The sequence below is a fragment of the Gigantopelta aegis genome, chromosome 6 (genome assembly GCF_016097555.1).
Source record: "Gigantopelta aegis isolate Gae_Host chromosome 6, Gae_host_genome, whole genome shotgun sequence".
Taxonomy (NCBI): domain Eukaryota; kingdom Metazoa; phylum Mollusca; class Gastropoda; order Neomphalida; family Peltospiridae; genus Gigantopelta; species Gigantopelta aegis.
In genome coordinates, this window is record NC_054704.1 from 80702743 (window position 1) to 80846921 (window position 144179).

Consider the following 144179-nt stretch of genomic DNA (forward strand, 5'->3'; position numbering starts at 1 on the left):
AGAGAGAGAGAGAGAGAGAGAGAGAGAGAGAGAGAGAGAGAGAGAGAGAGAGAGAGAGAGAGATCTAGTTACACAGACTACGTCCGAAAGGTTGCAAGCAGCAAAATATCTTTTATATGCACTTTTCCATAGACATTACAGAGTACACACCACGATCTTTGATGTATCAGTTGTGAGGCTCTAGATGGATGGGGGAAAACACGAATTCACGGATATCGATCGATCCTATGATCCACTATACGGCAGGCGAGCGAATTACCACTTTAGTTCATACCAACTGTAGAACTGGTTTTTTTGCTGTTGGTTGGTTGGATATTTTTATTATTCTTAGCACAAGTATTCACGAACAATAATCATAGGGGTAATGATATGGTTATATAACATAACATATAACATAATTCAATTCAATTCAATTCAATTTATTGCTCAATACCAAACAATCTGGTGTCAGCAAACAGAGATAAACAATATATATATATATATATATATATATATATATATATATATATATATATATATATATATATATATATATATATATAGTATATATATATATACATACATACAGTGAAACCCCTCTAAACCGGACACACCCTTGGGATCATCCGGTTTAAGAGGGATCCAGTTTAGAGAGGTTAAGTTCTGTCCTGATTTTTAAAAAGGGACTGGGTAAAACGTCCGGTTTTGAAGGAATTCCGGTTTACAGAGGGTCCGGTTTTGAGAGGTTTTACTGTATATATGACATCAATAACGCCTTTAAGGGACTATCCGGATTTTTCAGCCATTGTAAGAAGTTGTTGATTAACAGAGCCTTTTTGGTAACTACAATTACATATTAAATATATTTTCTTGTTCAGAATACCAGTGTCTGTATATTCAATGTGTTTGCGGTCGTATGTGAATGATTGTAGCAATCATTGTTCTGGGTTTTTTCTTCTTCTTTTTTTTTTTTCTTTTTTTTTTTTCGTTTTTTTTGTAATATATATTTTTTTCGTACATACGAATTTATTGGGCTACCACAAACATTGGGACGACAAAAAACACCATACTTGAATACAAGTACTGATATTCTAAACAAATGTCTTTAATATGTAATTTTAGTCATCAAACATGTTTTTATTATCGGCTGCTTTTTTCTCTCTTGCATTCTTGGTTTTAATAATAAATATATATATATATATTGTGGGTGGTGAAATAGTTTACATTCATGTGGAAGAGATACATTGGTCTGCAGTCGCTTTGCATCAATTCGGAACGTTATAAAATATAGTATCATTGCTCTGAACAAGCGCGTATTCCTCGTGGAACGAGCTTTCAGGGAGTGCTACCGTCACCGTCACCGTCACATACTAAAGTTTGTGTTGTTTAACGACACCACTAGAGCACATTGATCCACCCATCATCGGCCATTGGATATCAAATATTTGGTAAATTTTACATATAGTCTAAGAGAGGAAACCGCTGCATTTTTCCATCAGTAGAAAGGGATCTTTTATATGCACCATCCGTCACATGGCCTCAGATTACAGTTATTTTCCCATTTGGTTGTCGAAAATCCGGAAATTTGACCGCGCAAGTAGTCTGCTGTTTGACTGTGATTATTTCATGGCAGACAGCTATGAAGTGGCAACTGTTTGACTGAAGTGACAGGGGATAGCATGTAATTTGTAAACATGTGTAACTTGTTGACATTGAAGATTTGTTTGTGGTAATTCCGGCCCATGCAAAAGTAGTGCTTTTTGTGTAAAATGGGTGTACTCCGGCCTGGTTTAGAGGGTGTGTCTGTTTAAACCAATATGCTGGGAGAAAGAGCTGGACAACAGGGGTTGTCCTTTTCGGGGTATGTGTCCCCCATGCAGGCAAAGGTACATACAAAACTTCACGGGCCTGCTGATATTAATAAAAAATGTTATAGACACTAAGGCTATATAGAAACATATAGCGAAATTAATTGTGGTCTGAGGCCACATGCTACGGGTATGACTACAAGTAAGGGGAATAACTGTATTTTTTTAAATAATAATTTTTAAAGACAGTAGTACTTGTAGAGTTGCTACCCTTTAAAATGCGTCTTATCTTCTCTGGTCTTGATTTACATAAACCGGCCTCGGTGGTGTCGTGGTTAAGCCATCGGACATAAGGATGGTAGGTACTGGGTTCGCAGCCCGGTAAAGGCTCCCAGAGCGAGTTTTAACGACTCAATGGGTAGGTGTAATACCACTACACCCTCTTCTCTCACTAACCACTAACAGCTAACCGCTGTCCTGGACAGACAGCCTAGATAGCTGAGGACAGCGTGCTTGAACCATAATTGGATATAAGCACACAAAAATTATATTGAAATGAAATAAATGAAATGATTTACATACTGTTGATAATTAATAATATACGTAACAAAATTAATTAAGGGGTAGTTTATATTTTGAGAATTTTTCTTCAAATATGGTCAAACAAACGGCTGATTCTTTCGCTGTAACCGGTACGAATCAAAGTGTAACGAATTTAAGCCGAATGCGTATGTTGTTAGTTGTCATACATGTACAAAAATTTCAGTGTGTGAGATGTTTGCATGTATTGTGACAAAGTTTACTGAAACAATTATTAAACGTCATTTGTGATCAAAACAAGCGAAGAATTATCAAAAGTTTACCCTAGTTTCAACCTGTGAAAATTAACAATAAGTTTAGTTAATCTTACAGTCTGTGACTTTAAAATGGTGAAATACTCTCTAAAAATAGACTAACACTCGACTCCATAACTGTTACTTCTCAGACGCACGTGCGTTTCTAAAAATATGAGAAATGCATTTTTTGATATTAAAACACCAGGACGACCAAAAACACTTCGAATGTACGGAAATTGATAATCTAAACCATAAAATCTAAGTAAAGTATAATTTTAGTTAACAAATACGGCTACAATAGTCAAAAATATGCCTTAGTGTTTAAAAACTAGGGTATGTCCCTTTGAGCGATTTTGTTTAGTCTATTACTAAATAAAGTAATGATTAACATTTAATACATATATCGTGTAAGAATCCTTAGGGTAAATGCATATATGCATGTTTTTGGTCATTTTCGTTTTAAAAAACAATAACATATTATTTTCAAAATGGCATTTGTTGTAAAAACAAACAAAAAAGCGAGTCCGCTCGTGTGTACATGTGTGCGTGCTTATATGCGAGTATGTGAGTGCGTGGTTTTGCCTTAAGATCTGTTCTTTGTTCATAAGCGTACGAGACAGGGAGGCAAGGGGGGAGGGGCCAACTGTCCCTTAGTGTTGAAGCAAACCTCAAATTCGGGAAACAGACGGGCAAAATGTGCTAACCTGAGACCTTTTTACCATATATTTCCATCATTCTACCCTCAAAATTAGCTACAGCTCATCGATCTAACATAAAGTCAAAGTATATTTTGTATAACGATACCACTAGAGCACATTGACTAATTTATCATGTCAAACATTTGGTAATTCTGTCATAGGCAGAACAGCACATACCACAGCCTTTGATATACCAGTCGTAGGGCATTGGGTAGGACTTGGAGAAATATTCAATCAGAGAATACGGGTTCACCAAGGGGGTTTGATCCTATGACAAAGGCACCTCAGGCAAGCACTCTACCGACTGATCTACACACACACACACACACACACACAAATAGAAGAAGAAAAAGAAAGATGTAATTTGTTGTGGTGAGGACGAGAAAAGGGAGGAGTGGTGTTTGTGCATGTTTTTAAACAGCCTAACTGTTCAAGTTAACAGCTGATTAATCATATACGTGTATTCCTGAATGTAATGCGTCTGTTTAACCCTTCAAACAATCTATAACGCAAGCTTCCCAGTTTACTATTCAAAGCATAAGGAAAAAATAGATAACCTACGTCATTAAAGGTGCATTATGATGTGGTGACTTGCAGGAACGACCTTTAACACACTGTGACCGTGTGGCAAAAACAAAATTCAAAATTTGTTTTAGTTATAATACAACTTATGAGGGAGTTGGAAAGATTAAAACATGCTACTTTTTTTTTTTACATTAATGAGTAATCTTAAACAAGTTATAATTCGAAAGTTCGTTGCTGCAAGTCGTACTTCGTGAACGTGCCTTAACCAATTATTACTTTCCAGTATGTACCGGTATTTAATGTTCTATTTTAAATAGTACTCCCGGTTCAATACGTTAATGGTGATATTCCACAAGCACACAAAGGTGTTTTTCTACCTATGCATGCCTAACGTCAACGGCTTTGTGGTTCCCTCGCCTTGCTCCGTATATGAATCGTCTGCATGTTGTAAAGCACGGCGTCTTTGCAGACTGAATGCACCAATATGTGGGTGATTAAATCTTCGCCTTTCTAGATCCTTTCTGAGTTTGAATTTTGTCTGGAAATACCTTTTGTCGACTGGTATGGAGCGCTGTTTATGTGGCATTGGCATTATCATTTAGTTCGACTGTTACGCCGTCCGTAACCACCAACATGGTCATGCCTAACATAGGTATGTTGTTATTTATTATATATTATTTATATATGTACAGTAACATCATATATTTTTCTCATTTCAGCCTTAAATTGTATATGTCTTACTTTGTATAGTGAATACCTTGACGAATAAGTCAAAGTGTCAGCTAGGGTAACAGATAATTTCTTACATTTGTTGTGTCATTTTGTGTTGCGTATACTAGGCTACTTACAACATCCAGAAACTGGTATTCTGAGGATTCTCTTCCCAGTAATGTGTCATCACAAAGGCCTATGTTTTAAAATGATCATAAAAATAAACCAAAGTTTGAGTTACTAACGTCAAAACTTTACGAGTAATTCTGACACGCAATAGTAGTAAAGGATCATGTAAATGCATGTGTGTTAACAATATAATATATATATATATATATATATATATATATATATATATATATATATATATATATATATATCTGTGTGTGTGTGTGTGTGTGTGTGTGTGTGTGTGTGTGTGTGTGTGTGTGTGTGTGTGTGTTTTCAAGAATAAAACAGTTATGATGAAAGAGAAACTTGGTATGACCTGACACTGTATAACCCAGTGTATTAAACCAGTTTGATATGGGTCTCGCGTGTACTACATACATTGTCCACAATCTTTTGTTGTATATCAAATCTTTTTCATTACATACTTGCCATATTATTTGCATGTCCTTAACACTCTTCAAATTTACTCAGATTTGACTTCATTCCAATCTTCATTTCACTGTACATAATGATTTTGTTTCTGACCTTCATGATTTTCAACTCGTTGTAGACAAATGCTTATTAGTTTTCCCAAAACACCAAGCTAAAGGAAGGAAGGAAGGAAATGTTTTATTTAACGACGCACTCAACACATTTTATTTACGGTTATTTGGCGTCGGACATATGGTTAAGGACCACACATATATTGAGGGAGGAAACCCGCTATCGCCACTTCATGGGCTACTCTTTTCGATTAGCAGCAAGGGATCTTTCATATGCACCATTCCATAGCACATACCACGGCTTTTGATGTACCAGTCGTGATGCACTGGCTGCAGCGAGACCAAGTCAAAGGTGTCCTCTTTTGCAGCAATGCTTATTAAAGCATCACATGTGGATCACAGGAACATCCCCTAGTGACCCTGGTTTTTGTTTTTTCGCGTGCTATCATTTACCCAACGATTAATAAAGGTTTACCAAAGCCTTTGTTATGTGTATTCCTATCTGTTGTAAACTAAAGTGCATATCAGCCATCTCTTACTGCTGTTTTGTTTACACACTTGTCTGCAGGCCTGACTACGTACTACACACTGCTATTGTCTGAATGTGATTATTATGAAATTACAAGTTGTTCTTAATGTTGGAAAGTATGTTCGAAACAAATTAAATGTAAATGTTAATGGCTAGTAAGGCCTAATGTAAAAAAAAAACAAAAAAAAAAAAAAAAAAACAATAACAACAACACACACACACCACCACCACCACCACACCACACCATGCCACGCCACGCCACCACTCAACAACAAAACCAAAACAAACAAACAAAACAAAACAAACAACGAAACAAAACAATTTCTTCTTCTATACAGTCATGTCTCCTCTTTACTTTTACCACACTGCCAGCCTTTATCTTGACAGCCATTGATCCTCTGTGTTTTGTTTATATCTTCCAGATCCATAACCCTCTTCAGCCAGCATATCAAGAAACCCGTTATTTCTAAGATAAGCTAGTATATATCCATTACAAATACAAGGAACACGAACTGGGCAAAGTACGTTTCAGAACACGGTATGTCATTCAATAAGACAAAACACGCGGTAGCAATGGGGTCGCTGAGATTGGATAGTATGGGGCCAGATTCTGTTTTCGTTGAAGGTAATTCTGAAAATGAATCGAGAACTTTCCACACGAATCACTGCAGTATTCACCCTAATAAAGTAATGGATCTTTATTGTAAGACATGCAACCAGCCAGCATGCAGTGACTGCGTCGTTGGTCGCCACAGGGACTGCAATAGAAATCTGTGTTCATTACAGGATGCTTTGGAAGAAAGGCGTCGAAAGGTCACCAAACACAAAGAGACTATGCTAAAGGCATTGAAGAAGATTTCAGAAACACGAAATGAAATGCTTTCAAATGCAGGAATGCAGCAAGATGTATATTCTACAATAAAACAAGAGGTGCTGAAATGTGAAGCAGACGCCATACAGGCGATCAAACATGGAACCAGAAAAATACTGGACAGTTTAGAACGTGTTTGCAGCCATGACCAGAAGTCGATGGAGTCCATATTGTTTTACGTGGCAACAATTGTAGATGGCTCGATGAACATGTTAAATGCGACAGATAGTCTCTTGCAGCTTTCTGAAAAGACGCACACACCTCACTTTGCCAGAGATAAAATATCCACGGCAAAGCAACCATATGATTGTGAAGAACGGTCATCAAGGTCAAAAGTGCAACACCGACAGGAATGTCCTGTGGGAGATGTTAACATGTCACCAACTTTCTACGATAATTTAACTAACCATGGTGTATCTGCGAGTACTCCACTGGAATACAATTCCCTCGTCGAGGAACATCATGCCAGTGTTCGTTTCCAGATAGCAGGTGATGACTTAGGGTTTGCCAAGGACGGCGAGATGAATGGCGTGCATCTTCCAAAACATCAACAAGGACATAATACTGAACATGTGTTCATAAAACACGATCAGAATGAGATGGAGATTAAGAAACCGATTCCAACTAAATTCAATTTACTGCCGTCTTTGGTACTACCGGGACAACAAGAAAAACGAGAACGTCGATGTGTCAAAAGTGACAGCTCTATAAAAGTATATCCTATTAAGGACCCTGATCATCAACACGAGAGGCCATCAGCGTTTTCAGCGGTTAAACCTGTGATTATGAATGGAGAGATCAGCAAAACTGTGGACAGACACCGATTACAGGGAACCAAAAGTGAAAGCCGACCGTATGTTACAGCTACGTTGAATAAGACTTCTTCTGGATCTGAATCTGATGCAAGCTTTCGAAAAGGTTCTACAAATACCGATTTTCGTCACAGTCCATCTGAGGTCGTGTGCAAGCTACAAACTCAGAACGCCAATAGAGAAATACAGATGAAACCTTCCCCAGAATCTGCTCATGTCACTGGACAGAACACATTCCGTCTAACACCACAGCTGTTTTCTGATAGAGTAGAAATCAAAACAGAGTCTGATACAATAGCAATTAAAACAGAGATTTACGCCAAACCGATTTTAATCAAGACTTTACAGTTGCCTCTGGAAAATAAGTCTTTCCACTCGGTTCAGGAATCTAAAGTGATGAATATCGGTCAGCGCCTGAGCAGTACAGATTCTACAAAACTTGTCGGAATGCTTGAAAGACCCCCAGCAGACGTAACCTTACAACCACACCAGCTGGACATAGCAGTGGTCCGACCAGATGAGTCTATTGTTGTCGCAGACGGGTGGAACTCGTGCCTGATAGCTTTCGCTAAAGATGGCGACCATTACTACCCGAGTGTGATGGATCTGTCGTTTGATCCCTGCTGCGTGGCCGAGGTGGGAAACAACACAGTGGCTGTCACTGGTGGCACAGACATCATTTTCATAAAGGTGAAGCCCGATCTGCTGGTTGAAAAGACTCTCTACTTCCAGAAGTATTACCAAGGCATCGCACACATCACCGCTGGTAAGATCGCCGTCAGCTACACACCAAACGGGATCATGCAGAGATATGTACACATTGATATTATCTCCCTTAAAGGCGATCTCCTGCAGACGATGGAAACTGAAATCGACCCAGACGTGTACAACACGAGACTATGTTGCAATCACAAGCAGGACTTACTCCTAGCCTGCTGTTCTTTTGGCGGCTCTGTTGCTTTTCTTCAGAAAACCGACAATTACACGTGCAAATTTGAAATCGATCTGACTAAACCTTGGAGCGTTGCATTTGACCAGAATGCACACATCTACATCGTGGATGGAGATATGGATCACCGACGGTTGGTGAGGACTCGGGAAGATGGTTCACAACCCGAAGTGATTCTGTCGGCAGAAAATGGCTGCACTATTCCAGCCAGTGTCGTGTTTGGTCAGGACGGTTTCATGTACATCACCCAGTGTGACGGGAATATTAAGATTTTCCAGATCGCCGACTGATGATATTATTTTGAAGGTTTAAGGAACGCTCAAAACAAAATAAATTAACTGAAACTGTTGTTGAGATAGTACAGGCTGCATTGCAAATCAGTATAAGATATATAATCCGTCCTAAAGAAAAATTATAGTTCTAAATTATAAATACATATAGCCTATTGTTGACATTCATAAAAAATATATAGACATTTTATCCTTGATGTTTTATAGTTATTAATATTCACGAAGTCATTTCCTGGCTAATAATATGTTTTTATTTATTAAAGATTTATTCTTCTTATTTTAGATGCTTTGTAAATGTTCTTTTGTCTTTCATTAAAAACAAATAACTGATGCTACAAATATGTAATTGGTAATACAGGCGACGTTATAGTTGAACAGTTTGACACCTCTCTCCCTCTCTCTCTCTCTCTCTCTCTCTCTCTCTCTCTCTCTCTCTCTCTCTCTCTCTCTCTCTCTCTCTCTCTCTCTCTCTCTCTCTCTCTCTCTCTCTCTCTCTCTCTCTCTGTCCCTGTCTCTGTCTCTCTCTCTGTGTCTCTCTTTCAAACCATCTCTCTGTCTGTATCTCTCTCTCTCTCTCTCTCTCTCTCTCTCTCTCTCTCTCTCTCTCTCTCTCTCTCTCTCTCTCTCTCTCTCTCTCTCTCTTTCTCTCTCTCTTTCAAACCATAAATAATTGAAATGTAAAAATGCAATCTTCAACTTTTGTTTTTATACGGTAGTTGGAATGTTAATTTTAGTTAACTGGCCCGAGGAAACCAAATATAACTCGATCTGTAGTCCTCTTAAAACGTAGTTTTGCAATAACACGTTATTTCTACAAAACATGTTGCAATTACAACTTTTCAAAATAAATGTGTATTTATTGTTAATGTGTCATCAAGCAGCATTTCTTTTGTTTTTAATTCTAGTGCGATGCTGCCTCCAAATATGGAGGTGCGGGACTCTGACAAATATCAACATTAAAGCACAGAGGTAAATGAAATATTGGCTAATGGATATTAAATAGTTGATGTCTTCAGACAAAACCCGCGAAAAATTTTCCATTTACGGAGTTTTGACAACCAAAACTACTAAAAAAAAAAAAAAAAGTTCTAATCAAAATTATACCCAGGTGATTTTTCATTCTTATATATTATTTATGAAAATCTCTGGAATAAAAAGCATAAAAATGTGTCAGTATTATTATGACCTGTTGTGGTATTCAAATAACCGATACAAAAAATGACAATAAATGACCTGTTATAGACAGAAATATGAGATGTATTTACAATTTTACTGCAAAACATATGTAATTTGAAACGGTCTATAACACCCAGGTTGATATTGATTACACCTGACAGGTGAAATCACAAGTACTAAGTGTAAGAATGCATAGCAGTCCAGCATATTAAATCAAATAACTAAAATAATTATATAAATTTGCTAACAATAAAATGACTTCTGTATCCATATAATCAATGTGCTAATAAATAATTTGTTCAAATCTTAATCTGACAAAGCAGTATATTGAACTTCATTGTATTGGAAAGGACAGGTGTATTATTTCTGCTATCAATATCAACCTGGGTGTTATAGTCTGTTTCAAATTACATATGTTTTGCAGTAAAATTGTAAATACATCTCATATTTCTATCTATAACAGGTAATTTATAGTTATTTTTTGTACCGGTTGTTTGAATACCGTAACAGGTCATGATAATACTGACATAGTTTTATGGTTTTTATTTCAGGGATTTTCATAAATAATATATAAGACTGGAAAATCACCAGGGTATAATTTTGATTAGTACTCCTTTTTTTTAGGTTTTGCAATAGCGTGGTCATGGTTTTATATGGGGGGGGGGGGGGGGGGTCCATCCACATTGGGGGAAGGGCAGTCATGTTATGGGGCGACAGGCCAATATAAAAGGAGGTGGTTAAAAACAGATGTGACTGGCGAGTGGCTATTCCCCAATCTGATTAAAATTAGCTCTACTGGGTCTAGCCAGTAGATCTAATAGCATTGCATGGACTGCCATGTTCAGGTGACATTTCATTTATAAATAACAATTTAAATATCGACCAATTACACTTCGTCTTTTATAGCGTTATTCGGGAGCATACAAATTCTAAATATATCGGGCGAGACTATGCAATTAGCGAACCAGGGGGAAAGTGCAGTAATAAACTTTGGATTGTATACTAGTATAAACAGATTTTATGGCTATACCATCACGGGGTTTTTTTTTTCGTCTTGAAACAAATTTTATATAAAATTTTATTTTGCAATTAGTTTCCGGCATACGTCGTAATTCACCCGAATCATTTCGTATACCCTCGGCATAATCCCGAATGTTTTCAAATCACTGGCATGATTTTGCAAGTAAGGTTTTGATTGGTCGAATGAAAGGTCAACTGGACATGAGCTCCAACGGACTGCTGTTAGATCCACATGTAATAGTGGAGCTAATTTTAATTAGATTGGCTATTCCGCCTTTCCCTCCCTTCTACGTCAGTGTTTGAAATTGTGCTTCAATGTGTATAAAATAAAAATACTGAAGTCTTCAAAGTTATCGCATAAATGACTCATGTGTCACAGGTTAGAGAGAAAAAAGATGGTAATTAGTTATCAACACAGAAAACGAGGAAGGAGATGAGCTAGCAAAGAAAGGTCCAACATGGTTGTAGATGAGCCACAACTCTCCTGCAAGGAGAAGGTTACCGTAAAACGCGAAAAATATGCTAAAACAATGGCTCCAACAACACCCGGACCATAACAACAGAGACAGCTACTTCCAACTTTGAAGAGATGGTGAAGCTGACTAAACTACCACCAAGTGCATTTTACTACATAACACCAAATTCCAAGTGGGAGAACCTGGAACAGGTCATTGTGGCACACACCCTCCCCCAAAATAGTGGACTCCTTCCTGTAACATTGTCCCACCTACCACGATCAGAGAAAAAGCTTTCTGGCATTCAGATGGAAATCCTGAAAAAGAAACTATTTAGACACAACAAGAATCTGCGGTGTACAGTATCATGTGTCCAAGCTATTGGACTTTCCGGTTTGAACGCTCGACAAAGAAGGAAGAATGAATTAGTGAAGCACACACACACACACACACACACACACACACACACACACACATTCATACGCACACACATACACACACACACACACATACACACACACATAAAGAAGCAAAATCGGCTATTGGGTGTCAAAGGTACGCCATGATCAACATCAATTTAAGATTCCAAAATTATTAATAAAAACAGTGTAGACAGCTATACAAGACACTATGAAGCAAATTAATATTAAATATGAAAAGGATAAAAATAAACACTATGGTCAGATCATGAAAGCAGTGTTAAATAAATCAATATTGCACCGAATTATCAACATCAAACGAAAAATATATTTGAAAATATTATCACAGATGCTAATAGAACAAATGTTTAAAATGTTCAAGAAATACTGAATGTGCTGCATTCACCACTCGCAAGGGGGCGGGACGTAGTCCAGTGGTAAAGCGCGTGCTCGATACGCGGTCGGTGTGGGATCGATCCCTGTCGGTGGGCCCATTGGGCTATTTCTCGTTCCAGCCAGTGCACCACGACTGGTATATAAGGCCGTGGTATGTACTACCCTGTCTGTGGGATGGTGCATATAAAAGATCCCTTGCTGCTAATCGAAAAGAGTAACCCATGAAGTGGCGACAGCGGGTTTCCTCTCTCAATATCTGTGTGGTCCTTAACCATATGTCTGACGCCATATAACCATAAAATGTGTTGAAAGCGTCGTTAAATAAAACATTTCTTTCATTCTTTCGCCACTCGCAGGGAAACCCATACGAATGTTGCCACCCCTGCACCACGACGAGGAATACCATGGAACAAGGAAGAAATACTTTATTTAATACGTTAATCATGTTTATATTTCATAGGACCTGGTTAAGGACCACACAGATATTGGGAGAGAAAACCCGTTGCACTACATGGGTTGCTCTATTCGATTACCAGCAAGGTTTCTTTTAGTATGCACCATCCCACATACCGGATAGTATGACGATAAAGAACGAAAAAATAAAAGGCGATTAACAACCAGACGAACTGGAAACAAAAATATATGGAAAGTTAAATTTTGTTTAGTAATAATGATAATGACATTTTTGGCGAATGACCTAAACACTAAAGTATGCGGTTACGGTTTCTATTTGTTGTTGTTTCTTTTCAAACTGTCTAAATAATATATTTATTAAATTTTTAAAATAGGTTTGATGCCAAGTCAATTCGTTTATCTGGAGTGCAAGTTATAAATAATTTACGTTTCGTATTGATGTTGAAAGCTTAAAGGCGTGACAAAAAGTTATTTCAAGCGACTGCATTTAAATGAATGTACACGTTTCGAGTAATTTTGAAGCACCAATTATATTATTTAAGACAGACCCAATAGACCGGCCTCGGTAGTGTAATGATTAAGCCATCGGCTGGAAACCCCTGCGCGTGCTGTAACCTCACCGTGGTGCAGGGGTGTAACATTTTCTTTGAGAATGGCCAATACAGCACAAATCCCCTTGTTTTCTTCGAGATACAATTGAAATTTTGAGTAAAAGTCAGTATCTATCTGTGATATTTGTATTTTTGCACAGTTCTTTACACTGTTTATATTTAAATCTTGAATTTTTATATTGATGTTGACCATCATTTTATTTGTTTGCATTACCATAGTTTGACACCCAATAGCCGATATATTTTTCGTGCTGGGGTGTCGTTAAACATTCATTCATTCCATCGGCTGGAAAGTACTAGGTTGGTACCCTGGCACCGACTCACACTCAAAGCGAGTTTAACTACTTAAGCTATATCCTAACCGACCGCCAGCGATGCGAGCGATTATTTTAGAAATCATTCTTCTGCTTCTTTTCGTTCCTTCTTGTAAAGATATCACATGGAGATGTTTGCTGCCAGGATGAATCTCACAGTGACACGGAGGGATTCCTGGTCTCCATATATGTTCCTTCTTGTAATGATATCACAGGGAGATGTTTGCTGCCAGGATGAATCTCACAGTGACACGGAGGGATTCCTGGACTCCATATATGTTCCTTCTTGTAATGATATCACAGGGAGATGTTTGCTGCCAGGATGAATCTCACAGTGACACGGAGGGATTCCTGGTCTCCATATATGTTCCTTCTTGTAATGATATCACAGGGAGATGTTTGCTGCCAGGATGAATCTCACAGTGACACGGAGGGATTCCTGGTCTCCATATATGTTCCTTCTTGTAATGATATCACATGGAGATGTTTGCTGCCAGGATGAATCTCACAGTGACACGGAGGGATTCGTGGACTCCATATATGTTCCTTCTTGTAATGATATCACATGGAGATGTTTGCTGCCAGTATGAATCTCACAGTGACACGGAGGGATTCCTGGACTCCATATATGTTCCTTCTTGTAATGATATCACATGGAGTTTCTTCTGTGTTTTTCGGTGTTGGCCAGTGAGCATCTCTGAGTTGGTTAGAAATCATTGATTTTAATAGTCGTATCCTAATCGCACGCTCTACGGTGCGACAGATAAATGTGTCGCGTCGCACGCGTCCAGTTGGGATACGGCGATTGAACAATAATTTCTAAAATAATCGCTCGCATCGCTCGCGGCCGGTTAGGATACAGCTTCAATGGGTAGGTGTACTCTCTCACAGACAGCCCAGATAGCTGAGGTGTGTGCCCAGACCAGCGTGCTTGATTGAATATAAGCACGAACATAAGTTGAAATGAAATAAAAATGACTGTCAGTGGTGGATCAAGTGTGAAATCGAGTAGGGGTCACAACGAGGCTGTGAAGCTTGCGATGGAGAAAGGGGTGGTGGGTTGTAGGTGGTAATTTTGCATTTTTTAAATATTGTCTAATCTGGCAGAGACGGATGCAGAATTGTTCAAGGTAGTGGTTACAACACTTACAAGGTACATCTGCAGTATTCAAAAGTAAACTAATAGGCCTATATAGTATCTATATAGTAATCATTCACAAAAAATATTACGCTGAACAGTGCAAATTAAAAACCAATAAATGCATTATTTTCATCTGCTAAACATTGGATTTTCGGGACACTTCGAAATACGGAGGGCGGTGTGTCCCTGCAACACACGCTTGCAGTTCTTCGGGAGAAGTTCTTATGCTTAAATTGATGTAGTCCGAGTACGAGAGCAAGACGGACATGTGGACAGTTGTGACGCTCTCGTTACGTAATGTAATGAGAGCGTCACAACTGGGCCCGTACTTATAAAACTTAAAGTCTAGACTTTAATAAAGTCCAGACTTTAACGTCATGGCAACGCCATTCAAATAGCATTACGTTAAAGTCTGAACTTTATTAAAGTCTAGACTTTAAGTTTTATAAGCACGGGCCCTGTCCACATGTCCGTCTTTCTCTCTTACGGTGAGAGTACTCGGGCTAAAAATGATGCAACAAACTAAACTGAACTGAACTGAATTAACCTAGCGAACATTTCTTTTAAAAAATATGTATTAATATGTATTGGCGTAGCTGGGGGAGGGGGTATGAGCAATGCGCTCCAATCACCCCTCTTCCCACCCCCACCCCCCCATCTCATATATGTACCCGTCGCCCTATAACACGACTCATTGACAGTGTGGGTTCCTCCTCCCAATAAAGGCCCCTCCCCCATACCATGACGCAGCATTCCATCTCCTACTTCATCGTAATATCGGTCCTAATAAAGAAACAATTAAACAAACTTACCTCTTATATATTGGAACTGAACAGCACAACAGTTAGATGCCATCATTAGGTAGTATTAGATCAATGCACAAATCTATGTTATATTTATACACATTTAAAATAAATATGATTATAAGTGTCAAACAGCGATCTTTTCGCATATTTCTCAAGTTAAATTATATTCAGACGAATGTGCGTAGTATCGCTTTGACATAAATAAGCATATTAAAAGGTCAAAGCATTGTTGACGTCATGTCAAAGGAATTTTGACGTTTTTATGGCAACATCTTCGGCCATTTTCGTAACTTAACGAAAAATGTCGAAATACCATTGAAATGCGCACCTCCAGCATCCTTCCTTTGGATCCGCGCCTGAATCTTTTAGTCATATTTATTTGCGGTAAAATTCACTTTTTTAAAAATGTATGTAAGCAGCCTCAAAATTGCAATCGATGAAAAATTATTAAATTCGAGCCCTGCTGTGTAGGCCTGTCCGTAGTTGGTAGGCCTATGTATTTATTTTCTCTTTCAGACAATCTATCTCAGCAAGGCCGTCGTATATATAGCCACTTCGCATATAAACACGGTCTATTTCACAGTTTTCTTTAAAAATGGGGGCGGGACGTAACCCAGTGGTAAATGCGCGGTCGGTCTAGGATCGATTCCCGTCGGTGGGCCCACTGGCCTATTTCTCGTTCCAGCAAGTGCACCACGACTGGTATATCAAAGGCCGTGGTATGTGCTATCCTGTCTGTGGGATTGTGCATATAAAAGGTTCCTTGTTACTAAAGGTAAAATGTAGCGGGTTTCCTCTATATGTCAAAATTACCAAATGTTTGACATTTAATAGCCGATGATTAATAACTCAATGTGCTCTAATGGTGTCGTTAAACAAAACAAACTAACTCTTTAAAAAGGTAACTATTCTATCCCAAGTCAGCTGTAATTACCTATGGGGTTATGGTATATTTTACATAATAATGAATTTGACAAGGTTAAAAATGAAGGGATTTGATCCCGATGTTTAGATAGGGCCTACGACCAACGATAAACTTACCTATACATGTACATGCAAAGGGGTTGTCGCCGTTTAAAATGCTTCGGTTACTAAAATAAATTAATGTATAAGCATATTATCATTCAGTACATGTTTTTATTAATTTTTAATAATTTATTTTAATTGTTTTTGTTTCGATTTACCCTACGTCGCGGGAGACAGTCAACATTCTCGTTACACGAGCTTGGTAAATCGTTTTTACTGCGATTATTCGGGTTGTGCCTATCACGTGACTCAAAAAATAATACGTCTCACCTCTAAGCTACATATAGCCGTTATTTCCCCCTGAATTATAGACCGTCAACATAATTCAATGAATTTTTTTTACAAAATATCAATAATAAGTGGGATGTGGTGGTTATAATATACTGTATATATAATTAAAGTACTTTACAGACAAATCAAATGTATATATTTTCAGATGACACTTTGTTGGATCATTAATTAGGTTAACCATCTGTGACTGAATGCCTTTAATGCCTAGGTGTGGGATGCAGTTTAATGGTAGTGCTCGCATGAGAAGAAGTTTGTTTTGTTTAACTACACCACTTGAGCACTTTGATTTATTAATCATCAGCTACTGAATGTGAAACATAATTCAGACATAGTCTTAAAGAGGAAACCGGCTACATTTTTCTATTAGTAGCAACACAGGATAGCACATACCACAGCCTTTGATATACCAGTTGTGGTGCACTGGCTGGGACAAGAAATAGTCCAATGGACCCACTGACTGGGATCGATCCTAGATCGACCGCGCATCAAGCGAGTGCTTTACCATTGGGCTACATCCCGCCCCCGTGCTCACGTGAGATACGGTGCATTGTGGGATCGAACCGGCCTCAGTGGTGTCATGGTTAAGTTATTGGACATAAAACTGGTAGGTACAGGGTTCACAGCCTGGTACCGACTCCCACCCAGAGCGAGTTTTAATGACTCAGTGGGTAGGTGTAATTCCACTACACCCTCTTCTCTCTCACTAACCACTGTCCTAGACAGACAAGCCCAGATAGCTACGGTATGTGCCCAGGACATCGTGCTTAAACCTTAAAAGGACATACCCTAGTTTTTAAACACTAAGGCATATTTTTTACTACAAGAGTCGTTTATGATTATTGAAATCAAACATTACTTATATTTTATTGTTTAGATTATCCATTTCCGTATGGCGAAGTGTTTCTGGTTATCCTAGTGTTTCTAATGCCACATAACGCATTTTTCATATTTTTAAAAACGCACGTGCGTCTGAGAAGTAATGCTTTTTGAATCGCGTTTTAGTCTATTTTAAGCGCATTTCAACGTCACAGACTATTGTATCCAAACCATTTGTAAATTAACCAAACTTAGTGTCCATTGTTATGGGTTGAAACTAGGGTCTAGGTAAAAAATATGCCTTAGTGTTTAAAAACTAGGGTATGTCCCTTTAAATGGATATAAGCACAAAAATAAGTTGAAATGAAATGTGAGATCGATACTTCAGGGTTTTGTCTCGTCCAAACCAGTGCCCCACAACTGGTACATCTCAGGCCATGGTATGTTGTGGAACAAAATCATTGTTTCGTACTAGTATTGTAATGGTGGTAGCGAATGTTTCCCATCTTGAACAAGGGTCAAAATAACTATGTGAGACAACAAATAGCCAGAGTTTAAAATATACTGAGATGTTGTCAAATATTTCTTGACATCTTTTGACCACTGTGATAGATACATATTAGGTTTGTTTGTTTGTCTGTTTGAGAGAGAGAGAGAGAGAGAGAGAGAGAGAGAGAGAGAGAGAGAGAGAGAGAGAGAGAGAGAGAGAGAGAGAGAGAGAGAGAGAGAGAGAGAGAATTTACTCGTGTTTATGTTTTGAAATTGTGAGATCTCAGGTGCAACTTATGGAAGGGAGACAATTCAGTTATAATTCAGTTATTAACTTACTGCTCATGTAGTATTCACAGTACCACTTAAAAACCTCAAGGTTTTAATTTTGCTCAGAGGCAGTTAACTTTTTTAAAGAGAATTTGCATTGTAAATCAATGCAAACTTTGTATTTTAAAAACATATTATTTAAGGGGTTTTTTAATTATTTTTTTGTTAAAACTGATTTATGAACTTAAAATATAAAACAATTTGTAATATGTAAAAAGATGAACACCTACAACTGGACCTCAGTTCTTGACGGTCTTGTGTTCAAGTCAGAAGACTGGTAGGTACACTGGGTGTAGCCCAATGGCATGTTTCATAAGGCAGAGCACCCACGAACAATTTGACTGATACCATCATCTACTGTCATATCACATTCATCTAATGTTAGGCATGAAAACCAGTCTAGCGAACAACTGCAATTACTTACCCTCCTAAACATGCCTCGGTATTGGCAGGTGTAAATGTTGACTATCAAAATGTTCCTTCCAATCTGCACTACTTAGAGCATACTGATTTATTAATCACTGGCTAATGGATCTCAAACATTTGGTAATTTTGGCATTTAGCCTACAATAGAAAACCTGCTACATTTTTCTACTGGTAGCAAGGTATCTTTTATATGCACCATCCCACACAGGATAGCACATACCATGGCCTTTGATACCAGTCATGGTGCACTGGCTTGAACAAGAAATAGCCCAATGGGCCCACGAACAGATCGATAATAGACAGACTGCACATTAAGTTAGCGTTTTACCACCAAGTTATTTCCCCTCCCCATCCCCACTAGTGCCACACAAATGGTATATTTAAAGGGTTGTGGCATTTACTTTTTTGTCCGTGGGAAAGTGCATATAAAAGATCCTTTACAGATGTTGCATTATTGGTAAGAATAATCTATATGGAAGCAGCAGGTTTCCAGTCTCTCTTTCTCTTGACCAAATAACCCTAGTTTTAAAATATGCCGAGGTGGCATTAAACAAATATTCCTTTCCTCTTCGTTTAGAAATACAGCCTTCACCGTGATGGTTGTTTTTATGTTCAGATTCCATGACTGGTACTATCAAAGATTGTGGTATGTGCTATCCCATCTATGGGCATGTGTAAATGAAAGAACCCTTGCAATTTACTGGTAGTAGTAGTTAATTCAGAGGAAGCGGAGTTCCTCATTAGCAATAATTTATTGACTTCTGTCTTGTAGCTTAGTTACATATCCAGTGTGCTTCAACATTAATTAAATACAAGACCAAAATTAAATAGTTTATGATTTTTTATTTTTTTTAAATCTCAGGAAGTCTTAAAGCCGCACACCCTAGTTCCATCCAGTGAAAATAAATTATAATTTGGTTAATCTACAAACCTGTAACACACTTAGATCATGTTTTTATCAAATGGAGTGAAAAAGCAGGTTTTATATCGATAAATACCATGGGAATCCCCATGTCCTAATTGCTTGAAATAATTTTGAAAGTTAGTATTCTGATGTCACCGGTAGATGTCGCTCGAAGCACAACAATGCCTACGTCACGACAAATTTCACAGACTTCGGGTGCGTTTCTTTCACCTCTTCTGGACATGTTCTAACTGTTCTGTCCTGGTTGTATCCCCTCTCCAGATATCGTAGGACTTAGCAAAATTATTGGTTTTAAGGGTTTGTAACGTTTTGTATTGAGACACTTACTTGTTTGAACTTTATTGTTACTAAAAATGTTCACGAACTGTGAAGAAAAATCTCACAAATGAACACATGAACAACAACAAATCGGATGTTGATTGCGCGAACTGTGCACGAGAAAACAAACCGAACCAAAATGATAATGGTCACGTGATATACCAACGTCTGTGACATTGAAATGTAAATATCCCCTCTAAAAATAGATTAGACCTTGTCTGCTCAACGTTTTTTTCTCAGACATGCGTGCGATTTTATGAAAGACGAAAAATGCATTTTGTGGTATTACAAAAACCAGGATTACCAAAAAACACTTCAGGTGAATGGAAATGTATATTCTAAATAATAAACGGTAAGTAAAGTGCAATTTTATTTGTGAAAAAATGGGTTTAATAGCAAAAAACAACGCCGTAATGGTTAACAACAAGCCGTAACTAGGGTGTGTCCCTTTAAAGGTTACATTTTGACTATAATAAATGAGGGCAGGATTTAGAAAAAAATGTAGCAGGTTTCCTCTGATGACTACGAGTCAGAATAACCAAATGTTTGACATCCAATAGCCGATGATTATTTAATCGATGTGCTCCAGTGGTATCGTTAAACAAAACAAACTTTATTCTAAATGATAATAAATGAACTAAGATTCAATCAGTTTTCAATATCAATTCACTTGAATTATCTAAAAAAAAAATCAAAAAAAGATCCAATAAATAAAACACAAATTTTAATACATCATAACAATATTTTGGCTTAAATTGCTGAATGTGTATATAGCGCCGTGTTAAACAGTTGAAAAATACAGAGAAGAAATGCTGTCACTTCAGTTCAACATATCACGCCTGAAGATGTGATTTTTGTTCTTCTTACAACTGAGGTATCTTATGTCCTGACAAATGTAAGCACAATACAATAATTAATCTTCAGAACTGGTCCATTAAGAGTCTTCATACATCTCATGTATTCAGTGCTGGTTTCCATCTTGCATGAATGTCGCATAATGATTTCCGATGCTTCTGGACAAAGAGTGAATATGCAGCAAATGAATGACAGAATGAAATATCACAGATAACAGGAAAGTAATACTATAAGTCTGACCTCATTGAGGTGAAGTTGATATAGCAGCAACTTAACAATGCCTAACCAGGTTTTTTCTTGGGGTTTTTTGCACATTTAAAAAATTTTCCAGTCAAACAGAATCATAAGATTTCAATGTGGTGTTCAGTATTGTCTTATTGTATTGAGTGATTCTACAGAACATCAAGTCTATTCCTTCTTCAGTAGTCATTCTATTCCTTCTTCAGTACAGTCATTGTATTCCTTCTTCAGTACAGTCATTCTATTCCTTCTTCAGTAGTCATTCTATTCCTTCTTCAGTACAGTCATTGTATTCCTTTTTCAGTAGTCATTGTATTCCTTCTTCAGTACAGTCATTGTATTCCTTCTTCAGTAGTCATTCTATTCCTTCTTCAGTACAGTCATTGTATTCCTTCTTCAGTACAGTCATTGTATTCCTTTTTCAGTAGTCATTGTATTCCTTCTTCAGTACAGTCATTCTATTCCTTCTTCAGCACAGTCATTGTATTCCTTTCATGGTACACTCTTGCATGTCTGCATTGAGATTCTGTACAACAGCCACAAGAATCTTGACATCTGCTCCATCTGTGGAACCATGCTTATAAATAAACCTTCAAGACTTTAAGTAATGTCTACAGACCTTTCTTATGGGTGAGATTTTATTAAAGCATCAAGTCTAAGACATAAAAGTTTCACAAGCACTGGGCCAGCTAATAGAGATGTCCCACTGAAATGAGATTTGGCACAACAGCAATTAGAGTTCAGCTGTTCCATCCCTCTGTGGAGGAACTGTGCCAATAATATCAACAAAATACCAACAGAGGCAGCTCCACTGTTTTTGTTGGCGAGTTCCTGCACCTTGTTAAAACCATACCAAGAGACATTCCATTCCTGTGGTTTTGCTATTGTTATGAATTCTTGATGCTCAAGCCACTATTTTACTGCATTCTTAAGTGTCATACTCCCTAACATAAGCTGCCAAGCATGGAATGGAAATATCAGTAGTTTTTTCAATAATACTTCAGTAATGTCAACAAACAAAAATATCTTAATCACTGGATTTTTTTTTCATTTTCATTAGACACAAAAATTAATCTATACTGTAACAAAATGACTGATCTCTGGTTGTATCGATAAGATCTTTTCAGGGTTTTTTTTTCTTTTCTTTTCTTTCCATGAACATATTATCATGTGCAATAACAAGACTGGTGACATCTTATACAAGGCTGATATTGCATGTTCATTGCTGCCAGGTTCACACTAACGTGACACAATGGAAATTCTTATTTTAAAAAAACATATGCATCATGAATCACGATCTGCCTTTGACTTTTTCTTAATTTTCTTAGTTCGTTCCCATCTAATCGTCTCCGATTCAAGAGAAGATAACTCTATTAGTCTTTGCTGGAAGGAAGCCGGAGCTCCCGTCAAAGGATCACTGTACCTTGGTTCAACTGAAATTTAAAAAGCAAAATAAAAATTTTACATTTAAAAAAGAGAATAACAAATGAAGTGTTTTATTACTGGATAAAAAAAAAAAAAACTGTAAGAGCAAAGAATATAAGATTTTCGGTCTGAAAATGCAGAGCCCTAAATTAAGTGTATTTTGTCTTGCTAAAACGGGAGAATATACAACAATAATGTTCATCACTCTACCAAGTAATCAGCATTAAACTGACCTGTCATATTATATTTATGCATAATGTTCATCAGGGTACTAAGTAATCAGCATTAAACAAAACTGTCGTATTATATTTATTCATAATGTTCATCAGTGTACCAAGTAATCAGCATTAAACTGAACTGTTGTATTATATTTATTCATATTTATTTGTATTTTTATCACACATTTTTTATTTCCCGTTCAGATATAACAGACACTAAACAGATCACCAATCACTGTTGATGATAACTGATTTACCTGTGTAATCATATACGTAATTAGTGTGTTAAAAAGACACCAGTAATGGCAGTTTTGTCTTTGTTTCTGTGCTAATCACCAGTTTCTTGTTTGAAATTTGTTCAACAAACCAATAATGACTTTTTAAAATACATTCCACAACAAGAAGGGGCATAACTCTGTAGGACATCTGTCTTGGAGGGACAGTCGCCGTCATTAAATGCATTGAAAACACTTTAATAATTTATTTCAGTGGTGTGAGTTTATCCCTTCACCACATTCTTACAACTATTTCAGACCCAATGGATTGAAGTGTTTGCAAATACATGGGCATTAACTGAAGCAATTTTCAGTCCTTCATATTTGAGGTGCATGATTCTGCTTGCATGCCCAAGCACACTTTAATTTTATTTCAGCAGTGTTTTGTATTGTTCACTTAAAAATATGGTAATAGTGATGTGGGTTTTTTTAAAAAGAAACTGCTTTAAATCCAGCTGAATCCCAGTGTTTGAATATCATTTTTCTTAGAGCACATCGATTTATTAATCATCAGCTATTGGATGTCAAACATTTGGTAATTTTGACATATGGTCTTAGAGAGAAAACCCACCACATTTTTTCCATTAGTAGCAAGGGGACTTTTATATGCACCATCCCACAGACAGGAAAGCACATACCACAGCCTTTGATATACTAGTTCTGGTGCACTGGCTGTAACGAGAAATAGCCCAAAAGGTCTACCGATGGGGATCGATCCCAGACCAACCAAGCACCAAGTGAGACCTTTACCACAGGGCTATATCCCGCCCCTTTTTGTTAATATGTGCGAGCTTCACTTAAATGTTTTTTCTATGGCATGCAGATCATTCACCTGGAGCCTATGAAGTGATTATAGGTTGAAGGCCTTGGTTGGTATCAAAAAGATACTTCTTTACACCGATCACTTTACACTGCCCATTGGGCTATTTTTCGTCCCAGCTGTGGTATGTGCTATCCTGTCTGTGGGATGGTGCATATAACAGATCCCTTGCTACTAATAGAAAAACAGGTAGTAGGTTTCCTCTCTAAGACTATATGTCAAAATTACCAAATAATTGACATCCAGTAGCCGATGATTAATAAATCAATGTGCTCTAGTGGTGCCGTTAAACAAAACAAACTTTCTGTACACTCAGCTTGATGATATGGGAGAATATTAAGATTGGACTATACCAAATATCCATAATCCCATAGACAATAATGTTAACGTATGTGGCTAAAAATACTATATGCAATATATCAATCAAATTATGACAACTTTTCAACTGTTTTTCACTACAACCCCTCCCCCATAAGTATTAAATAAGAAAGTGGAACCTTTCATGGCTCATTTCCGATATAATCGAATGTTTTTACAATATCCATAGTTTTGTATAAAATTGTAGTCCTTAGTTTTACAGGTCCCTACGTAAGTGCATACATTTATTACAAATCTTTTTACAACAAATACTGTCACATATATTATCAATGGCAGGACTAATAGTATTAAATGTGCATTATTAAAAGTTAGGTGCTCATCAAATTTTGGTATCTATAGTGCTAGTTATATTAAAGTAACAGAAGTGTCCACTTGAGATGGGATTGTACCTTCTTTCTTTGACGTAGATTGGTTTTGGCTGCCCAGCAGTGGGCGTGCGGTTAGACCATTGGGACCTTTGCGGATGGGTTGGGCTGCCAGTGTGTTGTATGATGGTGGTAGTGCCAGTGACTTGGTGCTAGCTGTGGTGGTGGTGGAACTACGTTGCTGGACGTTAGGACTCCATATAGTTCCCATCGCTATAAGGTCTTCTGGCTCCCTTCCAACACCTGCAACGTAAAAATGGAACTTTATTCAGCAACAAATCTAAACAAGCAGCAACCAGCTCAAATCTAAACAAGCATCTCACACACACACACCACACATACTCTCTCCATCTCTCAATCAGTCTCTATCTAACTCTCGCTCACTTTTTCTCTCCATCTCTCAATCAGTATCTGTCTATCACTCACTCTATATCTCTCTCTCAGTCTATCTCTCACTCACTTTTTCTCCCCATTAATCTCTCACTCACTCACTTTTTCTCTCCATCTCTCAATCAATATCTCTCTATCTCTCACTCTATATATCTCTCACTCACTCTATCTTATCTCTCACTCACTTTTTCTCTTTATCTCTCAATCAATCTCTCTATCTCTCACCTTCTCTATCTCATACTCTATCTCTCACTCACATGTTCTCTCTTTCTCTCACTCACTCTATCTCTCTAAACTCTATCTGTCTCTCCCACTTTATTGCAATGAGACAAGAAATGAATAATTAAGACGTTAATTTAAAAGACACTTTATTGTTGGTCTAAGCCAACTGTACAAATATATTTTTACTGTCTACTGACAGACCAATAACATGTCCAAACATACATTTTCTTTTGATGAAAATTATCTTTTCTTTATTTATTTGTAACCTCTGTTAAATTTTATAGTTTTTGCAAAATAAAACAAAAGTAACATTACTCGACCTTAAAATTTTAATTAATACATACTTTGAAAAGACACATTATTTTTTGGATTGAGCAACTGGTCAGTCCTGATGAAATTTCCCCTCAAGCCATTAGGTCTGCCTTGGTTCTGCTTGTTTGTGGAGAATGTGTTTTTAATTGGCCGTAACTCATCTTTGTCATTATCAAAATTCACTGAAATGATAACAGAAAGAAAAACATGTTAAATTTTACCTGAAATATAAAATAAAATAATATGAAATAAAATACATTGTCTTAATGAATAAGTTATTCACAGGAATGTGAGAGGGGCTGGAACAAAAAAGCTTACTGCTCACATTGTTTCTTCTCAAGTCAAACAAAGACTTTCAAATAACATATCCTGGATAGGAAAAAATTGGCCAATCGCAGCAAAGCTGACGAAATCCAGCCACGGGAATGTACTACGTGTGAATACTAGTTGCGATCGCACGAATACTACTTTCGATCTAACTCTTGCATGTGGCGCGGCAGTCTCCATCAGCCAAAAGGCACGTCGGGCATTTCCGCATTTCCGCGTAGCTCTCACATCCCTGTAAATTCAGAATGCAATGATATTTGTCTTGAATGTATTATAAAGAAAATAAAAGATAGTTAAGCTAGATAGACATTGAAGCTTGTATTTACTTCTGTGTTACTTTTATAGCAAAGGGGCGAGCCGTAGCCCAGTGGTAAAGCGCTCTCTTGATGCATGGTCGGTTTGGGATTGATCCCCATCAGTGGGTCCATTGGACTATTTTTCACTCCAACCAGTGCATCACAACTGGTACATCAAAGGCTGTGGCATTTGCTATTCTGTCTATGGGATGGTGTATACAAAAGATTCCTTGCTGCTAATCGAAAAGAGTAGCCCATGAAGTGGGGATAGCGGGTTTCTTCTCTCAATATCTGTATGGTCCTTAACCATATGTCTGACGCTATATAACTGTAAATAAAATGTGTCGAGTGTCGTTAAATAAAACATTTCCTTCCTTCCTTTTATAGTATTTCATACTCAAACACATTAAAAAAAACACCCACAAATACAAACAAAACAAAAAACTACACTCATAGTTTTAATATTTGAATTAACAAAAAAAGAAATAAAAAAAGAGGACATACTGAAATCTTACATGTAAACAATAAAACAAACATTAGAAAAAATGCTGAGTTGTGTGTGTGTGTCTGTATGTGTGTCTGTGTGTGTGCATGCATGCATGCGTGCGTGTGTGCGTGTGTGCGTAACTCTTTCATTTAAGCAATAATATCTATCCCAACCAGTTATACGAAACAGTAAAATCAATCTCCACTGAGGGAATTCGAACCAGAGAACCTCAGTGTGAGAGTCCAGCACTAGCTATGAGCACTTTATACCAATGCCCACCCCCTTCCCACACAACCCCCTCACGTGATGCTTTGTCCCGGAGCTGTGGTCCACGGACAACTGAACTGCTATGAGTCCTGACTGTGTTATAATTGTATACACAGTGTCTAAGTTGGCTCCAAATGTAACAGTAAAATCAACCTCCACTGAGTGGATTCAACCAGACCCCCTGTTTGAGAGTCTACTACCAGTAGAAGCACTTTACACCAACAATACTTCATATATACAAATCTTTTACTTTTCTAGCAAAACCAAAATAAACAAGAATGTTAAATGAACAGTGATACTGACACTAAATCTTATTTGAAAAAAGTTGTATGAGGTTATGTTTCACTCAGCTGGGTTTAGCTCTCAGTACAGATATATGTATAACGGGAAACTTCAGAATGTAGCATACCTTTTTCTAAAGAAATGGATCGTCTAGAGTTGTTCTTGCCAGAGTGTTGTCGGTTCGATGCGTCAAATTCTCGAAATTTATTTTTCTCTTTTTCCCTGTCAAAGCAGACTAGATCAGTGGTGGTGAGGTCCCCGGCCTGTTTGTTCACGTCGGAATATGCTAGGTCAGCTGCTGTGTAGGGAACGGTCGGTGTGCTGGAAGAACTACAAAGAGAGACGAAAAACAGACTTAGTTAACAATGACAAATCATATCCTCAAAACTAAACTGAAGGGGAAAAGTGACAGTTGGTGTGCTTGAAGAACTACAAAGACAGCCCTCTACATTGCGACCAATTTGCTTACATATGCGACCTCTTGTTTTTTTCATTTGGCGACTAAAACGTATCGTATTATCTATATAAAAAATAGAAGTAGGCCCCATCTGGCTCCTAGATTGAAACGTTAACAGAGGGCTGAAAGAGAGCAAGACAGAGAGAGAAAAAAAAAGACTTAGTTAACAATGCCAAATCATGTTCTAAAAACTGAAGGAAAAAAAGCTACTGGTTGACATGTACTGAAAAACAAAACAATAAATGAAACATTTAGTGTAATAAACATTTGTATTCCAATCTGAAAACTTCTAAGTTGCATTTTCAAAAAAAGTAAAATATAAATATATGTGTACATACATGTATATGTATAGATGAATGAATATCCATTTCTTAAATACTTTTATTTTATTTCTTATTATTTTTGGTCTTCTTTTTTCTTTCTCTGTTATGGATACAGCCAAGCTGCCTATATGATGTCAGAATTGTGCAAGTTATAATGGAAGATGACATCACAATACTGTAGATTAGACATGACCATGCACTACATCTTTAGTATTTATTTCTGCTAATCAAACACAGCAGTTTGGGATTGGCCAACGAACTAATGTATATATTAAGGCTTCTCTATCTAGACATTGCATCTTTGGCCAGCCCACACCTACTGACCGATCCGTCAGTAGTCAGCGTTAACACAGACTCAAAGACTTTGTTGGTAGGTATATGATGAGGATAAAATTAACTCTTTTTTTCCTATCATCATTAAATAAATCAGTTAATAGATGTTCGCCTGAGGTACTCGATTTGAAGAATCGAACTCTCTCAACAAGTGCTCCACGACTGGTACTGGTATATCAAAGGCTGTGGTGTAAGCTATCCTCTTTGGGAAAAGTGTATGTGTCAGAATTAATTAACAAATGTATGACGTCCAAATGCTGATGATTAATACATCAGTGTGTTCTAGTGGTGTCATTAAACAAAACAAACTGTATATTCTAACAGATCCATCTAACATCCTACACCTTATATACTGCTCTATATTAAATACCACCAAATTATATTCCTTTTCTTAGGGTATTCCTTTTCCAAGTCCTGGTGTGGACAATAAAAAGATATAAAAAACATCACATATTGAGTAATGGCTGACTGGAATTAAAGTTGAAAAGACAGTTTACAAAAAAACCTTGTATGTATTAAGATTGAGATTATATAATAAAGAAATTACTACCATCGTGTGTTTCGGAATCGTCAACATCATAAATTAGGAATGAAAATAATGTATTATGCTCGCCAGTGGCTCCCATAATACAATTTTACACTCTGGTAATAACCTCATTATTATCCACATAGTTCAAGATATACAAGGAAATATAACCAGTATGACACACGTGTGCCATAATGATTTCACACGCACAACAAATGATGTAATTTTGGGAAGTGACATCATAATTTAATGCAGCTTCCCCAGTCTTAGCTCTGTGTAATCACTTACCAAAATGACGTCATTTTGTTGTATCTTTCTAGCTATGTTTGAAACATTTTGATATGATCCTTGCTATTCTTAAAAAATAATATTATGGATAATGTGGATAATAAATAAATTATTACACTCGCGTGTGAATCGTACTGAGTTTACGAAACTTGTGTCGGGCAATACAAGAATACTGACACTTGGTACATAAAATCAGTACAACGCGCAAGCTTGTGTAATAATCTCTCTCTCTCTCTCTATATATATCAGGTCATATGATGTACATCCATGGTGCAACTATACTACTCAAAAGAATTTAAGGGTCAGACAATATTTTCGACATTATTTTCTGAATGTCAATTATATTAGCTAGACCATAATGTCACGCATGGTACTGTTCCATTTTGACGAAAGTGGGTCTAAGCAACCCATAAATGAATTAAAATCCACTGTCATTGACACTGTCGACTAGTTCTAATGGCGAAAACATGCTTACATTTGCACGTAAATTAGGGCGAAAGCGAAAGGTCTGCTAAGTGCCCATAACTTGCTTTTTCACATAGCGCTTCATTTGCACGCTTTGCACGTGTATTCCATGTTCCCAATGCTGAATTTCCGTATAATTGGAGCTTGCGTTCGTGTACTGTGCACACTCCAAATTCGACAATGGTACGACTTCAACTGACTATCGGAGATCGAGGAAGGGCTATTACTTGGCTTCAGGATGGCAATACGCAAAGAAATGTTGCTCTGAGACTTGGTGTCAGTCAGAGTGTTGTTGGCCGACTGTGGCAACGGTACCAAGCAACGAATTCTGTTTGGGAAGACCCCGAAGCACTACAAATAGAGAGGACCGCTACATCACCAATATGGCTCTACTTCAACGCACAACCACTGCACGCCGATTACGTGACAATCTGCGGACTGCGACTGGAACTCGAGTGTCTGATCAAACCATACGCAATCGTCTGAGAGCCAATAATCTACGCTGCCATCACCAGGCTGTTCGACCACCACTCCTACCACGTCACAGAACGGCCAGACGTCACTGGTGCATGCTTCATCTGCGGTGGCAATGTGTTCAGTGGGGTCGAGTGATGTTCACTGATGAGTCCAGGTTTAGTCTCCAGTTCAACGACGGTCGGGTTCGTGTCTACAGACGTTCTGGGGAGCGCTTCGCTGACGTTAACATTAGACAACGTCACCGGTTCGGTGGTGGCAGCGTCATGGTGTAGGGCGGCATCTCTATCCACCACAGGACCCCCCTCTATATGGTGGATGGCAATCTGAATGGAATCCGCTATTTGAATGAGATTATCCGGCCGTTGGTTCTCCTAGGCCTTCAGCAGATTGGCGGCGGGGCAGTTCTGCAGGATGACAATGCCAGACCCCACCGCGCCAGGGTGGTAACGGACTTTCTCAGACAACAAGGTATCGCCAGGATGGATTGGCCAGCATATTCGCCTGACTTGGCCCCAATAGAGTACGCCTGGGACAAATTAGGCAGGAGAGTTTGGGATAACCATACCCCTCCGGCCAACCTTCATGATCTGGGTCAACTTCTTATGGCAGAGTGGCAGGCCATTCCCCAAGAGTTCTTCAGACGTCTGATCAACAGCATGAGGCAACGATGTGTCGAGTGTATTCGCGCCAGGGGTGGATTCACACACTATTAAACAAATGTTCTAATGTGTAAAATCCATGTTTGACAACCTTCAACTTTGACAGCATGTCATGTGACTTTCTTGTATACAGTGACGTTTATTTGTGGTTTTTTGTAAATATGGAACAATAAAAAAAAAAATTGGTGTAGTTTACATCATCAATCTAATACACTCTGAAACTTATTTGGTTATAAATTTTTGACCCTTAAATTCTTTTGAGTAGTATATAAACCAAGTTTCAGTTTACCTTGAAATGGTGAGACAAAAATTATGCATTGTGCCAATCTTTGTTTATTAATATTATGTTGAATATTTGAATTTAACTACTCAGCTAACCATGAAAATTTGTTTTCAAATCTCAATTTTTTTATGGTGGAATGTCCGAATAAAACAGAATTAATTTGGAAACGAGTCAAATCAAGTTTAGAAACATGCTTTAAATCTCACCCAGCTGATCACACATATATTTGATAGGAAAATCTTAATTTGTTGAGAAAATGTATCCACAAAACAGGTTTAATTTTCCACACCATGTAGCGAGGAAACAAGTCAACTCATGCACAGAAATCCGAACAGAACAATACATACTAATAGATGTGTATGTCCAGTCAGCTAAAGGTGAGAATTTGTAAGAAAACTAGTATCACAATGAATGGGCACTTGACACATTATTATAAATCACAACTTCCATAAACCTAGCAATTATAAAGATACCTGGTCTTCAATAAAAATGGTTCGAGAAACGGTATAACCTACTGGACAAACTAACCCACAAAATACATCAATGACAGCGGCAGATTTTATAGCCATTCAAGATATACTAGTAACCCAATAGCAAACAATCAAAACCGGTATCCAGGCACATATATTTATGATTCACTGCTCACAACAAGTGAGTATCCATTATCAGATATCAATTAAAACACAATATAATGGCTTTCCATTTCTGTACAACCAGTCGGCACGATGCCTGAAAAAAAACCTGTAAATCTAATATTAAGTCAAATCCACATGTGTAAATCGCTGGCACAAGCTACTGTATACTACGTAATCAGTTTTGTACATGATGTATAATTATGTATGTTCTATGGCTTACTGATCTGAAATAAAAAAAATTATTATTAAGTTCAGGTGTATGAGCAGTGTTCTGGATCCATGCCTGCAGTCAAACTTGCATGTCAGATTGCGTGCCAGCTTCAATCCAATTTCACGCCCAATTAACCCTAACTACAACATGAAAATTAGCCGGACATGAAATGGATCAATATAATAATGACTGTATGATGTTGTATTTTTTCACTCTCTCTCACTCTATTCTCTAACACCGATCAGGCAGGGTGCATGGTCACGTAAACAACATGGCAGTCTAAAACGTAAACCAGACACATTAGTAACATTACTCACTCACTAGACCTGTCTCCTATGTATTTCTGCAAGGGGTTCCTCACCACCCATGGAAGCTCCGGGTAGACAAAAACCCTCTTCTTCGACTTGGTCTGCATGACAGAGCATGGCAGTTCAGCAATGATCACCGTATGTGCCAGCTTGGAGTTGGTATCATTTTATCCAGCACAACAGCCAGCCTAACAAGCCACTGTGCCCATGGTTGGATGAATGAAACTGCCACAATTCACTGTGTGTACAGGTGCAATGGTTAGCTATCCCACCTCTGGTTATTAGAACCAGTGAAAGCAAGAGGAGAAGGGGCACTTTCCCTGTTGTCACTTTTGTTTACCTTGACTGCCACACAGTGGAAACAAGGTCAGCAAGGGAAGTAACTCCTAGTGATTATTATCAGTGGTGCACTGAAGTTGAAGAAGCAATAGAGTAGCAGGGTTGGGTCTAGACGGACACATGTCTTATTTATGTTGGTACAAGGCACAATAAATTAAGCATGTGATATATACATGTTTGTTTGATGAAGGCAAGTGCTATATTAACATATGTCATGCAATGTGGTCTCATTACAAATTAAATTAATGTTTTTCTCCCTATATTAAATAAATGTTCTCCCTACAAAAAATAAACAAGAGTACTAGTGAGGTACATGATACGCCCGTCAGGAGTTTGTTGGAAAACCTTAGATATTAATGAATATGTTACATGTATGATTCAATTCTAATTATGTGAATATAGACAAATTATTTTATTTATTTGTATCACACAGACCTAGTAATTGTATGTGACACACCACCATCGCACATTGTTCCTACATATGAGGTTTGATGGTCCTGTATGCATCTGTATACAAGATATGATCCGGACAAGAATTTACTGTTATGTGCAATTAACAGATGGATGGATGGACTGACAGACAGACAGACAATGCCATACCATAATACGACCCATCTCAGATGGGTGTATAGAAATCACCACACCCCTCGACCCCAGCAACATCCAAATCTTTCAAACTACTAGTATTCAATTTAACATTTAGCTAGCCATCTACATAGCAGATATATTTTATACCATATAATATACACTTTACCTTGGTCCAGCAAATATAACATTGCTTTTGTCAATTCCAGTTTGGCTTGATGTTAAAACAAAAAGGAACCCCAAAAAGGGGGTTGGGGGGAGAAAGAAGAAAACTAGCTGTGTTGAAAACAGTTAAAATTGTCTATGTGTATGTGCCATTTGTAAAAACATTGGTCATTATACAAATAAAACAGCAATACACACCCATAATTTATAGTTATAGTTTATCCTACTAAACTCCATATTTGATTATTCTTTTGTTTTACTACTTAGAAATCCATTTTGTATGTGTATACTGTGAAAAAATTAATAATAATAATATTTTCAACTCAATGAGCAGACAATGTTCTTAACTAAGTGCAAATATTGCTGTTTTATTTATATCTTGACCAATGTTTTCACAATGTGCACATAAAAACAGAAATTTGTTGTTATTTCCAAAGCAGTTTTTTCTTGTCTTATTACATTAAGCTAAATTGGAATTATTGACAAAAAATAAACAAACACTTAAAATGTTTGCTATGAGAAGTGCACAAATAAATTTCTATAATAGATGACATTAAAAAAAAGTCAATATTTTATATGAATGAATCAATCGATGAAAGAATGAAATAAATGAGTTATTTATAATTAACACCCCAGGACAAAAATATATTGGCTTCTGTATGTCAAACAAAGGTAAATGTATATATAAAATGTACTATACATGCATTATGTCAGTTTGTACTGTAGGGTAAATACAGAACACATAAGTACAACTTCTTACAGCTAATACACCCAGATTACAGAGAAACAAAGCCCTGTTTCTTTTGACACTAATTCCCCTAACCTTCCAAGCACCGACTCTGAATATTGTTTCATTTATCCTGTCTGGACATTATGAAACTAGCATTGTTGAAAGTTAAAGTTTGTTTTGTTTAACAACACCACTAGAGCACATTGATATATTTATTAATCATCAGCTATTGGATGTCAAACATTTGGTAATTTTGACATATAGTCTTAGAGAGGAAACACGCTGCATTTTCCATTAGTAGCATTTAAGGGATATTTTATATGCACCATCCCACAGAAATGATGGCACATACCACAGCCGTTGATATACGGTACCAGTCGTGGTGCACTGGCTGGAACGAAGCATTGTTGAAGTTACATTACCAGCTTTAGAGGTGTATAATGGTTAAATCATGGTAGGTACTGGGTTCACATTCTGGTACTGTCTGCCCTACCCAGTGCAAGTTGCAATGGGTAGGTGTCAAACTACTATCCACTAACTTCCACTAACCCAGTGTCCTGGATAAACAGCCCAGATAGCTGAGGTGTGTGACCTGGACAGACCTGGACAGCCTGCTTGAACCATAATTGAATTTAATCAAGTTACATTTGCATGTTTTGGCAATCTGAGTTTTAAACATTTTATCTTACTAGCCACTCCACGCTGGGTGTCTCCATCAGCAGACTGACATAATCAGTGCCATTTTGTGATCTTTTGTCATGAAAAGTCATTCCAAATGCATCAAGTTGCTGGCAGTTTTGTGTGGTGTTACAATCAGTTTAATTAAAATTTAAAAAAAATTGAATATGGGAGTGGAGGAGGAAAGGAGATTTGTTCTGGTAAATTTAATGCAAACTAACTCAATGGTGGAGTAAGATCCCACTTCAAACAGACAGACTGGTTTGACATATCTGTTGGTATTAGTGTGTAGACTACTGTGGGTTTAGAGACGTCTAATCTGTAATTAAGATCACTGAATATCGTTTCTGTCAACTTACGTACTACATAGCATGTCATACACTCATAAACATGAAACTGAAGAGTTTTTCTGGAGGAAATGCAAGTTAATAATATATAGTAGTCATTTAGAGAAGTATTAACTAGAGCATGACAGACTTATAGATATTCTGACATTATACCACCACACACAACTCTGGAGACATAGAGAATAACTAGCTAATGATGTAGGATATTGGCTTTATCCTATGAAGGTAAGTCGAGCAGAATTTCTCATTCCGCCTGAACAGGACAAAGCCGATATCCTACATCATCAACTAGTTATTATCTTTATCCTGCAGACCATAAAAATTGAGGGGAAAAGCTATCATTTCTGTTATTTTAGCTACATTGTATGACAGGTCTAATGAGCGATTTTGTAATGTAATGTCAAAAGTCATAATCTGCTAGTGTACATTTATGACTGTGACTTAATTGGTCATCATAATCAGTCGATAGAAATAGTGGCTGCAAGATAAATTATGAAAAACATGCATCAGACAAGATATTCCGTTGCTGTTTATTTTGTAATATATGAACTACAAGCCACATTACATGTAAGGTGCAGTAAATCACATCTTAAAGGGACATACCCTAGTTTTAAACACATATATTAGACTATTAGAACCGTTTATGATAACTGAAATCATACTTTACTTAGATTTTATTGTTTAGCTTATCCATTTCCATACATTCAGTGTTTTTGGTCATCCTGGTGGTTTTAATATCACAAAATGCATTTCTCATATTTTTAAAAATGCATGTGCATCTGAGAAGAAACAGTTATGGAGTCGAGTTTTAGTCCGTTTTTAGAGGGTATTTCACCATTTCAAAGTCACAGACTCATGTTTCACTCAATTGTAACTTTATCCAAATGTGTTACAGGTTTGTAGATTAACTAAACTTAGTGTTAATTTTCACTGGTTGAAACTAGGGCATGTCCCTTTAAGATATACAATTAAAAACATATTAAACAAAGTCTCATAAAGACTACTAGAATGCACACACACATTGCCAACATTTTTTTCAATATTGTTGGCATGTGCAGTAACCTATAACAAAAAAAAAAATCTATGTACAGTATGTGCAATTCAATAAATATGCCAATAAAAGTACCACATTGGCCAGGTGGTGATATATATAGAGGTGAAATCTGAGGCTTGCCGAGGATTTTTATACTTTTATCAACGAGTGCTGATAAATTATGATATCACAAGATATGAGGAGGATATTCTTTTTATCATCCATTATTATTCTTTTCATTGTGACAATTGTAAACAACGTCAGTAATATGGGTTGAATGTCATTATATTTGGCAGCAGTAGACTCGTTAATTAGCAGAATGACAGTGGCGTGACGTCACTGATGATAAGTTTAGCACTGAAACATACGCAGTAACGTAACAAAAGAAGAGATAATCTCCTAGGAGACTATCGCAAATTCTAGTGCCAGCGATATCTCCTACAAAAGCCTTCAATGGATGATAAGATACCATAAAGACATAACCTGTGGGAAGAAACAGTGTCAATAAACACAAGAAACAATAGAATGAACCAATTTATAACATAATATAATTACTTGTAACTAAATAACATTAAGAGTTTCAGGACTCACAGTGGAACATAAATATGGGTTAGCCACTTTTCACATATTTAGGGTAGTTCCTTGAAATTTTATTGTGGTTAATTCAAAGAATATGTTGTTAGCCAAAGACTACATGTTGTAGTCACTTTGTATAAAAATTAGCAATTAGCTAATTTGGCAATGGACAGGGTGAGCCCCAAGTTTTAATCTACAACAGCTGCAGGCTTAACATTTTTTAGTCATTTCATTTATAATGTAACATTAGTTTGTGGATATATAAAAAAAACTGAAAAATGGTTCTGGATTCAAAATCACACTACAATATGTTTCACCAGTCTTTATTATTATTATTATTATTATTATTATTGGGATTCTTATTTTGTTATTTTGGACATGCGGTACCAAGCAGTGCGGGGGGCTCCCCCAAGAAAGTAAATGGGTTAGGTTTAGGGTTAGGATTAAAAAAAGAAAGAAAGAAATGTTTTATTTAACGACGCACTTAACACATTTTATTTATGGTTATATAGTGTCAGACATATGGTTAACGACCACACAGATATTGAGAGAGGAAACCCGCTGTTACCACTTCACAGGCTACTCTTTTCGATTACCAACAAGGGATCTTTTATATGCACCATCCCACAGACAGAGTAGTACATACCACAGCCTTTGATATACCAGTTGTGGTGCACTGGCTGGAACGAGAAATAGCCCAATGGGCCTACCGACTGGGATCGATCCCACACCGACCATGCATCGAGCGAGAGCTGTACCACTGGGCTATGTCCCACCCCCAGGGTTAGGATTAAGAAAATCATACAGTAATGATAAAGAGTCATTAATTTTTTCAAAAGGTTAACTTAAAAAAAAAATTAATCTGCCAAAACATTTGGGTATAGCCCCATACCCGTTTTACCCTCTGGCAGAAACCCTGTAGATATGGTTGACATACCCAGTACCATAATCCCAAGATACACTGGTAAATACTTTTTGGAATTACTCCTTTCATATGTTGCTTCAATATTGGACATGACACTAAAAATCCAAATTCAATAAACAACTGTACCTTCTGACGTGTCCATTATTAGCTGATTGGGGCCGATTCCTGAAAGCGAGGTATTTGTTTTCCCCCAACAACGAGTAAGAACATCTCTTGCCGTATATTTTCCGGAGTGGAGAATTTCTCATACTTCTGCTACAGGTTTTACATCGGGTTAAAGAAGAAGTGATGACTATGTTAGATGGCACCATGGTGAAACAGTAACATATATCACAGACAAAAAATTGCTTAGCCAAGCTACTAATATCAAGTCAAATGATGGTGTGATTAATTAACAAGATTTAATATTAATCTGTAAATTGGTCAGTGCAGAGACTCCAATCAACATGTTTGATTAGTAACCACAGACACTTGAGCTACAGATCAATGAATAGCAATGTCAAGGAAGATGTTATGTTTCCAAATGTTTTCCAAACCGTCTACATCGTCATACAATTTAATGTTCACAAGCTTGTCTGGGCACCAACAGTAAACTGCATTGCTCGCCAGTAAAGAAAGGTTATTTGGTTATGATCTGCACCATATCACAACAAGATAAATTGACCTTACAGAAAAATGTTTTCATGCAACTCTTGCATTATAAAGCAATTTTCTTTCACCTTTTGCCTAATCAAATGTTAACTGAAGGAATTAGGATTTGGAATTGTCCATGGATTCTAAAGCTTAAACATTTTTTTGGGGACAACAATATTCAAAACGTTACTTACAAAAGCTGCTAATACCTTGGTATACGAGATCAACAATGGCTGTATTATCCTGTACGGCTAAACTTTTACTTGCCCCAGTGTTTGTCCAGGGTCTAATAAAACACGACTTTCAATCCCCCAATATTGATTTATTTCTAAGGCACACCTTTTTTCACCAGCAGTCTAGTGAACTACACAACTGTTTAGTGACAAAAGGTACGATATGCGTATCACCAAACATTCACAAAGTTGTCAGGTAGATATGCAAATTACAAACAGCCCTATTTAAAAATAATCAATTAATGCTCAAACGTGTATAAAATATTCTGTCACTGTATATTTTTGTATTCGACAGATGTAAAGTAAATGAAATAAAATTTTATATAGTTGCTTCGTTTTTTCTTTTTTTGTTTCTTTAAAGTAGAATAAAACATAAAAGAATTCAACAATCAATAGTAGAGTAAAATAGTACTAAGGTCAAAGACAGTCATTTTTCGCACCCTTGTTTTGGCTCCATACACAATAAATATATCTCACCATAATTTCACCTGAAATCCATATTTCGTAAAAGGTACAATTTTTTAATCACAAGATTTTCTTCAAACACATTTAGGTGCATTAGTAATGTTAGAAAAAAGCCCAAATTCAATAGCCATTTTGCTTTGGAATTTATCCAGCATTCTGAAAACAGAAACATCATGTACTTGGTTTATGGTTATCGTAAGGAGATGCAAAGTGACGTCGTTGGAATATTGAAGTCATTCAATTCAAAATAAGCTATATTATTATAATACTTTGCCACATTAAAATAAAAACTGGTTTACTAACCTTGATCACTGTCAAAATTCTATAACATGTAGACGTTGTTTACAGGTTAGTATTTTTTTTTTTTTTTTTTAATTCTGCACAAAATATTACGTTTAAGTTTTAAAAGATGAAAGAAATAAAAAGTACCTTTTGTCAAATATATCATATAAAAAAACTTACCATTGGATATGCTATGTTTATTGTGTACAAAGCCAAAACAAGGGTCCGAAAAGTGACTGTTGTCGACCTTAGTAAGTACATTGATACCAAGATACCTGGGTAATTGCATATAAAAAATCGTAAACTCAAATGAGGCCATACATGACATTAAGATTAATTATGATTAATTAAGTTAAGATAAGACTAGAACTTACTTTCTCAAAATAATTATAAAATAAACCTAAGTTTATTAAGATTTTTTTCTGGAGGGGTTGGGTGGGAGTGGTGGTGATAAAACAAAAAATGGAATAATAGCAGTACTTATATGAAGACAAAGTTGGGTTTTTGGTTTTTGAATCGTTTATAGTTTGAGTGAATAATGTTCAGTAAGCTTTTCCACCTCCCAGCACAGTGGATCCATTAGGCTATTTTCTGTTCCAACCAATGCTCCATAATTTCAAAGGCTGTAATATGTGCCATCCTGTCCATGGGGGAAATGTATATAAAAGAGCCCTTGCTACCAATCAAGAGTAGCCTCTGTGCCAGAATCCCAATAGCCATCACAAATGCTTGGAACCTTTCATATACATTTTCCAGCAGACGTGAGAATACATATCATGGGACTTGATGTACCATATATCTTCACCTGTAAGTCGATCTCACCTATAAGCAGAGTTCCTAATTTCAAGCCCTGAAAACATAATTTTTATTGATCTGTTTATAAGTCGACCCATGAAAAATAACTTATAAATATTGAAGTATTTCATACTTTCAGCAAATAAGAACCATAAATGATATTTGAACAAAATAAAATTATTTTAGAAACATTGGCTTTGTACATCGCAATGTTCCTTTCCAATGTGACAACATAGCATCAAAAGGAAATATGCCCTTAGTAGATGGTGAAGGGTGGTTTCACTGTTACATTAGAGCACTGTACAGCATGGTTTTGTGCACAGACAACAACTTCATTTATTAAGAGATCACTACAATATTCAGGAAAGAAGGCAATGGTTTATTTAATGATGAACTCAACACATTTTATTTACAGTTATATGGCATTGGAACGATATCCAGTGTATAACTGAAAGTACAATCACATGTATTGATGCCATTTTAACAATGTAAGGAGAATAACTCTGTTCTGACCCTCTTATAAGTCGACCTCCCAAATTATATCTAAAAATATTTTTGGGTGAAAAACGTTTTATATAGGTGAAGATATACGGTACCAGTCATGAGGCACTGGTTGGGATGGGGATGTTTAAAAGAATTATCATGGATGAAACAACCCACCGAAGGCAATTTTAACCATGCCTATATGGCAATTTTTAAAAAATAACATTTTCAGCAAATAAATATGATTAAAAAGTTATTTTGCTGTATGTAGACATATTTCAAATGTGCAAATGTTAAATATTGGCAAATAATGTACACCAGGTGTATGCAATTTATATCTCAATGACGGCAATTGCTGTCAGTGCCGGTGCTATCGTTAAGTTCTATACCTATTGTAACTTCTAATATTGCTTAATTTATTGCCAGCAGAAATTACCATATGACTAAGTTTAATTTAATTATAATAGTATGGACTAGATAACATAAAAATTATGAATTTTTTTCCAAATTCATGTTCATATACTTCATATTATCAACTGTATACTTTACACACACAACACAATAGCTCCAAGAATTCAATACAAACACTGTTATATTCGCCATTTTTTTGCCAAACATTTCTAAGAGATTAAGCAGTTTAATGTCACATGTTTGAGTACAGCATTCCATAAAAACAATCCCAAGTACACATACAGTCAAACCTGTATATAACGGCCACCCAAGGGACCTGACAAAAGTGGCCGTTATAGAGAGGTGGCCCTTATATACAAGTTCAAAATTAGAACCCATATATTAAAGAATATCACAACTGTCATAAGAAAAAGATGTCGCATTTTTAAACCATTCCCACACTAGCTTGTTTATGTCATCCTTGCCTGTTGCTTTCTTCTGCCTTTTTCTTTCGGCTGAAACATTATTGTCAAAATCGGCCAGAACATCAGCTTTGCTTTTTAAAATAGACTTAATCTGAAAACGTCCTACATCAAAATAATCGGCGATCTTTCGGCAATTCTTTCACCAATTCATGTTTATTTACCAATCATGACTGGCTAGAAACAATGAAACACCTAACATAATACCTCATTTGTTTAGTTTCTCGAGACTCAATAGAGTGACCATACATACAGATTACATTATGTACAGCCAATGGGAAGTCGTCTACTATTCAGTGAGGATGCTAAGAACCAATCGAATTACCCCACCAGTAACTGCGTGTCACGGAAGTTACTGAGTGTCCGTTTGTTTTTCAGTTACGATCAGAGAATTACAATGGAACTTTACTTTGACAGAAAATAAACCCAAAGCTTTTACATGACATGGCCATATAAACACATTTAATTTATAATTTTTAAGATGATTGAAAAAGTAAAGACAATCAGGGTCAAAACATAAACCAAAAAACGTCTTTACGACGATCATCTTGTGACCGTTATAACAAGTTCAACCTGTGATTTTGGGTGAAAAATAGTGACCGCTGGCCGTTATGGACAGGTAACCGTTATGTACAGGTCAAATAAAGAAGGAAATGCATTGGGGGGATTTATAGTGGCCGTTATAGGCAGGTGACCATTATGTACAGGTGACCGTTAGACCAGGTTCGACTGTACATGAAATCCAAAAATCAAACAAAATGTCAGAAGAGAGATTGCATTCATGTCGATAAACCAGAGCACAAGAAAAATATGTGTACCTTTCCATACATATATAGTCTCAACCTACAGAATTACATATGCAAACCTTATAAAGGAACTGAACTTCAACATCTTATTTCCACTCGTCCCTTTCTACAAGGACCATAAACTAAACACAGACGAAAACCTCTTCCAAATCTTGTTTAGATTAGCATGTTAAATCTTTACCTTACAGCCCATCAAAGACTATTCCGTTTTGAACTGAGAGTCACAATATTAACACAGGTAACTATATTGTTCTTCAAGTACAGGAGTTGTACTTGAAGCCGTTTTTTTTACAAGGACAACCAATCAATTAAGATGTCAAGGAAGTTTATCAGATAAATGAAAAGACCAATCGTGTTTAGGTCTAAGGGTGTAATGATATACTCAAGTATTATTCGGTACACTGAACAGTGACCTGTATTGTAATTGCATTCGTATTCGTCACTAGCTGAAAACAAATAGATGTATACATAAATGCATGTGTAATGCTTACTGTACAATTTATATATCTGATTCATGCCATTAACCAGATCGCAACACTGATTTGATTGTTTTTGGTGTTGTCTTTTTTGTGTGTATTAGATCAAGCTCATAGATTTGTGTAGTACCAGCCAGACTGTACGTAATTTAGTAATTTACGAGGTCGAGTAGTCTCGGTCAACCAGCCTTATGTTCCAAACCCAAGAATCAGGGATGATCATATTTTATTGGTGTATGCAATGACACTTAATATGCAAATGTTTAAATGGCTGGCTTATGGCTGATCATAGCAAAATACATGCTACAATTTGTATGATTCTTAAAAAGAGCTCTGACAAATACAAACACAGTTTTAAATTGCTAACAGACGGTGGCGTCGTGGTTAGGCCATCGGTCTACAGGCTGGTAGGTACTGGGTTCGGATCCCAGTCGAGGCATGGTATTTTTAATCCAGATACCGACTCCAAACCCTGAGTGAGTGCTCCGCAAGGCTCAATGGGTAGGTGTAAACCACTTGCACCCCCCCTCACCTCTGACACAAATCGTACGCACACATAGACACATTAGTTTTCCTTAAAAGCTTTTCACTTGTATGTATTCATGGACATGAAAATATATTCGTATTCGTCAGCTCATATTTGTATTTTGGTCAAAGTTCTTTCATAACATTCCACCATCATTCTCAACTGAGTAACGTTGTTCTGCAGCACATACATTCACTTTTAGAATATGATTGAAGATTTGAAATGATTTGTATTATTAAACATTCATGCCCATATTTGGGGGAAGGAGACCAATATTGGGGTGGCCAACCCATACTATTTATGTATGTATGGTTTTATCAAATTTAATACAGTAAAAACAACACAAAAAGGTTTTTATTGGGGGGGGGAGGGGGGCATTGACCATATGCCAGCTCTAATGATGTCTGGCGAGCAATCACATGAAGTTTCAAATTAAATTAATTAGAAATTTAATTGCAAGGTCATCAATTTGCAGCTCTCCTAAAACTTTACAGGCAAATATGAAATGGACTGGCAGTGTTTAAAATAAGCACTTGTCCATTTGTCCTGGCAATTGAAAATGTGCTTGGACAAATATTTTTTACCTCAATGGTTGTCCTACGGACAAGTAAACATTTTTAATGCAGTTTAATTTTTAGCAGTAAAAATCATCGTCCTTGTATATGAATGAAACAAAAAATATATTTGGAGAAGTGAAAATAGTGGTGGATAAGTAGGTTTCTAGATGTACTTGTCCTGTGGACTAGTGAACATTTTTTTCTTCTTTCTATCACCGAACAGGAGTGATCGCTTGGCTTTCTTGATAAAGACTGTACAGAATTTTAGCTCAATATTTTGAGGCATTGCTAAAAACAAAAACCAGAAAACTGTAATATATAACATGTGTGACAGATGGATAGATAGACAGATGGAGATAAAACCTATAGACCTCCCCCATCCAACCGGTCGGAGATGAAACAGCAAGACATACTCACACGAAGCCTGGCCTGTTTATCTTGAGAGGAGCCCATATTTTGTGTTGTTCTCTTTTCTCAAGCAGCAGCTCTGCTTCCTTCAGCTCTGCCTCCCTCAGGATGCAGTACTTTGAATTGGGGAGTCGGCACGAACACGACACCGGACAGTCCTCCGAGCGTCGGCCGCAAATTCGCGAAAGTGTCTCTAAAATAGCGAGTTGCCTCTCCCTGACACCAAAACTTGGAAGCATGGCTAAACTAGATGATACCATAACGTCATTATGGTAATGGACTTCTCTCCCGACAAGCTTTCTCCAATCTCAATATGCAGATGAAGCTATTTGTCCATAATCCCCTTTCACTGATGAGGACATTAAGTACTGACGTAACCAAACACCCAACTGCGAGCTTTTAACACAGGCCAGTGAGGAGTTGGCACATTATTCCGTCTTGCTAATGCAGTTATAGTGTTATTCAGTTACAACTTTCAATTCTTCACACAAAAAAAACAACCTAGTCCAATTACAATTTTTATTTCAGTAACAGTTAAACGAAGGCCGAATAACTGTACACAAACGATATATACATGTATATATATATATCACTATAGTAAATTGTCTCTGTTTACAGCAATATCCAAAATGAAATCCTCAGTGCCCTTCAAATAATGCAGTATTCCATAGCTTAATCCATTAATATTTACTTCTCTACTGACAACTAAGAAAAGTTGTTTCTGACCAGACAAAACGTTTTTAGTGTCCATGAAAAGTTCCTTTAACGGGTGGCAATAATTCAATGTGCTGTGTCCTGTGTGATCAACATAAAGAAGATTTTACCATGTCAATGGCATACTTAAAACATGGTCGGGCATGTACATGTATATAGCGAGCTAGCAGGCACACTTTCGTATACATTTTCTTCCACATTACTTCTCCTCAGTAAGCACATGATAGACAACTGTTCAATGCTTATGACAATAGGGCTTTGTGACTGGTGCACAGTCCGAGAGAAAACTCAATAATTTTGTAATAAATCCATAAATTTCCACAACCAGCAGTTACTTCAAGTAAGTAGTAAAAATATATTTTAAAAGAAATCTCGAAAATGATTTCTATATGTGGTAGTTATTATGCTGTGAACCGTGCGGACATTATTCTGTGGACCATGTGATCAAGCAAGTGGACATGGCTGAAGGGTCTGGATCACCAAAGGACTTGTATTGGTGTATGCTTAATCCAAATGGACATGGGTACCCCCAGTCTGCTTTCTTTTTCTGTTTTCCTTTCTTTTTTTATATAATATAGCAAAGAGGTTAACCCCTTCACCACATCCAAATATATTTATAATAACCTTATAAAAAGCATCTATATGGCAAATAATCATACAAAATAACAATTGCTTATACATTAGGAACTGTTCAAACAATTTCCACATGAAATGCTAATCATGCAGGGTTTTTTAAGACTCAGTCTGAATTGCCTTTTATAACAAATAACCCTGTGTCACCAACACTAACATGTTTTCCTGTTAAGTACAAATGAAATAGAAACAAGACTGTAATCCATTTTCATCTGAATATTACCCTTTAGTCTATTTCATACATTCAGCTCTAAGGGAATGAAGTTTGAATCTGAGGCCTAATTCAAAAAGGTCTCTTAGGCTCTGCTAGACAACAAAGCATCCTCTTTGCGAGATCGCAAAGTTGCGAGAGTTTAGTGAATTAGGCCCCTGATCTCAATATATTTGCAAAATGATTATCTTTTCCATGCAGTTACGTACTGACCCTGCTGTTTACAGAGAGCTATCGTATTGGCTCCCGATCACTCCTCTCAGACAGTTCAAGGAGAGTAACTTTTAGCTCCCCTTAGCATGTTAATTAAAATAATATATATAATACTACAAAAACATTAAATATCAGTGCTCAGTATGATAATATTTTAAATAGCTTCCTATAATAAACAATTAATCGCTCTCATCAAAACATTTCACAGCGAGTTTTGTAGTTACTAACATCAACAGAGAGATCTTTAGCCCTATCCTATTTATATGTGAGGATATGGTTTAAAGTGCCCTTAGTGTGGAAAACGATCAATTTTCACATCCAAGCAACCACCAAATATGGTGTCAAAAATACACACACTTTTCTACACCTCACAACTTGATATATAAAGCAAATTACCAAAACAAAAACATGTTTTGGAAAGATCATGCAATTGGAGAAGAAAAACATGAAAGCAGATCAAGTTGCTTTGGTGTTGCACTAACTTTGCATGTTTGTTATTTGTTACATTTAATTAACAGCAGCTAACCCAAATAGATGTATAAGTTGGGAGAATCAACAGAGCACCCATATCAGTGTTGGATAATAATATGATATAAACCAATTATAGTAACAAATCTAAAAATGGTGATACTAGAGGTTCCAGACTTTCTATAACAATATTTAGTCAAATCTGAAAAGTAGACACACTAGCCACCAAAGATTTGTAACTACGTTAAGTAAGTGAAAAATTAACAATGAATCTGCCTAGGCATTTATGATATTATTTTTATTTTTATTTTTTTTAAAGTCACAAATTCATGTCATATTATGCTCACATAGTATTATAATTAAATATACCCGGTAAGTGATGGTGGTCAGCATGTTTGACAGGAACAGTGTTAGAATTTTAAAATGTTGGTTTGGTCCATACAGAACAAATAAGTTATTATTCATTGAAACAAAAAATAATTCAACATGTTGTCTTTCAATCCATCCGTCCATCTGTCCGTCCGTCCATCTATTCGTCTGTCCATCCATCCATCTGTCCATCTGTCCGTCCATCTATCCGTCCGTCTGTCCATTCATCCATCCATCATCCATCAGTTAAACAGTGGTCTATTTTTCCAAGTAACAATATTAAGAAATGTTCAAACCTTTTGGTATCGGTTGTCGTGAAGTTGAACAACTCCTTGGTTGGTGTCCCACGAAAGCGAAGCTTGAGGCTGTCGTAGGGTACCATGGCACATCTATAGTTCGTTGGAGGTGGCCACATAGGTAGCTGCATGGAGATCTACGCACATCTATTAACACACCACCAACTAACCATGCTAACATTCGCTCATTTTGTATTTCAAAATCAGCACACCTGATTGTTCATTTCGTTCGTAAAATCACTTGGTACATGAATGTCAGGGTAAGTAAGAGATTAATTATTCAAAACAGGTACTTATGATAAGCACCCCACAAAACAATGTACTGTAATTAATAATGCAATCAGCAGATTTTCCAGTTATAAGGTAGCTACTGGTAGTTCCAACACACGTGTGACTGGTCACAAAATTGCTGCTCTATTGTAACAAGTCTGGATAATTTCTTTCTTTCGTAAAACAAATCAGCCCATTAAAAAAAAATCATTACTTAACATACTTAAGTTCAATTTCCTTCCTTAAAAAATTGTCACACTTAACTGTTCATTTCTTTCATCAAATAAATTGACAGGCTTAAATTCTTCAATCAAATCAACATGGAGTTGGAAATGCTGCCGCACGAAATACTTGAGGTCGTGTAACTCCAATCATGGCTTTCACAGAAAACACCAAGCACAAAATATATTTCTTCCACTTGAAGAATAATCAAATCTATAGCACAAAGTGGTCTTCTTTGAATGCAATAGGCACCCAGTTAATATACGACATCTGTCCTAGGGTGGCAATAATTTTTTTGCCATTTTTCTTGACATGAGCCAATATTGACAAGCATTGATATGTCTATGAAAGTTACCCCCGAGCAATACAGCTTGTCACTTGAGTTTAATAATTGTAAATTGGTGGTTTCGACACACGGCTACAGTTTACAGAACACTCCAAACATGAATGGCATCCGAAACTGGCAGCGAACGAGAGTAAATAATTTTTAAATGAAATATTACGTGAACGGGCGACATATCGAGATCACAATTGGAGAGAGAGTATTAATAATGCAGTATCTCCTACCGGTAATCAGACAGACATCAATCAATCGATTTCATGCAATCCAACGAGATTACGGAGTTACGCAGGTATCGGACCTTTGGTGAGAATTAGCAAGCAGGGCTGCCGTAATGAAACCAATCAAAGCAAACATCAGCAGTGATGTGGCTACAAACAGCCAATATAGCTGTACGGCGACGTCTTCGGTGGTGCAATCAGATTAGCTTAGATATGTTGACAAATTCAATATCCATTGTGGAGCGCAGCTGAAGGCATTGTTCACTCGGCTTGGAACAGCCCCGTCGAAGACAGAAATGATAAAAGTTGTGTAATGTGAAATGCCAGCAGCCAGCTTTATGTCCTAATCTTTATACAGTTGCCTGGCCACGAGTCCACAATTGTAATAGAACAAATCTGACTTACATTTAATTCGCAGATTTCTCTTTTGTGCCACGGAATAATGAAATTTCTTTTGTGATAGAACAAGAGAGTCGGTAATACCAGGAGGATTTAATCCACTGATCAGAAATGAGGCTAAAATACTTTACACGTCGTAATAAATCCTTAATGTGCCCTCAGTGAAAAGATCATCATTAAAAGAATTGTGAAAAAATAAATGACCAAACAACCCTGGTACAGTAATCAAACACTCAAATAAATCTTTTGCCCTTCGGTGCCATTTTTTTCCAATCAGTTTTATTTGAATTAGTCACGACATAAAAATCATTTAAGGACCCTTTCAGAAATGTATATACAGAAGGGAGAGGGGTGAGGAATAGATTTTAGTAATCACTGCCCTAGAGATTAAAGTTATATAACTTGCAACCGCCAACAAGATATATCTTAATAAAACCATTAAGGACCAAAAAACTAAGCATTTACTTGCAATCTACATGCACTCCCCCACCAACCCCCCCCCCAAAAAAAAAAAACCCACATAAAAACAACCCATATATAAATAGGTATTTAAAATTAATGAACGAAATAAATAAATAAATAAATCATAAAAATAATAATTTAAACTTGAATGAATTATAGTGCTTTTAGCTGTTCGAGATACCAACACTTCAAGATGGCCACTTGACAATTTTAGCAACCTTGGTGTGTAACAGTAAAACAAGTGTCCATTTCAAACAATACAATATGAGAAATATAACAACAGTTTAGAAACTTACATGATAAAGCTGCCGTGGTTATGGAGGTGAATAGGGTGGAAAAGCAACTACCTTACAGAAACAACTTGTTGGCATGCAGAAAGTTTATTTTTATTAGCACTACAACCCAGTTCTTAACAGTTTTTACCTTTATTCATCATGAAATGTTAACATGCCTAAACCTGTGTTATGCAGTTACCAATAAATTTTTAAAAATCACTTATTTAGACAAACGCTTGCTTAAAACAGGTCAGTTTGTATAGCATGTTAAATATGGTAGAATCATAAAAGGGCCTCTTAAAACACAAGATTTTCTAATAGAGGCAACAATTTCAGATAGTTGATTTGTACGACTCATACACAACTACAAACTTCATATACAAATTGTAGTTGCACATGACTAGGGGCATGATTTAGTTCAGTCAGTTGAGTGCTCACTTGAGGTGATTGCGTCGCAGGATCGAACCACCTCGGTGGATCCATTCAACTCATTGGTTTCTTTTCTCATTTCAACCAGTGCACCACAACTGGTCAAAGGCCGTGGTATGTGCTTTCCTGTCTGTGGGAAAGTGCATATAAAGATACCTTGCTGCATTAGAAAACATGTAGTGGGTTTCCTCTGATGACGAGTCATAATTACCAAATGTTTGACATCTAATAGCTGTTGATTAATCAATGTGCTCTAGTGGTGTCATTAAACAAAACAAACTATAACTTTCTTTTGTACATGACTATTATGTTTGACATTTTTATTCATAACAAATGTCTTAGGTTACCACTGTAAAAATGCTTGCTTTGTTACAAGTCTATTCACCTGATGAAATCTAAAAGTACACATGTATAATACATAATCTCTAATTATGTGTAAAATTGTGTTTTCAAAGTCATACTGTGACACTAATTTTTCCACTAGTCATCAAAGTAAGTCAAACGCACTTGTTCAGGTTAGCAGGAGGTTACCACGTGTCAATAAAGTCAAGAACGGTACTTCATTTTCAAGTGAACAGTATTTCATTATGATTTATTCATACGCTATACATATAGGTTATGACACATTAATTTTGGTTGTGGTTGTATGTGGTATTCTTTTGTATTCAGATGAAAAATCTATTGTGACAAATTCACCATTTTTCGATAATATCAGAGGGGGCTATTTCTCATCCCAGCCAGTGCACCACGACTGGTATATCAAAGGTCGTGGTATGTACTATCCTGTCTGTGGGATGGTGCATAAAAAAGATCCCTTGCAAAGGAATGTTTGTTTAATGACACCCAAGAACATTTTAAGCTATGGGTATATGGTGTCTAACATATGGCTATTTTAAGTTTAGTCAACACAGAGAAGAAACCTGCAGCCACCACATAGGTTTACTCCTAACAAAACAGCAAGGGATCTTTTATATGCACATTCCCATCGGCAGGGCAGTACATACCATGGCATGGTGTACCAGTCATGAGGCATAGGCTGGGATGAAGTCCACTAAGGGCAAGCACTCTAAGCACTCACATCTGTTTCATTCAAGTAATTTTGCTTGCATAATTAACTCCCTTTTTTTTTCAACGACACCACTAAAGTACATTGATTTATTAATCATCAGCTACTGGATGTCAAACATTTAGTGATTTTGACATATAGTCTTAGAGAGGAAACCCGCTACATTTTTCCATTATTAGCAAGGGATCTTTTATATGTACTATTCCAAACAGGATAGCACATACCATTGCCTTTGAAATACCAGTCCTGGTGCTCTGGCTGGAACGAGTAATAGCCTGATAAGAATTAACTTATTGATAAGAATCAATACAAATCAGTATCATTTGTGTTAGTTTCAATGGGCAGTTTGTATTTGACATCAAGGATATCACCATGGAGCAGTCTGTCTTCCAATCAATCTGCAACATATGCTGGATTTTGCCATGTGACATCATAAATCTCCCAAATGGGTGTGTAAGAAACATTTTACTTAAAGTTTTAAACCATTGTATCAATACGACCTGAACTTCATATTGCATACAATGAAGTGAATGCATTCTAAGACATAACCGAAGCATAATTCTTATTTGTTTATGCTAATAATTCGTTTGCCGTTGTTTTTGGTCAACAATTCATTAAACATACAATTTCAGATATGGTAAAGAAAGAAAAAGACCCCAAAAAACGAAGACAAAAAAATATAACACTGCATTAAGGGCTTCTTTTTTTTTTGGTAATACTGTATATGATAATTAAATCATGTTAAATTTCAAACAAGTTTTGTTTAATATTCTATAGTCTAGTCATCAAAATAAGTCAAAAGCACTTGTTCAGGTTAGCATGTGTCAATTGAGTCAAGAACGGTACTTCATTTTCGAGTGAACAGTATTTTATTCATGATTTATTGATAAGCTATACATGTAGGTTATGACACATATTTATTTTTAATTTTTAAATCCCATGACAGACAGACAGTCATGAATTGATTGTGAGTATTAATAAATGGCCCTTCCATTTAAATCCTTAAAATTAATTCATATCATATATTCACTAAATATTAACCGAGACTAAAGTGCGAAATCAACTTAAGTTTAGTCAACACAGAGAAGAAACCTGCAGCCACCACATAGGCTACTCCTAACAAAACAGCAAGGGATCTTTTATATGCACATTCCCATTGGCAGGGCAGTACATACCATGGCGTGGTGTACCAGTCATGAGGCATAGGTTGGGATGAAGAAAAAACCCAAGTCCACTAAGGGAAAGCACTCTAAGCACTCACATCTGTTTTATCCAAGTAATTCTGCTTGCACAATTAACTCTCTTTATTTTTTTAATGACATCATTAAAGTCGATTGATTTATTAATCATCGGTTATTGGATGTCAAACATTTGGTGATTCTGACATATAGTCTTAGACAGAAAACCCGCTACATTTTCTTATTATTAGCAAGGGATCTTTTATATGCACTATTCCAGACAGGATAGCACATACCATTGCCTTTGAAATACCAGTGCAGGTGCTCTGGCTGGAACGAGTAATAGCCTGATAGGAATTAACTTGTGTATGTCATCCATACAAATCAGTATCATGTGTGTTAGTTTCTTTGGACAGTTTGTATTTAACATCAAGGATATCACCATGGAGCAGTCTGTCTTTAAATCGATCTGCAACATATGCTGGATTTTGCCATGTCACATCATAAATCTCCAAAACGGGTGTGTAAGAAAAATGCTTTCTTAAAGTTTAAAACCACTGTATCAATACGACCTGAACTTCATATTGCATACAATGAAGTGACTTCTCCTCTGCATTCTAAGACATAACGAAAGCACAATTCTTATTTTTTACGCTAATGTATAGAAACACTTATTCATTCAATACACATCAATTTGGCAGCTACTTACCATGACAAAGAATAAATAGATGTCAAAACCAGTAATTGACAGTCAGTTCTATTTACATGCACCAAAGTCATTAGTGAATAAGTGATGTATGGAAATTTGAAAAACCAGTTAACTGAGATATTTGCATTTACTTGCAGTGTATTGGAAGCTATGCAAATGTCCATTCAGCATAAAGGCAAGCTTATACAAGTCAAAAAGAATAATACACACATTAACATTAACCATTTGCCAAAGACACAGATACAATTGTTATTATAAGATGCACCATCAATCACCATCATCATCAATGTCCATCATCATTAATCATTCTTAGTATTTTTCATGTCTAAAACAAAATTTCCATTAAAAATCCTTTTAGTCCACCATTTGATGACAAAAAATGCCATAAACTGTAGCTTTTACATTAAGAATATTACCACCATGACCAAGAAAGGGAAAATTGTCCATTAATCAGATAATAATTCATTTGTTTTTTATCAACAATTCATTAAATATAAAATTTCAGATAATATAGTAAAGAAAGAAAAAGCAACAACAAAAAAAGCGCCAAGAAATATGAGGTGGGTTTTTTGTTTGTGTGTAAGAATACTGTATATGATAATTAAATCATGTTAAATTTCAAACGACTTGTTTAATATTCTATAGAAGGATGCCGACACAGATGAATAAAACCAATGTCTACAACCATCACCACTTTTGGTAGAACACAATTAATTTTACACACGCTGATCATTAGTTGTTAAACTACAAACTAAGCATTATTTACTAGTTATGTTCTGACCCATGGCACTAACTAACAACCGCAGGTGCAGGGTTTCATTACTAATTTTCCAAAAAGCTCATTGGAAAAAAAAATCATCTGTCATTGATAGATGTACCACCATGTTTGCTTTTTGACAAAATGAAACTTGTGTTTGGCAACAGACAGACAATGAAATAAGTTGAAAGATAAAAGGAGTTGCCAGGATCAGGAAGAAATAAGATGGAATTCAAATTAGAGAAAGGAAAGGTGATGGGGCGGGATTGTTTACCACTGTCTTGGTAGTATTTAAACAAAAAGAGAAAACCCATGTCTGTCACATGAGGTACCAAACAGCAGAAAGAGATCTTTTCAAATAATTTTTCCACATAGAACAGCACATACCAATTACCACTCACTGCCTTTAATATACCAGTTTTGGGGCACTGGTAGGGATGGGAAAGAAAGAAAGAAATGTTTTATTTAACGACGCACTCAACACATTTTATTTACAGTTATATGGTGTCAGACATATGGTTAGGGACCACAGAGATATTGAGAGAGGAAACCCACTGTTGCCACTTCATGGGCTACTGTTTTCAATTAGCAGCAAGGGATCTTTTATATGCACCATCCCACAGACAGGGTAGTACATACCATGACCTTTGATATACCAGTCGTGGTGCATTGGCTGGAACGAGAAATAGCCTAATGGTCCTACCGACGGGGACTGATCCCAGACTGACTGTGTATCAAGCGAGCACTTTACCACTGGGCTACGTCCCACCTCTGGTAGGGATGGGGTAAAATCCAGTAGGTTCTCCAAGTACAAATGATCCTATGACTCATAAACCATCAGGTAAGCACTCTACCACTGAGATCAATCCCACCCAACCCCCACCCACCCTAAACACAAAAGAGACTTTAGAGACTGATTCTTTAATGTGTTATTCCAATCCAGGCAACAACAAAGACTTGAATGAAAGCTTCTTACCTTGTTCTGGGTTAAACCTAAATAGCCGCACAATGCTAAGCAATTGACATGTATCAACGGAATAACAAAATCAATAGCCCAACCTCTGAATAATTGAGACCAAGTGCCTGATGATGGTCGTATCTAAAAAGACACTAATCCTACAAATACAGACTTTATTATAGGAAACGCTGGCAAATCTATAATCTTTTCTTTGGCATTTCCACTTTTCTTCTTACATGAAAAGAAACATCAATGAAGGGAAATTATTAAATAGCTCAGTCTGTGTAGTAAATGTGAACTATTGCTAGTTATGTAAATGCTTCAGTGATTATTTCTGGGTCTCTTTTAAAAGTTATAAATAGTGGACAGTCAATGAGTCAATTGAGATTAAATGAATGAATGAATGAATGAATGTTTAACGTATTTGAAAAAAAAAAAAAAAAATTGTTTAATTTAACGAAAACTCAACACATTTTAATTACAGTTAATAAGATAATTAGAGAGGAAACCTGCTGCCACCATGCAGCAAGTGATCTTTTATATGCAATATCCCATAGACAGGACAGTACCAGTCTTTGTTACACCAGTTGTGGAGCACTATCTAAAAACAAAAAAATAGGATTAATCCTAGACCAATTGTACATCAGCCAAACGATTTACCACTAGGCTAGATTACTACAGATTATTGTGCAAGTTTTTAAGTCAGCAAAAAATACTGGTACACATACATAACAAAAATTCGGGGAAATTTTTGGGAATCAAATCTGGCAATCAACAGTAACTATTTACAGCACTTTAAAATTACTGAAAAGTATAAAATTCATTGTGACAAAAGGACCAGTGCTACTGTAAAAATAGTAATAATTTTAAAGGTTATTTTTATCTTCTGGTAAAAATAAAAACTTGGAAATATTAAATGTGTACAGTGCTTTAGATTGCATCAAAGTCACAATGGTAAAGAATGTACCCAAAATAAGTATGCCCCAAAAATGTGCCCAAAATAACTATAAACATATCGACTACTAAACAATTTCAGCTAAAAAAAACTACTGAAATATTAATGGCATACTGACATGGATTTAAGGACCTTATTTCTCTAAAAATGGATAATAACTGAAAATTACATTAATTTTTAAAAACCAAATCTAGCTATCGCATCACTTTAATTGAACCATGATGAAGTGAAATCCATGTCTTGGCAATTTTAGTTTTTGAATTTCACAAAATATCATTAATAAGTGAAGTATGGTGGTTACGTAGATGTTTGAATAAAGTACATTTAGGGGGAAATCAAATACACTTTTGTTCGGGTAATACTTTGTTAGGCCATTTAATAGGTCAGTGGTCTGTGACAATATGCCTTTAAGCCTAAATTAGCTTGAATTAACTCAAAATGCATTTCTGAATTTATCTACAAAACTTCAAATGGCTTCAATTTCATATCCTCAATTAATTAGATTAATGTGCTATGCTCAGAACAAATAAAAAATATGCGTTGTGCCCAAAATTAGTGAGATCTAAAGCTCTGGTATACACATCAATTTGCAATTTAATATTATATATTATCATTTTATAACATTCTAGTATCATATGATAATTATCATTATTTATGGGCTATTTCATTACAGATTTCAAATTGAGATGCTACATATAACAATTAACTTGAATCTTAAAGCAATTGATGTACATAACAATAATGCCTAGAGTGCTATATGTTTTATTTCTAGGGACAAATGTTCAGCAGAGGACGAAGCAATTTTGGGAGCAATACCTCACATGGAAACATGTTTCCAGCTTGTATCAATGGTTTGTCTGATAAAACATTCACATTCGGTGATCAATTTTTGTGCACCTTTCACAAACATCTACCTGGTATATGATAAGATGATTTAATGAAATGTATCCACATTGTGAAAGAAGTATCATGTACTCAGTTCATATAGGTTCAGAAATACATCAATAGTTTATGAGAGACCACACTTGTTTGACAATCAATACTATCCCATTAACTCTATCCTAACTCTACCAATATGTTTGACTTAAAGATTAATTAGTTTGTAATAAAGTAAAGTTAAAACCAGACAAGTTGTAGTAAAATATCAGGAGATGACATTACATACCGGTATGTTTTTATTTCCAAAATACTGAAAATCCTGCATTTAAATGCTTTTTGGTTAAAAACAAAAAACCGAAGAAGAGTTAACTCTCTTGAATAGTGATATTCATACGATTTTCCTCTTGATAGTGACATAATTTGTTTGATTTGTGTATAGTGTACATTCTAAAAATTAAAATGACATCACATATTTAAGGCAACCTTGTTTTCGGATAAAATTTAGAACATTTAGTGTAGGCATTTTGTAAGACACTTTGCTGAGCTTACATGGAAGCAAAAGTAAGAATAACGTTTTTAACTCCTTATTGGGAATACAAATGTACAAAGTAAAATAGATTTAAACCATACATACCATAATTACAGGGCTCAAAATTAAAGAAGGCACTGATGGCAATTGCCGTAGTTACAATATGAATTGCTGTTGATCAGGGGCTTCACCAATGGCAGTTTTGTGCCGACGGAAAAAGGGATATTGCCATGAGTTGAAGAGACTATTTTGGGTTTTTATATTTATTGACAAAGTTGCTGATTTAAAACTGCCATAGGTAGGCTCAAAATTGCCGCCATTGAGCATTTTGCCTACAACAAAAAGATTTCAAAATTGCTGTATTTAACAAATTCTTAAGTTCGAGCTCTATAATTATATTATAATGTTAACCTTTAATGCACATCCATTTCTGTATCACTATATTGCTAGGTAATAATATCACCACATAAATCTTTTGAGCTGCCTACCAAGATAGCATTACACATACTGTACCCATTCATCACTGTTTTAGTGCCTCCTGTGTAGACTTCACCTGGGGGGGTTGTATTATTATGTACTTGCTTGTTTATTTAGTATTCGTAATCAAATTTGTTAGCACTGTGCAAACATACCGGTAAGCAAAATCAATGACATAGGCTATTTCTTTTCAGCATTAGCGCTGACAGAAATGGAGGCTGTGTACATTTGGTATATATTCTTCCCGATGCCAACACAAACCAGCCCACCCTGTCCTAAACAGTGGGAAAAGGTTTTGGAAAAAAAGAGGAAAAGAATGTATGTTTAATAAAGCCCAGATCACTGTTTAGTTGGTAGCTATTACCGTAAATGCCTAATATATAGCAACTGTGACAGTGTACAGAATAAAAGGAGAAACCTGTTGCTGCCACATTTGTTATTTCTTCCACACAGCAGCAATATATCTTTTATATGAAGTTTACAAGACAGACTATTACAACACATTTCATGGTCTGATATACTGATCATAAAAACCCAGAACTGAACATTAAAAAAAAAAAGTCCTCCTCTAACATAGATTATAAGGAGCCATTTAAGATATTACCATATTGATACCGTATAAACTCACATGCTAAGGAAAAAGAAAGAAAGAAATGTTTTATTTAACGATGCACTCAACACATTTTATTTACGGTTATATGGCATCAGACATATGGTTAAGGACCACAGATTTTGAGAGGAAACCCGCTGTCGCCACTACATGGGCTACTCTTTCCGATTAGCAGCAAGGATCTTTTATTTGCGCTTCCCACAGGCAGGATAGCACAAACCATGGCCTTTGTTGACCAGTTATGGATCACTGGTTGGTGTAAGTGGTTTACACCTACCCATTGAGCCTTGCGGAACACTCACTCAGGGTTTGGAGTCGGTATCTAGATTAAAAATCCCATGCCTCGACTGGGATCCAAAACCAGTACCTACCAGCCTGTAGATCGATGGCCTAACCACGACGCCACCGAGGCCAGTCACATGCTAAGGAAGCTAAAAGTGACTTTCTTTGAACTAGATTCAGGGGAAAGATGGGGAGTGAGTGTGATAGCTACCCCTTAAATGGCAAGCCAGGTCTTGAGATTCTGCCCATCAAAACCAGGTTGAATATTCCTACTCACTTAAACATATGCAGCATTTAATGTTGTATAAAGCCTGTTTTCTCAGTTTGTGATTTCACAAGTTTTACCAATGTTTCTACCAGAAAGAAATGTTTGGGTATGGCACTATGGAATTGAATGGTTGCACTATGGAAATGAATGCAACCACAGTCACTAGGGGCTGTGGAAGCCTCCCCCAGAAACAAAATGGGTTAGATTTAGGGTTAGGGTTAGGAAAATCATACAGTAATGATAAAGAGTAATTAATTTTGTCAAAAGGTTAACTTGAAATTAAAAAAAGTCACAAACACATTTGGGTATGGTGCCATACCCATTTTACCCTCTGGCAGAAACTCTGTTTACGTATCCTGCAATCATTATATATATGATGACTAGATAGATTTCTATGTTTCAGTCGCTGATTGAAATATAGTATGTGGTATTAAAACTCGAGAATTCCAGACGCTTTTTATCTCTGTCCTACAGATAATAGTGGGGCGGGACGTAGCCCAGTGGTAAAGTGCTCACTTGATGCGATGTTGGTCTGGAATTGATTCCCATCCATGGTTCATTAAGTTATTTCTTGTTCCAGCCACCGCACCACAACTGGCTTATCAAAGGACGTGATATGTGCTATCCTGTCTGTGAGATGGTGCATATATAAAAGATCCCTTGATACTAATGGAAAAATGTATAGTAGTGGGTTTCATCTCTAAGACTATGTCAAAATTACAAAATGTCTGACATCCACTAGCCGATGGTTAATAAATCAATGGCATCTAGTGGTGTTGTTAAACAAAACAAACTTTAACTGACAGTAATTCATAGGAGTATACACTATCACAACATCTTGTCAAAATGTCCTTTGAACTGTCTTGTGCTCCACTATGTTATAAATGGTTTTGTCGTCATATTTACAACTTCTGAGACCTTGTAACATTGCAATAAAATGACAAACCAAGGAAGAATATTATCAGGCCATGACAATCTCTGTCAAAAAGTCAGTGCTAAAGATTACCTACAGATATGATAGTGTATTAAAAGTAAAGAATTACAGTATTAGAACTGCGAAGTCATTATTTATATGGACTGGCATGTAAATGCATGTAAAACTGGCCGTAAACAAATTGTGGGGAAAATGCAAGTGCCAGGTAGGAACTTAAAAAGAAGAAAACAGGTCATATTTGAGACATACGGGATCCAGGGTGGGGAGGGGATTCATATTTTCAATTTTAAATATTACCCAGCCTAGACTACCTTCTGGAGGTGTATAACATCCATAAGCACATCATTTTAATGTGATTTGTGTGAAAGCTGTAAATCCAGTGGGATAGTAAGAAAGACAACCCCTAAGGAAAAAGTATCCACCCAGCTCCTCTCCCCAGTGTTTTGTGTTCAATGTTAGTGTTATAATAAAATTGTATGTATACAAAATGTAATATTTTAGTTTATTTTTATAATGCAGTATGCCATATGGTTCATATACAAACTAAGCATTATTCTAAATTTGTATTTAACAAACATTGTTTGGGGGTCACCAGGTAAAAATTTCTGAAATGATTTTCAATGTTAAATGCATATATTGATTAATTAGCTCACACTGCAAAACAATTCTCCTTCATACATATAACTTCAGTTTGATCAAACATCTAACATCTTATTTTCCCTCCTCGTAAACTGCATTGTAAATATGTCTTGTTCAATGCTTACCTTGTTGTCGTTGGTAACCAGTAATCACTATAGACACCAAGACGTGAGGAATCACGAAATCGACTTCGAATTTCAACCATTTTCTGTCGGAATTTGGCTACATAATCTGGGAAGGACATTCTTTACAAACATCATCCACACTCACAGCATGTTAAAGTATTTACAACACGTTCCGATCTGAATGTAACATTTTCTACATGGATGTTAATTGCAACTAAAACCAACGATACCAACAACCAGTTTATACCCATGTGAAGAAATCTGCACCAAAATGCCCATAGGCATTGCACTTTATTCTGATAATAATGACAGAAATCGACAGCTTGTTAGTGCACTGTCAACAAAACAATCCATCGTTTTAACAAGACAGCATCAGAGCCTGATTGGTTTTGAGATCAGCTAGGAACACAACGGATCCATCCTTTTTCTCGGACAAGCCTGCACTTGAAAGTGGTCAAGCAGATTCCTCTATCAGTTGGTCCCATCCAGCCTGTCATTATCTTTCCACCACTCGTCTGTCTCAGCGAGCAGGCCAAACACTCGAGATCTCACTCTACAGACATTGTTGCAAAAATCATGTACGTTGGCCACTTGTTGCCTTGTGTAAACTAACATACACACACACACCTTACACTACATGTTATTGTATATAAGCCCAATCATCAAGTCCTGGGATCTAGAAACAATAACACAGCCTATTATTAATACAATTAAAGTAAGCAGCGGTGGTGGCAGTAGTCCCAACAGAATGGCAGGCAGTGATACCCGACTCTGGAGAAATTACCGTGATCTTTTCATCAAGGCTCAATTATTCCCTGAATGCGCCAAATCACCTGCTACATATACCACAACAGGGTTTTGATTATGAAAATTTACACAAATACAATGGACCTTCTAAATAAAGTTAGAAGATGTTTGTCTCATGGCAGGGCACAATGGCTGTGTTTGCTGGGCCATGAAAGCCGACAGTTACACCTAGAAGTAAAAATCTATAGCGCGGCACTTCGAGGAATGGGCTACACTGTATATGAAATACTGCTTATCTATTTTCTTTTTTCAATCCATGTCCATGCTCATAATGGCTGGAGAACTCTAAGCAAAGGTTAAAATCTAATTAATATGTCATTTGTGAAGACGTAAAAATAAATATAGTGTGAATGTGGAACATCAAAGAATCTAATGAATGTTACTATGGGTGACAGGTCTTTGTGGTTGAAATTACACTATGTGCTGTCTAAGTCTACCCAGGTGTTAGGTGATTTGCAATTGTCACAATTCAGTGGCGACTCGATATAATGTATAAATATTTGCACAGGGTAGAGATTAAACTGGGTCAAAACGACAAAAGAAATATATATTATTACATGTTGCATACAAATGTGTATATAAATATAATGTATCGTGTTCTTCTACATATGTTAACGCCAAGTACTTAAACATAAAATGTTTTTGATATAAAATGCTCTAGGTTTTTTGCTTAAAGGAAATTTCTTTGAAATTAATATATCAGCAAACTATTGTTTATGCCCATGTACATGTGTCCACCTTTTATGCTCACTGCATATTTATATATTAAAAAGAAAAAGAAAAAAAAAGAAAGAAAAAAGATCAAACAACAATAATAGCAAATACAGCATCCATATTCCGATCTTCACCAGGATTAAAATCAAGACGAGCTGACCATCACTCTCCTGAAATTTTTATTGCAAGGCGATCAGTTTGTCATAAAACTTTCTAGGCGAGTGTCGAGAAGAACAGAAGGAATTACTTACCTTTCATAATAGTACAAATATGCATACTACCTTTCAAAGAAAAATTAAAACTGGGGGTGGGAGGGGGAGAATCATAAACCAACCGCACTTGTGACATAAATACACCCTGAAATTATGTAATAAACTACAAATAGAAAGCAAAATTTTAAATAACACAGACGACACATACACACGGAACATTTTGTTCAGTATCACGTTAAACATTAGTTGCTAATCAATTTTCAATTGACTAGAAATATCCCTAATCAAGATTTTGAAAACAATATGTTCCCTGATACACACAGACAAGTCACATGTGTAGAGGGGGTTTTGACCCCTCAAAACCCTCTTCTCTACCCAAAGTGAATTTTTTTTTTTCTAAGCCAAATACCTACATTTGTCATGCATGAATGAATGAATGAATGAATGAATGAATGTGTAACGACACCCCAGCACAGAAATACACATCAGCTACTGGTAACAAAGATCGGCAACAAAGATATATGAATAGAATTAAATTTAAAATAAAACATAATTATGTAAAAAAAACACCAAAAAAAAAAAAACACCAGCGTAAAGAGTTGTGGGTAAAAGCACAATTTACTGAATTTTACTTGTAGAATGCAGGAACTTGCATTTCAAGACATAACATTTTCAATGAGGGAGCACACCACCAAACTTCTGTAGAAAGTTAGTTTGTCTTGTTTAACAACACAACTAGAACACCTTGATTTATTAATCGTCAGCTATTGGATGTCAAACATTTGGTAATTTTGACATAATAATCTTAAAGAGGAAACCTTCTTCATTTTTTCATTAGTAGCAAGGGATCTTTTATATGTGCCATCCCACTGAGAGGATAGCACACACCAAGGCCTTTGATATACCAGTCATGGTGCAATGGCTGGAATAAGAAATGGCTCAATGGGCCTACCACCGATGGGGATCGATCCCAGACTGACCGTGCATCAAGCGAATGGAAACCTCTTCTAAATTGAAACCAGTTCAGCTAAATTTTTAATACAGTCCTACATTTATATTATCATTTCTGAAAATGAAGAATTCTCAATATATCTGAAACACTGTTAAAAATAAGATGGAAAGAAAAACCTGCTTGTGGACTTGATTATCAGAAAGCATACTGCGCATTCTGAGCAGCGTTTGCTGGCTGCCACTTGAACATTTCAAGCCTTATCTTTAACAATTAAGTCGCGAGCATATATTTTATCATTTAGCCATTTAGAATAGGGCGTCTTCATTAATTTTCTTACCGTCGCATGGTTTTCTTCAATAACCTTTGGTTAAACTTGTTAATGTAAATCACACCAAAACTGATTAAATTCTTCTATTTAACACTTAGAAGTAGAGCACTATTCCAGTGGTTTGTGTTTTACAGTATTAAAACTCATGATGACAAAACTAGTATGTTTTACAAAGGCAACTGATGATGACTGTCAACAGAGAAAACACACCAGTTTAGTCAAAGTGTAGATATGCTTGTATTTTGCATTAATAAAAGATGTTATTGTGATTTGCGTTGGCAGTTTTAATAATATGGTTCATCAACAAACAAAACACTTTACAAAGATCAATAGTGAAAACAAATATGATCTGGCTTTTTTTACACGACAAACTTGACAGAATTCTGTGTAAGTTTGATTGTGCGTTACCGGTACTCAGGAAAACATACAAACTGATCAATATCACCATGACTACATGTGTCAACTGTGTCTCGTTTGTGAAAACTAATAATTATTCAAGAAACACACTAAAGCCAATACCATAAAGCATGATGAATTTAACTTGAAAATTAAATAACCCAACTTGAAAATCAATCAATGTGTATTAAGTTTATTTATCATAGATGTTTAAGTATCCAAAGATGTCAGTAATTTGGAGTGGGTGGGTAGGGGATATTTACCATTTTGTTTTCAGCTGGGGTTTGCAGGCAGTAATTTGTGCAGTAATTTTAGCAGGGGGATCTAGACTGTGGTGAGTGAAGTTTAAAGAAGAGTGGTCTAGTTTTGCTCGTCCGGCAAATGTATTGAACAAATAAACTTTACTCAACCGGGGGAAGGGGTGTGTGTGGAATTTTTGACCCCCAAAACCCTCCTGCACATGTGTCTTGGATGGGTGGGGGGGGGTGGGGGGGGAGACAGAATATGTATATTCTGGCCACCTTAGCTTCAGGTCACCCCCGATCTCCATCTTTCACCCACTTCTAATATCTATCATATCTATGAAATATCAGTATCAACAAAAAGACATTACTGTCAGTTAAAATATGATTTAATGTTGTATAGCAGAGAACCCATAACATGCTGCCTGTCATTGGTTGCTGGGTTCATACATCTGTTTTGATATTAATATTAGTTCCATATATATCAGTTACTTGGATTTTAGTAGCCACTCGGCATAACAAAAACATTATTTAATGGCAGCCTACACGAAGCCTATTAAATAAAATACATTTGTAATTCGACTAGCTACGGGTTGATTTCATATTATGTTATATCAACATTTCCTACAAGGGGATTTCTTAAGTTGTTACAAAAATACAAGTGCATGCCATAATAAAACAAATTCTAGATTAGGCTATAATAAAACAAATTCTAGATTTTCATCCAATATTTTTTTTAAATGGCAGTACGGATAAAAAATAAAAAAATTAAAAAAAACTCAGCAAACTCAGCAAACATTTTGTTCAGTATCACGTCACAATTCACTTAGCAAATTTAAGAGATCAGTACACAATTATAAAATGTTAAATACCTAGAGGTAGTTGCTACTCAATGTTCAACTGATCACCAATTGTTACTTATGGCACATCGAGCATCATATTTGTTTAAAGGACAAAACAATTTTTTTTTTATAATAATAATAATAAATTTGGGGCCAAGGAACAAAATGTGGGACTTTATGCCCAAGGCGAGTAGGGATAAAAATCTTAGATTTATTTTATTAATTCTTAAATGGTGCCATCCTGCATTTTAAAACTGCATGTTGCTAACTGATTTCTATACTCATTCTGTCCTATAGGATTTGCCAGAATTAATGTTCTATGTGCTATGCACTCTTTCATTCTGCCCATCATTGATTAGCATCCATGTTGTTTAGAACTGATAGAAAGTATTTTATGGCCCATGTAAGTAATAGTTTAAACGGGGGGAGGGGGGGGGGGAGACATCAAACCCCCACCTCCATCACCCACAAAAAAAACCCAACTAATGTGCACACTGCACTACTTCAAGTAGTATGTTTGTGGTTCATCATCAAGGTTTGTCTTTAATCTATAGTCTATCCCACAGGGAACACCTTTTTTTATACTGTGGAATTTACTACAAGTTATTTATTTCTGAGCCGACTGTTTTCTAAATTGCACACAAAAATAGCAATTTTTGTTATTTACAAAATACTTTTACTTTTCTTCTTACGTCAAATGAAACTGATTTTTTTTTTTTTTTTAAACATTTTTGTAGAAGGATGGGATGGACTATAGACAGTGTACTATAACCACAGATCCTTAGACCTAATATATGATAATCTGTACTTCGTTTGCAATATTCTCAACAAACTTTTCCAAGTTTAAAAAAAAAAAAATATTATGATGCAGCAATGTAAAAATTAATCTTTAAATCATGTGTATTTCTGTAGAGATAGAATTTTTTTTAAAGCTGTGTAATATATACCATACCTGTATATGACTACGCTGGTTTCCTAATGGGTCTAGTACAATACAAGCATTCTGCTATGACATCTTAACTGCTGACTTATAATCCATTGTTTTAGACATGCACTGAGAACACCTTATAAATCATGCAGGTTTCGTATTTGGAACCAGTCACGAATGACTTGTGGTCTTTAGCAAGAACTGTCTTCAATTTCATACCATTCTATTTATTAGTGCATGTTTTCAAGATATAATATGGATAACATGAAAATTCATTCTTCTGCATGCTCCGAGCGACAAAGCCGAAATCGTATGAATATGGATGTCATATTCTTTTACACTAAATTATGAATGCATATGGCAGTTCAAATTAAAATTTCAGAAAACCTGTCTCGAATGTTTGTTATTATTCATACTTACCAAAGTAACCAGAACGACACTGCTATAATGCTAAAGCTCCTATCTCCATGCCGATGTAATTTAATACCAAGTACATGACATTTGTACATGTTATGAATGAGCCTAATCGCTTTTAAAATCTGTAAACAAACAGCGAGATAGTTGAAGACTCAGTCTGATAATACTTTTTCTAACAGTATTAATAAAATTATAATCTGGCTTCCATGATGAAAAATACTGATTAAAATAATGTTACATCATAATTTTCATTCCTGTTACCAATTATTTATACACATTTTGTTTTTGATGTCCAAAGGTTTCATTCTCAACATCTACCTTGATATGAATTGCCTTACCTCAAAAGCAATATCATATTTTATACTACATGTATAACTTACCCATGATATCCTTGTCATAAACCCATGTTATAATTTTAGTTTATTAACCTGGTTAATAATGGTATGCAAATATGCAAGGTCTCTAGGTAATGTGTTGCTGTGGATGGGTCATTTGCTCACAAGCCAACAAGACCCGTGTACCTGAGCATAATGTTTTCAAAGGGTTAGTTAAAATTCATGACGTCAAACTAATTTGTTCTAATCGTTATGACATCATATTACTGATGGCAGCGATTTCAATACTATGATTTACTAAAAATTTAATTTAAATGTTATTTTAGAAGTGTTATAGAATAAATATAATTCACTACTCATGTTTTGTAATATGTAAAATATCAACCTAGTTTAGTTAATCGGTATTTGTCTCTGCAGAGCCTCGACAAATACTGATTAACATAGACTCGGTTGAAATTTTCCATATTAAAAAATACTTGTGACGAATCCTCTATATATATATATATCAAGTTCATCTTTTGCCATTATACTCTACATTTTCCAAATTAATTGTCATATAAGTTAAACTCAAACCAAGTGATATAACATCTAAAAATATGAAACAAGTATTGTAGGCTGTATATAGTAACGTGAATAAATGCACACACCTACTGGTCATTCATCCATCCAATTATCCATCTATCTATCCATTCTGTTGAACTGAATGTAACCTGCACTATGCACAGGAAAGTTTAAATGGGTGTGGTGACCTTATGCAGGGAATTCAACTAAACATATGACCACCATGTAGATAGCCAGCCCTCATTAGTCACTTAGCCACTTCTGTATTGCTGGTAAGGAACAAAGATGACTGCCTCCATTGCAGTCGTACTTACGGAATTCATCTTTGTAGGCAATATTTAGCATAATGTGAGTACAGTAGCAAACTGAACCTTAAGCAAGTGCAATAAGATTCTTGTAAAGTGTGGCATCAAGTAAGTACAAAGAAGGTGGTCAGATGTGCAGATGAAAAGAGGAAAAGCGATCAAAACGGTGGGATACTCTTTAAAATGTCTTGTGTATTATATTATAGATAACACATTATCTCGGTCACAAGAACTGATGTTTTTACTATTCAGCATTATATTAACACATATTTAGAGAACATTGGCATGTATCCTTCTTGCTGAAAACAGACCAGATTAGAAGGGTGAAGTCACCTCTCAATTATTATGTTGAACCCAGTTTGAGTCCAAGTGGTCAAATGACTGAAAAACACAAACACATCTTGCAGATGTGGTAAGCCTTTGGTCAAGAGGTACTTTATTTTTAACATTGTGTATTTTTAACTAAACAGAAGTGTTGTTTGTAATTATAAAACTTGTTTGGAATTTTTGTGTGAATTTATCAATGTATAACAGTCACAAATTTTGTATAAAAGGATTCGCTGCACAATGCGATTTTATACAATTTGTGACGTATAAATTCACCAAACAAAAAGAAGTAATAATAATAATTCTTATATAATATATAATAATAAAAAAAAGAAGAGGAAATAATGAATAAAGGCATCAATTATTTTTAACAAAGTTAAAAGTTAACGCTTGTTTGTTTAATGACACCACTATGATTTATTAGTCATTGGCTTTCCCATTGGCATGTCAGACATTTGGTTATTTTTTTTATACATAATCTTGGGATGGGGGGGGGGGGGGAACCCTACATTTTTCCATTAGCAGCAAGGAACAAAGATAGAACAAAGATGTAATTATCAAGCACATCTGTCCAAATACAACTACAAATTAATTTGTTCATAATATTGTTTCTTTCTTTTTCTCTTTTTTTTTATAAAACCAATTAATATACATATACATGTATTTAGAAATAATATAAACTATAATTTGTTTGCCTGTATCATGTAGTTTAATTACTGTAAATATTGTGATTGTTGTCATACTCGGTGAACCTATAAGTGTTAAATCTACCGTGTCATGAAAAGATGTAACTCGAAACAGCAGTACTTAGTTCAAAGAACAGGCGCATGTACATACATGCTGCAATCATCCTAAAACCTGTACATGGTGGGACACAACAAATAACTGTCTACATTTTGTTAGCTTTGATAATGCCACAATTTGTTACATTTTTGCACTGTAAGAAAATTGAAATTGAAATTTTCATATACAGTGAAACCACTCTAAACCAGACACCAAGTAAAATGTCCAGTATTAAAAGGTATCTGGTTTAGAGAGGTTCAATTTTGTACCAACATTTAAAAGGGACTGTGAAAAATGTCCGGTTTTCAGGGAATTCTGGTTTACAGAGGGTCCAGTTTTGAGAGGATTCATTGTACATAATATTTGCATTTAGAGTCATTATGTAACAAATCTGTATATTTCCAATACTTTCCTGAATAATCTGATTTGTTCTCTGTCCTTTTTCTACTATGTTTGGTTTCTTAATTTTATTCTTGGTTTCTGAACTTCTTACACTAACATCTTCAAGCACCCTATTAGCACTTTAATCAGCCTTCTATGAATCAGATTATTGATGGGTAAAGTTACAGGAACGATCATTCAGATCCATTGATTTTCCAAACAGTGGCATGAGACCATATAATATTGTAATGTTTAGGCTTGGATTTTATAGTTAATATTATGTTGTGTAATATTTGGGGAGGGGTTAAACAATAATAATGTTATATTGTATTTTGGGATATCATTTGAGAAGATAATTAAGTTAGAATTGTTTATTTTATTTACGTAATTTTTGTTGTAGCGATGTATAATTTTCGGCAATATTCGGCTATAATTAAGTTTGTCGTTAATCTTCGTTATTTCTACGAAGAATTGTTATGATAGGTTAACCAATCGTCATGTCCGATTAATGTCATGTCATTAATTTGGACCAATGAGAGCCATTCCATGTATTAATGCTACATTTGTCCATCCGTTTACTCACTTCTGATTTTCCAACCACAGGTACAACATGTGTGTTTGTTAATTGTGTTTTTTTATGTGTAGATTTTGAATGGCTCTCTCTCTCACTCAGTTATTCCAAATTGTGTTTTTAGATTTATTATGTGAGAACCGACAATGATAAGCTATTTATTTATTATGTAATTCATTAACCAAATGGTAGTGTATTTTTGTTAGTTGTCACCGTCTCGCATTGCATTACCGTAAACCTTAAAATTATTGTTAGGCTTATTTTGTATTGACACTTGAGAGGTTACTAAAATATTTTTGAAAGAAGATTATTGGAATTTTGGAGAGAGGAATTGAGTGAAGGAAATATTATTTCTGTCTCGTAAATTACCAAGTATTCCACGTTTGGGAATCTTGTGGTTTCACGAGTGGAAATGAATGTTTAGCTTTTAGGTACGTTTTAGATGTTTTCGATGGATTTTCATTCTCTTAGAATAAACAAATAGTAATCCATATTGGGATTCTTAATGTTTCATTGGCGGGGAATTGAATGGTGGTTAAGTTGTGCGAAATTTGAATAACTATTATGTAACCTGTATCTCTCAATGTCAATCATGAAATTTATTAAAAATCTTAATTATTTTGCTGGTTAACTGTAATTGTTTTTATGATCTACTGAAACCCTTAAATAAACACTGTGAAAAAGGACGACTTATGTGATTATTGTATTAGTTAGTGAGAAAGGTTAATCATGAGTTTACATATTAAAATGTGATTTTTGGAAGTCTACGACCGAAAGGGGTAGCCGAACCCAGCAAAGCATTTTTAGAACTGTATTTAATTCGATTCTAGCACCAGTCTATAAGTGGGCACGTGCTGAGAAAGCAAAATCGTTACAATTATAATAGTAACATAGTCAAAATGAACTTAAGAGACAGTTTTGCTTCCAGTTTGGTAACATGTTCTCAGACCCAACTTTAAGACTACATTGTTTTCTGTAACTCAAGAAAGTCATAAATCATCTTAAAATTGGTTTAATTACCCACCAACCACAAAAATAATGTAGTTATAATAGTCCTTGACCAAAACGTTAGGCTAAGGTATATTAGTTATCAAAACTGGCTTGGGCTACCAGCTTCCCCAAATTAGAACGGTATAGTCTAGTAGTTTATTAGATTGTTCAACGTAAGAACTAAAAAAAAATTAAAATTCAAAACTCAGAGTAGAATATTTTTGGAATATGACAAATTCACATGAATTTACAGTTGGTTAACCAGCACACGAAGAGAACGTTGGTCCACATGAAAAAGTGTCTCCTGCATCCTTAATAAAAAAAACATTGGGCTATTTGTCATTCCAGCCAGTGCTCCACCACTAGTGTAACAAAGGCTGTGGTATGTACTATCCTGTCTGTAGGATGCTGCATACAAAACAAATTCCTTGCTGCTAACTGGAAAGAGCAACCCATTGCATGGTGGCAGTGGGTCACCTCTCTCATTGACTGTGAGGTCCTTAGCCATATTAGTTAAGCAGGTTTCCTCCCACTTTATCTGTATGGTCCTTAACCATATGTCCGACATCATATAAACATAAATAAAATGTGCCGAGTGTGTCGTTAAATAAAACATTCCTTCTTTCCTCCCTTCCTTGATAAATATGTTTGATCAAGATTCAACGTCAGTAACCTCATGGTCAATTAATCATAATGCACACTGCACTAAGCTATTGATTGTATAAAACTGCAGCTGCACAAATCGATTAACACACAGCTTTATCATGTCAGTCACATGGTAAGTTTCTGAAAAACAATCTTTAGTTTGCAGAACTTTAGCTGTAAAGTTGTGTGTTCCATTCAATTGTTCAGTTATCATGAGCACTAATGATTGTTGATGTGTTTAGGTGCTGACTAAAATTAATATGTGAAACAATACTGCATGTACCTTCGTCAAAAAACATATTTCACATGGTTATAAATCAATTCCTAATTTAAATTTGAGATGTACAGGTTTTTGGACTAGACTCCAATAATCTGCATCATTCCCCACCATTCCACAAAGGCTCTGTCATTTTTTATTCCCAATTTTGGACTGAACATTTCCCAATCTGAATGGGTTTTTTAAATTTATTATTATATAAAAGATATATTTTAAAAAGGATATGTAACACATGACAAACATCAATACCCTCACACATAACATTTTATAATGCAAAATAAATATATAAATTTGAATAAATTACAACTATATGTATTGTATTACTCCTTTAAATTTTAACTTTAAGTTTTTGATTTGAAACAGAAAATTCTCAATATTTTTGTAAACTGATGCTAAACTTCCCAAAGCCAAAGCCATGGGCGTCAAGTCAAATTTGAGAAATAAAACCCTGCTGTATTAACTATTCACTTACATAACTTCATTGTCAAGAATGTTGAGGCCACTGTCAGTGCAAAAATGTGGAGTTAAAAAGTTTGTTTTGTTTAACACCACCACCAGTGCACATTGATTCACTGATCATCAGCTATTGGGTGTCAAACATTTGCTAATTTTGAATGACTAGTAGCCTTCAAAGAAAACTCTCTACATATTTTCATCAGCAGCAAGGGATATTTTATATGCACTTTCCCACAAATAGGAAAGCATATACGATGGCCTTTAAAATACCAGTTGTGGAGCACTGGTTGGGGCAATGGCGGAATGTATCCCAGTGGTATACACCGTTATCTCTGTGAGATATGCATATAAAAGATCCCATGCTACTAATAAAAAAATGTAGCAGATTTTCTCTCCAAGACTATATGTCAAAATTACCAAATTATCTTTGACATCCAATAGCTGATGATTAATAAATCAATGTGCTCTAGTGGTGTCGTTAAACAAAACAAACAAACTGGCTGGGACAGGAAAAATCCCACAACCAAAGCATATGAGGCAAGGGTTCTACCAACTGATCTAGATCCCACCTCAAATCTGGAGTGTTTCACATTACTATAAAAATCAGTTTTAAAAACTGTATAAAGAAGACATAACACATTTTTAATACTTATATAGAATTAAGTAAAACAATCATTCAGAATGGCCATTTTAATAGTGTACAGCTGTATACCTGGAATAATAAGGTTAAATGAACAATCATACAGTTATAAAAACAAAAAGAAAAAGTATAATATAAAAAAACTAAAATTAAAATAATATTTAAAAAAGAGTAAGCAAAAATAGTGGAAATGATATTGCATGTATTATATACCTATTTTAATCAAGATTGTTAATGTCAATTTATATTTAAAATTATGAAATGTTCATCACTCTTCAAAGTAGATTTAAACGTTAAATAACAAAACATTGCTATTAAATGAATGCTACTTGAAATCCCCAAAACAATATGGTTGATAGCAGTGTTTATCCTCAGTTTATCAACTGGTCATGGTTGAATATTGCACCCCATCAATCATTTACAGTCAGAGTAAGTCCACTCAGTCCAGTAATTCCAGAAGAAATAACCGGTCCATTGGCCGCATTGTTCATTATTAAGACTGATGGAAGCATCCTAACTATTTAGACAAAGGCGAGTTAATTATACATGTTAGGTTAGTACCTAACTACATGACTACAGGGAAACAATCAGGACCAGTGCTCCATCACTGGTATGTCAAGACTAAAGTATTTGATCCATTGCAATGTGCACATATAAATACTCCCCACTTCTGATTTTGCCTTATATATAGTTACTAAAAGTTCAAACAAACTACAAATTGCAAACGAGTCTCCCATGGGTTGTCCTGCCACGATTTGAACAGATGAGGCCCATTTAAGGGCCAAATTCGGGGCAACCTAGGGAGACACACAACGACAGCCATCAATAGGCTAGGTTCCAATAATGAGCTACTGTCGGCATACTAAGTTCAAAATTATACATAGCTCCCTTTTTATATTTCGGTGAACCGTTCAAAAATGTGCCAAATTTCCTTCATAATTTTCCTTTTTGACTTAATCGTACGGGACATTCAAAATTCCATAGCACCAAAACTACCCCAGCCCGCTACCAACCCTACCCCACTCATTTTCCTGTCCTGGACAGAGGAGCCTGCTAAGGCCGTTACCTGCGCCCATGATAGGCGTGTACAACAGCTTGCTCTGAATGTGCACGTAAAACACTATGACCTGACCTGATCTGACCTCAAACAAACTGGTCAGTCTTGCACAGAAGTCAGAAGTGAGAGTTTGTGTCCACAAAAGGCATGCTTGAACAGTTCTCCGATGGAAAATTACCCATACCAAAAAGCAAGCTACCCTGAACACAGGACAGGAATTAATGGTTAGTGACAGATGTTGGTGGTTAGCGAAAGAGAAGTTAGTGGTTAGTGAAAGAGAAGTTGGTGTACTGTAGTGGCCTCATACATTAACACTAGGCCATTAAAATTCACTCTTGGTTAGAGCATCCAGTGCCCAAAGACTGGTATATCAAAGGATGTGGTATGTGCTCTCCTGTCCATGGAAAAATGCATAGAACATCTCTTGCTACTAATGCAAAAAATATAGTAGGTTTCAGATATGTGTCAAAATTATAAAAAATTTGCCATCTAATAGCCAATAATTAAGAGTCAATGTGCTCTAGTGGTATCTTAAACAAAACAATCTTTAACTGTCAGCCTATACATCGATATCTTCACCACTATACGACTGAAGCTGGTGTTAGAATTGTGTTGATGATCTACGAGAAACCTGGATTTCCTCTTGTAATCCATGGACATGTCCTGGCTGTGCAGAGCAACATGCCTGAACCTTGGTTTGATCCAATCAAATGAATAAGTTATCATCATCATCCATCATCAGTGTATCGATATTGGCACCGTCAGGAAATGCTCGACACAAAGTACTGATTACCCATGCAATAATGCCAGAGACTTTGACAAGATGTATGCAGTTTACCCGAATTTTCTAAATAAGTGGCTGTCCTTTCAGGCTGACTCAATATTAAACTACAGTATGGCTAACTCAGCATTAACAAGTGCTTCTACCATCTAGCAGTCTAATGAAATTATCAGTGAACTCATGCTAAAATTACTTTTTTTCACAGTAGCTTTCTCATATTAGGTTTTACCCTGTAATGAACATCACAGTAATGAGCTTGTCAACATTGCTCTTTTGTTATTTTCATAAAGATGTAATGTTCACACTAAATTAGCTTGGTACTTCATACAAGCAGTGACTGCAATCACTTCCACGCCCTTATAATGCCCATAAAACATATCTCGCGATGCGAAAAAAATGTTCCCCTTAACAAATTTGCAAGGTGAAAATTTTATACTGTTAACTTATATAATTTTTGAGAAATTGAAACTGAAATCAAAAATGTTCATTCAGAAAAAGAAAACAGTGGTGTCTTCCTTAATATTACATGTATCAACTGTTTTCATTGGATGTATGTAAGCAGATGTCGTACCGTTTATCAGAATATTCCGATAATTCTGAACATTTCGGCCTATTTCTATTCGTAATCAGCCGAGGTGTTCCAAATTATCACAAATTTGCAGAACAGGCAGGCAAAGTGTGTTGCTTTTGTAGAAAATTAATTTTAACCAATGTCAAAATAAAATGATAGTGCTATGTTTATTTACTTGTTTACTTACTAGTAACTCCCTGTTATATTTAATTATTGGTTTTACTTTCAAAATTTCTGTGTGTTGTCAGGGGGCGAAAATCAGGGTTTGACAGTGAAACATGAACAAATATTAATTTTATTGTTGTATATTATTATCAGTTTGGTGACATTTACATTTTAACAATTAAATTATGCTACTTTCTGAGGAAAAAAAGAAAGAAATGTTTTATTAACGACACACTCAACACATTTTATTTACGGTTATATGGCATCAGACATATGGTTAAGGACCACACAGAGTTTGAGAGGAAACCCGCTGTTGCCACTACATGGGTTACTCTTTCTGATTAGCAGCAAGAGATCTTTTATTTGCACTTCCCACAGGCAGGATAGCACAAACCATGGCCTTTGTTGAACCAGTTATGGATCACTGGTCAGTACTTTCTGAGGAGAGCAATGACTCTCGCAAAAAATATTCAGGGGAACTTTCTGCAGCTCCTGAAGATTTTATAAACGACAGTCACTGATACAAGTGCTCCATTATTGATAGTACATCAAAGGCTGCATCATATGATGTTCAACCTGTGAGAAGAATGCATTTAAAAGACCTCTTACTGTTAATTTAAAGGGGGGAGGGGCCGGTGGCTATATGGTGGAAGTGGGTTTCTTCATTCTTACTAATACACACTAATGTGCTTTTGGTTAATTACAAATATACACATATACACAAACTTATCAAGTAATGTTTTTAATCAAAGTTTCGATTTTAAATGTATTTGATTTATACTTTATTGAAATATATGTGATCAATTATTACTACAGTACAAAAAAAGTGCACAAAATACTTATTGTACTGTTTATTCGTAGTTGTCTAAAGTACCTAATTATTAGTATCATTATTATAAAAAATATTTTAATTACATTTGTTGGGGGGTGGGTTTTTTTTGGGGGGAGCTATTGTCCATTATCTCTAAATTGTGGTGGCATACTATCCATACACCAGACTGATTTTCCAGATTAAAAAAAAAAAAAAAAAATTCTACTAATAAATAACATTTGTCTCGTTGAAAGTTTATATAAACATGTCATGGTCCGAGGTATAATGCTTTCATTTCAAAAGATTAAAAAACCCCACAACATTTTGATGGCAAGTCGTTATTTATACAACTTTGATGATACGAGCTCCTTTAAGACTTTACCTGAACGCCCCTTGATGACAGGGCATCGTCTGTCTGCGGTTGTTCTGCATGAGCTTTAAGCGGATCATCCGACTGCTGAAAAGCTGCATGAACGATTTGTCCGAGTACTCCGCCGATGATGAAGAGGACCTCATCGTGCTGCTACCGTGTGAGTACCGTAACGGCGTGTAGCGCGTCTCCGAGCTGCACCGCTCCAGCACCATATCAGTACTGTCCAGACCATTCACTTTTGTCATCTGTCATCGGTTAATAACAATTTGCTCCTTCAAATATCACACAGCTATGTGAAGACAAAATTACAAAGACTGTTCTTCGCTGTATCTTGCTCCTTTAAATGTCATACAACTATGTGAAGACAAATTACGACAATTGTTCTTCGTTTTATCTCGCTCCTTCAAATGTCATACAGCTATGTCAAGAAGAATTTCAAATTCTGTTCTTTGTTTTATCTAGCTTCATCAAATGTCATATAACTATATTATGAAGACAAGTTCTAAACGCTGTTCTTCGTTTTATTTTGCTCCTTCAAATATCACACAGCTATGTGAAGACGAATTACGAATTCTGTTTTTCGTTTTACTAATGTATTTAGGTTTTTGTTTTTTACTGCCAATACAAATTTTCTAAATATATCAAATGAACAGTAATCCAGAGTATAACCAGCAGCATGCGACTCAAGAAACTCAAGAACTCAGTAGATGAACAATCAGTATACACAATCTATGCCCAACACTGTAGAGTCCAAACGAAAATAAATCCTCTGTGTTTACACAAATGATGGTAGCACCCACCAACTTTCTAAAAGCATTTGATATGAGTGTGTTTTCAAAGATCTCTCAGACTTCCTTCAGCTCCCGATCACATGTAGAGGATGTTGACACTGAAATGCCTTGCCTTCTAATTAAGACATAACCGCCATGCCACATGTCTACACGTGAAATTACCCACCATAAATGATGTTAACTGAAGCGGAGTGTATGAAAACCCCACACATGAATACATAATACAGTCTGCTTAACAGAGTTACTTTTAACCAGTGCGACCTCGCGTACACAGAGCGGTTATGGGTGGCAGCTTATTGGATCAATGAAACTCAAATCCAGAAGAATTACTCATTATTCCCCATTGTACTTAAAAGGGTTTTAACTACACCGTTTCATGGGACTGGTCTGCAATATTGATTACCATGTAACAACTGAATGGGTCAAGGAGATTAGGAAACAAGCAATCGTAACCCAAACAGAAGGAGAAGAAGAAAAAAGAAAAAAAGAAGAAGAAAGAAAAAACCTCAGGTGACGACACAGGAATGGGCTATCATGGTTTTTCTTTCCGTGACAAGTCCTGGTGACAAATCCTGGTAACAAGTCCAGTTATCTTGCATGAATCGTATCAAAACTGTAAAATGTTTCGAGTGGCCTAGGAATGGAAATCAGAGTAGATATCAAGTCATATTATACATAAAACTAGGATAAGCCAGTATCACATGTTTATGCCGGTATTTACACCATTGTTTTGACCTTGGACATGATGAGACTGGTCAGTTGGTTTTCTAACTAGCTGTACATATTAGACAAAACAAAAGGGAGGTGGGGGCTGGGGAATTGTAAGGATATGAAGACCAAGTGGTGACAATGAATGAACAAAATTTTAAGTTTCCTTTGTTTAATGACACCATTAGAGCACACAGATTTATTAATCATCGGCTAAATAAACAAACATAAAGCTAAAGAATTATAGAATAATTAGAATCTATTTTCACACATAATTAAAATACGATCAAAAGATCCATAAATAACTGCAGAGAATACATTCAAACATGTATCAGTAATAACGGCTACTCCAATACCATCTGAAGTTTGTTTCCTTGTCAACAATAACAAGACCATGACATCTTTTCATTAGTGAATACCTCCGAGAGACACATGAATGGGGTCACCATGGCATGAATCCAATGCTGAATTTATTATGTGGTACTACCAATATATACAGTGTTTATTCCACCATGCAATACACACAACTGAGCAAATATCTATTGTGGTCATAACTCATTAGCCATGAGAAGCAATTAGTGACAACTGCCTGTCAAAGTCTGCTCAAAGGATTGACAGCTAATAGTGTTTGATGTTTCGGTATTACGGTACATTAGTTCAAACCATGCACCTGACAAACACATATCAACAATATATTCTAATTGATTCTGAATGTATATTAATGTTTCAATGGAATGCAATATTTGCTTAATAACACCTCAGCACATTTTAAACTATGACTATTTAGTATTAAGACATATGGTTATTTTTCACACTTGATCTAGTGAGAGGAAATCTGATGTTGCTACTCTTGGCAGTCTTGTTGGATAGTGGCATGAGGTCTTTTATATGTACTTTTGAAATTTTCAAAAAAAGAAGGGAAAAAACAAGAAGATTGCACATGATAAACCAGACATTGGGAATTGGCCGGCACTGCAAAATCCCCAGAGTTCCATTTAATCCAAGTCAAATGTATGACTGCCGAGATTCCTTCCACCTCCATGATCCACAGACAAAACCTGTCACCATTTTACTCTCTGAACAAGTACTATTCAGGCCTCTGAAAGTTGCGAGAGTGATAGTTTCGTTTCTGCATCGCTCGCAAATATATAGTTTGCGTACAACCCATTTTTCATTCGCACATTGAATTTATGACATCCTTTACATGTTCATGACGGGTTACATAAAAACAAAATGAGTTACCTGAATTTGTTTTAGCATAACCCATAAATGGCTAACACAAATGTTCAATTCTTAGAGGCCTGCTATTTTATTTATTCCCACAGAGAGGATTGTAAGAGAAATGGATTGCTATGTATGTGTAGTAGTGATGGTATAAAGTATGTTTAAAATAATATGTGTGTACTGAATGTAGTTTAAAATACCCAGTTGCATATGCAGTATCAGCTGGTTGGAATGGGAAATAACCCAAATGGGTATACAGAGGGTGTTTAGTATTACTGGACGTCACACAGTGCTTTTCTACCCATGTACATCCTGTTCAAATGAAAGCTAAACTGTAAATACTGCAAATAATGTTAGTACTTTTGTCCCAATTAGTACAATTGAAATATGACAGAGGTAGTGGAGGTATAATACTGACACCAACTCGTCATCAGTGGATGGGTGGGTGGGTGGATGGATGAATGGATTGATGGGTGGGTTTAGGTAGGTGGGTAGATGGATGGATGGATGGATGGATGGATGGATGGGTGGGTGGGTTTAGGTAGGTGGATGGATGGATGGATGGATGGATGGATGGATGGATGGATGGATGGATGGATGGATGGGTGGGTGGGTTTAGGTGGATGGGTAGGTGGATGGATGGGTGGGTGGGTTTAGGTGGGTGGGTGGATGGATGGATGGATCGATGGATGGATGAATGGTTGGATGGTTGGATGAATGGATGGATGGGATGGTGGTTGGGTGGGTGGATAGATAGATGGATGGGGTTTGGGTGGTTGAATTGATGTATGGTCGGATAAATGGATGGATGGATGGATGGATGGATGGATGGATGGATGAATGGTTGGATGGTTGGATGGATGGATGGATGGATGGGTGGGAGGGTGGGTTGGTGTGTGGTTGGGTGGGTGGATGGACGGATGGGGTTTGGTGGTTGAATTGATATATGGTCGGATATATGGATGGATGGATGGATGGATAGATGAATGGTTGGATGGATGGACGGACGGACAGACGGATGGATGGATGGACGGATGGATGGATGAATGGTTGGATGGATGGATGGATGGATGAATGGTTGGATGGATAAATGGATGAATGGATGGTTGGATAAATGGATGGATGGGTGGATGGATGGATGGATGGATGGGTGGGCGAGTGGGTGGGTGAGTGGGTAGGTGGGATAGTTGGATGGATGGATGGACAGATGGATGGGTGTATGGATGGATGGATGGATGAGTTTTGGGTGATGGATGGATGGATGGTTGGATAAATGGATGAAAGAATGGATGGATTGATGGATGGTTGGATGGATGGATGGGTGGATGGATGATTGGATAAATGGATGGATGGATGGGTTGATGAGTGGATGGATGGATGGATGGATGGATGGATGGATGGATGGATGGATGGATGGATGGATGGATGGATGGATGGGTGGGTGGGTGGAAAAACTGTATTAACATGCCTATATCCAATTATGATTCAGAAAGAGGAAACAAATCAAAATAATTTATCTCCTCTCAGGAAGTCTGTTTAAAGATAATACATGTACCAGTAATAAAACAACAGATACTGCTGTACATTCATTGTATTTTAATTACAAAATATATATAATAATAATAAAAGTAAGATAAATAAGAATTTTTTATTAGCCATACAAAAAACCAACAAAAAAAAACCTTTTCTAACACTAAAATTTAGTTTACAAGATGGAAGGAAGGAAGGAAGGAAATGTTTTATTTAATGATGCACTCAACACATTTTATTTACGGTTATATGGCATCAGACATATGGTTACGGATCACACAGATATTGAGGAAACCCGCTGTTGCCACTTCATGGCAGGGGTTCAAAAATTTTCAAAAATATTATTTGCCACAGGGCAAGTGCCAATCAGATATTCACTTGCCCTATATATTTTCCCACTTGCCCATACTTCTTAAGTTAACCAATTGTGTTACTCCTATTTAATTTAATACAGTGCTTAATAATGTAATTTAATCTTGAATGTAATTGGTTTGATTGCACAAATAAAGAATTTTGCCAGTAGGTTACAACACTTACCCAGGAAGTACTAAATGTATATGTCTGTCCAGTGGTATCCACTGTCTTCTCTACTTGTTGATTAAAAACTTATTTTTTAAATAGTGTCCATTTGTTGATTTAAACTTTGTTATTTGTTTGGTAGTGTCCACTTGTTCATTTAAGTATAATTATTGTGTCAATGTATGTCTTAGTGACCACTTGTTGTATGGCCGTGGATGTAGCGAGATCCCTTTCCACTTGTGAGCCATTATTTTATGGCTGGCATTGGTTCAAAATTGTTTAGGGATTTTGGCCCATGTATCATTATTGTGAGTAAAAATCAATGTGCCCTAGTGGCATCGTTAAATAAAACAAACTTTATTTTACTTTATTGTGAGTATATTATTTAACACTCTCTGCCTCAAAACACTTCTCTGGGATGTTTTTACCTTGTTTATACCTGAGAACAGTCTCTTGCAAACAGCCGTGGTTGGGCTCAAAGTAAACATGAACTCTGTTATACTGCAATGTGTTATCAAACTTTTCAACACATTGCTTTCCGTTTTGGTGTGTCCTTAGAGCTACATGTATGTAAATAGTCGGACGATCGGAACTCTTTCCAAAGGTTTTACCGAGATTTGTAACAAAATTTTAACGTTTTAGGTGTTACATTAGTCACTTGTCATCGGGCATATGCAATTAACATAATTACTTGCCCGGCATGAAAATTCCACTTGGCACAGGCGTCGGGCTATGGGATTTTTTATCCCCTGCATGGGCTACTCTTTTCGATTAGCAGCAAGGGATCTTTTATATGCACCATCCCAGAGAGGATAGTACATACCACAGCTTTTGTCACACCAGTTGTGGAGCACTGGCTGGAGCAAGAAATAGCCTAATGGTTGCCACCAACGGGGATCGATCCTAGACCGACCATGCATCAAGTCAATGCTTTACCACTGGGCTACGTCTCGCCACTTAGTTTACAAGAAAGAAATCAAGTGCATAACACTCAGTCTTAATATGACATTTTAAACAGTTTATTGAAGGAGGTGTGATCCACACAAATGAACTACTAAGACTGGGTGAATGCATTTGCATCGATGTGTTTCTTGTAAATATACTTTATTAACATTCAAATTTATCCACTTGTTTTAATAAAGAACAATGTTTGACCTTGTTTTTCTATAATCATTGTTCTTTTTTAAAACGGAATTATAAAATATACAGTATTTTGTCTTATAACCATCTGTCTAAACTACAAGTCAAATACAAGATAACCAATATTTATTTTACAGCAACATTCCTAGCCTGTCCTAGCAGCACTGGAAGATGACTGCTCCACTATAAAAACAGATAAGAAATGGGGTCAACTCCTACAATTCTTTTCCAAACTTTGTTTTCTATTGGTACTATCTCGTACCCTCGGAAGCCGGGCCCGTCCGCACCACTTACCAACCATGACGACTGGACTACACCCTAGTCTGATACACTTTTGTTCAGAAGAATCCGGCTTCTCAAAATCTATATTTCCACACAGCATCACATCCGCCACATGTACTGACAGTCACTCTAGTGGTTTTCTTGATGGGATGCAACCCATCTCATCCCTACTCACCGGCTATGCACCTTAACAGGGTTAACAAGGCCACACACATAGACGTATAGATCAGACTTTAAACTTTTAGACTATCATTCAAAATTTTATGTCTAAATTTTCTCCCCTGTATTTTTAAAAAGTCAGATACTCTTTTATTTCTGTCATTTATTTTGGGATTGTCCTTCCATAATGATCCAAATTATATAAACAGTCATTATATTATTAACTTTTTCATTATTTGCCAATTCAAATTCTGCTCATTTTTACTCCTCCCTTCCCCCGTCACTGGTGAAATAAGATATTGTGCCCTGGAGAGGCATGCCTGAACCTTATTTGGATATTGGCACATTAATATGGTATCCCATCCCACCCTGTTTTAAACACCTACGAAGAAGGCTTATTAAAATTACCTCATTTACCAAATGAAGCCATTTAATTATCACCATATTCGAATAATAATGACGTATCCCAGTGGTAAAGTGCTCGCTTGGTATGTGGTCAGTTTAGGATTGATCCCCGTCGGTGGCCCCATTGGCCTATTTCTCGTTCCAGCCAGTGCTCCACAACTGGTTAACAAAGGCCATGGTATGCACTATCTTGTCTGTGGGATGGTGCATATAAAAGATCCCTTGCTGCTAATCGAAACGAGTAGCCCATGAAGTGGCGACAGTGGGTTTCCTCTCTCTATATCTGTGTGGTCCTTAACCATGTCTGATGTCATATAACCGTAAATAAAATGTGTTGAATGCGACATTAAATAAAACATTTCCTGCCTTTGTAAGTCTCAGTGAAGTTTACCCAAACAGTACTACAAATGTATTTAAAGCTAGTAAAATATTAACACATTTAAGCTAATAATATAAACAAAACAAATTCAGCTATATATTGTTAAACTATGCACACAAATTTAATTATAAGATCTTACCATAATTATTTTCTGGTTCATGCAGGTACAGTGTGTTTTGTTACATAAACAAAAACAATTGGAGAATTTGTTTTATTTTTTTATTATTCAGGTGACACTAAAATTCTAAATTTCAGAATAAGTTGAAACAAAATAAATTTCTGGTCTCTGGTCAGGTCTGGAACTTTGGTCTGTCCAGAGAACAACTCTTTCTTCTTTTTTTTTTTTTTGGCCTAATCCATGAAATTTTCAATTTGCATCTCTGGGTTTAAGGTATGTAGTTCCTGGGTTTTATCCCAGTACCGGCTTCTAACGTAAAGTGAGTGCACCGTGCACAGGAGGGTGTAAGTCACAAACAAACAGCAACCAGTGCTGTTAATGGAAATGGTATGTGCGACTCTGGGGGACTGTGCATATAAAACATACCTTGATGCCAATCAGAAGTAACACTCACACTCACCCATTAATCTCTGTCCTGGACAGACAGCCCAGGCTGCCAAGTTGTGTGCCCAGGACAGCATGCTTGAACCTTAATTAGATACAAGCATGAAAATATGTTATAGCACAGTCATAATAAATCGTATATGCTAAATACACAGGAATATGTAAATATGCCTAAAGAAAATGTACTGAAGATGTGGAAAGTCACATTTTCTTGAAGAAGGAAATTGATCTATACTCATGTTTATCTATGTAAGAGTTTGTATGTTTATTTTAAAGTTTAACAAATATAGGCCTGTTATTTCAATATACATGTATATATATATATTGGATATTTTTCTTGATGTTGAAACATATTCTTTTTTACAAATTCAATCAAATTATTTTGTAAAACAACAGACCAGGTTCATTGCCATATTTAAGTTTTAATATTTTCATCTTTGATCATTAAATTTTTTTTACAAAGATTTCATTTCATTTCAATTTATTTTCATGCTTATATCCAATTAAGGTTCAAGCACACTGTCCTGGGCACACACCTCAGCTATTTGGGCTGTCTGTCCAGGATAGTGGGTCAGTTGTTAGTGGTTAGTGGTTAGTGATCAGTGAGAGAGAAGAGGGTGTAGTGACCGTACACCTACCCAGTCGTTAAAACTCGCTCTGGGTGGGAGCCGGTACCGGGCTGCGAACCCTGCACCTACCAGCCTTATGTCCGATGGTTTAACCACGACACCACCAAGGCCAGTATTTACAAAGAAAGTAGTACATAAATCCACTAGGAAGAAGGGGAGACAATCTTGTCTTCTTTCAAGGCACATGAGTACAACATACTCAACAAGGATAATTATACACAGAACTTTCTTTGTAAACTGCATTTGCATTTTATTTTATACACTTACTGTAGGTTAAAAATTCAGTGTTCTTTGCATTACAACTACAGTCTGAATTTTTAAAAATCTGAATTTACTGATCAGTGATTTGCAAATATAACCACTAGCTGCCACATAGTATAGTATTACCTGAACTGAGTTACGTATATGGGGGTATCAGTATAACACTAATTAATGTGTTTCAGAAGGATCCGATTTGGGATGTTGCAGCCTTTAGGTTATTTGTTTTTAAATACAGATGCAATCTGAAGTAAACTGAGGCACTACCAGCAATTTATACTAGCTCAAAGTCAAACCATAAAGACTGACAGCTTGGTCAGAAAAACTAAACACCATAAAATCATGTCAAAGCAATTTCTCAGATACTAGATATAAGCTGAAATCATAAAAAATTATGTAAATAATATAGAATTTTCAGATTCCATCTCATAATTTTATGCTTCAGTCCCACAATCTGGGATTCATGGAAACACAGAATCTTACTAAATTTGCAGCCTGGTAATTATTTGTTTGTACCTAACAATCAACTTTCAGTTAACCAATACTTGGTCAGAATATACATATGAACTTAAGGAGGATATGAATCATTAGGAATTTGCAAATATTGTCGTGTCCAATGGGGTAGACACTGCAAATTTGACTAATTTTCACTTTAACACCTATTAAATATTTCTTTCCTTTACGTACACATGAAAACAAAGCCAAACCTCAGATTTCATACGCATTTCATCATCTAGACAGCAGGAATAATAATACATGTAATAATATTTTCCACGACAGTCGATTATCATTAAAACACAACAGATCAATTTTCGATTATGATCAATAATCAGAACATCACTCCACACAAATGTTATAGATTTAACGTTTTATTTACTTGTCTCCATCAATTTATTTGTGAAGCAACTAAAGAGCTCGAGAAGTTTTTATATTAGGTTAATGGTATTATTATGTATTACACAAATGATTTTTGTTTTTTATGTCAAATGCTTGATATGCTGTATACATCTGCACCACTCTCCTTATTATAGAGTTGTTAACCCTAAAAATAAATTAATAAATTTTACCGAAAAACACAACAAATAAATTTAAGATGATTGATCACCAGAACACCACTAAGTCCACACAAAGGTTACAGATTTAATATTTTATTTACTTGTCTCCCACCTTTTATGTTTCTCCGCTTTCGATCGCTCCATCTCCTCCAGCAGCAGTTTCTCATGTTTCTTAGAGAGTCGTTCGATCAATTCCCGCACCGTTGGGATCTTCTGGGAATGGTTTCTGTGGACCATGCGAACTCGGACCCCATGGTTGGAATACAGGCGCAGCAGGTAGTTACTACCAGCTGGTATGTGAATACTTCCATCCACATTCAACATCGGTTCCTTGTCATCTTCTGAAATATTTCAAAATATAATTAGTTTGTTCCCTTTTTGCAAAGGGTTTTTTGTGTTGTGTTTTTTTAATGTTCTATGTTATAAAGCATTATTCCGAACCAAGTATATTCACATGGTAACCAGACAAAAATGCTTTCAGACAAAATCCCCTTTGACAAAACTTCTTTTAACAAAAGACCCTCAAAGCAAAATAAAACAGATGAATATAATGAATTTATCTCCTTTTAAAAGATGAATATAATGAATTTATCTGTTTCTAATAGACAAATATAATTAATTTATTGATTTCTAATAGGTGAGTATAGTGAATTTAACAGATAAATATAATCAATTTATCAGTTTCTAACAGACGTATATAGTGAATTTATGTTTTTAACAGATGAATATAATGAATTTATCAGTTTATAATAGGTGAATATAATGAATTTATCAGTTTCTAACAGATGAATATAATGAATTTATCGGTTTCTATCAGACAAATATAATGAATTTATTGGTTAATAATAGGTGAATATAGTGAATTTAACAGATAAATATAATGAATTTATTGGTTAATAATAGGTGAATAGTGAATTTAACAGATAAATATAATGAATTTATCAATTTCTAACAGATGAATATAATGAATTTATCCGTTTCTAACAGATGAATATAATGAATTTATCAGTTTCTAACAGATGAATATAATGAATTTATCAGTTTCTAATAGATGAATATAATTAATTTATCAGTTTCTAACAGATGAATATAATGAATTTATCTAACAGATGAATATAATGAATTTATCAGTTTCTAACTGATGAATATAATGAATTTATCAGTTTCTAATAGGTGAATATAATGAATTTATCTGTTTCTGATAGACAAATTTAACAGATAAATATAATGAATTTATCGGTTTTTAACAGACAAATATAATGAATTTATCTGTTTCTAACAGATAAATATAATGAATTTATCTTTTTTTAACAGACAAATATAATCAATTTATCTGTTGTTAAAAGATGAATATAATGAATTTATCTTTTTTTAGAGAAGGAGATGTTATATGTTTTTGTAGTAATGCATGTTAGTTACACCCACTTCATAAACAAATTCTGTATCCAGCCCCACCCGAGGAGGCCAACGCTGGCAAGAAACTGAAAGAAGCATGTCACAGATTTATATGTACATTAAACAAACAAACAAATTTTAATGCTGCATTCCAATCATCTCCTATTTATTGAGATCAGTTATATCATTATAATTACATAGAAAGTTGTAGCCACGAATGCAGAATTTGATAAAGAAAGTTTCTCCATTATCATATTAAGATGGCATCAAACACAAAAATACGAGAATAGTTTAATATATAATGACACACAATGAAAATGCAAAACAGATATTTTTCAATATTTTGTTGTGATTAATGAAAAATATATTTATTCGACTTAAAATAACAATTTATGAGAGGAAGCCATTGATTGGTACTTTTGTCTGGGTTTTAATCCTGGTTTTGTTCTCGTTACACATACAATAGCAGAAACACACAAAATGGTGTGAAATGCGTTCACTACATGCTCAATCATGCTGCATGCAATGCACGTGAAATGCTAGTATGTGGACACATAAAAGTCACGTAATGGTGTCATATTCCTCATCACAAATAATGCCACGACTCAGAGAAGAACAAAGGGAGCGAGCGTTAGGCATGGTTCAAGGGGGGACTTCGCAAAGCCAAGTTGCTAGGACCTTCAGAGTCCATCCATCAACTATTGGATGACTTGTTGAACGTCATTAACAGACCGGGAGTGTCCGTGATCGACCTCGACCTGGTCAACGTCCCGTTACGACCCCACGCCAAGATCGGCAGATTCGACGACACCACCTCCGTGACCGATTCAGAACTGCGACGATGACAGCAAGAACACGATAGGATGTCATGGAAGGCCTATCCATCTAATGACGGTCATCCGTCGACTCAGAACGGCTGGACTCAGATGCAGACGCCCGTACAACTGTAACATCATGACACCGCGACATCGTGCTGTGAGACTACAGTTTGCTCTCCAGAATGGTAATCGTCCACCAGCCTTTTACCGGAGTATTGTTTTCTCAGATGAGTCCCGTTTCTTTGTCGATGGAAGAGCACGTGTGTACAGGAGACTCCATGAACGGTACGCTGACTGATGTGCGAGGGAACGTGATCGGTTTGGCGGCGGTTGTCTGATGGTATGGGGGGCAATCAACTGTGATTTCAGGAGTGATCTCATCATTGTCCACGATGCCCTTACAGCCCAGCGTTATGTTGACGTTATTCTAAGACCAGTTCCCCAGCCACTTTTGCACTGTCCCCTTCTGTTTCAACAAGACAATGTCCGTCCACATACTGCAAGAATTACCCAGGCATTCCTGCAACAAGCCGGTATCACCGTTGTGAACTGGCCCGCCGTTTCACCGGATTTGAACCGAATTGAACACATGTGGGATGAGTTTGGATGCCGTGTACGTCACCGCCAGCCACCACCGCGTAACATCACTGAGCTTGCACAGGCATTGCAGGAGGAGTGGAGGAACATTCCTGTGGCTTATTTGAGATGTTTGTGCCAATCCTTTCCCCGTCGTCTTCACGCATGCTCACGGGCCAATGGTGGACACACCAAATACTGACCTTGATATGGGGGATTGAACTTTTCGATTACGAATGCAACTCAATTACTGATGATAACTGGCCATGTTTCTATGTGAATGTACATGTATCTCATGAATACCAGTCATTAATGTCATATTACATTATCCATCAATTCATTAATAGTTTGTCGTTATTTGCAATGAAAAGTTGTTTTTGCGTTTTCATTGTGTGTCAGTATATTTATTGAAATACTTTAAATTAATAGACTGATAAATAACCTGTAACATGTTAAAGTTAGGTGAATACTATTATAGTGTCTTTTTTTCCAAAGCTGCTAATTAATTTTATCATCGAAGAATCTGTTTTGCTTGACAGTCCCCGACAAATGGAATATGCTCTATTTCTAAACCTGAAACCCTCTAGTCATGAAATGTGTCAAAATTATCTGATATTTGATATCCAATAGCTGATGATTAATAAATCAATAAGCTCTAGTGGTGTCATTAAACAAAACAAACCAACTCTAGTCCTGAACACAATAAACACTGGAATGCAGCGTAAGACCATTATATCTCATGGAAATAGCACTGGAATGTCTTATCTAACTGATGTGTGCTCCCAACAATGTGTTTAGTTAATTAATTTATTTATTTATTTATTTATTTATTTGATGGACATAGATCTACATCTATCTCAGTTGGTAGAGCACTTGCTTGACGTGCCTGGGTAATAGGACAGAAGACCGTATGTAGACCCACTGGGATTGTTTCCATCTCAGTGTCCTACAATTGGTACCGTATATCAAATGCTGTGGTATATTCTGTCCTGTCTGTGAAAAAGTTATAAAAGATCCTTTGCTGCTAACAGAAAAATGTAGCATGTTTCCTTTGAAAAGTAAGTCAGAATTGCAAAATGTTTGACATCCAATAGCTCAAAACTGATTAGTAAATACAAATGTAGCATGTTTCCTTTGAAGAGTATGTCAGAATTGCCAAATGATTGATATCCAATAGCTCATTACTGATTAACAATATGTTCTAGTGCTGTCAATAAACCAAACAAACTTTTAAGTTTTTATTTCAGGGGTGCTTTATCAAGAGTTTTGTTTTATTTTGAGGACATTTTGTAATTTGTTTTGTCTGCAAGGAGTTTTCCATATAATAATACACATGTAGATAACAGATATAAAAAGAAATTAAAACATTATTCATATCTAAATACACAACATATTTAATATGTTATAATATACACAAATCACTCTTATTAATGAGTCATCATATTTTTTAAATGTTATCTAAACTAATGTTTCTTTGAAAATTTCAATAACCTAATTTCCAGAACATTTTAAAAAAAGAAAAAAGAAACAGGGAAAAAAAAGAATAGCATGACATTGATTTCCAATAAACTAGAAGATTGACTAAATTAACAGTCATTATGCCTTGCATATAAGTGCAAGATAGATAAAATGGGTTTAGTAGAAACTAATTAACCACACTGGTAACATTATGACTGATATTGGTGCATGTCATTATACTTTCAGGGGATTACAGTCTTCTGATATTAAAACTGGGACTCTATTGCTCACAGTAGGGTGGGGTTATGAACACAAGATCCCTCACAATTATAACCATTCAAATTATTTGCCATTTGTTGCATAATACCAACAAAGCTTGGAGCTTTGTGTGAGTTAACACTAGGACATGCCAGCCAAGATCGTTTATGGTCTTTTCAAACAAGTCTAGGTTTTTCCATTCTTGTGAAAAGTAAATTGTCAAGAATGATTTGCTGATGTCAAAGTCAGCTGAACTGACTAGTTTAGAGGTGGCAAGTTAACAGTTGGCTTCATAAGAAGTTATGGCCTGTTGTTATATTTTGAGATAGCAGGCCAACAGAAATATGTCATAAGAAAACATATGGCCTGCTGGCCTGCTGGCCTGCTGGGAATAGGACAGGATGAGACGGTTTGGCATGGCGTGTACAAAAAAATTAGAACCTCTGAGAGCATTATGGAATTAAAATATAACCAAATAATGAGCCGAACAGCAGATGAACAGCAGATGAAATAATCGTATGTGTATACATTACATCACTGATGGCAATACCGGCTTTGGTGGTGTAATGGTTAAGCCGCCAGACTTAAGACTAGTAGCTATTGGGCTTACATCCAGAGTGATATTAATCACTCACTGAGATGTAAGGACACTACATGAACTTCTCTCCAACTACTACAAGATAATCATTAACCCACTGTCCTGGACAGACAACCCAGATAGCTGTGTATGACATGGACAGTGTACTTGAATATGAATATAAATCCCTAAAAAGATCAAGTTAAAAATACACAGATGGCAGTATTATTGCCTTGATGTAATTTTATGAGAAATCTATAGAGATCCAAGTACCGGTACTGGAATCCAGACAAAAAGTGGGTGGGTTTTTTGCAGAGAATTGATACTGGGCTCAAGACATTGGATGAATTTTAGAACACTAATACTATAGTCAAGGCAAACAAATCTGTTGAGAACCAGTACTGGTCACGTTCTTAAAATGAACTTTAAAGTTTAGACAAAACATTTAAGAAAGTAAGGAATATATGTTTAACAACACCTCAGCACATTTTAAGATACAGCTGTTTTGTATGTAGCATATGTTTATTTTGACAAAGAGAGGAAATCTGCTGCTGCCACAAGGGGGATGAAATGTTTTATTTAATGACACAACTCAATACATTTATGGTTATATGGTGTCAGACATATGTTTAAGGACTACACAGGAAATGAGGGCGGGATATAGCCCAGTGGTACAGCACTCACTCGATGCGCAGTCGGTCTGGGATCGATCCCCGTTTGTGGGCCCATTGGGCTATTTCTCGTTCCAACCAGTGCACATGACTGGTATATCAAAGGCTGTGTTATGTACTACTCTGTCTGTGGGATGGCGCATATAAAAGATCCCTTGCTGCTAATCGAAAAGAGTAGCCCATGAAGTGGTGACAGCGGGTTTCCTCTCTCAATATGTGTGGTCCTTAACCATATGTCCGATGCCATATAACAGTAAATAAAATGTGTCGAGTGTTGTTAAATAAAACATTTCTTTCTTTTATACAAGTAATGAGAGAGGAAATCCACTGCTGTCACTAAATGGGTTACTCTTTTTGATAGCAGCAAATAATTTTTTATATGAACTTTCCTATAGGCAGGACTCGGTCTCTGTTGTAACAATATTTAGAAAGGAAAAAGTTTACTCATATTGCAACACATTGTTTAGTCAATGTTTACTTGAATATTAGATATCAAGAAGAAACCAACTGTCCAGACAGAGGTTAGTGGCTAGCTGTTAGTGGTTAGTGAGAGTATGAATGAATGAATGAATTAATTAATTAACAACACCCCAGGACAAAAATATATTTTGGCTATTGAGTGTCAAAGGTACATATATGAATACAATTATAATTAGCGAGAGAGAAGTTGGTATAGTAGTACCCCCTGAGCCTGGATGGAAACCGATACCAGGAAGTGAACCCAGTACCCACCAGCCTCAAGTTCCAAGGGTTGGTCACAATGCCACTGAGGCCGATGTGTTAATGATTAACAACAAGTTCTTTTATATCCATTCCAGCCAGTGCTCCACATCTGGTATAGCAAAGGCTGTTGTATATGGGATGGTGTATATAAAAGATTCTTTGCTGCTATCAAACACCCCGCCTGCTACCGACCTTAGTCGGCTGCTGGTGCTCCCTTGCACCTGCCAGTGCAGGTGGTCCCTCCTCTCCCCCCCCCCCCCCTCCTGTCCTGGACAGCTTGTTCTGAATGTGCAAGTAAAGCCCTATGACCTGACCTGACCTGACCTGACCTGACCTGCTATCAAACAGAGTAGCCCATGGAGTGAAAACAGTGGGTTTCCTTTCTCAATACCTGTGTAGTCCTTAGCCACATGTCTTCTGATACTGGTTGGAACTATCACAATTAAATCACCTTAATTCACTTTTCAACAATGTTATCAGTGCCCTTCTTTTTTCCCCCAGTGCTGTCTAATATCATTACATGAAATATGTACGGACATTTACACCTTGTCTCAATTTTCCAGATATCACAGCACACCTGTTTAATTAAAGACTGCAATGCATCATTAATGGTCATTTGGCACTTAATTGGCCTAATGCAAAAACCCACTGCCATCACATAAAGCTAATCCCACTTTTATTTTCATTTACACTTATTTTTGTGCTTATATCCAAGTAAGATTAAAGCACTGTCCTGGGCACACACCACAGCTACCTGGGCTGTCTGACCAGGACAATGGGTTAGTGGTCAGTTGTTAGTTGTTAGTAAGAGAGGTCAGTATAGTAGCCTTTTACCTACACAAAGAGTTGTTAAAACTTGCTCTAGGTGGGAGCTGGTACTGGGGTGCGAACCCTGTCCCTACCAGCCTTAAGTCTGATTTTTTAACCATTACACCACCGAGGCCAGAGCTAATGGGTCTTTTATATGCATTGTTCTATGCAGGAGAGGATTTACTCAACTGTGTCATGTAACAATTTTTTTTTCACACATAACAGAAGTGCACAATGACACTTTTAATCCTAAAATTTCACCAGGTTTCTAGTTGGATACCTTTATTATTCAGTGACAAAATACCCCGATAAGGTAGATTTAGATCAAATGTCAGCAACTATATTAGGGGAAAAAAATGAAGAAAAAAAAACAAAAAGAACAAAGCTGTATGTTTAACTCACCTGATTCTAACATATCTGGTTACTGTGTCGTGGCAATCATCCGATCGTCTCATTCAGTGACAGGTAATGATTGGAAAACTGACCACAACTCGTATCAATCCATTCACAACACGCACGCACGGCACGAGTTAAACAAGCAGCTTGACAACAGCAGTAAATCCCTCTGGAACTGAACTTGTATATAAAACTTTTCTCTTGTTTATTTTTATTTCATGATCTCCATTATACACTGTTGTTCCACATTGTTGGGCCACATACTTTAAGTGGAGTAAAAACTTGCGTGCCTCATTGTATTGCCAATAAAAACATGCAAGACGGGGATCAGAGACGTTTCAATGCTGAGGTGTTTTTGTTTGAATTTTTTTTTATATATATATCTCGTGGAGCTGGTGTGATAACACTCAGAGCGACTGGTAAGGCTACAAACTTGCCAACATATTGATCACACCTAGATTACAGGGTTTTCCTTCCCCATGAGTTGTCACCAATTGCTGTGAACAGCAGACGTGGGTTTATGGCATGGTCAGTGGACGAAATCTCTTGTCCTGTGAATGCACATGCACAATGTCCCCCATTACCGGTTTCACTCGTTCAGAGCTGTGATTGCCTATACACCCCGCACACTGTGCATACAGACATTCCTTTCAGGGATAATGGCAAGATGGAACAAACAGCAATATTGTGATAAAGAATAGCAATTCATTTAGGGCTGAATTAACATGAAAGCTTTTTCTCTTTTTTTTATCTCCTGGACACCTTAAATGTATTTTTATAACCATGTTCTTTATAAGAAGAGATCAATAGAAAAGATCCTGTTTCATAAAACTCTTCATTGATATCATATGTGCAATAGATTTTTGTTCAATCATAGCCTTCACGTTATAGTCTATAACAAAAGTCTCATTTCATAAAACTCTTCATTGATATAACATGTGCGCATTATTCAAAAGCACCAATTAAAAACTGATAAATAAAAGACCTGTTTGATGATAGACTCGGTTTTATTTACTCTTTCAAACGCCAGCCTGTCGCCAGCAGTCGACATGTCCTCCTATACAACGTGAAAACCTTGGCCAGTCAATTATGCACAAAAAGTCCATTGTTGACAGTCATGACTACTACAACGCTCGGCATGTTAACTTATCCTGCAGCCTAATTGAGGGTGTTTGTGTTCTCCTCAGAGATCAACTCTGTCTTTGATTTCATCTCTCGTAACAACAAACAAACAAAACAAAACAAAACAGAAAGGAGGGGGAAAAAAGAAAAAGAAAACTTCTACAGAAATTCAGACCAAGCATAACTTATGACAATGGCTAAAAGATTCAATTTCTAGGCTTATAATTTATTCTGATCATGAATGTCATACTATCTTGCCCTGCATTAACAACGGGACCATTCAAATCCAAATACACACTGCAGGGCAAGCTTGCATTAATCTGCACTTTGAATGCTTTTTGGTAACCGGATCAAACTATATGGCTATATCTGACAGTAAAGAACATGACATATGCAGTGGCAGCTATAAAATAAGAACAATTCTTACAAACCCCTCTCTCTTCCCCCCCCCCCCCCCCTTCATCCAACCCCCACCACACTAAGCTAGGTACCAGTCAATTAGATCTAGCTGTCCACTCCACTTTGCAGGCCTTGTGTTTTATAATATGTAGGCGGGCTAAATACAGCTTTATTTTAAGCTAGGCGGGCAGTTTGTAGCCTGCCTGATTGTTGATTTTTACATGGGCTATGGCAGGTGTGGGCAACTGCCTGCCTTAAAACACAAGGCCTGCTTTGGGTGTTTTCTGTTAAAAGCTCTGACGTGAGCCAAAACCATTTTTTATTCAGGTGACCTTTCATCATAAATACGGTAGTCTATCCACATGTATTAAGGCTGTATAGTTTAACTGGCAACATGATTATGCCACCTGTGTTTTCATTGGTCGAATAGAAGATCATCTGCAATCCCTGCAATCAGCAATGCCGTGGAGATTGCTGTGGACTACATTTGATTTTTTTTTTTCACAACATGTTTTTTTTGCCGTAGAGATTTTCTTAATTGCAGGGGTTGCATCTGAACAAGGGATAACATTGGTTTGGGTTAGATCTACCAGTGCCAACAAAAACATAATCTAACAAATTATCTTCTATAAAAATAACATTTTGACAAACGAGTCAAAATGTCCCTAGTCCAAAACACATATACACATGAAATAACAAATATTCACAATTTAATAAAGTTGATTTTACCACTTGAATTAATTTACTTGAGAAAGGTATGAGACTACGAGGATTAACATCAAGACTGGTGCATATCCCGTTTTGGACCACAAACAGTCTAATGCCAACATCCTTTCAAAGTTAAAGTTTGCTTTGTTTAACAACACCACTAGAGGATATTAATTTTATTAATCATCAGTTTCAAACATTTGATAATTTTGACATATAGTCTTAGAGGGCAAACACACTACATTTTTCCATTAGTAGCATCATCCCACATACAAGATAGCACATACCATGGCCTTTGGTATACCAGTCATGGTGTACTGGATGGAATAAGAAATACCCTAATGAGATTGATCCTAGACCGACCTCCCATCAGGCGAGTGCTTTACCACTGGGCTATGTCCCACACTCACATCCTTTCAAATCATTACTATCTGTACTGATTCTGTTCTTGTTGTATAGCACAAAGTTTATGTCGAGTGAAATAATTATTTTCAGCTGTTGTGAGTTTTAGCCTGTGGTAAATTAATATGAATTCACAAGAGATATAAAATGCATAATAAATGATCCTGAGGTTATTATAATAATGTATAGCCATGCTATTTTTATGTTCTTCTCTTAAAAGTTTATTCTCTTAAAAGTTTATTCTCTGTAAATATAGATGAGTACATGTGGGGTTCTAATTTGCAATATGATACATGTTGCACAAGCCTTTCTGTTTGGAAATAGCAGGAGAGCATTGGAGGACTGCCCTCCTGAAAAACAATCAAGGCAAAAACATTCAAACAAGAAAAGCAGTTTCAAATCTACAAAATAAATGTCCTCTATTAATTATAGGTGAATTGATGAAAGGTTAACATAAGAATATTCCCCACTTTCCTTGCTCAAACCACAGCTGCAATTTTGTTAAATAATGATGTATGAATGTTTTATGACACCCAACAGGATAAATACATTGGCTATAGGGTGTAAATAGTAATGATGTCATACACCAAGGTCATTGATAGTCAGTAAACACAATAATCTAAATAGTAAAGCAAACGGTAACTGCAACTGGCCTCAGTGGTGTCATGGTTAAGCCATCGGACATAAGGCTGGTAGGTACTGGGTTCGCAGCCCGGTACTGGCTCCCACCCAGAGCAAGTTTTAATGACTTAATGGGTAGGTGTAAGACCACTAAACTCTTTTCTTTCTCACTAACCACAAACTTTTAACAACTAACCCACTGTCCTGGACAGACAACCCAGATAGCTGAGGTGTGTGCCCAGGACAGTGTGCTTGAACCTTGATCGGATATAAGCACGAAAATAAGTTGAAATGTAACTGCAACCAAAACCCTTCAATCTATGATGTCCTAAGGTGACCATGTTACTGACAATCAATTCCACATTACTGACATTCAGTCCCACATTACAACTCTGTATGAAATACAGCTATTATTACACTAGTAGTGAATAAATTTAGGTCAAAAATTCCATGTGTTCCCTTATTTCTTTCCATTAGTATATTATAACTTAAAGGAGAGGACAATTAAGGCATTTGGCCTGGTACGCATATTCAATGATATATAATGCACATTATTGCTTAATATCAACACGTATACTCGTATAGTTAATTAATAAAACGGTTAAATGTGACGGCTATTATATATAACGGGCGCAGCCATTTTGTACCATCTCGGTGAGTACGCCCTCTGGCGAGCTGGTGGTTACGCAATACTTAACGCGTAACGTCAGGAATGAGCCTTAGAACTAGAGAAACACAATCTACCTGGTTTTTGCGGGATAATAAATAGTCATACATTGCAATGTTCTGTAATAATACACATCCCAGTAAGCCAGCAATAAGTATATCCAGCACTATATATATTATTTTTCCAATACAAAATAAAATACCATTGTCAAAGTGGCTACACAACAAGTCGAAACAATTAACAATGTTTTTCCCACCATGCATTAACCTACGTACTGAAATGATACACGGAGTGTTTTCTTAGTTAATTGGTCTATGCTGTTAGTTGCTTCTACCTGTGATTCCTGATTGGCAGGTATGTATTTGATTGGTAACCAGACGAGCCAATTAATTGACGCTGTCTAGACACAAAAATACATACCGGTATTGTGCAATATTACCTGTCGCCCCTAAAATTGTAATGGACATGGTTTATTACTGTACGTAGTTCTGTAAAACTATTAAGTAGACTTTTCCATCTAAAACCACAGAACTGACCAATTACATAGTCCCAAAGAAAAGAAAATTGTCACTTGGGTATCAAGGGTTGTTGTTTTTGCTCCAACGTAGGCTATCAATAGGCCTAATTTTGTATATTTTTCCTCTGGATTATTAAACAGAGAAAAATACTATAACCCCATTTTGTTCCGTTAATGCAACTTGAAATATATTTAGTTAAATAGTTTATTATATTATTACGTCATTTATGCTGTTTTACAAGTCAAGTTGATCAAAGAGAAGCGCCTTGTCGAAAATTACTGCTTTTGTTTACACTGTGCATAGAGAAGATGGACGGAGCTGACGTCACTTCGCCCCAAGCTATACCACCGGACGTCACAAAAACTAAACAAAATGGCTGCCCCCAGTTAGCAGGAATAATCATGGGTTTTTATTAACTCTAAAATTACGCGTTTTTCATTTGTTAAAGTGTCAGTATGTGTTGGTGGTCCGGGTATGCATCTTTCCAACACATAAGGCTCTTGTTTGAGTTGACCCTACCTTTAATAACATGGTATGTTACACCAATGTGAGAATATAGGAAAAATATTTACTTTGTTATGACTGTACTGTGATGTCATAGATGATCTCATTACATCACATCTTTAAAGGTTACATAATATGGTCACAGTCTTAGTTTCTTACATCATGGATCAGTGATCACACATTACAGTAAAGGCATTTGTAGGTGGCAGCAAAGCAAATGAAATCCTATTAAAGCTGATGACTAAACTCAACTCATTCTGTGTAAAGATAATAAAATTCAAAGTGGCTATCAACGTGAGGTTACAGATCAGAGATAATAATAAAGCAGGTGCTTGCTATTTGTGTCACAAATGTTATCAGGGATTTCCTTCAAAGATCTTTGCTGGAAAGCATTTGATATTATGATTCCTCAATGCCATTAAAATTGTATTACTGATTCTGCGTTTAAAGGTGCTATCACAAAGTTGCTTAATGGCTGCTTCCCGCTAAAATTATGTCTGTATTTAACATTCGCTTTGCAATGTAAGCATTATACCTTAATTTCATTTACTAGTAGAAAGAAAAACTACTGGAATATATGTAGTGGACAACCAACAGATTTGGGCATGTTTAGTTGATGTGAACAATCCTTAATGTCATGCCAAGAAAGAAAGAAAGAAATGTTTTATTTAACGACGCACTCAACACATTTTATTTACGGCGTCAGACATATGGTTAAGGACCACACAGATTTGGAGAGGAAACCCACTGTTGCCACATAGGCTACTCTTTTATGACAGGCAGCAAGGGATCTTTTATTTGCACTTCCCACAGGCAGGATAGCACAAACCATGGCCTTTGTTGAACCAGTTATGGATCACTGGTCGGTGCAAGTGGTTTACACCTACCCACTGAGCACTCACTCAGGGTTTGGAGTCGGTATCTGAATTAAAAATCCCATGCCTCGACTGGGATCCAAACCCAGTACCTACCAGCCTGTAGACCGATGGCCTGCCACGACGCCACCGAGGCCGGTATCATGCCAAGAAGTGTATGTTGTCAGGGATTTATCCAGGATTTTTCGCCAGTGTCCCATGTCTAATGGGATTAGGAAAATCAGTGTGAGTAAATCATATTAAGGATTTTTTTGTCAGGCCACTGAATGATGCAGTACACCACTGTTAAATTAATTTATTACAACAGACGTAATTAAATATATGAAGAGTTTAGGTGCAAAACGAGATATATAAAAAACATTATTTTCAGTAAAAGTGATTTTTTTTTAATTGGCGTATATCGCGTTTTGATATATTTAAAAAACTGGGATTTACCCAATAGTTTCATAACGATCAATCGTGTTTTGCGGCAAATCAGCGGGCCTACAATTAGCCTTTACTGACATACAATAATGGCTTTAACTAAGAAAAAGCAAGAACACGGTTTATGTCGCATTTTGCGCCTGAACTCTTCATATATACTGGGAATTTTTACAATAGAAATTGGGAATTTTCAGTGTCACTTTCATTTGGGAAGGGGCTTATGTTCAGACTCACAGAATGTCTGGATAAATCCCTGGTTGTCTGTCGACAGACTTACTATCTTCATTAAACTTCTTTGTCGTTTGCCAGATTTTGTGGATTCACCCATTTCAATCAACATCTGAATACTCATTCCAATAGGAGACTGTAATATACTGTTTATATTACAACTCAGGTGTTTTCTATTAGACCAAACAAAATAAATTCCTGGTCTCTGGTCAGCGTGCACATCGATTTTGACCCTCATGTGTCAACTTTTTTTTAAAATTTCCAGTGATATGACCTTAATTTTTGCCGGGCTTTTCTTGCTATAATGTCAAACCACACTTGTCAAAATGCCATCACACATGAACCAGGACATGCATTCTGAATTCAATTTAAATATGCCTCTTATTTCAGTATCAAATATTCTCACCTTTTCTGTGTAATCGATGCTTTAAAAAAATATTTAAAAAAAATATTTAGAAAAAAAAGCAGCATTCCCGCATCATTTCTGGAACTTTGGTCTGTCCAGAGAGATTTTTTTTTTTTTTTGGTCTTATCCATCACTCACTTTTGTTTGTAATAATATCAGGAAACATGTTGTCCAGTATCACATCATGATTCCCAATGAAGATTTCAGAGATCGATATACAATCTTAAGTGTTAAATAGTTGCTACTAATTAAATTTCTTAAAACAAACATTTCCTGAATTTACCATTGCAAACACACAGGTTGGAATATAAACAATTTCTCATTTGGAATCTATTTAGTTTTCTCTATTTCTTACTAGGTATAAAAGTTTATAATCACTCCATGTCTTCTGAAGTAACATATCCACTTTACTTGACTCAGTTTAATTCGTTCACATGACTCAGGCAGTTAAGGTGTTTTTAATCACTAGAATCTTGACCAAAGTCAAAATGTACACATTGGTATTTGAGGGTGAGACAAATAAAAAGCTCCTTCAGAAAGCAAGCATTTTGACAGTATGTGGTGAGATAATTAAAATGCAATGCCAGTTTTTAAATGGAAGAAAGAAAACTTGGGAGCGATTTCAGCAGTGGCTGGTTATGGGATGCTAAGTGGGTGTATACTACCAAATCAAATCCCATAGATGACAATAGTAACATATGTGGCTAAAACTGCTACTTGCAGTGTATCGATCGACATAAACGCCACAGATATAAATACTACCACCCCTCACCCTTAAAGTGAATCAGAAAAAATTGGGGGTCAAGCTGCTAATTTCTGAGATAACGGGTAGCATCTATGACTACCCTAGTTCCGCACAAAATTCGAGTACTGTTTTTGACAGGTACCCCATACATGTTTCAAGCACAAGGCTACTTGACACAGTGATACTAGATGAAATAAAATTGCATATTTTTTTCACCCAGATAACTCTCTTTGTTTTTTACAACACACTCACATTTATCACCAATCACAGGACTTGTGGTGTTCACTTCTCTATCAAAAGTTGGGTGCACCTCGAGCTTTGACCCAGCCGGAAGTTATTTGGTTTAATACTGCCCAGTAGGGTTACGAAGAAGAGCCAATTTCTCCCTTTCCTTTTTATATATATCTAATAGCATATTTTCCACATAATAATAAAAATAAATCTAAAAGAAATGTGTAAATATAAAGGATATAAGTACAAAAACAATAATGATAATCTAAAAGTATGATAGTTATCTAGTTTTCCAGTAAATCCATAATCCCCGAACACTTTATACATGACAAAAAAATCCTCTTTTTTTTCTTCTCTTTTTTATCTCTGTTATATGCAATAGTTCAAGGAAAAATTAACAGTGACAGAATCGTGTTTTACTCTTTCATATCATTCTAGTGCCTGTAACATAAGTATGCTGGATTGAAATCTATACCAAATGAGCTATTACAAAAGCATTTGCCCGATTTTCCCATAATCCTATCCTGAATATACTAATACTTGAGATAAATTAGCTTGTGTAAACAGCTGTCAACTACCATGTGTACCACTTGTGATACATTAAGCAAGCTGTCAGGAATTCTGACTGCAAACAATACGTTTTGTTTGTGGAGAAGGCGAAGTGTATATATTCAAGACTATCTAATCCGCATGTATGTCAAACAGCAAATACCTGTATGACCTGTTTAACTGAGGGGCAGAATTTAGCTCAGTCTGTCGAGTGCTTGCTTGAGGTGCTTGCATTGCAGGGTCGAACTACCTCAGTGGATCCATTCAACTCACAGGGGTTTTTTCTCGTTCCAACCAGTGCACTGGTCAAAGGCCGTAGTATGTGCTTTACTGTCTGTGGGAAAGTGCTTATAAAAGATCCCTCACTGCATTAGGAAATATATAGTGGGTTTCCTCTGATGACCACCAAATGTTTGACATCCAATAGCTGATTAATTAATGTGTTCTAGTGGTGTTGTTAAACAAAGCAAACTTTGTTTAACTGATAACATTGCACGTCGCACTTTAACTGAAGAATTCTTATTGTAATTTTAGTGATGTGAATAAAAACATATCAGTTTATCTGTGAAGGAATTTTATAGTACCGTATATCTTCGCCTATAAGTCGAATTTTTTTCACCCAAAAATTATTTTATATCTTGGGGGGTCGACTTATAAGAGGGTAAAAACATTTCACCAAAAAATATTACAGTTTTGGGGATTATTTTACAAGTTTTATTGTTGAAGTATGCTATGTATTTATACTCAAATATGTTAATTTGACACATTTATTTTTTATAACCAATTTTTTTGGGGCATTAGAACGGTTTTGGTTATGCAAAAAGGCGTGTGATCTCACTCACATGCCAAGACAACAGTCCACTTAGTTAAATTAAAAGTCATCACTAATAGCAAAAATGTAAACAATACTAACTACCTGTTGCCTGAGTTTATTTTGAAATCTGGTCACTGGCATTAATGGTTGTTCAAACAATGTTTTATCGGTGATTAATTTCATGAATATTACTGAGCCTTAAAATAGACTGATCTCTGCATTTCACTAGAGCAATAGGGACACACATCATTTGGTACAAAAACCAGTGTACTTTCCAGAGTTATCCTCCTTACATGTATTAATATGGCGGCAAAACGTGATACTTTTAGTTTTATCGTAGTGATCTGTTGTCAGTGTTTATAAATAAAGTTGTTGTCTGTGCACAAAACCATCTGTACAGTGCCATACAGTAACAGTCAAACAGCTTTCACTCTCTACTATGGGAATATTTCGTTTTGATGCTATGTAATAATGATAGTTTGATTGGAATAGTCTCGATTATATTGCGATGTACAAAACGTGAAAACAGAAGTTTGTAAAATAATTTTCTTTTGTTCAAATATTGTACATTATTGTTCTCATGTGCTGAAAATAAGAAATATTTCAATATTTATTAGTTGTTTTTCATGGGTCGACTTATAAACGGGTCAATAAAAAAATATGTTTTCAGGGCTTGAAATTAGGGACTCGACTTATAGCCGAGATCGACTTACAGGCGAAGATATACGGTAATAACAACGGGAATTGTAAACTTGATAAATGTGTTGTAACCTATATAGGTTATCAAGCCTCCAAGTAATTTACAGTAAAATTTTACTTTGTTGGTGGCAAGAATGGGTTTTTTAATGTCCTACCCCCTCAATGTTATTAATTCTGGAACAGCCCTTATTACAAACTGTGTTTCACAAATCTCGTAATCTGCCACCAACTCAGGGCTCGAAATAGAAAGTAAAATATTGCCTGCTGTTATTTTTTAAAAATAGCAGGCCAAAAGAATTATGGCCTGCTAAGAAAACAAAATATGGAAATAAAGACTGCATGGATTGAGTGGAGGGTTTGGGACGGTGTGTGGAGAATTAGGACCTCTCAGAGCATTATAAAATTAAAATATAACATATTCTGGAGCTGAGCCTCAGCTAAATAAAAGATGAGATCATTATACATACATTTGTCTCTTGAAGAATAACCTGTGATTTGGGGGGCAATTTTAGCAGGTGAATTTTTATTTCACATGCTAGGTTTAATAAAAATGGACTGCTTTTCGCAGGCCGCTATTTTGACCCCTGTTACTAATTTTAGATTGGCAATTTTCAGTTTATAATAATTTATGTTTGAGGCCCTGATCCAAAAATATATTAGATGGCTAGTAAATATGTGCTGGATAGTGAAAAGATAAATAAAAAGGTAACTAACATGGTTTAGTCTTCATCACGAGCAAAATCAAGGCAAGCTAAGATCACTCTCCTGAAGCAATGCTAGCCGAACAATCACATTAAGTTTCAATTAACATACCTGTATTAACATTTATTTCAAGGCAATCAATTTGCCACTTTCCTAAAACTTTTCAGGCACCATACCCGTTATACCCTCTGGCAGAAACCCTGACTAACTGTACGACCACTTTCTCTATAACATTTTCTAATGCAGGGAATAATTTGTTCAGTATCATGTCATGATTCAGTGATAGCTCCACAATTGTAAAATGTTAAACAGTAGTTGCTATTCAATGTTCACCTGATCACCAACTGTTATTAATCAAAACTTTTAAAATAAAATGTTCACTGTAATGCATTCATCGAATATATTTTGTTGAGTATTGCACTGCAATTTACTACCAATAAACAAGTTTCAGAGATCGCTCCACAATTCTAAAACATTAAACAGTAGTTGCTAATTAATTTTTAAACAAAATTTGCATCTGTCACTACAAGCCAAATTCCTCTAGAGCATATTAAAAATTTACTGAACATCAATAGCTTAAATTAATCAGGAACTTGTTTTTAAACGTATAAGACTGGATTATTGACATGAACAAACTAAACAGTAAATAATACCCCCAAAATTTTATCTTTAAAATAGCCACCTACCCATACACCTCAAGAAAAGACCACCACCACTCTCCACCACCACTGGAAAATAACAGTGGAAAATAACAGTTTTCCAACTTCACCGAGGTGAGATAAGTAATGACTGCTCATGTCATAAAAGGACCTTCAACAGTTATTTTTTGTCATAAAATTATGGCATGACTGCGGAAACAATCAGCACCAAGGCCAAAAAATATATAAAGTCGGTCTCTGGTCAGACCAAAGTTTCAGAACTCGTGTGGAGATGCGGTTTGTTTTTTGCTTTTTAAATTTATTTTTTGCATGGATTGCACAGAAAAGGTGGGTATATTTACTTTTTTCACATCTTCCTCATCTGCCTTGGTCCATCAATGGCATTGGTGCCCCATCCCTTGCCTTGGTACCCTAAATATTTTCCTTTACATTTTGCATATAGCTCAGGCAATTTTTATTACTTCGACTTTGGCTGCAAATATTTTAAAAACAAGCCATGCTACTCATTCAAAACAACAACACCGGCCTCGGTGGCGTCGTGGCAGGCCATCGGTCTACAGGCTGGTAGGTACTGGGTTCGGATCCCAGTCGAGGCATGGGATTTTTAATCGAGATACCGACTCCAAACCCTGAGTGAGTGCACCGCAAGGCTCAATGGGTAGGTGTAAACCACTTGCACCGACCAGTGATCCATAACTGGTTCAACAAAGGCCATGGTTTGTGCTATCCTGCCTGTGGGAAGCGCAAATAAAAGATCCCTTGCTGCCTGTCGTAATAAGAGTAGCCTATGTGGCGACAGCGAATTTCCTCTAAAAACAGTGTCAGAATGACCATATGTTTGACGTCCAATAGCCGATGATAAGATAAAAAATCAATGTGCTCTAGCGGCGGCGTTAAATAAAACAAACTTTACTTTTACATTCAAAACAACAAGACCTGTTTTAGAGAGAAATTAAAGAAAGCTAATGGTCCAAGCCAGCATATTATAGACCATTTTAGCTGCAAATGCTTTTTTTTATGTCCTAGCAAGAAAAGCTCAGCAAAAATCGACATCATACCACATGAAATTAAAAAACAAAATTGACGCACAGGGGTCAAAATCTGACCAGAGATCAGAAATTTGTTTTGTTTGGCCTAACCCTGGTTGCAGAAATCATACATACATTATATGGGGACATGACGTCAGCAGTCAATTCAAACTACATACATTAATCACTGACTTACTTAAAACCGAATCTGCTGGTAACTGGTGATTTCTGTCCAAATGCAACACCTTGAACTTTGTGAACAGTGCTTAAATCATCTGTAAGAAAATAAAAACAATATATGTATGTAGTACTAAACTGTAAAATGTAAAATAAAATAAGTCTGATCGGAGCACTATACAAGCATTAGGTCAGTCAGAAACATGCTGAATAGTTGCAGACACTAATATTCTAAAGAAAAACATATACCCGGTATATGTAGTTTGCTTTAAGAAATATGTATTAGTCAAAAACTTGTCACAATGGAAGCAAACACAGAAATCTAATTTTAAGAAACTACAAGATAAAATCTAACAGGTCTGACTCAATTCATTTATTTCAGACTTATATATTCTTTAATGCTGCTAGTTGCCATACAGAACAAAATAACTTACAGAACAAGATACATTTCTTTGTGCCATAATAAAAATAAAATGTATATATATATATATTGACAAAATGTAGTTAGTGTCTTCGAAAAAAAAAGAAGACATTATGTATCTTGTATTCTCTTATCCAGTGGCGTAGCGTGGGTGGGGCCACTGAGGCGGTTGCCCTGGGTGCAAAATTCTGGACTAGTGGAAGGGACTCGCGGAGTGCTAATGGTCCACTGGTTAGAGGGCACAATACTTGCCTTGCCCCGGGTGCTGGCAACCCACACACTACGCCACTGTTCTTATCCTCAAGTATATAGGACAGAGCTATTTCATAAAAGAAAGCTATAAAGGAACTTTCTATCTTACATGGGATATCACTTGTTTGTGCTTAACATAATATCGTTGGTAATATAACACATCATATTAAAGGGACACACCCTAGTTACGTTTATTTGTTAACCATTACAGCGTTGTTTTTCGCTATTAAACCCCATTTTTCACAAATAAAATTGCACTTTACTTACATTTTATTATTTAGAATACACATTTCCATTCACCTGAAGTGCTTTTTGGTAATCCTGATGTTTGTAAAACCACGAAATGCATTTTTTGCATTTTTTCACAAGACGTGTTGTCGAGAAAAAACCGTTAAGCAAGCGAGGTCTAATCTATTTTTAGAGGGAATTTTTCAATTTCAATGTCACAGACGTTGGTATATCACGTGACCGTTATCATTTTGGTTTGGTTTGTTTTCTCGTGCACGGTTCGCGCAATCAACATCCGATTTGTTGTTGTTCATTTGTGAGATTTTTCTTCACAGTTCGTGAACATTTTCAGTAACAATAAAGTTCAGACAAGTAAGTGTCTCAATACAAAACGTTACAAACCCTTAAAACCAATACTTTTGCTAAGTCTTACGATATCTGGAGAGGGGATACAACCAGGACAGAACAGTTGGAACATGTCCAGGAGAGGTGAAATGAACGCACCCCAAGTCTGTGAAATTTGTCGTGACATAGGCATTGTTGTGCTTCGAGCGACATCTACCGGTGACATCAGAATACTAACTTTCAAAATTATTTCAAGCAAATGGGACATGGGGATTCCCATGGTATTTATCGATATAAAACCTGCTTTTTCACTCCATTTGATAAAAACGTGATCTAAGTGTGTTACAGGTTTGTAGATTAACCAAATTATAATTTATTTTCGCTGGATGGAACTAGGGTGTGCGGCTTTAATGTGAGATGGGGATGTGAGGTCATTAAATAACAGTTTTTGATTGACATTTTGTGATTAAAACCTTCATTATAAAAGTTATCTTGTTAATTTGTAGTGTTAAATTTTATATTAACACATGAAACAAACACAGCAAATATGAGTGTAGTTAATTTATGATAAAAGAGTCATATAAAGAAATTACTTTTACATCCATCTTTGTCTGTATAAAATAATAGTTTATTTACTGAATGGATCAAAGAATAAGACTCACAACATCATATGGTAAAAATGTTGATCCCAGATCGAAACTTTTTACCACCTCAGACGTACTTTTTTTTAATCACACATGACCACACAGGGCTCAATGCAGAAATTTTTATTTCTCTTCTTGCTGGCTAGTAACTGACATGTATTCACTAAAGTAGTGTCGGAAATAGAATAAAAATTATTTTCGTCAATTATTTCTTTCATATTAAACTGACAAGTAAATATTTTGTAAATATCTATTTAATGATACTCTACCTAATTTAGCATTTACTTGTTTGGACTCTCATTGATGTATAAGGTGGTGTTTACTCTTGAAATTAAAATAAAGATGTCAGTAAACAGGAGATTTGTGACCTTTATTGGAACATTACAATAAAACATTTTGGGATATGTGTCAATTTCATTTACCATTAAACAAACTTTCAATTTATTTTGAATTGCAGCCTAAATTATTAATTATGACCAGCACATTTAGTGAACATAAATTCAATATTAGTACATTAGAAATTTACACAGTCTTGCAACCACTTAAAGGTGCTATATCAGAAGGTACACACTGACACATGTTGACCAAAATTTGTTATAGTCTGTTCCAATAAAGTGCACAAATCACTTGTTTACTGACATCTTTCTTTTAATTTCAAGAATAACCACCACCTTGTGCATCAATGAGAGCCAAAACAAGTAAATGCTACATTAGGTAGACTATCATTAAATATATATTTACAAATTATTTACTTGTCTGTTTAATATGCAAGAAATAATTGACGAAAATCATTGTTATTCATTTCCGACAGTACTTTTTTTTTTTTTTATAGCCAAATTTATTTGTCCACTCGCCAGTTTTACCTAATATATAATTTTATAAAATAAATGTATGGCAATGCCCTCAGTATTTGACGACTTAAAAAAAAGAAATAGATCCAAGTTTGATATTGTTTATGCATTATATCCTGGTAAAAGCATGATGTGAGTGCCGCAGTGAAACAGTATGTACTAACTGACCAGACGACCACTTTCTAATTAACCAAAATAAAACTTAACTCTGAAGTTATGAACATTTACTTAAGTTTATCGTCCTCTATATACTAGCACTTTTGGAAGAAAGATTATATACTAGTATATAGTGCTTTTGGAAGAAAGATCGTTCACCCTACTGCAAATGTTCAAAATACTCTGATAAAATCTATGTGCTGTTGAGTGAAAAGGAGTATGGAAATATGTCTATAGTTCGTCCCATCCTGCTACAAAAATCTTGTGGGGGTTTTTGTAAATAATTTCAGTTTGGTTTGACGTAAGAAGAAAAGTAAAAGTGTTTTAGAAAAAAAAACCCACCTATTTTTGTGTGCAATTTAGATAACAATTGACTAAACAAAAAAATAACTTGCAGTAAATTCCATAGTATAATCAAGCATTTGCTGTGGGAAGGACCATAGTTAGTATGTGAATACTGAAGCTGTTGCTCCAATATTTGGTTGTTTTTATTTGGGGGTTTTGGGGAGTTTGTAGAATGTTTGATAATTCCGAGTCATGTTCTACTCCATATATGTGCTAATAAAGTGCTTATTTAAGAGAATATACACAACATGAAGTCTAAGGAATAATAGCTATTGTATAGTAATCGTTTAATGCAACAAAGATACAAACGGATATTAGCTATTCGACTAGCTCAGGCTAAGGCTAACAATAAATGCATCTCTAATGAATTCAGACAATCTAAGCCGGAGTTTAGCGAAGTAATATCGGAAGTAAACATGATTTCATTTGTTTCGAAATCGTGTTACACTAATTACTAAGATATTAATAGCTGATGATTTCATAGGAATGTTCAACTTGTTTATGCTTACTTGACCCAATATTTTGTACTTGCCAGTTGGCTACTACTTTTTAATAAACAGTCGCCAGTGAACAAAAGTTACCCACAAATGCGAGTGTTTTACTCACCGTGTAGAGCCCTGCCACATATGATGGAGTCTTAAAAGACATCATATTTCAAAAGCCTTGCTAGATTAATGGTACACAATTTGCATACAAAGACTGGAATAAAAGTTATTTCTAACTATTCTTGTTACTGCCTTCAAAAATCAAAGGGTAAATGGTGAATGCCACTCTGGAAAAGACTCGCGGCATTAGTCATTCTAACCTTCGCAGGATGAAGTCAGTGTTTCTACCAGAGGGTAAAACGGGTATGGCGTCATACCCAAAATATTTAGCAGATTTTTTTTTTAAGCTAACTTTTTGACATATTTAATTACTCTTATTATTATTGTATGATTTTCTTAACCCTAACCCTAAATGTAACCTTGGTTTTTTTTTTTTGGGGGGGGGGCATACCCCTGTGGTTGCATTCAATTCCATAGCATCATACCCAAAAATTTCTTTGTGACACAAACATTGAAAGCTGGTATCTTAAGACAATAACTAGAAATTCTCCATGAATTCCATGTATTGACGTTAAATGTTATAACAATATTCACAATTTTAATGTAAACATCAATACTGCTTTATATGCAATGTTACTTTTTTTAAACTTTTTAATTTCTATGGATCTCATCCACTTCCATAGTGGAAAAAATCAACAAGTGTCAATCAGTAGTGACCAACTGAATTTCCTTAAGGCGACACCACGCGATACAAGTGCCTCGTACAAGAATAGGCACAAGCATAACTGATTGCATAGCAACTAATGAAATCGTAATGTTTGTCTTGTAACTAGACTATTCTTCTGGCTACTAGTATTCTACAAGGCACTCATATGGTGTGGTGTCACATTTAGACACAGAAGCCACACATTTGTGATATTTACCTTCCATATTTCTTCGCTTGGAATGGCATTGTCTTGAAAGATAACTTGAAGGCTTCTTTGTTGAAGGTGTAGAAGTTATTGTTGGACAGCTGAGACAACCCAAAGCGCTTTCTGGTTCAACGTTATATTCAAGGGCGACAACTGGCACATACGAGGTAGAAGTGTCATGGCAATCATAGTTTTTTACCATCGATAAGTATGAAGTTGGTCGTTTCATTGCTGTAAAAGGTTGCACAAAACTCAAGTTTGGCAACTGTTGATTATCGAGTATTTGTCAATAAATCTGATCATAATGGTAGAAGCATCTTGAAAAATCCACCATTTTGATGGCATTTATGACAACAGATTACAACAAACCACCTGAAAATATAAAATAATTATAGAATATCCAAGACTATGCCTTCTCTTATCAAGTGTCCTGTTTGTACATCATATCTATTTTGTGTTTTCAATATTTCATTAATAAACTACTCTATTTTTATCTTTAAAAAAAATAAAACCCAACTGTTTTCAAAATTTCTTACGCGAAATAACTCTTTAAAGGGGAATAACTCTTGAGTCACAAACATTTTATTGTCAAAAGTCGTGATAAGAGATGGATCCATACACATAAACTTTATAAAGATTTTTTTGTTTTTGTTTAACAACACCACAAGAGCACATTTATTTATTAATCATCGGTTGTTTGATGTCAAACATTTGATAATTTTTTACATATAGTCTTAGGAAGAAAACCCGCTACATTTAGAAGCAAGGTATATTTTATATGCACCATCCCAGACAGGATAGCACATACGACGGCCTTTTTTTATATAATAGTCGTAGTGTACTGGCTGAAACGAGAAATAGACCAATGGGCCCACCGACGGTGATCGATCCGAGACCGACCGTGCATCACAAGAGTGTTTTACCACTGAGCCACGCCCCCCCCCCCCCCCAACACATATAGTAGGACTACAAATAATAAGAGCAGATTTTCATCTTCATTGCACCCCCCCCCCCCGGTTCGGATGGGCCTGACCTTACATACATACGTGTGTTTGTGTGTGTGTGTGTGTGTGTGTGTGTTGGGGGTGGGTGGGGACGTGGCTCAGTGGTAAAGCGCTCGCGTGATGCACGGTCGGTCTCGGATCGATCACCGTCGGTGGGCCCATTGGTCTATTTCTCGTTTCAGCCTGTATATATACCCCACTAAAGCTTGTGCCCCACCACCTCAGATATAAGTTGAATAAACACACAGATCGCCTCTAATAGCTGGGGGGTTTTAAAACTGGCTTCGGTGATGTAGTGGTTATGTCATCGGATATAAGGCTGGTAGGCATAGGTACTGACTCTCGCCCCCCCCCCCCCCTCTCTCTCTCTCTCTCTCTCTCTCTCTCTCTCTCTCTCTCTCTCTCTCTCTCTCTGTCTGTCTGTCTTACTTGCATTTGAAAACACTACCATACAAGCCTCTTAGAGATCATTAATCCATGCTTCTTTGACTCCTCCCTCTCTCTCTCTCTGACGAAACTGGGATTAGTTGTTTGTCAGATAGAATTTATAGGTCAATGTTGTATATTTTTCTGCTTGAGGTAGTGAATAGAAAACATTTTGGATTTATTTGTCACAGAAATTGTGTGCTATGGTAGTAACATTTACAGATCTGGGTGAAAGAATTAGTTCTCTCTCTCTCTCTCTCTCTCTCTCTCTCTCTCTCTCTCTCTCTCTCTCTCTCTCTCTCTCTCTCTCTCTCTCTCTCTCTCTCTCTCTCTCTCTCTCTCTCTCTCTGTCATTTGAAAACCTTACCATACAAGCCTCTTGGAGTAAGTCTTCAAGTGTCTCACTCCTCCATTCATCACTCAGTTTCTACGTTTTAGAAGAGAAATACTGCTATCCACAATTCGATATACTAATATTATCTTAACGGCTTAATCGTTAGACCTTAAATAAAACCTCGTTATCCTTCAATGGATGTTCAAATAAGCATACAATAACTAGTCACGGTCTTTCCTCTTTATACATCAGTGAATGGAATATCAAAAATAAAAACACCGAGAAAGCAAAAATACAGAAATACACGTTGATGATAGTAAATGCATACATATATAGTGAAACATTTGAAGTAAGCATTTTCAAGACTATGTCTTACCTTGCTTTCGACATTTCCCTTTTGCGGTGCAGATGTGTCTGAACAATATCCACTCTCTTAAAATCCGACTATAGCCAGGCACGTATCTGTCTAGTTGCTACGCATATTCAAGACAATACATTATACACACATTCAAGTCATGAGGTGCTTCGCTAGAGACGACTGTGTTAATCATAGATTAAGCCAATAACGCTGTAAAAATATGTTGGGCTTCAGCGATTTTATTTACAAATGCTCAAGCCTCTCTCAATAGTTAGCACAGGTGATATGGTAGCTATAATAATACGCCCCTCTGTGAACGAAGTGAAAGCCCGAGCTGTTAAAAGCAAGATCGATGGCAAGGTGGGTTTTTTTCAATGGATCGTTGCTCACATCTCATTAAAATATTCTGACTTGACTTTATTAAAACCTGATAAAGGAAATTTTCAATTCGTTACATTGGAAGTTTATATTAAATTTTTGAAGTGATAGCTGCACCGTGGGAACTGCTTTATCGCATTTAAGCTTGTGCGTATTCTACACTTTTCAGTATTGGTTTGAAAACGTAATTATGGAATACCGGAGATGTATGGAATACCGACGATGACTTGCTAATTGAAATTTCCTATTTTTTCGTTGCTGTTAGCGTATTGATATTTGTGAATTCTGATTTCTAGTTGCTTGTTGCTATTTGACAATTGCTGTTTACTGCTAATAAATATATATTAACCAATTAAAAAACATAAGCGACTGTATCCAGGGATACTGATATGGGTCCATGAGGTTTGAAAACCTATGCGCTCACCAATGTGTATGGCAATTCGACGTTTTTACAAATTCCATATCACAGTGGGTGATGTTTACTCGTATTGGTACAATACATATTGTCATGGTTTTTACAGATGCATTTGTATGCTCACGTGCACCACAGTCGATGGTGTCGTGACTGCTACGCAGATGCTAATCAGTTGCCACATAAAATCCTTCACGAATTTTTTTGTGGTAATATTAGAGTAAAAAAAAAGAAAACAATCCCCACAAAATTCAATAAAATAGAATCAGGTACAATTCTTGAGCTGGATGAAACATATATTGCATAGACTAGTAACAGCATGCAAAGTGACCAGAAAATGATTATTGTGCTGGTCATAAAGAATGACTTGTTACCCATATCAATACTCATTGTAAAAACAAACTCAAGATCCAAATGTATCTGTGGAATTACTCGGCAAGTCAGTCTTGATTGTAGACGGACAGGCATTTGTTCAAATGTTTGTGACCTCTGCTGACATGTTGTATATGATTCTTACAAGTATTAACTATTAACCAAACTATGTAAAAGATACATACATTAGAAATATACAAACCCGTAAGAAGAATGTCAGTGTCTCGTACTGAACAGAAAGCAATGTTACATAAACTAATCTCCTCTTTAAAACGTTTTTAAGACTGCATTGAATGCAAAATGGGTAGGGGTGGGGGTGACTTAGCTGCAGTGTAGAGTAGTCACACTGAGATAAACGTTGACCGACTAAAGACGAAACACGAGGTATTAGACACCAAAATAGAACGGTAGTTCATGCAACTGACGGTTCTAACGTATCTGATTAATTATTATTCCATATATTAGTAAAACGTCGAGGTCGTGCAGGTTTTGCTTTTTCACATGTCAAATATTTATGTAACAATTGAAAAACATTTGGAAAACCATTCCTATAAATATAATTTAATATAACATACCTCTTAGTAATGCAATGATACTGTTTTATATTATGGTATTTCAAGGGACATTAAACGACTCTAATACAAAACGGTGATTACTGAGATCAAACTGGAAGGAAGGAAATGTTTTATTTAACGACTCACTCAACACATTTTATTTACGGTTATACGGCGTCAGACAGATGGTTAAGGACCACACAGATATTGAGAGAGGAAACCCGCTGTTGCCACTTCATGGGCTACTCTTTTCGATTAGCAGCAAGGGATCTTTTATGTGCACCATCCCACAGACAGGATAGTACATATCACGGCCTTTGTTACACAAGTTGTGGAGCACTGGCTGAAACGAGAAAGAGCCCAATGGGTCCATCGACGGGGATCGATCCTAGACCGATCGTGCATCAAGCGAACGGTTTACCACTGGGCTACGTCCCGCCCCGAGAACAAACTGGAATGCTTTAGATAATTAATTTGTAAAGTGTATGTTGAACTCATTTTATTTGTGTGGTACGCTGTGATACATTATCACATTTATGGCAGCAAATAGTACCATTTGCAAGACTTGGATGTCGATTTTATATATTTTATGACAAATGGCCGCCATTTTGATTTCCACCATCTTCTTTTTCATCATTTTGGTCATAAAACTTAATTTTCAGATTTTCAACATATATCTATATAACATAGTTTTTATTTTTTCCCCTTCAGAGGAAACCCTCTACATGTTTTCATTAGAAGCAAGGGATCTTTTATATATCTAGGGGTCACGGGGGCCCGTGACCTCTCCCACTCCTGTCCGGTTAAAGTGCCCTTTTTAATTACTTAGTGTATTTTTCTTAAATTAATCATCTATAATACATTACATTATACTGCCCTGAAAACACGTCTTTGGGAATTTGTATTTCAAAACCTTCCGGGAAGCATGCTCCTGAACCCCATACAGATCTGTTTTCTTTGGGACAAACTCAAATTGTCGTACCGGCCTCGGTGGCGTCGTGGCAGGCCATCGGTCTACAGGCTGGTAGGTACTGGGTTCGGATCCCAGTCGAGGCATGGGATTTTTAATCCAGATACCCGACTCCAAACCCTGAGTGAGTGCTCCGCAAGGCTCAGTGGGTAGGTGTAAACCACTTGCACCGACCAGTGATCCATAACTGGTTCAACAAAGGCCATGGTTTGTGCTATCCTGCCTGTGGGAAGCGCAAATAAAAGATCCCTTGCTGCCAATCGGAAGAGTAGCCCATGTAGTGCCGACAGCGGGTTTCCTCTCAAACTCTGTGTGGTCCTTAACCATATGTCTGACGCCATATAACCGTAAATAAAATGTGTTGAGTGCGTCGTTAAATAAAACACTTCTTTCTTTTTCAAATTGTCGTTTTTAGGATTTTGTGACCCTCTCCCCTTTACAATATCCTAGATATGTCGCTGAAGCGAGCGCTTTACCTACTTAGTTAAATCCCTCCCTTCGCGGGAGTTGTTAACGGACCTTAAAATATGCTCAATTATCAGTCGTTGAGACCCCATGTTAGACCGTGAGAGTTTTCCAATAATATTGATTTATTGTGTCCATGATCTTTGTGAGATTGCCACGTCAAAGATGTCATTCATTCGACTGACTGGATATTGCATTGATGGCAAGACTATCTACTTAATCTCGTCTAAAGCAAATGACAGAGAAACAAATTTGTTCACTTAAGATTTCCAAGGCAAGTAGGCTTAAAGTACATGTAGTGGTCTGTAAAAGTGTATTAATTATGAATATATCACAGAGGCGGCAAGCTTTCACCTGTTGTAACCCGGATATCGGGGTGTATTAATAACCATATGCTTCTGTGCTTCTTTTCATGAGTTGCTGTTAGCAGCATTGTCCATTGTTAAACTATATTTATCACAATTAATTATCCATATTTGCCATTATAATCACTATTTTTCCAATAGGCTCTTTATTTAGAAGTCTGTATTTTATGAATATTGTTTTCATATTTTATCCTTTATTCATACTGTTAAATTTATCGGGTTCGATATTTTAATCTCACTAACGATCAGAAAGAAAGTTTGTTTTGTTTACCGACACTACCAGAGCACATTGATTTATTACTTATCGGCTATTGGATGTCAAACATTTGTTATTTTGACATTTAGTCTTACAGAGGAAACCCGCTACATGTTTCCCATGAGCGTATGACCCGGGGGGAGTTTTAAATACATTGAAACTAAAAAAACAAAGTTGACCTGGCTTTACTTTACAATTTAATACAGGTATCTAAAATTATTACAACTTTATACTTTTTGAACAGATAATGAGTAAATCAATTTGAGATATTGAAAATGTACTGTTAGCGATTTTTGTATATATATATTTTTTTTTATTATTATTGGTGGGGGTTTTTTTTTACAATCACAGATTGAAATAAGCTATATGATAAGTAAAAATTGATGAAAATTCCATCAAAAGTCATTTGTGCAATACAGTTTAAAAACCACCTTCACTGAAGTCCTTGATGTTTTTACAAAACAAACAGTAGAAATAATCTCTTTTTTTTCCATCATCAAAAATTGCCATTTTGGGCGTGGGTTTGGCCATCTTCATAAACCAAGGTACCAAATCCTAACATCGATGATGATTCGTACGAAATGCAGTAATTAGACAAAACTGTATCTTGGCTTGCGAAGATTGGGTTTGGCTGGATTTGGGTCGTATTCCCACATATGTTATATGCATGTACTGATACTGATACATGTCTTAAATGACCAACGGTGGAGGGACGTAGCCCAGTGGTAAAGCGCCCGTCTGATGCGCGGTCGGTCTAAGATCGATCCCCGTTGGTGGAACCCATTAATTTATTTCTCTTTCTAGCTAGTGCACCACGACTGGTATATCAAAGGCCGTGGTATGTGCTACCCTGTCTGTGTGATGGTGCATATAAAAGATCCCTTGCTACTAATGGAAATATATAGCGGGCTTCCTCTCTAATACAATATGTCAAAATACCATAAGTCTGACTTCCAGTCACCGATGATTAATAAACTAATGTGCTCTACTGGTTGCTTTAAACAAAACAAACTTAATTTAAATGACAAATATGCCGAACTAGCCTATGTATCTAATACTGAATGAAATTAACTATCTTAACGTGCAACTTCTACTTCCATCATGTGTAAATCGAAACCAAATTTGGAGATGTGGACAACATATGCTTTTACTATAATATACTAGTATATACTATCAGACGCGGATGCAGGGGTTTGTGACAGCGTTAATACTTCGATTGCTACACGCGTGTTAACCCATGAATATGTACATGATGTTTAGTTAATCTATAAACCTGCAGCATATCCGGATATAGAGAATAATACATGAGTGCCCGTTAGATACCATTTATCTCACGAGTTGTTTTAAAATATATCTAACGAGCGAAAACGAGTTTGATACGTTTTTAAACAACGAGTTGTGAGATAAATGGTATCTAATGAACACGAATGTATTATTCTATTTCTTACATATCCTCAAAAACCAGGTTTTAAGCAAATTCTAACATCAACTAAAACATATTTGCAACCCTTTACACTTGTAGTTGACTTACGCCCACAAACATGTTTGCCAGGTTAACTATACGTCATAGTGTAATCGATTTCCACCCTGCTGTTTTTTGTATTGGCCGTATGACATTGGTGACCTGGTCATCACCTAGGAGCAGCCAGTCGTATGTCTTGAAATTGTTAACACACGTACGTGTGTAAACAACTATGTTTTATCAAAAATAACGCATGGTGTTCTCACCAACGGGTGTGTAAGAAAAGGTTATAACAGAGAGAAGCTAAAGTCTGGGATATTTAAATGGAAAAATACCATCTAAAAATAACTAGAGCTTGTCTAGATAACCATTATTTGTCAGACGAACGTGCGTTTTAAGATGTATTTAAAAAATGCCTTTCAATGTATTACACAAGCCTGGACGACAAGAACCGCTTCAGGTGTACGAAAAGGAATATTCTAAATAATAAAATGTAAGTACTTCTAATTTAAATGATCAAAATCGTCTTTAGAAGTGAAAAATACGTCGTAGTGTTTAAAAACTAGGGTCTGTTACCTTAAAATCTTTGTCGAATATCTCTATCTGTTTGGCCCGTACGCTTATGATAAAGGCAGATTTGCCCCCCCCCCCCCCCCCCCCCCCCCACACACACACAAAGAAAAACAAAGACAACAAAACAAAACAAAACAAACAACTCCACATAAAACCGTAAAGAAATCATAAAACACAAACAAAACAATACAATACAATACAACAAATACGAAAGAATTAAAGACACAAAAATACATATACCTTTTGTTTGCATAAATTAACCAAATACTATTATAGGCTTATAAGGAATCTGGGAATAAACTGTGAACACAGTTGGCGCCATTTTGCAGCAAATGTTAAAATTTATTTTGTTTAACGACACCTCTAGAGCACATTAATTTCTTAATCATCGGCTATTGGTCACACATTTGATCTTAGAGAGCAAATCCTCTACAGTCTTCCATCAATAGCAAGGGATCTTTTATATGCACTATACCACGGCCTTTGATATACCAGTCGTGGTGCACTGACTGGAACGAAAAATAGCCCAATGCGTCCACCGACGGGGATCGATCCCAGACCGACCGGGCACCAGGTGAGCACTTTACTACTGGGCTACGTCCCGCCTCTGCAGCAATCGTGGTTGTCGTATTGATAGTAGGCTACAAATGTTGGCGTTGGCGTTAACGCTGCTCATTAACGCTGACTGTGCTGCTTCTCTTGTAAATGCTACTGTAGCTATCGGGGGGGGGGGGGGGGGGGCGGGACGTAGCCCAGTGGTAAAGCGCTCGCTTAATATGCGATCGGTTTGGGATCGATCCCCATGGGTGAGCCCATTAGGCTATTTCTCGTTGGAACCAGCCAGTGCACCACGAATGGTATATCAAAGGCCGTGGTATGTGCTATCCTGTCTGCGGGATGGTGCATATAAAAGATCCCTTGCTATTAATGGAAATATGTTTGACATCCAATAGCCGATGATTCATAAATCAATGTGCTTTAGTGGTCTTGTTAGACAAAACAAACTTTAAACTGTCACTATCGTACCGCTGCCGTAACTGAAGTATAAACTCGGCTTACTCACTGTGGGATATTTCATACAAATATAGCCCTTTGTAGTAGGACCTACTTGAAACAACAATAGAATCGTCTTGCGTAGAATATGAATCTTTAATGCTTTTCTGGTTATCCTAATTATAGGTCAATATACCGGCCTCGGTGGTGTCGTGGTTAAGTCATCGGACATAAGGCTAGTAGGAACAGGGTTCAGGATTGAACCGTAACCGGATATAAGCACGAAATTAAGTTGAAATGAAATAAATGAATATAGATATACTTTTCTCTCTCCCAACTACCAAACTGTAACATCGTTTGATATGGCATAAAAATGTATAGACAAAATGCTTCATATTTCAAACATTTGCATGTTTCCAGACGTGGATTTAGTTAAGGGTATAATCCTGAACCCATTATTTTTGGTCAAGGAAACTAAATTTTTTTTATCTTATTATACATTTAAAAAGGCATTTTACGACAAAATTATAAATTTTTAGGCGTTTATCAATATAACGATACAATTAAGCCAATATTAATTGTGTTACAGTAAAACGTATGCCAACATACGACGAAGTCAGAGATTGTGCCCACGACAGGCGTGCTTGGACAGTTCTCTGATGGAAGCATGCCAAAAATTAGCCACACCCTAATCATAAAGCCTACTTTATATCGTTATTTTGATGGCAGTTCCATACTGCTAAAATGATGAAAATGTAGTAAAGCGCTTGCTCGATGCGCGGTCGGTCTGGGATCGATCCCCGTCTGTGGGCCCATTGGGCTATTTCTCGTGCCAGCTAGTGCACCACGACTGGTATATCATGGAATGTACTACTCTGTCTGTGGGATGGTGTATATAAAAGAACCCTTGCTGCTAATCGAAAGGAGTAGCCCATGAAGTGGCGACAACGGATTTCCTCACTCAATATCTGTGTGGTCCTTAACGATATGTCTGACGCCATATAACCGTAAATAAAATGTGTTGAATGCGTCGTTAAATAAATCATTCGTTTCTTTCGTTACTAAAGTGGTACAATTCTTGAAAGATTGTTTACGTGACATAGTTTCGTCAGATTGTAGACATGTATAATATATATATATATATATATATATATATATATATATATATATATATATATATATATATATATATATATCGTTAAAAGTGTATGTTGAGCACTCTATAAAATAGCGTCTTTCAACTCGAAAACGACTACTATATATATATATATATATATATATATATATATATATATATATATATATATATATATATATATATATATATATATATATATATATATATATATATATATCGTATCGTGGACTAGAATCTCCACGAATACCCGTCACGGTCTTAGTCTAGCAAGACTCGAGTCCGGGTCGAGTTTGACTTGAATTTGGACTCGTGGAGGCCCTATCGTAGCCCATACATCGTTACACATTTATATCAACTACCAGATTCTGAAAGAAGTTATTAAAAGTACACTTTAAAGAGTTATTCCTCTTAGCGGAAGTAAACTTTAAACTGCTGTCCCTGCATGTTCTTGACAATTCAACCAATCACCAAAGAGTAATGTTGCCGCCATCTTTAGTGAGAAACTGAGTCGGACACTTTATGGAAAATATTAGTCTGTTTAACGTATAGTAAGATAATTAATAAATGTTACTGACTGTAAATATTGAATAAAACAATTAGTATGGCCTCTGAAGGCGGAGGCAAAATAAAAGCCAAACGAAGTGGGTCGTCTTCAAAGCCTTACGAAAGACGAAAGGTAAGCTTGGTGTAAAACACGTGAGCGAAATTACTGTGGTTACAGTTATGCTACATGCTTTAAAAATAACGTTTTAACCTATACATTACAAAATCTATTTTTGTTTTTATTGCAATTAAAAATCTAAGTATCTACGGCAATAATTTTACACGATTTTGACTGGAACCATCTTTCCATCAACATTTACTTGTATCATACAGTTCTGTAAATCCGAACGTCACCCATTTCCGAACATCTAGTGATCTACATAAAAAAATAAACATTTTTCGCAAAAAGAATGTTATCCCAATGCATGCTTTGAAAGTATACTGTGCATAAATCAGGGATCTGTATGGAGAGTTAACTTTTGTTCATGGTGACTGGCAAGTACAAAATATTGACCATACTGATAGTAATCAGAGTGCATCTAAAAGCAACACATTTCTTAAAAGAAAATTTATTTGGAAGCATTCTGCATATACCCTCTAGCATTTTCACACCCTTTTGGGGCACAGTTTTTATCCTAACTATTTTGTCAACTCTCTTGAATTAAAATCTTGAGGGAAACACTTGTAATTGTGTTTACTGTAATTTAGTGTAAAATGTTCACTTATGTTTTCAGTCATTGTTGGGGAAAGTGAAAGATACTGTTAAAGACCTGTTGGCACCTTCATGGCTAACAGATTTTATGTCCACTGGCTCGAGGAAAAATTCAAAAGAATCTAAAGATGCGAGGGAGACAACAGCTTTACTGGAAACTGAAGAGGATGTTTCAGTAATTATGACTTTCTGATCATATTGGCAGAATATAGGCCCAAAATATTCAGAATATTATTTTATTTAGATACTGGTTTAATAGGTTCGGGACAGGATCTAGTGGGACGTGGCCCAGTGGTTACGCCCTCACTTGATGTGCAGTCGGTCCAGGATCGATCCCCGTCAGTGGACCCATTGGGATATTTCTCGTCCCAGCCAGTGCACCATGTCTGGTATATCAAAGACACTGGTATGTGCTATCTTGTCTGTGGGATGGTGCATATAACATCCCATGCTACTAATGCAAAATGCAGAAGGTTTCCTCTCTAAGACTCAAATTACCACATTTGGTATCCAGTAGGCCATAATTAATAAATCAATGTTTTCTGGTGTTGTTAAACAAAACAAATAAACTAAGGATCTAGCTCGTCTGAGATCATGGGTTAAAGAATTAAAATCCAAACCAGTACCACAATATACACTATATAAAAGGCTGGTGTAAAATTATTGTATTACTAAAAGTCATGGTGGGTGCTGTCCTGTCTGTTGGGGAGTGCTTTTATGAAATATCTATTGCTGCTAATAAAAAGTTAGTTGATTTCCATTGAAAGACTACACGTTTGTCAGAATGCTCTAATGGTATTGTTAAACATTTAAAAACAGTTTTTAAAATTAGAATTATGTAGTCTGAGAGGTACTGCAATTATTGCCTTAGCAGTGTTCGAAATAAGCACTTGTCCGTTTGTCCTGACAAGTGAAAATCTGCTCGAACAAGATAAATGGTTCAGGGTTGAAAATAACATGAAAACCATGATCGCCAGCAGGGCCAGTTGGAGAAAAATCTTTCTGGTTCTTCTCAAATTTAACTAAAGTAGTGTCGGAAATAGAATAAAAATTATTTTCGTCAATTATTTCTTTCATATTAAACTGACACATAAATATTTTGTAAATACCTATTTAATGATACTCCACCTAATTTAGCATTTACTTGTTTGGGCTCTCATTGATGTACAAGGTGGTGTTTACTCTTGAAATTAAAATAAAGATGTCAGTAAACAGGAGATTTGTGACCTTTATTGGAACAGATGATGGCTATGTGTCAATTTCATTTACCCTTAACCTTTAGACTACTGGATTAATTTTTAACAAAAACCACGTTGAGTGGGTATAATTTTTACTCACATATATTCACTTAAATGTTTTATAAATATATGAAATAAAGTTCATATATGAATCGTTAAGTATTATTTTCATGTTTTTTTTTTAATTTTTATTATTTTTAGATCGTCGGGCAAGATATCTCGCCTACAGTACTCAGAAGGTTAAACAAACTTTTAATTTCAAACTGCAAGATAACTGATTATTAATTATTACTTATAAATGTCTACAAATATTTTGTTTTGGAGAGGAATAGGTTTTGGAGAGGAATAGGGGTAAACCATCATCAGAAATGGTCCATCACATATTGTAACAGCAATGAACTTTTTGAACTCGAAATTTCAGGGTATTTTCAATTGAAAAAAATCAAAACAAAAGCCACCATTTTGAAAAAACTAAAAAATTCTTTTATTATATTTCCGTTTCCGGTGAGTGTCGTGTGCAAAACGGCGGGAAATATGAATTGGGGAATGCACTGTATAGTGTACAGTATGTCGACTGACGTGACGTCGGGCAAGATATCTCGCCTGCAGTACTCGGAAGGTTAAACAAACTTTTAATTTCAAACTGCAAGATAACTGATTATTAATTATTACTTATAAATGTCTACAAATATTTTGTTTTGGAGAGGAATAGGGGTAAACCATCATCAGAAATGGTCCATCACATATTGTAACAGCAATGAAATTGACACATGTTGACCAAACTTTGTTATAGTCTGTTCCAATAAAGTGCACAAATCACCAGTTTACTGACATATTTCTTTTAATTTCAAGAGTAAACACCACGTTGTACATCAATGAGAGCCAAAACAAGTAAATGCTAAATTAGGTAGACTATAATTAAATAGATATTTACAAAATATTTACTTGTCTGTTTAATATGTAAGAAATAATTGATGAAAATAATTTTTATTCTATTTCCGACAGCACTATAGCCCTCCAATTATCACACTGGAATTTAACTCCACAGCCAACATCCAAACTTGAATGTTCTTTGTTGAATAATAACCATGTGCTCACTGTAGGCCTACATAGTCCATTTGGGCAAAAGGAAACCCAATGAATTTGCATGTAACATCATGATGAATAAAGTTAAAATTCATATAAAAACATGTTATATTAAGTATAAAACCCATATCAACTCAAGTAAAAAAGACATCCAGAATAAACATGTTTCTTTACAAATTACCATTAAATTATACAGATTAAATCTCATTTTTAATACAGGGGTGAAGACAAAATGCTAGAACAGCCAAGGTATGCAGGTTGACTTATATGGTCTCTGAGTAAAAGATAATGCAGTACAAAGAAACTAAATACAGACCTGCGCATTCTTTAGTAACCTAGCGTGGGAATGGTAGTCTTCTTTGTGGCGATGCAAGAGGGATGAAATAAACTTTGTGCCAATGTAAGAGGGATGCAATTTCCCGTAAAGGATTTCCTTGGGAGTGGCTGTCCTCTTAAAGACGAGGCACTATATGGAGATTCATGGAATTATCCACAGTTTTGCCAAATGCCCATTCGACTCTGCATTGTGCAAAGATACGACCTTGGTCATGTATTTCAGTTTTGTTGTTCAGATTAACTTGGATGTTCCATCATTTGCCTTAAAAACTGTATCATAAAAGAAGATTTAAACCTCTGCAGTTTGATGGTAATTTGTGAAGAATTTTGTTTTTAATTTACAAGGAATTTTTCGATGGTATGGGCATAAAACTTAATACATTAATATGTTTTTATATGAATTTTATTTTTATAAATTATGAAGTTACATGCCAATTTATCGATTGTTGTTTGAATCGGATGGACAATAGAAGCAAAATTAATATTTTCTGTTTCATTAAAATGTGTGTGTGTGGTTGGATCATTGTAAATGCTACACTAGTAGGCTACTAATAAAATAAATGTCAAAAGAAAAATATATCTGAAAAAAAAAAAAAAAAAATATTTTACCAAAATGTATACTCTTAAAAAAAAAAAAAGGGAAACTCTAATAAGAATTTACAATTGCCAAAATTGTAAGGTATATTAGCTGTGGGGAATGGTTATATGATAATAGAGAATTAATTGGGCAAACATTACAACCGGTAGTTCAGTATTACAGTAGGTTTTATGACCACCAAAAATCTCGAAGGACGATTGAGGTCAGAAGTGACATTTGAAATTTGACAGAGTTTTTTTATCAGTAAATCACAAATTCAAACAATAAAAATGACTAAAAACAAAACAATAATAACTGTATGATCAACAGAATGAAAAAGATTGACAGTGATTAATGGACCTTCCTGAAAATTGTTAAAATCGAGAATGACACCCCACGCACATGTACGGGGCAACTGCATGATGCATGTGCAAACTATGGAATGTGTTTCGGTTGTGTTGATAAACAGACCTGAACGTTCTTTACTAGGATGTCTGTGGTCAAAACGTATGTTTTAATATTTCAGGTTCCCCTACTTTTTTGAAAAGTATATAATGTACTCTGTTATCATATGACAAAGCATAAACACGTACTTGTTGTTTATTACAGTAATCTTTGGCTGGTTATGTCATCATGATTTTGTTCCAGAATAATATAAGCTAATTAAATATGACTGATTGTTAAAATAACATTGAATAACATTTGTAAAAAAAAAAAAAATAGGTCTACTAGATAATAATCATGTATCCAGTCCATTTCAAAAAGCGACGACTGCCATATTAAAAAAAATTCATACATTGCCTGCAATACGTTTTGAGCTTTAATTTGTGAAAGACCCGGCCCAAAACAACATAATCTGAGTTTATTACTGTCAAAATATAGAGTATGCCCTACATGGTATATCTTCTGCTGCCAGATCTGTAGTTCGTGCCAGCACAGATGTGGTGTGTTTTGTCACATTTGATTCAGTTTCACTGTGTTTCTTTTTCAATTGGTACCAAACACGCCAGAACCTAAAATCGATGGTCGCCCAACAGACTATCTTTGTAAAATTCTTAGTCGCCCTTACCCAATGAAGGTCGCCACGGGCGACCGGGCGACTGCTAATTTTCAACCCTGATGGTTGTCCAGTGAACAAGTAAAACTTTTCAATGCAGTTTAATTTCGAGCAATAAAAAATACAGTCCCTGTAGTTTAATAAAACAAAACATTTATTTGGACATGTGAAAACATTGCTGGACAAGTAGAAAATGTACATGTCTGGTGGACAAATGAAAAATTCTGCTTATTTCTATCGCTGCTTAGAGGGGCATGAAATCAGGAAGGCACATTGACAATGTGAATAGGTTATTATGGGGCTTGAAGGCACAAAAAAACAAATTTGCTGGAACTGGGAATTATTTTCTGTGTGCCAAATGGGTCACTGTATACACATCAGCTATTGTATAAATTTGCAGACTCCTGAACCATATGTTATTTTCTTAGAAAGTCCTATATGCACAATAATATAAATGTATTATTAATATAATTGTTGGCTGTTAAATTGTTAAAATGTGTTCCTTGTACAGAATAATTTGAAACACTTTGCTTGCTAATTAGCCATTTCACTGTTTACACCTCGTTATTTTGTCTGTAACAGTTACACTAATCAGAAACTTTGTAAAAGAAAAACAAAATCGAAAACTGAAAATTACAACCTCTTGATTTCTTTATTTAAATGGAAATTTTGCTTAAACTGAAGAGGTTTTGATTTGTAAAACCAGTAGCTTTTTTCCTATTTTAAAGAAATATTAATTTTGATTACGGAATGCATTAAATGCAAAACAATAAATGTGTTAATAAACTAATATTATTTCCAGCCCATTTTAATATTAGTAAGCCCTACTGGAGGGGACTATAAGTCCATCTTTCCCACATGTATTCAGGAGGTGTTTTTTTTGTAATGCCTCAACAGGACTCTGGGCTACTATAGTACTAAATTTTCATTTTCAGTGGTTCAGTCTTGCTTTAGGAAGCCCAAACATGAAATATTCATATTTTAAGTGTGTTTTAAATGTCAGAAAACTTTTAATTATAAAATGTTTTAGGTAATATGTTCAATATGTGTTTATAAATGGATGTTGGCAAATTACGCTATGCTGATACATTTAGTTTTGCTAACCATGAGCAAGATTTTAATGTGTAATAAAAGTTTGCAATACATATATTAATATATTGGTTCATATGTTACGGAAAGAAAAAAAACAATTTGGGGTGACTAATGCCATTAGTTTTTAATATTTAAAGTCGCCCAAACAGGACTTTGGTCGTATTTGGTGACCTGGTGACTGGCGATTTCGGGCCCTGCCTCAAGATTTTGAGCTGACATTATTTTTGAGTTATGGCCCTTGTTAAAGTGCAACAAATGTGATATTTCAGTTACTGGTTCACAAATAATTTTGTTTGTACCTTGGAAAAAAAAGACTATAAATTCTGACAAAGGTATATTGTGTAAATTTGATGTGTGCATGCATTACATTTTTTATTTCAGGGCCCATATATGCCAGCAGTACAGCCAAACTCCATCCTACCATCTGCATCGAGTGAGAGATCCTCTCCCACCAGGTTATTTGTGCCGTCCAGTACAACTAGATCAGTACAGAATCCTATCGGCTCTTCCAGAGAACAGTTTTCTCAGTTACCCTCCCCAGGTCATGGGGACCCAACATTGTTTGGTAAATTACTTTGTTAAATCTGACACATAGAATTTAAAAAAGTTATATTGGTATTACTCTTCATGCCCAGCATTGTTATGTAAGTTATTTTCTAAAATCTAACACAGAGCTTGGTTTCCACCTCAAAAATTTAAAATCAGCATTCTTTTTCATGCCCTCTTGAAGTAACATTCATGAGTTTGCTGCAATTTTTAAGATGTTATCGACTAACAGACTTTTTAACGATTGTATTTACATATCAAATATATTTTTCTGCATAAAATATTAGTGGCTGTACATTAAACATGTTTTTGATCGTTCTATTATTTGTACTAGGTTAAATTTCATTATATTTCCTAAAATATATCTTTTACGTACGTATAAAATTATTTGAACACAAAATCCAGTTTGGGCTTCTTACAAATATTAAGACGACCAGAAACACATTGAATATACAGACACTGATATTCTAAACAAGAAAATATATTTAATATGTAAGTTTAATCGTAGAAATATTTTATTTTTCGGAAACATCTTACAATGCAGCAAACTTAGGAATGTCCCTTTGATGTGGTTCAGTTATCAACAGTTTCTTAAGTGTACAGAAAGTGCTCTTTTTGTACCCACGTGGTATGTGCTATCCTGTCGTATGAGATAGTGCATATAATAGATCCCTTGCTGCTAATCGAAAAGAGTAGCCCATGAAGTGGCGACAGCAGGTTTCTTCCCTCAATATCTGTGTGGTCCTTAACCATATGTTCGACGCCATATATCCGTAAATAAAACGTGTTGTGTGCGTCATTATATAAAACATATCCTTCCTTTTTGTACCCTTTCTCCCATCATACAATGTCTTCTCAAATGAACCTACAACTGACAGAGCATACAGATAATTTCTTCAAAAATACATAATTCATGAATCCTGTTTATTTTCTAATTTTAGCCTTGCTTTTTTTTCTCTTTTTTTTTTGTAAATGTGAACAGTCCAAAAAACTACAGCATGAATTGAATCCAAAGAAAAATTTTGAATTCACTTTTTTTCATTTCATACGTGTAATTTATGTACTAACAATTTTTTTTTTAATTGTGACTGTGTAGAGGGTTGCTTTTGAGATGGCTTGCAAAGAATGAAATATACCCCATTTTTAAATCATTGGTTTTCACAGTAAACAATACAAGTTTCTATATTGGTCTCCAGTTTCAAAGTATCTATTCTTTATTTCAGCAGGTAGCATGTCTGAAAGAGCTACATCTTGTACAGAAAGTAGCTTTTCATCAGCATTACCTTACACCGATAGAATTCATCCGGACACCATGATGCTAAATGAGTCTGCACAAAGGTTGGAAGACAGAATTCAACTGCCAACTGTGCCAGGTCTTGGAATACAGTCATCTGCATCAGTTGGAATGCGGTCCTCAAATGTTCCTGCTGTTGAAAGGCAGTTGTCAGGAACCTCTGCCGTAACTGAGCCTGTTGCATCAGGCGTTGTGCTCGACGAGAAAGGACGACGTGAAAGAAATGGTAAAGCCATTTTTCTCTCATCCATCTTCAAACCATTTGTCACGGGGATCCTATAATACCCGTAACTGAATGAAACACGATTATCCAAATATCTCTCCTAACTGTATATCTATTAGATCTCTCTGTAACAGGCAGTTATACCCGCTGGCTTGTCTAGGTATGATCAGAGATAAGATCTTATATAAAGTATACATTATTATAGCACGTTTAGTTCACTAGAAAACACAACAAAAACACAATACACTTTGGAATCTGTATTAACCTACGCTGACAAATGTACTGCCGCAGTAGTTAATTAACAACAACAAATAATAACAACCCAGAACTGATCACTTAATTAGTTAATCTCTAGGTGTCTAGTTTACACAATATGCTAATCACTTCACTGTGACACAACACCCACACGTGTGATAATTGAGAAACGCTTCCAGGAGGACTTAATTAATAAAGGAATTACAACTCCATTCCTAACTGGTTAATTTTTAATTAACCCTTACTACTTGTTCAATAACGTGTGATAATTGAGAAACGCTTCCGGGAGAACTTAATTAATAAAGGAATTACAACTCTATTCCTAACTGGTTAATTTTTAATTAACCCTTAACTACTCATTCAGTAACCTTGTAATACAGACTTAATAATGGTACCTATCACAATAAAGACAATAACCTACAGTTTACCTAGGTCCTCTAGGATGACTGGATAAGCTTTATATATATATATATATATATATATATATATATATATATATATAATATATATATATATATATATATATATATATATATATATATATATATATATATATATATATATATATATATCAGAACGGTGAGCCCTACAGTATACTGCGTCAGATGACCGGCAGCACCGTCTAAATAATATTGGTATAATACAGTATTAAAATATTTAAAGTCACATCAATCACATTATGGTTATACACAGAGCAGAAATAAAATTATTTACCAGTCCGGACGGACAGCGATCCCTGGAAGCCTTCCTATGTTTCTCCCCGATATCTCTAAAACCCTAGCTATTTATTATAAAATCCCAGTATCGCCTGGGGGTACATCGCGGCACCGAATCCCTACAAGTGCTATTTACACAGCGACCAAGCGGTATATTTTTCTCAGATCGTCAGACTTAATGATGCCTAGTCGCCAAATCACGGTTGTAAAAACCGCACTCGCAGATGTATTACGTAACTACTGGCCACCTGGGCTTAAGTGCATATTAGAACTGCACACGACCCTCTAAAACAATTAATATTGCCACAGGCGAAAAGAAATTAAGAGCATGTACCGTCACACCATTCTTGGTGGTTATTTGGGTTTAAGTACGACTTAAAGTCGCACGCCCTAGTTTCAGACCACGAAAATTAATTATAATTTTGGTTAATCTACAAAAGTGTAACACACTTAGATCACGTTTTTAAAATAGAGTGAAAAAGCAGGTTTTATAGCGATAAATGGGAATCCCCGTGACCCTGTTACTTGAAATAATTTTGAAAGTTAGTATTCGGATGTCACCGGTAGATGTCACTTGAAGCACAGAAATGCCTATGTCATGACAAATTTCCCAGAGTGCACACAGACTTCGGGTGTGTTCCAACTGTTCTGTCCTGGACAGCGAAAGGAATGAGTTTGGAACAGGAAGTTACTTTACCAACATGGGTGCTTCTGTTGAGGAAGTGGCTGCTGCAGCAATCATAATACTTGAATCGGAATAAGACGACAATGATAGTCGTCACTGACCATGTTGACTATACTACAGTGTTTGAAATAATAAATTTTATATATAAACTGCAATTAGCCTACATTTGCTATTCGGCACCGGGTACTAGTGGATAACCTATTGTTATTAGCAATTAGATGCACCGTTTATTATTGTTGGTAGTGGTAGTGGTAGGAACCAGAGGTGGGGAGGCACTTCCCCTCCCCAGGACGAAAATGTAAGGTTTTTTTTGTCCTACTCTTATTTAAATAAAGGTAACAATATAGCTTGTGCCCCCCACCCCCACCCCCACCCCCAAGGTTGTATCCCCTTTCCAGATATCGCAAGACTTAGCAAAATTATTGGTTTTAGGGTTTGTAACGTTTTGTATTGAGATACTTACTTGTCTGAACTTTATTGTGAATGAAAATGTTAACAAACTGAAGAAAAACCTCACAAATGAACAACAAACAAACGGCGACAAATTGGATGTTGATTGCGCGAACCGTGCACGAGAAAACAAACCAAATCAAAATATAACAGTCATGTGGTATACCAACATCTGTGACGTTGAAATGGGAAGATCCCCTCTAAAATAGATTAGACCTTGTCTGCTCAACGTTTTTTTCTCAGATGTGCGTGCTTTTTTAAGAAATAAGAAAAATACATTTTGTGGTATTACAAACACCAGGATTACCAAAAAACACTTCAGGTGAATGGAAATGTATATTCTAAATAATAAAATGTAAGTAAAGTGCAATTTTATTTGTGAGAAAATGGGTTTAATAGCGAAAAACAACGGCGTAATGGTTAACAACTAGGGTGGGTTTAAAGTCGGAATGTAGCCCAGTGTTACAGCACTTGCTTGATGCGCTGTCGGTCTCGGATTGATCCCCGTCGGTGGTCCCATTGGGCTATTTCTCGTTCCAGCCAGTGCACCACGACTGGTAATTCAAAGGCCGTCGTATGTGCTATCCTGTCTGGGATGGTGCACATAAAAGATCCCTTGCTACTAATGGAAAAATGTAGCGGGCTTCCTCTCTAATACAATATGTCATTGTCTAATGTCTAATACATTTTTTTTAGGTGGTTTCCTCATTAAGACTCAAAATTACCAAATGATTAACATCCAATAGCCAATGATTATTAAATTAATGTGCTCTAGTGGTGTTCTTAAACAAAACAAACTTACATATTAGGAATATAAAACGTCATTTAAAAAAGGAATATTGCTACAAAATATATAGGGAATTTTTTTATTTGTAGTCTGGGATTTACTTTTTTTATATATATATATATATATAAATGGGACTACATCAAAATGCTCTCATGTTTAATAAAATATGTGAACTTCTATTTCTCAGAAAGTGGTGGTGGTGTATTTCAAAAACGTGGTAGGCTGTTTTCAGAAAGTGGTGGTTCCACTGATCCACCGATGACATGGTCAACACAGAGTCGACGACAAGGAAAACACGCTACACCAGCTGTGAGAGATCGACCAGCATTCAACAGTTCTCTGTTTGGATCACCACTGGTACGTTTGTTCATAATAAGCTGCAGCAGGTAAATTAGTAGTTATCAGTGACTGAATATGTCTGTAGTTAATAGACAGTTGAACAACCTGTCTAACTTAAGAAACTTCCTTAGTGTGCTCATGAACAAGGTTTAAGAGACCATATTGCCACAAAGTTTGGTGAGCAGGCAGAATATCTCCATTTATCATAGAAAATACACATTACTTTTAATGGCTTTCATGCTGGGGTTTCGTTAAACATTCATTCATTTAATGGCTTTTTAATATTTTTGATTGGTAGTGTATACACTTTGTTCTTTTTTCTCAGTTTTATAGCAAGCAAATGTATTTTGAATGTTGCCAGAATATTTCTCAGATAAAATTGACTAGTCATTGAATTGTTCCCTTTAAAATACGGCAGATTTATTGTCTTTATCACTTGAAGGGAATGGTACATATGTTGTGAAATTAATTGTTTCAAAGAGCACGATCCTTTAAAATTAAATTTCAATGTTTCACCGTGGTCAGCTATGTTGAAACTTGACGTTTACCTTTTTATTTCTTCCATGATTTGAAGTAATTAACGTGTAGATGGACAGGCCAATGTCCGTGATTAAATTATGTATCATTATAGTTCAGTAAATACTTAACTGAATATTAATATTTGAGTTATTTCATAAAAAACTTAGTATTTCTTGCTAAATGTCGTCTGCTTTGCGAGCGGAAATGCACGAGACGAACTATTTCCGGTTTGCTGTAAAGCACTGTTGGTTAATAGACCGGAACCGTAGTGTTATTGCTTAACCTGTGAAAACGATGTTGTTGTTTTGATTAATGTTATGGATTATAAATAACATTGATATTAGAAATATATGCTTAGATATTCGCTGATTTATGTATCCGTTGTGTATTGTAAGACCATAATTATTGTGTTTTTCTCAAGAGTATATTTGACGTCATACTAGAGATTCAAAAATCCCAGTGACATCAATGTTGGGGTATAAATAGAACTGTTACGTCAGTTGTAAACAGTTGGATCCAAATTTTGACAACTATCAGCTGATCGAGCTAAACTTCGCAGTTATAATGTTTCATTGAATATTTTTCTTACATTTTGGACAGCATTGAGAGGTAAATAGACGATTGTCTTTAGCTTCCTTTGCAATCTTTCTAAATTAATAGGTTATCCAATTTAAATTACTTTAAAGTAGTTTTGGGATCCAACTCAATAATTACTCTTTCTTGTTTATTAAATTTAGGATAGATAATTAATTAACTGGTCATTGAGAGCATCTTGAAATAATGGGCGATTGTCTAGTCTCCTGGTGTTGTTAGTCAGTCACTGAGAACATTCAATTGATAATGGGCGATTGCCTAGTCTTTTGGTTGTTTAAATAAATATCTGTAAGTGTATGTAAGTGTATATAATATTAACTGTAGTTAAATATTGTAGTTCTTTTGTGTATAACTCTTTAATTAACTGGTCATTGAGAGCATCTTGAGATAATGGGCGATTGTCTAGTCTCCTGGTGTTGTTAGTCGGTCACTGTGAACATTCAATGGATAATGGGTGACTGCCTAGTCTTTTGGCTGTTTAAATAAATATAGATTTTTAACTGTGATACTTGTAATTGACATCACTGGGTAACTATATGTTTTCATAGTTTAGTGTTAATAGTATTCTTAGTTCATAACTTTGGTTGATATCTGCATAATATTTCATGTATAAAATTCCTGTGTTTTCAATGCAATAACAACCCGTCTTTAAAGTGACATCTTGTTGTCTTGTTCATTTTAACTATTATTTATGTGGTAAACGCCTTCATGGTCACGCGTGCGTTCGAGCGTGCGGCACGCACTCCTCGTCGCTTACCCAGTACGTTGGTCCAGAGTAGTTGCACGACACACGGGCACACCACTCGCACGCACGAAATTCTACCACAACATATATAGATTTATTACCTGAGGTTTGGATGAGTCCTTCAAAGCATGTTGTACTGGTTTAAACACTTGCTGTTTTTCCTGCAGAGCACTTCAATTCTTGGAGAGCCTATTCATGAATCATCGTTTTACAGTGGAAAAACTACATACGGTGGTGCATCGGCATACAGGAGGAGTCGCGGGAATTTAACGGAACCATATCGGGTACTTAACAGTAACTTACATCTTCTTTGTAATCCATCATTGTAGTGTTAATAGTGGAGTGATGTTTTTTGTTACACCTAACAGGATGCAAATTTAGAAGAATGCTGTGCTGCTGCAAATTCCAGATTTTGAGTGAAGCATACAGTTATAAGATGGAATCTCAAAATATCAACATTGGATAATGTAAAGGCTGTGTTACATATACATGATTGTGGTTGTCCTCTTTCTCTTGGACCAAGTGTCAATATATCTCACATAAACTTAGCCAATACGACAATAGTTTCTGTCAAAACGAAATCTCTGCCCATTGCACATGATCTTAAAATGTGCTTTATGTGGTAAATGCTAAGTCAAGTTGCAGGAAAAATCACTGCTTTTTTTTAAATTACTTAATGAATATATCACATTTTGAAAATTAACTCTTCAAAAATTCCTTTCCATTTATTTGTATATTGGTAGTAAATTATTAATCATCATTTATTATTTTAGAAATAGGTTTAAAAAGTAATGAAACTAGGAGTAGCGTAACATATCATATTTCAAATTGCGAATGTCACTACTAAAATTTTGTTAACTCTTTCCTCAGTCTTTTGTAAATTGTTATCCCAGTTATTGCAGCTGCCATTTTACATTGTCTATTTAAAATTGTTTTAGAATGTGCTGCCGATCCGAAAGGTTCACAACAGTTCTTTCACGTCGGGAGCTATCACTGGATCCACATCTCGGAGGATTTTGGAAACACTGGAAAAGATGTCTACATCTTTATCAGTAGGCATTTTGATTGTTGTATTATTTATTAGTAACTTAGATGTGTCAGTTATAAAATGCAACTTTTTCTTGAACCCGAATTTGTGCAAGTTGATCGAAACATAACATTGAAGATTGTGATTTCGTTTCAATTTAGCTAATAAAGATAAAATTTATTGTGAGCTATGATTAGTTTGACACCAAACTAAGTTAACTAACGGAGCCATATGTGGAAGAACTGCTCTGATTGTGGTTTACATGATTTAAAGTCCATACACTGATTGTTTATTATAGTGTGATTCTTTATTTATAGACATACAAGTCTGGTCCCAAATAAAGTGAGTTCACATATGTACTCTCTTTTTTTCTTTCTTTCAGGATACGAAAAAGATACCTTCGGATCAGTCATCTATGGTTGATTCTGTTCTGTCTTTTACGGTAGGTGGTTGTGGATTTTTGGCTTTCTATTTAAAAAATTAATTGATTGATTAAATGACATGAAATATACCTAAAGTTTATTCAACATAGTCATTGTAATATCTTTGTCCATAAAATCAAACTGTTTCATTTAATAAACAAAGGCAAAATATATAAATAAACCAAATCTGACTTGTTCATCTTTATATTTCAGCCTGGCAGTTATCAGAGACAGTCTCGGAGAATGAATCTTCTGTCTGCCAGTTTACCTCATCGGCCCTTGGAGGTACATATTTTCTTTTTTTTATCACCTGATGTTTTCTGGATGTTTTTTTCATAATGCCTTCAGATATTGAGATAAAACTTTGTGTATATCTTTATTATGTTCTGGTACTGATCAAGTTACTTTCATGGCGATTTATACATTTTTCACAGAGTTGTGGCCCTTGAATTTAGGAGGTAAGAAAATTTGTTGGGCCAGGTAGTGGACATGTATTACTTTTACAGTATTCTCAGAATGCTTGTTTAATTTGTTAATGTCATTAATGTTGGGTTTCCCGTTTGTACCACACGTGGGGGTGAAGTTTACTGCAGTTAAATGCATTTAAAGTTTTTTTATTTATTATTCATCAGCATCAGGGCTAGCTCTGAGTCAGCAGACAATTTCGCCAAATTATCTACTAAACTTAAAAAATTGAAGAAACCCAGATATTTTTTAACAAAATATCAATTATTTCATCAAATTATTTCGCCAATCGAAACAAAATTCACCAATTGTTTTTGAAATTCGCAATTGGTGAATTTGGCAAGTGTCAGAGCTAGCCCTGCATCTACAAAACTAAATGACCAGTTCCAGCCTAATTTTGTGGGAAACTTCCATGGCACATGGAGAAACAAATTTGTGAATTTGATCTGGGGAAAGATAATTGTTAATTTGGTCATTGTGACCCAAAGGGGTTATTTAAAGAAAAATTTCTACTTCCAGAAATGCTATAATGGAATAGTCTTCCTATATGTAAAGGTTTGATCTAATTTATTAATTCCCTTAATGTGGGCCCCCGTATTTAAAGTGTATTTTATTATATGTACCTTGTGAAATGCATTATCCTTTTTCTTTGACCTCTTCTCCAAAACTACTAGACCAATTCCAAGCACATTTTGTTGGAAGCTTCCTTGGCACATGGAGAAACAAATTTGTGATTTTGATCATTGTGAGATCTCTAATCTCTTCAGATCTACAAGACCGTTTCTTACTCAATTTATTGGGAAGCTTCTGCAGAGTTCGACAAATCCGCTAGCCCGACGCCCGTGGCTAGTGGTTTTTAAACAAAAACGGGACAATGACGATGGATCACACTTGACAAAAGACAAAACGTACGACACGACAAAAAACTGAAAGTTACAACATGATTTAAGTGTTTGTTTTATTTTACTGTTATACTCGTAAATGTGTAATGTTACAAAAATTATATAAAAATCCAGTTATAATTGATCAGGAATTTGGGCTAGTGCTTTATCTTGGCGGGCTAGTGGTTTTCACAAACCCACTAGCCCTGTGGCTAGTGACTTTTCAAAATATTTGTCATACTCTGGCTTCTGTGAGCCACTAAGAAACAATTGAAACAATTAGGTAATTTTTACTTGGTTTGGGTTGGGGGAGGGGAGTGGGGGGGCGCGGCTGGGGACAGAAACAGGAGGTTAAAAAAGTATGGGAAATATGTGCATTAGAACTTTGTAAAGCCTGATGTTTTAGAGAAAAAGTTGGAACAGCATGATAAAAGTGAAAATGTATTTCACATTGTCTGAATGTTAATGATACTTGCCATCTGTTAGTAAATATTAAGGTGGTGATTTTTCATTGATGTTTTACTATTTTAGATGCCTTCCAGGGCACCGCCTACTAATCAGCTACAAACTCCCTTCCTTGCGTCTATTGCAAGAAACCGCCAGCCAAAATCTTCAACAATGTCGAGAATTCCAAAGGCAAGTATTTTTGCTTGACAACAGTGGCAGAACGTCAAAATCATTTATGGAATTGATAGCTGATTGTGACACCTAATTTGTTATTGACCATTTTACCAACACGGGAAACTTTGGAAATATTGGGATGTGAATTGTAGTTCGATTCCAAACAAAGTTGTGGTCAGTAAAGCACATTGATTGGGAATAATGGATTACATTTTTTTGTTTGATTTTAAACTGCATTAGTTACTCTAAAATTTCTATAAAATTATAAAACCACACAGAAATAATAACCTTTCACATATATGAACATTATTTTAAGTGAAAATATGTGAGTAACAGCTTGAAACCTGTACCGCCTCAATGTTGTTTTGTTGTTGTTTTTAACTAATCTAGTTTTCAAAAGGTTCAGCTGTACAAAATATTGTCACTGATGGCATTTTTGCATTAAAAAAAAAATTGCAGCATAATTTTTTTTTATGTCATATATTGTTTAAACCCCTAGAAAAAGGCTCATTAATTGTGCTAATTCTCAAATTAGCTTTGGGATGGAATTGCCTTGCTGTACCTGTAAATAGCAAAATGATGCTTGTTTAATTACAGCATTAAAACTCTTCGATACTAAAGTGTGCTCATATATATATGTATGTGTATGTATGTATGTATGTATATATATATATATGTATGTATGTATATGTGTATATGTATATCTGTATCTGTATATCTGTGTGTGTGTATATATATATGTATATATGTGTGCTAGGTCATCAATACCAAAAGTTTTGAAATTTAATTTATTAGATTATGAGAGGATGGTGAGGTGGTTGGGGGAGGTGGGAGGGCTTGATGAATAACGAAGTGGCCAATAAATATTAAATTTTTATTTACAGGAAAAAGAAGCAGAAAAAACACAGACACAAAGGCCAGAAATGAGGTAAGTCCTAAGTTGAGTATTTGTTACATGAAAGTAGATTGAATAAATGAAATGAAATGATGTACAAGTTGTAAGAATAGGTTTTCCCATGTTTGATATGCGTAGTATGTTACAAGAATTATGCATTGAAAGTCGGTGCTGTTTAACATTTGATTTGATTTGTAAATGCTGAAAATTGGTATAAAGTTTAGGCTTTTTGGTCCCCTAATGATTCTACCGGATAGGTTTTGGCACCATCCTTTTGTCTTTCTCTCTCTGTCCATCCATCTGTCAATAAATAGTTTACCAGATGTTTTTTTTAACAATACCTCAAGATATTGAATAAAACATTTTGTGTAAAGCTTTATCGTATACTGTTAGAGATCAAGTTTGACTTTCATAGTGATTACCCATTTTTCACACAGTTCGACCATTGAAATTTGATATACGAAAAAAAAAATTCCAAATTTTTTCCCCTGCAATACCTCGGGATATTGAGCTGAATTTTTTAGTATAGCTTTATCACATACTATCAAATGTAAGTTTGACATTTTTGTAATTTACCCATTTTACAGAGTTATGCCCCTTGAACTTAGGAGATAAGAAAATTTGTTGAGCCCCAAGAGGGGATGTGTATTGCTTTAGCAGTATTCTCAGAATGCTTGTTGAAAATCATTACACCTTATTCTTAAATTGGAATCACATCTCTTTAATAAATAACTTGACACTTCTGTCCTAGGTCACCTCACACTGATACTTTGTCTCACACTGACACTTTGTCTGTGGATGACTTGCCAGGCAGTGGGGGTTTTAGTGGGAAAATGAAAAGGAACAAAAGCTATAGTCAGCATATCTCCAAGCGACAGCATGAAGAAGATGATGATGATGAAATTATGGTAAGTAGTAAACCATTATTCAACACAATTAAAGGTCCAGCTTGACGTACAACTTGTTTACAATAATATGTAGAGAAAATTGAGAAAAAAAGGAGAAAAAGTTATTTCTTCCATATGTTATTGAAATTGTGCTCTATAATATACATTTATAAAAAGTAATATGGTTATGCCATACAGGGTCCAGCAAATCTACCATCCCTTGGTCCTGACTAGTTACGTTTGGGTTAGTAAAAATTACCAGTTACATTACTATAATATATAGGGAACTAGCCAAAGCTTCTGTGAGGACTAGTGACCTCGGTCATTCATCAAACATTCCATAAAGTTCATAATTATACTAAAACGCAAAAGAAACGCAGGTCCTGAAAATGCGAAAGAATTGCACTTTGTAAAGCAGTATCTTTGGTGGAATTGAACCTCAACTGTGTTAAAGGACATGGCACACACCCACACCGCAGTCCCACCTGCGTGTCAATTTCATTACCTGTGTGACGTCACGAATTCTCAAAACACGTTGTTTGCACGTGCTGGATCATCCGTATCATGAATCCAGTGCAAACACACTCATTGAAATGCTTATAAAGCCTACACACCTGGATTTAATCGCATAAATTCAATTTGAGTAGTGACAGACAACAGAATCACATTTTAAAAATGCCGCGACTGACGCAACTCCAGCGAGGGATGGCCATCGGGATGTTGCAAGCCGGACAGACCCGTACTGCTGTAGCCAGACAATTGGGATGTCATGTTTCGACAATCGCACGCCTTTCTCAACGTCACCAAATCACTGGATCTGTGAACGATCAACCACGCACCGGCCGCCCGAGGGTGACAACCGCAGCCCTAGACCGGTACATCCGGGTGACCCACCTTAGGAATCGGATGCTGCCAGCAGCTAACACCGCTCACCAGGTGCGTGGTCCACGTGGTCCAGTGTCCGCCGATACCGTCCGACGCCGTCTGAGGGCAGCAGGACTCCGTAACCGCCGTCCTTATGTGGGACCAATATTGACCCCTCGGCATCGCCAACAACGTCAACAGTGGGCGCAACAACATCAAAGATGGCGACGTGGCCAGTGGCAACAAGTTCTGTTTACTGATGAGAGCCGTTACAATCTTTCCAACGCTGATGGCCGAATCCGAGTATGGCGACGTCGACATGAACGTTACTCCGACTGCTGCGTTCTGCAGGCCGACCGATGGGGCGGGGGTAGTGTGATGGTGTGGGGTGGGTTCTCATTCAACCACAGAACACAACTTCATGTGTTCAGACAACGCGTTAATGCCGCCGTGTACCAAAATGACGTCATCAACAATCACGTCGTTCCCTTCTTTGCCACTCACCCACGTGTGCGCTTGCTGCAGCAAGACAATGCCAGGCCGCACACTGCCAGGGCAACACAGGCGTTGCTGGCTCAGCACAACATCCCAACGTTGCCGTGGCCAGCCTTATCACCGGACATGGCGCCTATCGAACACGTCTGGGATGAAATCGGACGTCGCCTTCAGGCTCGCGGACAACCTCAGAATATGCAGGCGCTGGAGGCAGCATTGGTCCATGAATGGAACTCACTCCCTCAGGCATTCTTTCAACGGCTTGTCAACTCAATGAGGAGACGTTGCACTGCCTGTTTGAATGCCCAGGGTGGTCACACGCGATACTGACTTTGACAATGCTACAGGTCGTCTCTTTCACATTTTTAACATGGACCCCCACCCTACTTTATGACATGAAACAATAGCCAAAAAGGAATTCAATCAAAAATTTCCAACACCAATGTGTGCCGAATTGGTGTAGCTCCAAAATAAATGTTGAAATCTTCATTTCGTTTTGTTTTTTTAATATTTTATATCCAATTTAATGAGAACCTGTGTTTCTTTTGCGTTTTAGTATATATAGATCAGTTGTATATATATATATTTTTTTTAAACAATGTGTTCAATTGCCAGTGTTTAATTTTTTTTTTAGAAACTCTTATTATAAAAGATGCTAATTATATACATAGAGGATTCGTCACAAGTATTTTTTAATATGGAAAATATCAACAGTCTATGTTAATCGGTATTTGTTGAGTCTCTGCCGAGACAAATACCAATTAACTAGACGAGGTTGATATTTTACATATTAAAAAACACGAGTAGCGAATTCTATTTATCCTATAACACTTCTAAACTAACAATTTAATTAATTTTTGAGTAAATCACAGTACTAAAGTTGCCACCATCGATGATATGATGTCATCACGATTAGCACAGATTAGTTTGACGTCACGCATTTTAAATAAATCTTTAAAAACGTTACACTCAAGTACACGGGTCTTGATGGCTAGTAAGCAAATAACCCATCCACGACAACACATTACCTCGAGACCTTGCAAAGTTGCATACCATTATTAACCGGGTTAATAAAGTAAATTATCACGAGTTTATGATGGGTAATTTATAGGATAAATATATATATCACACGAGGTCCATATTATAGAGCAAAGTAATTTCTTTCTCAAACTTTGAGAGGGCGAAGTTTTTAACAGGCGGGAGATTGATTGTTTTTATGTGATAAAAAAAAAAAATGTAAATATGCAAAAATAAGTTATATTAACCCAAGTTTATATTATAATCTCGATATCTTTATTTGTCTGTATAATGCTGTAATAAAACTACTTGCTTTTTTTAATAGGAGGTGCCAAATTTACAAACTGATGTTACTCTGAAACTTGGAAGCATGCCCAAATTTGAATTTGGTAATTCTCCTCAAGTAAGCATGGCAATAAAGTCTCCGGCAGTTAACCCCCCAGTAAAGGTGACATCACAAGGTGGTGGAAGAAGCAGTTTTTCAACAGCACCAGGGTCGCACAATAAACTAGAGTTCACCTTTTCTACACCGATCGTAAAACCCTGCCCTCAACAGAGTTTGGAGAGTTCTCAACACAAATTGGTAAGATTCTTTGCAGAAAAAGATACAAAACAAATAAATTATAATGAATCTTTGAGGCTACTTCTTGTTGTGCTCCACTAAAATTGGCCAGGAGTAAACACAAAAATTTAAATTGCAGTGTATGGTACATCGAGTTATAACATGTATTAAGGTTGTTGATTGTAATTTATAACGGGATATCCACGTGAATAAAAGTATTTTTCTCTATTTTATTTATTTATTTTTTTATTTTATTTTTTATATATTAGTAAAGGCCTTGCATAAAATGTCAGTAATGCATTAATTGTGTTTATAGGGTTTCACGTTCAGTTCACCCATCAAAGTAGATGAGAATAAATTGCAAGAAGCCAACACCGACAAGAGAAGGAATGTATCTGAAAACACTTCATCTACCAAATCAGCATTTGGAGCATCAACTAAACAGAAATCAACAATGGGAAATGGTGGTAAGTATATAGAGTATTCGTCACAAGTGTTTTTTAATATGGAAAATATTAACAGAATTGATGCTAATCTATCTCAATTTTTTAAGGCTCTGCTGAAATAAATATTGAATAACTACAGGGCTAGCTCTGGGTGAGCAAAACATTTCACCAAATTGTTTATTAAACATAAAAAATTGCAGAAATTGTCAGTTATTTTCTAAAGAATGTCAATTATTACATGAAATAATTTCGCCAAACTAAAATAAAATTCGCAAACTGCTTTCAAAATTCGCATTTGGCGAATTTGGTGAGTGCCAGAGCTAGCCCTGAACTAGAAGGGTTTGATATTTTGTGTATTAAAAGACGTGTAACAATTCTACTTATGCAAAAATAACATTTTCTTTTGATATTAAATCACAGTTTTAAAGTTTTCTTCATAGGTAATTTGACATCATTACGACTGACACAATGTAGTTTTGACGTCACACACTTTTAACTAAATCTTACCAAAACATTACGCTCATGTGTCTAGACTTTGTTAGCTTGTAAAGATTGTAAAAAAGAAAAAAGACAGAAATAGGTTTATCAACCAGGTTAATAATACCAAAATGTCAAATAGGTTTAAGACATGAATATTATTATTATTGATAAGTTATTGTTCAAAATTATTTATAACTAAAATTGAAAACATGAACATAGCAAAATGTCATACCATGGTGCAGGTAAAACATATTTGAAGTGACCATTTACTCCTTGTTATGAATTGCACCACTACTGCCATCCCAAATGTCTATACAGTTAACTCTACAATCAAAGGATTTCACATCTATTTTTCTCTCATACAAACAGCATTTAGAAGTGATACTATAAAAAAAAGTTAATCAGTCAGGGCTCCTAGATTATGGTAACCCCACTACCATGGCTAGTGATATTTAATGTTGGGTTAGTAAGTAACTACTATTGCCATGCTCGACGGCTAGTGAATTATTTTTGATCAAATGTTGCAGTTGAGTCTGTTTTGTAAATATGAATATCCTGTCCCCACCCCACCCCCAAATGTTAGTGTTTTTAAGCTCTATATTCCTCTTAGGGTGACATAACCGATTATTACTATTGTTTAGTAAAATTGTATTAACTTAAAGTAAAAGTAGGGCTAGTGAATTTTGAATCATGGCTAGTAAATGTTCAAAGTCACTTATCCCATGGTTAGTGGATTTTATAAATATTCTAGAAGCCCTGAATCAGTGTATGATCTGTTTTGTTTTTCAAGGTTTTGGAATAGCCAACGAACTGAAGGAGGGGAGTGTTATGGACATTCTTGGCAAAACCAACCTTCCAGCTACCAGTGTGTTTAAATTTGGAAATGAACTGAAAAATGACAGTATTGTAGACCATTCACCAAGATTTGGTGTAAAGTC

The 144179-nt window shown here is 36.0% G+C and overlaps 3 protein-coding genes across 10 annotated transcripts in view; 2 read left to right on the forward strand and 1 right to left on the reverse strand.

Annotated features, from left to right (window-relative positions):
* The first annotated feature begins 4009 nt into the window (after positions 1-4009).
* LOC121375984 lies at positions 4010-9105 on the forward strand. Its single transcript, XM_041503733.1, has 2 exons — positions 4010-4498; positions 6162-9105. The coding sequence occupies exon 2, from the start codon at positions 6280-6282 to the stop codon at positions 8659-8661; it is 2382 nt and encodes a 793-aa protein (XP_041359667.1). The 5' UTR covers positions 4010-4498; positions 6162-6279; the 3' UTR covers positions 8662-9105.
* An 11636-nt stretch (positions 9106-20741) lies between these two features.
* Positions 20742-110851, reverse strand: LOC121374232. 6 transcript variants are annotated; one of them, XM_041501233.1, is made up of 8 exons: positions 110338-110851; positions 105647-105725; positions 85581-85809; positions 37663-37791; positions 27321-27523; positions 25567-25716; positions 24635-24853; positions 20742-22562 (listed from the first exon to the last, which is right to left on the reverse strand). In XM_041501233.1, exons 3-8 carry the CDS (start codon positions 85790-85792, stop codon positions 22414-22416), a joined length of 1062 nt encoding a protein of 353 aa, XP_041357167.1. In that variant the 5' UTR covers positions 85793-85809; positions 105647-105725; positions 110338-110851; the 3' UTR covers positions 20742-22413. The 6 variants fall into 6 exon arrangements, with proteins under 6 accessions (XP_041357167.1, XP_041357165.1, XP_041357166.1 ...); XM_041501231.1 differs by lacking the exon at positions 85581-85809; XM_041501232.1 differs by lacking the exons at positions 105647-105725; positions 110338-110851 and adding an exon at positions 93157-94684.
* Positions 110852-120876: 10025 nt separating this feature from the next.
* Positions 120877-144179, forward strand: part of LOC121375599 (nuclear pore complex protein Nup153-like) — a 56986-nt gene continuing 33683 nt past the window's right edge. For 2 of the 3 annotated variants that reach the window (XM_041503133.1, XM_041503136.1), the window contains exons 1-15: positions 120877-121061; positions 121663-121815; positions 127408-127591; positions 128796-129092; positions 132170-132339; positions 134347-134463; positions 135118-135231; positions 135589-135648; positions 135842-135913; positions 137506-137610; positions 138480-138523; positions 139242-139398; positions 142079-142336; positions 142632-142782; positions 144032-144179. The exon at positions 144032-144179 is cut by the window's right edge and continues 161 nt beyond it. In XM_041503133.1, coding sequence (XP_041359067.1) covers positions 120987-121061; positions 121663-121815; positions 127408-127591; positions 128796-129092; positions 132170-132339; positions 134347-134463; positions 135118-135231; positions 135589-135648; positions 135842-135913; positions 137506-137610; positions 138480-138523; positions 139242-139398; positions 142079-142336; positions 142632-142782; positions 144032-144179 — 2105 coding nt within the window. In that variant the 5' untranslated portion in view covers positions 120877-120986. The remainder of the gene's footprint in view (positions 121062-121662; positions 121816-127407; positions 127592-128795; positions 129093-132169; positions 132340-134346; positions 134464-135117; positions 135232-135588; positions 135649-135841; positions 135914-137505; positions 137611-138479; positions 138524-139241; positions 139399-142078; positions 142337-142631; positions 142783-144031) is intronic. The other variant, XM_041503135.1, reaches the window with a different exon arrangement.

Bases quoted from the DNA above. Each gene is read 5' to 3' on its own strand.
- LOC121374232 (XM_041501231.1), bottom strand. From the start codon at position 110,554: ATGAAACGACCAACTTCATACTTATCGATGGTAAAAAACTATGATTGC. The intron at 25,717-27,320 runs GTATGCTACATT...TTATCATTTCAG, and splicing joins ATCCATTTCTTTAGAAAAAG to TGAATTTTGATAATGACAAA. The intron at 22,563-24,634 runs GTACAATCCCAT...TTTAAATTTCAG, and splicing joins ATCTACGTCAAAGAAAGAAG to TTGAACCAAGGTACAGTGAT.
- LOC121375984 (XM_041503733.1), top strand. From the start codon at position 6,280: ATGTCATTCAATAAGACAAAACACGCGGTAGCAATGGGGTCGCTGAGA.